Genomic DNA, 144,179 nt, shown 5'->3' with positions numbered 1-144,179 from the left:
AGATAAATCTACACTGATAATTTGATGAAAAAGTAATTATTGTTGTTTAAAATGTTAGCAGGAAGGTAGGTTGGGGAAAGGGAGCAAGGATGAAGGCAGGGGAAAAAATAAAATATATTAGCATTATCAATCTATATGTATACTTTTATCCATATCTATCTATATTTTATCTATATTCCCGTTTACATTTATGTGTGTGTGTGTGTGTATATTGTGTGTGTATATATATATATATATATGTATATATATATATATATATATATTTTTTATCTATATCTATATAGATATAGACATATCTTCATGCATAATCTAGCTGGCTGGCACAAAGAGCTTTATCCACAAGTTGTTGAATTTGTTCACATTCTCACACAATGACACAAATGTAGTTGGATGACCTGGGGCATTATCTCAATTCAGTAATGCTTTCAAGTTTTGTATTGTTGTCCTTGCTAGATTTTTCAACAGCTGGGATAAAAAACAACAACCAAATGACTTGAAAATCAGTCTTGGAAAACAGCTTCGGTCACTCACACTTTCTTACTTGACTGCCAAAGAACTAGAAATGATGGATGATTGTAGCCTCTTAGAGCTCAAGGATTTCAAGATCAATTAAAAAGTCATTGGTTTTCATTTAAAATCTTCTGTTTTACCCAGTAAACGGGTTAGGTGATCCTTAGACACTTTAAATCCAGGTTGAGGGGTTTTTTTTCCTTTCTTAGAAAACTAAGTTCTGAAAGGCATCTTTTTCTAGAATAAGCCTGTTTCATTCACATTTTTAAAAAATTGTTGATCAGTGTATCCACCATAAATTATTTTATTTTCTTCAAAACAGCAGGATTTCTAGCTGTCACATCCTCAACTGCACTAGTTGCCTCTGATAATTTTGACATCATGCAATTGAACTTGATTTTTTAAAGTAGCTGAACCAATCAGAGCGTACAGGGCAAGTTTCTTCACCATCCACTTCATTTTCATTTTCTTTCACTGCATTAAATAAATTTGAAGCTTTTGTCTGAAAGGCTGCAGTTCTAAAAGGAAAGTGTTTTTTTATTGCTATCTTCAATCAATACAAATAAAAGATGCTCCATTTCTAACATTTTAACACCTTCATTCCTTATAACTCCTTTTAACTCCTTCATACTACAAACAGATGATGCAACTTATTTTTTTCTTTCATCTCCCCTCCGTTATAATATTCCATACTGTATTTTCAGGCATTACAACATCTCCTCCTATTTTAGATTTTACTATAACCCTTTAATCACATTACTATTTTCAAGCTCATGAATGACTAGTCAATTACATCAAATTTTTGTTCAAATGTAATGTAACCTCTTCTTTTTTGCACTGGCAACATTTTATCAGGCCTCAGACACTTAGTAGCTGTGTGACCTTGAGCAAGTCACTTAACCCTGCTTGCCTCAATTTCCTTATCTGTAAAATGACCTGGAGAAGGAAATGGCAAATCGCTCCAGTATCTTTGCCAAGAAAACCCTATGTGGGGTCACATAGAGTTGGACATGACTAAACAATTGAACAACAACAATAAATTTATGAAAAGAAACTGGTAAGGTATATGAATTGCTGTAGTTTAGAATGAGCAGAAATAGAACAATTTGCATAATTAATAACATTATAAAGAAAATCAACTTTGAAAGACATTTGGCTTCTGGTCAGTGCAATGATAAACCACGAGTCTAAAAGAATGAATATGAAATATGCCACTCACCTCCTGACAGAGGTGATGCACTTTAAGTGAAGAATGAGATATATATTTTCCCGAGATTTATAAGGAATCAATATAGATATGTAAGAACAAGAACCATTCCTTAGTAAGTGGTCAAAGGATATAAGCAGGAAATTTTCAAAAGAGGAAAAGCATTCTAGATATAAAATAATGCTCCAAATCACTAATAATAAGAAAATGCAAATTAAAATAACTGAGATTTTACTTCATACCCATTAGATTTACAAAGATGAAAAAGCAAACAAACAAACAAAAGTGGTAAGCATAGGCAAGACTGCCAAAAAAGTCAGGCCTGCTGATGTGAAGTTATTTAAGCTGTAAAATGGCTCAACAATTCTGGAAAGAAAAAAATTTTTTTTGACATCCCACTAGAAAAGTGGTTAAACCTGTATACACCCTTTGACACTATAAGCACACAAGTGGAGACGAAGATAGAAAGAAAGATTTTTGCAGAAAATTTATAGAAGCACATTTTATAACATACCAAGAACTAGAAACAAAGTAGATGCCTACTGATTGGGGAATAGCTGGGAAAATTATAGTATCTGGATGTAACAGAACATTATTGTACATTTAGAAACATTAATAGGAAGAATTCAAGGCAACAGGCAAATGTGTATGAAATGATGCAAAAAAGAAAGTAGAAGCAGGAAAACTATGTAAACAATGTAATATAAACTAAGCCAACACTGAAAGACATCAGAACTCTGATCTAATGACTAAATGTGACTTCATTGAATTAGTCTTGAAGAATACCTCTCTCTTCTGGGTAGAGAGTAGACCTGTGAAATAATTTACAAGTTGCCAGATGGGGCAATTTCAGTGATTTCTTTTGCTTAACTGAGATTTGTTAGGAGTGTCTACCACCTCCTGACAGGGGTGAAGCAAATTTATTTTTTGGACCAAAAATTAGTTTTGATCGATTAAATATGTTTGTAATGAAGTTTTTTCTTTCTTTAGTTCACAGGTTGAGGGTTTAGGGTTGAGGTAGAAGTGTGAGAAGACAGATTTTTGCTGATTGAAAAGTATAGATTTAATTTTTTTAAAAGAGAAAGTTTATACTGTGACAGGGAGTCACTGGGAAGTGACAGCTAAGTTTTAAATAAAAGCACCAATAAAATACATGTTTAAAAATCACAAAATAAAATTACTGAAAAAGAGAAGGAAGTAGTTAATAATCTGATTTAGACCCTAGATTTTTAAAAGGGTTCAGAGCATACCCAGGATCCTACAGACTACGGGCTAAATCTGCTCAGGAAGAATCATTCTGATTTCTAATTAGGCAATTAAGCCTAAACATAGGCTGTAAAATAGTAGTATTTTGGAGTTGTAAAAGAAGTTAGAGGGCAGCTAGGTGGTGTAGTGGGTAGAGCACTGTTCCTGGAGTCAGGAGAACCTGAGTTCAAATCTGGCCTCGGACACTTACTAGATGTGCGACCCTGCTTAAGTCACTTAGCCACAATTGCCTGAAGAAGTTCAAGTTGATCTAGATTACCACCACCCACCCTATTCTCACATTCAGAAATGAAGTGATTTCCCCAAGGCTACAAATTCCAAATTGAATGCTTTTTTCATCACACCGCATTTTGGGGACTGTTTCCAGTTCCTGAGAGAATGGTATGCGTTCTTCAATTAATATGTATAAATGATAGTTGGATGAATGAATGAGTTTTTTGGAGGTTGTTTCAAATTCTAAGAATCATGGTACATATGCCTATGTAAACCTCCCTTGAGGGTGTGGGAAACATTCTTGTTAAAATAGATGAAATCCACCCAAATGAATGGAAGTGTGTGTGCATATATTTTTCTACAGTCTTACCAGAGCTATACAGAGAAAAACTTTTCCATATGGATAGAATCTTTCATTACCAGTAACTGATTTTGGTATCATGTTCACTGAGACCTCACCTCTAATTTTTAAAGGTATTTTTGGTGTGACTTATGCAGAAGCAGCGAACAAGTTATTCAGGCCTGGAAGATTGACTTTTAAGGTGGAGCTCTGCTATACGGGCACATGTGATTTAACAAATGGAAAACCAAACAAAATTAAAATAGTATTTGGGGCTTAGGGAATTCACTTCCTTTAAAGGCTTTCAACTACATACGGCCTAGGCTCCCTAAATTTATCATGAACCCTTATAATTTATTTTTTGGCAATATGTTCAAGCATGATGCAATGCTGTGCTGTTTTCCTCTCAGCTCCTAAAAGTCATACATAGTCTTGAAGCTAGCTCTAAAGCTCACAAGAGGTCTCCAAAGGAAAATATTTTGGCTGAAGGTAGTATTGCTGATTCTTACACTGAAAATTATCTTCATTTGAGTTGGTCTGAACCCAATCCTTCAACATCATGCTAAGAATATAGTGCTGCTTTCAGAGCCAACACATAAAGCCTCATTGTAGATTTTATAATTGGGAGGGAAAGGGGGTCTGCTGTGTGTATAGACTCCATCCACTTGCTCAGCCTATATAACCTGTCTATATGAACACCAGGGAGACTGCTTCTGGGAGAAGAAACGAGATGACATGGACTGGAAGTGTCTTGGAGACACTGTGGAATATGTGTAGACAGTCAGTAACAGTAACAGTTTCTGGTTAGGCAGTCATGTGGTAAAGGGAAGGTTTTATGATTGGCTTCAAGGCATTGAAAGTTTACCTTTAAAGTTTTAAATACTTCAGCTACTTCCTCTTTTGTTTTATTCACATCTGAGGGACCCAGTGACTCTTTCATTGATGGTGTCAAGTGAGAGAACCAACAGGGGTCTGAGGTTATATGGTCTCGAGCAACGCATGGTCCTTGGTTCTTTTCATTTGTTCTTTTCTGTTCTGAGTGAACAGAAAATATATATTTGTTGTCTCCAGCTACTGTCAGTTTTGCAAGTCAGGGGAGCAAGCCACAGGAATCTGGGAGTTCGAATCTGGAATGGGCGTTAAAGCCAGCACTGCATCAATGTTCCAAGAAGCAAGGACCTCTATTTTTGGGAACCAAGCCTACTGGAAGATCTCACCTGGCAGTCGTGCCATAACTGAAAATGAACTTGTGGGGCAATGCTATACAGTTCTTTAAAGTTTGCAAAGCACTTTATAAGATCTCATTTTGTCTTCACAACTGCCCTGAGAGGTGTATATTATTATTCCCATTATACAGATGAGGAAAGAGAGGAACGCGGAAGTTGAATGACCCGCACAGGGTTACACAGATAGAAAAGGTCTGAGGCAAGATTTGCCCTCAGGTCTTTCTGATTCCACATCCATCACTCTATCAGCTATGCCATGTCTACCTAAACTAAATACTGGCATATCTTTTTTAAATATCCTTTCTACATTACAGCTAAGTAAACCTCCTTTTGTTAACTGTTGAATGACCTAGGATGTCTCACCTCATTTCAACATCAAACCTGAGATTACAGGGTACCCACATGAATTGGATATTCCCCTAACACGTGGCGACCCAATGAAACCATAAGAAAACAAAATTGTTATTAAATAGCATCAACATAAATATGGCCAGTGACTTTCTCCTCTGATGTATCATCATATTCTGAATACTGCCATAGGTACTTGAAGGCAATGTCCACAAAATCAACCTCTGGCATATTATAGAATCACAGAATCTCAGAGTAGGGGGGAACCACAGAGATCATCTAGCCCAAATTGTACCAGAGCAAGGATCCCTTCTCCTACATTTCTGGCAAGTGGTCATTTAAGGCAGCCCAACCCCCTTTGGGGATTTCTACTTGTTCAGGAGTTTTCCATGACAGCAATTCTAAATAAATCTCTTTGAGACCTCTACCTAATGTTTTTAGTTCCAGCATCTGAATATGGACAGAATTCTAATCTCTCTTCTCCACAACAGTACTTCAAATACTTGAAGACATAGACTTCCTCAGTCCTTTAAACAGCTAATTCCTAAATTCCTTCAACCATCCTGCATGTAGCTCTTTATCATTAAGATTACCTCTGTCTGGGTGATAGCCAACTTATCAATATCTTTCCTACGATTGTACTACTCAGACCTGAACACAATACTCCAGACGTGATTTGTCTAAGGCAGAGTATGGTGAGATGATCACTTTCTAGACCTGTACACTCTTGCTGCTCTTTATTCAGCCTAAAGATTTCATTAGCCTTCCTGACTGCTCCTATTGATTCATATTCACATTGTGGCCTATGAAACCACCCCACGTCTTTTTTCAGATGAGCTGTTATCTAGTCAAGTCACCCCCATCTTCTTTTTAGCTTCCTTCCAAGCTCCATTCAAGAAACATTTCCTATATCAGTCCTTTCCTGTCTTTTCAGCCACTAATCCCTCCTCCCCAAAATAATGATTTTGTATATATGTGTATGTATGCATATATGTATGCATGTATATGTATATGTGTGTGTATATATATGTATATATGTGTGTGTGTGTATATATATATATATATATATATATATATATATAGAGAGAGAGAGAGAGAGAGAGAGAGAGAAGAGAGAGAGAGAGAGAGAGAGAAGTATAGTACAGCCCAAAGGTCATAGTGTAGCTTGAAGCTTTAAAAACTTACTTGGGATATCATGTACTTTTGTTCCCCACAAGCAGAATGTAAGCTCCTTGAGGGCAAGAAATGTTTCATTTTTGGTTTTGTATCCCTGGTATCTAGCAGAGTCTTTGCTCTATACCAGGCACTCTTAATAGTCTTATTGGTTGGGTGGATTGGATTGATAAAGTCAGGCTTTTTTAAAAAAAAAAATCTATAAGATGACTAAATTTCACTTTATTAGATTTGATTCAGGGTTCTAGCCTGTCAAGATCTTTCTGAATCCTGACTTGTCTAGCCAGCATGTAGACACCCCTTCCTTTACATCAGTTGCAAGTTTGATAATTATGCCATCTATGCCTTTATTCAAATCATCAATAAATGTCAAAGCAAAGAATTGGAAACAAAGTAGATGCCCATCACTTGGAGAATGGCTACACAAAGCGTGGTGCATGGATGTAATAGAACATTCCTGTGCTGTAGGAAATGATGCATTTGATGACTACAGAGAAGCATGGAGACATATAAACTGATGCAGAATGAAGTAAGCACAGCCAAGAAACCTAACTCCTCTCTCTCTCTCTCTCTCTCTCTCTCTCTCTCTCTCCACACACACACACACACACACACACACACACACACACACATATATATATATATATATATATATATATATATATATATATGCATATATGTTTCACCACAATTCAAATGGAAGGAACCACCATGAAAAAAATCAGAAGTGATTGTTGCAAAATTGTAAAGAACAAGCATGCCTCAAAGAAGAGAAATAAAAAGATATTTCTCCACCCTGCTCCTTTTAAGAGATGTGGGGGCCATGGGTATAGAATAATACTTATATTTTGAAATTTTATTTTCAATGTATAGATCAATTTTGCTGTTTTTTTCTTCTCTTTTTTTTGTCTTTAAAATTTTTTTTTATATTTGTTATTTGCTATTTATGATGGTTCTTTTGAAGAGGGAGAAATTCAAGTGACATATAAACAAAATATATCAGTTAAATTTTTTAGAGTTATATCATGTTGAACAACTTTGGAAAATGGTTTTATTTGATGACTGGATTTATGTTCTCAGAGGATTGGCCATTTTGAATACTTTGAGCTGTGACAACTTATTAGACTATCAATTAAGACTTAGAGGCCTTTCAATCTGCATCAATTTAGGATGAGACAGATGAAATCATAAATCATTTAAAAATTTCAATATATGTAAATTTCAATATATATGTTTAAGAATTTCAGTATATACAAATTTCATTATGTACATCCATATCCCTCTCCTATAACCACCATGAAATATCATGCCAGTTTCATCAATTCTTTTATTCCCAGACTCTATATGTTTTGCATTTGGGTTCTAATATGAAGCCTTGCCTTTTTCAGGATCATATTTACTTACTCTGATAAGTGAGTATAATGACTTGTGTAGATCTGTGCAATAATACGCACTATAGATATGTCTCCACTGGCAAAGAATAAATTCTATAACAGAGAAAATATCCCTAAGTCATAAAAACACTGGTGGAAAAGACGATGAAGATAAATTCATCCCTACTTACTGAATGGGAAAGAAATGGCAAATAACTCAAATGGCTGTTTTAGAACAACAACAACAAAAACAACCCAAATTTCATTGTTAAAGATGGAGTTGTAAAGGAAAAGTTAAATAAGTTATAGGAAGAAATAATAAAACTATAATATTAGGAACCTCAATTCAGCCCTCTTAGACCCTATAGAAATCAAGCCAAAGACAAAGAAAAATAAGTTAAGGACTTGAATAGAATTTTAGAAAAGTTAAAAATAATAGCTCATTGAGGAATATTGAATGGAAATAGAAAGAAATATACCTTTTTTCTCAGCTATGAATGATATATTTACAAAAATTGACAATCTATTAGGACATAAAAACCTCACAAACATTCAGAAAAGTAGAAATAGTAAGTGCGTATTTTACTAACCATAATTCAATTAAAATTAAATTCAATGAGATGCTTTTAAAAAATATTACAAATTAGTTAGAAACAAAATAATTTAAAGCTAAAGATTGCATGGCTCAAAGAACAATCTACACACACATATATACATACACATAAATACACATTACTACTTAGTCTATACCACAAAGAGATAAAAGACATAAAGGACTTGTATGTATAAAAATATTTGTCGTATATGTATATGTATAAAAATTTTTGTAAAGGTAAAGAACCGGAAACTGAAATGATACTCATCAACTAAGGAATGGATGAACAAATTATGGTAATGAAATACTATTGTGCTCTATGAAACGATGATGGAGGCAGCTAGGTAGTGCAATGGATAGAGCACTGGCCCTGGAGTCAGGAGGACCTGAGTTCAAATCCAGCCCCAGACACTTCTTAGCTATGTGAACCTGGGCAAGTCATTTAACTCCAATTGCCTCCAAACAAACAAAACGAAATGGTAACGGTTTCAGAAAAAACCTAGGAAGACTCGTGTGAACTGATACAAAGTGAAGTGAGTAGAACCAGGAGAAAAATTTGCATAATAACAACAATACTATAAAGAGAGTGGACTTTGAAAGACTTAGTAATACTGATCAACCCAATGACCAACTTAAATTTCAAAGAAATATTTGATTGAACATGCTATTCACTTCTAGATAGAAAAGTAATGGACAGAGGAAAAATTAAAGCATATATTCTTCTATTTCTTTTTTTTTTGAGATGACTAATGCAGGAATTTGTCTTGCATGACCATAGATATATGTAATGGATTTTGTTTTTCTTGTCTTCTCAATAGGTGGGGGAGGGAGATGGAAAAAGAAAATTTGGAACTGAAAATAAAGTTAAATTGAATTAAAAAAAGATTGAGTTGATGAACAAAAATGTCTGGGCTGGAAAAATGTCTGTAGTTATATACAAGGACAAGGATGTCTTAGAAGGAATTTAATCCAGGCACAGATCTACTACACATGTTGCCTGTAGCCACTGCCGGAGATGACATCCCTACATTGTTAGCACACATTGCTAACATTGGTACTTGAAAGTGGAAAATCAGATCTGTGGGCCAAGCCATTGCAGCATTATTCCCTTTTCTTGGGGTTTATATTGAGACATCAACATGTCACCTGAAAATACATGGATCTGACCCATTCTCCATGGTAGCTGAACTGGTGCAAAACTGGTCTTACCTCATTCAGTCAGTTGTGTACTCTCCATTTATGAATGAATTCTTTGAGCTAAGACTCCTAGCTCATGCAAACAAGTTGACAAATTGCTCTATAGTCAGTGTAGTGCCATTTTCAGGATTTACTTTCAATTACAACTTGCCTTTCTCTCCCCCCCTCCCCTTTCTTATGAGGATTGATTACTTACCTACTTTCTTATCTGTGGGCTTAGAGTTGTCCACATCCAGGAAACAGAATAGCAGAAAGTACATAAAAACCCTCTATGGAAGCCTAAACCTCACCTTGATATTACTTAACGGTGATGTTGACTGTTGCTATCTTGACTTACTGAGTCTTTCTGACTATCCTGATTTTATGATTTATTCCCTGTTCTGGTACCTGTAGGTCCATTAATCTTTGCCTTGCCTGCTGTTTGCTTTGGTCTCTAGGGACTTCACTGCCACTAGCTCTCACTCTCCCTGAAGCTTATCTAGCTTTGCTATTGTCTATGGTCCTAGACATAGATTAACAATAAGTCAGAGAATAAGGAGGGGGAGAGGGAGAAGAGGAAAAGGGGAAAGACCAAGGACAGGAGAGAAGAGCAAAAGAGGAGGGGAGAGAGGGAAAAGAAGAGAAAGATGGAGAGGGAGAAGAGAGGAAAAGGAAATAGAGGAAGAGGGGGAAAGAGGAGAAAGAGGGAGGGAGAAGAAGAGAAAGATGCAGGAGAGAGATAGAGAAGACAGAGAAGAGAGAAGGTAGAGGAAAAGAAAGGAGAAGGAGACAGAGACAGAGAAGGAGAAGAAGAGAGAAGAGAAATGTCAAGAGGCAGAGTGAAACAGAGAAAAGAGAGGAGGGAAAGGGGTAGAGAAAGAAGAGGGGGAGGAAGAGACAGAGAAAAGCAGAGAGGAGGAGGGAAACAGACAGATCATACCACAGGGAACCCTATATACAAGCAAAGATTCATTTTCTATTCAGAATTACTGGGATCAGAGAAGTGTTCCGAATAGTGAATTAATGTTTGAGTTTGAAGTTGGCCAGCCTCAGAGTGATACATTTTTCATCCCTAGTGAGTTAAAAAGATTGTCTGCTAAGAGATAGAGGGCTTTTGTTCTCTGTCAGTAGAAGTACCCACACTGATGAAATCACAGATGCTTGAAGTGTTGAAATATTCACAATTTAAAGATGTGACAGACTTCGATGCCAGTCTGTCAGGATTTGGTGACTCCTGACTGCTGTTGTTAGCAGTTTGGCATCGTGTAGCACTAAGAAGGGAAAAGGGGGCAAGGGTAGTCTCTCCAGTGGAATGTTTGACTGACTGGCTGGCTGGCTACCACTAGATCAGCAAGAGCAGCATAGAGATTTCCCTGATCTTAGATGTTTCATCAGAGTAGTTAGAGCCTAGATTAGGACTATAGGCAGTAGCTGCTGCCTTTCTACTCCCGGCTTCCCCAGTTACTGTTGGGTATAGAATTTTCTACCCGTAGATGTGAGGCAAAGTGCTAAACCAATCCCTTGCATTTGTTACTCACTTCATGCTGAAATTACAAATGCTAACCTCTGTTTTTGAAGACTCTTTCCCTAAGTCAAAGAAATATGGTTCACATTATGTTGAGTTCAGAGTTTCCTTTGAGGCATCACCATTTGTAACCTTATGGTTTGTATGCTAAATGTTCAACTTTCCCCCTCATTTCTTTGTAACGTCTACAAGAAGCTGAGTCAGATTTTCTCCTCTACACTAAGATCATATCATTCTTCAAGGTTATTCTTCAGATAATCATTATAACTGAACTGAACAAATTGCCTACCCTGAGATAACAGCTGCATTCCTAGGTTACTGACTATATGTCATCCTTAGGCTAATTACAAAAGCAAAAAAAACAAAAGCCCAGTTACAGGGCTCCTCTGCAGATAACAATAACTTGTTCCTGTGGCCATGAAGGTCTTGAATGTGTGCCAAGGTCAAGGTGCCTGAAAGACCAATCATGATTTCAGAATAGACTAACCCCAAGTTCAGCCAAGTATGCCTTGGCCAATTAATGTTTCCAAAACTTCTAGATCAATCAAAAAGGAGATTTGATTAGTCATTAATACATGACTAATGTATTAATCTAATTAATCTAAATAAGCAAGACCAATTCAGCCTCAAATTGCATTGCTGTCAAACACTCTGCCTTTGACCTCCACATTGATGTTGATACTTGTATTATCATGTTGAAAGTTACAGAGTGTCAGGTCTAGAAGAACATGTTCCTCACCTGGAAGTATCTGAGGAAGCCTGACAATCTGAGGAGGTTTTCCATCAACTCCATCCAGGAGCCTGTGGGCTCTAACAAATCCTTCAATAAGCCCTAATGCAACATAATTCAGTTATATATTTAGTTTTGCTTTCGCCTTGAAGTAGTTTGGCAGTAATATTTACCACATAAACATCTAGTTAGAGAGAACTTGCTGCTACATGTTGGGAAATGGAAGACTGATTATTCTTTCAATTCTTACAACTGGCCTTTTGAACCAACCAAAAGAGTCCTTCCTTCCTGATCTTGTAACACTGTGGCACTAATTGGTAAAGAAACCAATTTAACAAGAATCCTCTTTAATAAAATGTAATATTTAAAGTTAAGATGAGATGAGCAAGAATGAGGACTTGAAACATAGCCAAATATATCACTGGAAATTATGATAAATCATATCTTTAAGAAGGGTAACGATAATGTTATTCACCCTATTGGACCTAGGTAAGTTAATATTTTAAAATGCTGTATGACAACTATATTGTACAGTCTTCTAAAAGTTTTCCATAGAAGATTTCATAAGGGCAAACCCTATATTTTTTCTTACTTTAATACTTAAAGGATTAATGATTTTGTCAGTGTCCTTTGAAACAGATGGCCACCCCTGCACATTGAAGATGGCTATTAACAGTGTGGCCAACTTGCAGGAAATGTGCTACTGCATACTAACCTAGGTTAGCTAATCAATAAATTAGCAAATATTTGTGCTACATCCCTTGACTTGGGTGCAAGAAATAAAAACACAAAAGTAAGACAGTTACAGCCTTCAAAAAGCAGATATTTTATAGGAGCATGCACAGAGATATGCAAAAAGTCAGAGACACTGAGATATAAATGGAATATAACTAAACATTCTGTATTTTAGAAAGGGTCTGGGTTTGAATAGTTCAATCATCTAATAAGATGCACCCCCAAAACAATGAACTTGCTTTCAGGGCATAGACGGTTTTCATATCTCTTTCCCTAGATGATCATTTATGCAAGACTCCAAAAGAAGTCTGGGAAGGATAATTGATTGGACTAAAATTGTTCTCTAAACAAAGGTGGAGTTCTTGTTGAGGAAACTGACTTTGAACCAGGAAGACTTTTCCCACTGGAGATGCTAGATTTCCCTAAATTTCTGCTTGAAAGCAACAGATTTCTAAGTAAGTCAAAGAGAAGAGGTTATAGCTGCTTCTATTCTAAGTATTGTTCTCCTATCAGAAAGAGCATAGTTCTTTCTTTCTTTCTTTCTTTCTTTCTTCCTTTCCTTCCTCCCTCCCTCCTTCCCTCCCTCCCTCCCTTCCTTCCTTCCTTCCTTCCTTCCTTCATTCTGTCCTTCCTTCCTTCTGTCCTTCCTTCCTTCTATTCTCTCTCTGAAGAGAGAGAAGTACCACACAGCCAAGCCAGTGGCTAAAAGTACTAAGAGACTGCAGCCACCCATCACAGAGAGAACTCTGGGAGTCCAGTGAATCCATCTATCAAGCAGAGATGCTGAACCCTGAAAAGAAGGTAGTGCTTGAGAAACTTGCCAGTCCATTGAGAGTTGCCCAGATGCAGGGCAGTGTATCTTTCTAAACCTGGCAGCATTCCAATGGTTCAGACATTTTTCTAGCCAAGCCTAACATCAGATATGTTTATCAGCTCAGTAACCTGCCTGGTTCAGCCCAGTAACAGATGGAGTCATCCAGTAGACACTGTGCCCTTTGAGTAGCTAAGCCCAGCTAAGCAACAGAGTGACTAGTCCATCACCAATACTACACCCTGATGTTTTCTTTGTGAGGACTCTCTGGAGAAAGAAAATTGGCACTGGGTTCCTGCAGTTCTCCAGTTGTGAGTGGCCTTCATGACGTGTGGTCCCTACATGTGCCTCACTACCATTGCATTTAAATTTTGTTGCTATGTCTGATTCCCACAGACTTTCTATGTATTGATGGGAAAATGTACCCCTGATTGGGGGGAAATGTTTTAGAACTAGTTTTCTTGCTATGCCATTTGAGTAAATGTCTTTGCTCAAACTAATTGAGTTTATTGGCTGATTATTAAGGGTGAAATCTTGGATGAGAGGTTTATGAATTAGTATTAAAAGGATACCCACCCAAAGGGTTACCCCTAGAGCCCTGAAAGAAGTAGCATTCGTCATTCTGGGGACTCAATCTACCTCAACTGCCAAGTGGAGTAGGGGGGAGTAAACCCAGAGGAGGTGTTATACTGGATATATTCAATATAAATTCTCAGTGATTAGGGAGTAAGGCATTAACAACTGGGGGGAATTAGGAAAGACTGAGATGCATACAGTCCATCACTGGGCCCATATTCAAATCCTTCCCAATCTTTTAGGGTGTACAAGAACTTGTGTTTTACTAGCCTTAAACAAAAATTCAATTCAGCAAATGTTTATTACCTTCCAATTGGATCACCTCTCTAATTATAAAACATCCAAAGAGGACTCAGCAGAAGAATCCCATTCCTTACCTTTCCTTACCTTTAGGGAATTAGTCTAATCATGCTACAACACCTGCATTTTCTATTATTTTGTACTCAGTAGAGAGTCTTTATGGAGTAATTATTCTCATACTTGGCTGAAAATAGCCATCGTCTGTTCTGTCCAGAACATGAATGGCTAAAAGGATATTTGTGTAGATCATCTTTGCTTTTATTTTTAGACAACTTAAAATGGAAATTATCAATAAATTCCAAAGAACATTCCTCCTCAAGAACAAAGTTATTTTAAATTGCTCAATGCCAATTTCTCAACAAAAGACAAATAATACATGGAAAGGTACAAAATTCATAGAAGAATCCTAGAACCATAGAATCTTAGAAATGGAATATCCTGGCTTACCAGATTGTTTTTACTAATAATTAAGTTCTGCACTAGAAATTTATCAGCAAATGACCCAAACATATTAATCTTCAATGGCACTGAATACACTTTATCCTCTTTTAAAATCAGGCACCACATGTTAAAATGTGCAAAGTCTTCATTTTCATCTGCATGGGAACTCCATTCACCACAGCAGATTGAAGCCCATTTATGTCTTAAATTAGTCCGAAGAGGCTGCTTGAGGCTCAGATGCTAACTGACTTTTCTAGGTTGACTAGGTTAATAAGTGTCAGAAGTGAGATCTGAACTTGATTTGAACTTGAGCTCTTGATTAGTTGAGTCCCCTCATTATTCTAGATTTCTCTGATTAATCTGAACAGGAAAGTGAAATCACATAACTTTTATGAGGTGCATTTTGCATCCTTCAAAGTTCTTTTAGGAATCGTGACTATATGCTGGCTGCTGTCTCTTCCACTTTTACAAGACACAAATAGTAGGAGTGAAGACTAGGATGACATTTTGCAATGAAAGATGAAATATGGGAGATCTAAATAGTCTCAATGTATATAGAAATCAACATATCCTACTTGCTGCTTTTTTAGGTGAACACCAAAATAGATTGTGATTATATAAAATATGATTATATGGAAATGAGACAGAACAGACATTATTTAAGTTTTACGGTTTTTTTTAAAGCGGCTGAAAACCTTACTTATCATTTCAAGAATTCTGAGGCAAAAAATAAAGTTGGACCAGTGACTCCATTATGGTAGGAACCATAATTTATTTCTATGAGGTGGAATAGAAACAAAGGTCGTAGGGGCTGGGGAGATTAAAGAACTGAGAGGCCAAGATGTTTAAAGATGTCAGGGATCTAGGGAGAGAAAACTGGGAGCTAGGTGCTGAACTAATGGGAGAGGAAGAAGAGTGACCTGGAAGTCCATAGATGACAGCGGCAAGGATCCTGACAGAATGGACATCTTTAAACATTCTTATCTCTCTCGTTATGGTACCTATCTGGGGCCACACCTGATTCAGTGGTTCAGGTTCAAAATTGGAATGGTTCAAAATTGTTATAGGTAACATTTAACCAAAGATAATATTCAGTAATAGCAAGGAAAGAATCCTTAGCAAGGGTATAGTATTGGTTCAGTTGGCTATAGCTCTACTCATGCCCTTCCCCACCTCATTCACTATGGAACACACCTTGACTTGTCATCAATGGGGAATCCATTTAGCCCATGTTGACCAGAGTACTCCTTTATGCCTTAAGCAACTGGGAAGTTAAATCAATATTTTAAGCCTTAGCCTCCTAAACCAATCAAGTCTTGAAGATGATTTATTGCCTTTCAAAATCATGGGTGATTAATTTCCAAGTGCACAACAAGGCTGACTAATGAAGTTCCTCATCAGATTAGAGATGTTGCTTCTACCTATAATACCTTAGTGGTCAGTCACCACAGTTCACTGCCTGAGTACTAGAATTCCCTGCACTGAGGTCCTGAACTGTCAAACATTCAAACTCTGCTATGGAAAGTGCACTTCTGATAGGCTGGCTACATAGTCCCAACGTCAATCCCATGCTTACTTAGAAGACTATTTTACTGAGAACTTGCACAAGGCAAGCACCCACATGGAGGTCAGAAGAAGCAGTAAAAAGACATTCTCAAAGACTCTCTGAAGAACTTTAACATTGATTTTGAGACATGGATGACGCTGGCACAGAACTGCCAGCATGACATGCCCACATTAAAGAAGGTGCTATTCTCCATGAGCAAAGCAGAATCATAGTATCACAAAGGAAATGTGAGCTGCACAAATCCAGAGGTATTTCCATCCCAAATGTCTTAACAGACCATTTATGTCCGGCCTATGATAGTCTTCTGAACTCGTATTGGACTGATTAGCCTCAGCTGAAAATACTGTACCCTGACCGCAACCTCATGATACCATTTGTCCTTTTCAAAAATTAAGGGCGGGGGCAGCTAGGTGGCACAATGCATAAAGCAGTAGCCCTGAAGTCAGGAGGGCCTGAGTTCAAATTCAGCCTCAGACCAAACACTTGTCACTAGCTGTATCACCCTGGGCAAGTCACTTAACCTCAATAGCCTGGGAAAAAAAAAAGGATGAGCATCAATAAAATGTCTACTTTCGGCTCACCTAAATTTCTCACTCATGTCAAAGAGGAGATTCTGTTCAGAACTCATTTTTAAAAAATAAGATTTGTTTTTGATGGTAAATTTTTATCATGCCGCTATGCAGAGAAGACATTGAACTAATTGAACCAAGACCTAGAATGCTACAAAGTCTCCTCAATGAAGTCCCCCACCATTGCGAAAGAGATTGATCCTAGCCATCCACATTAAAAAATAAAGTGTGAAATTGTCTACTGGCTGAATGGACAGTCTATCCGTTTAGTTCATCTATGCCTCACTTGAGATTGAGTGCCTTACTGGGCTTTTGCAACACTTAGTAAATGAAGGTATTAATGAATGATTTTTGTAGCCAGTCAGTGGCCACATGAGAGAATGAACTAAAGAATGACCAGTGCAGAAAGTTTATGTGTTTGAAGTCAAATTAATTGGGATGAAATATTTAATTGGCCAATACTTGGTGTGAAAATGATGGGGCACTAATGATAGACCCCTAAAATGCCCTGGACTTTACCATGTGGCCCAGGTCCCCGGCCTTCACTTGGGGCAACCCCCTTCCTACTTAATAATCCTTTCAACTGCCCTTTCATTGTTTGCACCTGTACTCACCCTAAACCACAACTCCTTAATCCTGACTCCTTCTCTGTTACCTCCCAGTCACCCCAGACTACTTGGCCACTCTTAGATCACATCTAGATCTTCCCATAGTCTTTCTGTCTAAAAGGTCCATCTTGCCTCCATTGAATTGCTCAGACTCTTAAAATCTGGCTCATAGTGCAGACTCACTAGGAATCTCACCCACCCTAACTGGGGCTTTAATAAACCTTGTCTCTGACTGAAAGTAGGCTTGAGTCAAATTCTTTTGAGGCAAGACCCATGCTTTTTTGCCCTAGAATTTCAGGGTTTCTGGCACCTTAGACCACAAAAAAATGAGTAAGAATATGGCTCCTAATGGGCCCCAGAGCTTCTCTAGTTTAGAGTACATTCTTCCAGGACTGTGGGATGTTAGTGTTTGGTACTGTTATTGGTTTCCACTGGTATAAATGCTAAAGGCTGATATACAAGGTCCTAGGGTTTACACAGCTCCAGAGTGTGGCTTCTGGCTTTAAAAAGGAGTCCTAAATTCTTACCCAAAATTCTTAGAAGTTTTCTCTCCTTCCTAAGTCTACCTATACTAGATGAAGCTCAGAGGAAGAAGTCAAATTTAAAAAACCTTTAGGCCTAGATCTGTGAATGCATGTTCCTCTCCACCAAGATCCAAGATAAGGGGTGAATATGTGGGGGGGGCTACTTAGGTGCTTAATCAGCAAATGCATAGTTCTTGTCAAACTATAGAGACAGGGAGAAAGCATGAATTTTAGCATAAACAAGGAGCCACCAGGGTATACAAAAAAAAACAGTACAAAGAAAAGCAAAAATAAAGGCATTAAATCTATCTCCTTCATTCTAATATATGTTGCTACTTTTTTCTTGAAAAAAATAAAGCATATATATATGTATATACATACATATATATATATATATGTATATACATACATATATATATATATATATAATTCATTGGTAAAATACTTAGCAGGAAATTTTTTATACCTTTCTTAGCAGCTAGAAAAAAGAAGTCTCTAAATAAGAGGAATGATCACTTTATATTCCTCATTTTTTGGATCTAGACTAGTTCACCAGAAAGCAAAGAAAATCTCATTAATGAAGCAAACCAGAAAGGCACAGAGATTTTTAATTTTTCATTTTCTCTTGCTGGAAGGAAGGAAAGGGAGGTGGGGGGGTGGCTTGCTTTTTACCTTGATTGGGGACAGAAAAGGACTCTTCTTAAGAGTAAAATTGCTTAAACATGCAGAGTACCATTACTGAATTAGAAAAGTTAGGCTAATGCAAGTATATATTTTAACAAATATTTTGGCCACGTACTTCCTTTGGAGAGCAATCTTATCAGCTGTTAGAAATAGGCTTGACACCAAAAATTTAGTATTAAGAAAATTTATTACAGAGAGTCCAGGGGATTTAGACGTTTCTGGCCAGAAACGGGCTCCACCCCTTTTCAGGAGGGGTGGGCCCTGAGTGCAAGGGCAAGTGTGCTTTTAAGCAGTTGAATTCCGCGAGAAACCTCCCAGGTCGGGATTGGTCCATCCCTTCCCAGGTTACACCTTTCCTTACATGTTTCCCCTTGATATGCTCAAGTATGTTCCCCCTCCCTTGGTCATACATCCCATGACTCGTTAATGAGGCTCTAATTTTATGTGGGGTGTGTCAGATAATAGTAATGAAGCTCATTAAGCAGGTGTCCTCAGGTTGACCCTAACTGGTCTGAGCTGGCTGGACCCTTATCTTGATTTTGGGTTCTTTATGGAACCATCAACTTACTTTTTATTGGCTAAGCCCGAGCCCACCTGCAGTGTACTACTTCCTGGAGCTGTTCTTTAAATCTCTGCATTATTCTACCTAACTCTAACAATTCCCTCCTCTTCTTCTCAATAAGAATTATGTTTCCACACTTTTTGTTCCTGTTGTCTTTCCTCAAAGTGTTTTAACATTAGTTCAAATTCTTCACCAGAAGGAGAGGAATGATCATTAACTCTCTCAATCATCATCCTACCTCCACCTGATCCTGTTACCTGAATTCCCACAGCCGGTCCTACTGGGATACTTTTAGTTAGCGCTGTTTCTATGAATTGTTGCAGTAATCCTCTGATACAAGGGATGATGCAGCACCTTACTGCAGTTAAAACTCCAGCAGCTATGATTATGGATGCTGCTGTTCTCTTCCATTTGCCAAACCAGAATTCTAACCATCACTTTCAATGCCTTAGTGATGGTTCTACCTGGGACTGTGCTGCTGGGCACCATTTCATCAAGGGATTTTGGGGACTTAAAACAAAATGAGAGAAGGAAGGGAAGAGTTGACAGATGCATTGACAAATTAAAAAGGGGGCAGTCCCCTTATTAAGTACAGATACAGAGACCCAAAAGTAATGATAAATTGTCCATTTAAAGCTTCAGAAGTCTCTTCTCATACTGCTGTCTGACACTCTGGACATCATCAGGTGAAGTCTTCTTGTCTAAGTGCTGTTCAAACCATGTCCAGCAGACTCTCCTCCTGCAGAGATCCTTCTTGTATCCACTCTCCTACAAGACTGATCTCAACACAATTTTAAATTACCTTGCCACTAACCAGGGCAAATAATGAAAATTAACTCAACCCCTATGTCTTCACCATTACAAGACCAAAATTGGAACTTTGTCCAATTGTCATGTTTCAAAACATTCAAATTAAAAAAAATTAGAACCTAGCCTTACATTCTGCATTACTTCTAGTTTTATACCTTGCATCAGTTCATTATTCATTCCTATTCATATTCCCCACTGGGAGGATGAGATTCCACTAAGGAATTAATAACACACTCCAATATACAGTAGTTAATTTAAAACCAGTACATATCAAATAACACAATAATCCCACTTCTAGTCATGTACAAATAAATAATCCTTAATTAAAGTAGTTGCTTCTTTCAAGGCATTTACAAAATAAGCCATAAGCTATTCCTCTTTTAACATTAATTGTAACAAACTGAGATAACTTTAACATTAACTAAGCATTAACTAAATAACAGAATAATATCCTTGTTCCACAATCTCCCGGCCTAATTATCCCTAATGATGGGGTAAGGGTCCAAGTTGACCCCTGCCTCTTGCCCCAGAAAGAATGTGTCTCTCCTTTGTCTAAGGGCCCCAGCTCCCCATCTTCCTTTGAAAGCCCTGGCCCCACTTCTTGATCTTATTCAGATGCCTTTCAAACCTCCCTCCAGTTCCCTTCATTATCTGTTCCCATTGTCTATTCAAGTCTCTCAGACATCCCATCAGAATTCTCTCCTAGATCCTTTCCCAGCCCTTCCTCTGGTCACTCAAAGTTACTTTAGTGAATGTAAGATCCACCCTGACCCCTATATAAAAGGCAGACTTTCTCATGCCTGCTCTTCCTTATGGGGGTCACCTGGCCCATATGGTTTATCTCCAACAAACTCCCCCCCCCAGCTGAAAGACCTGGGCTGAACTTCTTCGGAAAGGACCCTTGTGCAGTGACCTTGGAGTCCCAGCACCCCCAAACTTCCAGACCTCATCATAACCATTATGAGAAATTAAAGGATCCTGACTTATACAGGAATATACTTAATTCTGAAATTCTAGACCAAATAACTCAATGCAAAAGCATCTTACTATAATAACCTCAGATGTTCCCACATCAATCTATTGTTTAATAGATTTGATATTTATGTTTACAAACTTATGATCATAGGAATTTGCCATGAAAGAACATAACTAAAGTAAGGGAACAATGCTTCCCTAGATTCATGTCAACTCCAGGCAGAAGTTATATAATAACCAACTGCATTGAGCCAGGTTTAAAGTCTGCCAGGTGTCATAGTGGGGAAATTGAGTCAGGAGAATCCTACCTCAGCCATGCAGAAAAGTCATTCTCCCAATCTTCCCATGAGAACACCTTCTTGCAACTCATAGGTGCAGCTCACAAACCTCTTTGTAGGTTGCTGACGTTATGAGTCAATAGCTCAATCAGTTCGTTGTTAACCACACCTGGATTTAGACTCAGAATAATATTTCATTAACAGCTGCCAAGGTCTTAGCACAGGTGTGACTATAGTTTCACATTAATTAGGGGAACATCTCCAAAGTGAGCTCTAAGTAGCTTGCATAACTTCCTACACATGTTATGGTTCCTAATAAAATCCTAAGTAAAATCAAATTTCCATTAAGATAGTAAGTTGCTGCTCTAAATAGATTTACCTTTCTGTTTCTCAAGCATATCTATGCCTCTCTAACAATACTTAATCTGAAAGAATGAGACACTTTCAGGACTCAAATCTTATACATTTAAGTTCAAATAGTAATTTTAGCTCTTTTTAGGCCGTGGAATGAATTCAGATCAAAACAGTAAGATCTTGCCTACTTATAGCTTATTACAGAAATTTAGATGCTTTAGTATTAATCACTAGCCTTAGATCTCTGACACTGCTCCCACTGAGACTGTTTCTCTAAAAGCACCCAGTTAAGTCCAATCCAAGGATACAACAAACCCAGGAATAAAACTCTAAGTTCACAGGGGATTTGAACATAATTTTCATCAACAATAAATTATTACTGCAACAAATTAGCTTGCATATAGGAATTTAATGGGCCCTCTAAAAGAATATCAAAGACTTCATCAAAACATCTTCTTCATAAAAGTATCTCCTTTTCTTAAAAACAGCTTACAATTTCCTAATTACCATTGTCAAGCTGAACATTAGTTAAAGAGATCACAAGCTAGTGACAAGTGACATTCCACCCTGACTCAGGACATCTGGGTTACTCAGTTTCATGGTCTCCAAATGTTTAACCTGAGCATGAGAAAGGAAATTTAAATAAGATAGGCAAATGTCAGATCCAGGACACCTGGGTCTCCTTTACCACCATCAAGGTAGTGTCTGGGTTAAAGGGCCTCAGTGGTCATAAACATAAGAATGCTCTTGATCAGCATTCTTAGCTCACTCAGGAAGAAAAGATCAGTTCAGGTTTTTGGCCCTTATTGGGGCTCAATTGATCTTAAATGATTATCACCATAAAATTCCTAGTTACCTAATTTCTTTAGTCCAGAGGTATCTGCAATGGGCCACTTAATCAGTTAGAATTCCACCTCACAAAACTCCTGAACAGGATTGATAAGAATTATGAGATTTTACAAAATCTTTCTTTGCATAATTACATAATTTCTTTACACACACACACAAAAATACTTCTACCAGTAATTCACTTACACAATAACTCCAAAGAGCTTAGTTAACAATTTTAAACTTCATAAGTGAGAGCCAAATAATCCCAGCTAAAACTTTCCTTTAAACAGAGAAAACTTTTAAGTTCTCATTTCTGAAATTATAGTACTTACAAAGGAAATGTTACAGAACAGGGTCATATAGAATACCCCAACAGCCTTTACCCATTCCTTTTTCTTTTTTCTCTGAAGGCACAATTCTTAATTTAACATTCTAGGTTATAAAATGAATTGCTCTTCCAACAACGTAACTAATACAATTGCTTACCAGATTATATCACATAAGAAAAATTCAGAAATAAGTAAGCAGTATATTAAAAACTTGGAACAGACCCAATTAATTATTATTTTAAAAAAAACAACTCTTTTCTTTCTGAACCCCTTCACCAGGTTCAACAGTCTCCTGGGGCCACTCCCATCCCACTAGACTGGCTTTTCTTTATTATCTATGGGGTCTGATAGCCACGGGCCACATCCAGATTCAACTTCAATGGTCCATCCCCCAACAAACCCAATAAATATCCTAAAGAAGTCCTGGTTTGAAAAACATATATGTACATATATATTTTCTATTTTTCTAATTTCTAACTGAGGCCCTGATATGAGAGAATATCTCATTAATTCCAAGTACATATCAGTAAGCTTTTCCACAATATGTTTGTACCACAGGGCCTACGTTATAAAATGATTTCCACAATTGTAATAAACTTTGAAATGACCCATTACCAATTTAGATGGATGTTCTTCTAAGTCACTTTGTACAGAAAATCATTCACCTCATCATTAATATGTTGAGACTATAACTTTAAACCACCATATATTTTTATAATAGTCAAGATTTTAAAATGAAAATCTACTATCATAGTCTTAAAACCCAATATACCTCACCAGGTATTTAACAGTTTCAAATTATCTCAATTTCATCACTAAAGATAAAGAGACATCTTCACTCTTTATCACCAAAGACCCATTCCAGGCCAAGAGTTACTTTAACACCATTTCTACCTCACAATGTCCCTCAAATTTTACAATCTAAGAGTTTTAGAAATACAATTTTAGAAATACAGCAATAACCTAAACAATAAGCTTCAGATAACATCAATTGAATTTCTAGATTATCACATATAGAAATTATCTCTCTTATTACTTAGTACTTTTAACAATTACATTAAATAAATAGTGCCACTTCCAACACATGCCATTGTATTAAGCACTCTACAATCATCATTCATTTTCTTTTCCATAATAACCATTATGTTTTTCCTTTATAGAACAGTAAACTTAAATCCAATCAGATCCTAATTTATAATTGCTATATATGATAAACATTTAAAAACATTTTTGTTTTAAATCCAATACTCTAGGCCCTTTAAAAGGAAATATTCTCCACAAATTTATGTATTCCCTTAAAAAGACGGGTGTAAATAATTCCTGCTCTAAACAATTATCTCCCTTTTTTCTTTCCTACTTCAATGTTAACTAGGCCTAATCAATTTTCTCCCTTTAGGCAGAAAGCTACTAGAGTTCCAATAAGTAATTGAATAGCCCAGTTTATGTAACAATCTCCAATCACAATGATCTGCAAAATTTTCACTTCAATTCTACTCAAAGCAGAGTCAAACTTCCTCACATTTTAAAAATGCCTTGAACGCAGCCAGAATCAATATCCAAGGGTGGCTTACCTCAAAACAAAACACCCACTCATCGAGGCTGGGACAGCTTTGGACTCAGAAGGGACATAAGAATTGCAAACCCAGAGAAAAGCACTCTCCCAGTCTTTCCCCAAATAGCTTTTATAATGTTAAAAACCCTTATTTTTGTAATGTTGAACACATTGCCCCTATACCAGATACATTGGCGGAAGGGATAAAGACAGCCATTCAAACTCTTAGCCTTGGGATCCCATTAAACCTGAATTCTAATTCTGGGCCCTTTTTCTTCTCCTTTTCCAATCTCAGACCTCAAAAGTTACCCCAAAATTTCTCTGGCAGACACAAAACATCCATAGACAGACAGATAGATAGGGTGCACACAACCCTACTTCTAACCTTGACTGGTCAAAAGAAACTCATTTTGTCCCAGGGTCCCCTTTGAATGGGTTCCGAGGTTTTTCTTTTTTTTCTCCTTTTCTTTTCCTCTTACTTGATTTAAGAATATACCTGTTGCTGTTGGGGGTTATAGCCCCTGGGCCCCGGTAACCAGCATAACTTTTTCTTCTTGAGAGGCCTCTCTCTTATCATTTACATACAAATTTGGCAGCTGACAAATCCAATCCTCATCTGATCAAAATTTAGGCCCAAACACTGATGGTGCCAGGACAGTTTCCTTAGTTCATTCCTGGCAACAATATTTAATCATTTTCTTCCCTCTAGTCCTGGGAGCATCCTCCCAACCTTCTAACATCCTTCCCAGAGGGCTACCAGAAGGAATGTCGTCCCTGGGGATTCCTCCTCCCTTTTCCAGGTACCTTCGAATTTGCCCCTCCTGTCTCCGAATCTGTTCATAGCTCAAGGCTAACCAGTCAGATCCCCGAACCTTGGGAGTTTGAGACCAGCAAAGATTGTTTTTTACCGTTGCCCAATATATTGGCTCTTGCAGTCTGCCGGCGGCTTCCCCAATCCCCTGGACCAATCCACATGTTCCAAGATCAGGAGTTCGGTTTGGAAAGGCTCACTTCACCAAGACTGCTGAAATACAGCGGGAGCGCTCTTCCCAGGATGTCTTACCTTGTCCCCTCCAAAGTCTACATCGAGCCCCACGTTGGGCACCAAGTTGTTAGAAATAGGCTTGACACCAAAAATTTAGTATTAAGAAAATTTGTTACAGAGAAAGTCCAGAGGATTTAGACGTTTCTGGCCAGAAACGGGCTCCACCCCTTTTCAGGAGGGGTGGGCCCTGAGTGCAAGGGCAAGTGTGCTTTTAAGCAGTTGAATTCCGCGAGAAACCTCCCAGGTCGGGATTGGTCCATCCCTTCCCAGGTTACACCTTTCCTTACATGTTTCCCCTTGATATGCTCAAGTATGTTCCCCCCTCCCTTGGTCATACATCCCATGACTCGTTAATGAGGCTCTAATTTTATGCGGGGTGTGTCAGATAATAGCAATGAAGCTCATTAAGCAGGTGCAATGACATTTTTCAGGTGTCCTCAGGTTGACCCTAACTGGTCTGAGCTGGCTCGACCTCTATCTTGATTTGGGGGTCTTCTTGGAACAATCCACTTACTTCCTATTGGTCAAGCCCAGCCCACCTACAGTGTACCACCTCCTGGGAACTTTGTTCTTAAAATCTCTGCGTTATTCTACCTGTGGAAACGTAAGCCCTCCTAACTCTAACATCAGCTTTTGAGTGATTCTCTTGGAAAGGAAGAGAAGTCATTGATGACTATTGCTGAAACTGGCAGCCCATTGTCCTACTGAGCACAAGGGCTATTGTCAAACATTCCTTCAACTTATTCATCTTAAACAATGGAAAATTCAGTCTTAAAAAGGGAAGGTCAGGAATGTGAGTTGAGAGCATTATTTTGAGAAAGGAGGTAATAGCTCTTGAATGCAAACCCTTTCCTCTGTCCATTGTAGAGACTTTGGCAGGAGCCACATGGGCTCCCCATTCCTGGTTTAGAATAAAGGAGAGCAAATTATGAAAAATATATTAATTTAGAACAATGGAGAACAAATTATAAATAACATATGGAGTATCTTTTGTTCATGAGATGGCTCAGCAGACAAGTTCAAGAAAAAAAAAACCCAGGAAATGGGCCAAATCCACACAATATGTGTATCTTGAACAGTTGCTGCCTGGGAAAAAGACTTGGGCCCTTGAAATGAACAGTAGCAAATCAGACTGACTCATGATCACATTTGGGATAGTACATAGCTTTTCAGTGATGCTAAATTTTTCACTACCCCAAAGCCCCCTCTCTTTTAACATTATCCCAATGGTAGAATATCACACTGACTCATAGAACATCCTTCTATTGGAAGGATTAAAATTACAGGTTACCCAAGATGGTGGAGTGATACATAATAAATGTAAGTAGGTTCCAGCATATTAATAATGCTGGTTTTATATTAGAAGTCAAGATGTGTAAGACCTGAAAGAGACGTGAGCCATAACAAAATGACAACATGAGATAACACAAGGTTAGTAAAATTAGTAAAAAACAAATTAGTAAAATATGGTACCCCTGGGATTTTAAAAGAATCAGAGAAATCCCTCCATAGGAGGTTCTTAATAAATGTTGATTCATTGACTGGTTGTGCTGATGAATAATCCACAGAGGATTTATAGGATAAGAATAATATAGGATGACATGCCTTTAAGGGTTGTGGTCTGCACAGTGGGAGAAAATCCTCAGTGACAGAACTGCAAGGCTTGAAAGTGCCAAATATATCAGTCTTTTCCTACTTCATCAACTAATTTTCATTCATCATCATCCTGTTCATGATTAATCAATCAATCAAAAAGCATGTATTTTTTCACTTTCTTTTTTTAAATTTTATTAATTTATTTTGATTTATCAACAATCACTTCCATATGCTTTTGAGTTTAAAATTTTTCTCCCCTTTCCTCCCCACAACCCTCTCCAAGACGGCTATACATTTACATTCCTATTAAACATATTTTCACATTAGTGAAGTTGTAAGTAAAAATTAAAAGTAATAGGAGGAACCATCAGAAAGAGGAAACAAAACTCCACAGAAGAGAAAAAAATGATAGCGATTCAACTTCCATAGTTCTTTCTTTGGATGTGGACAGCATTTTCCATCCGAGGCCTCTGGAGATGTCTTAGATCCTTGTAATGCTGAGAAGGGTTCAGTTTAACAATATTAGTCATTGCACAACGTGGCTGTTATTGTGTACAAAGTCCTCTTGGTTCTGCTCACTTCACTCAGCATCAGACCATACAAGTCTTTCCAGGTTTTTCTGAAGTCAGCCTGTTCATCATTTCTTATAGCACAATAGTATTCCATTACATTCATATACCACAACTTGCTCAGCCATTCCCCAATTGATGGGCATCCTCTCAATTTCCAATTCTTTGCCACCACAAAAAGAGCTGCTATGAATATTTTTGTACATGTGGGTCCTTTTCCCATTTGTTTGATCTCTTTGGGATATAGCCCTAGAAGTGCTATTGCTGGATCAAAGGGTATGCACATTTTTAGCCCTTTGGGCATAGTTCCAAATTGTTCTCCAAAATGGTTGGATCATTTCACAACTCCACCAACAATGTATTAGTGTTCCAATTTTCCCACATCTTCTCCAACATTTATCATTTTCCTGTTTTGTCATGTTGGCCAATCTGATAGGTGTGATGTGGTACCTCAGAGTTGTTTTGATTTGCATTTCTCTAATCAATAATGATTTAGAGCATTGTTTCACATGACTATAGATGGCTTTAATTTCTTCATCTGAGAACTGTCTGTTCATATCCTTTGACCATTTATCAATTGGGGAATGGCTTGTGTTCTTATAAATTTGTCTTAATTCTCTATATATTTTAGAAATGAGGCCTTTATCAGAGAGACTGGTTGTAAAAATTCTTTCCCAATTTTCTACCTTCCTTCTAATCTTAGTTGCATTGGCTTTGTTTGCAAAAACTTTTCAATTTAATGTAATCAAAATTATCCATTTTGCTTTTCATAATGTTCTCTATCTCCTGTTTGGTCATGAATTCTTCTGTTCTCCATAGATCTGATAGGTAAACTATTCCTTGTTCTCCCAGTTTACTTATGTATCAGCCTTTAATCATGAACCCATTTTGACTTTATTTTGGTATATGGTGTGAGATTTGGGTCTATGCCTAGTTTCTGCCATACTCTTTTCCAGTTTTCCCAGCAGTTTTTTTCAAAGAGTGCGTTCTTATCCCAGAAGCTGGGGTCTTTGGGTTTATCAAATAATAGATTACTATAGTCATTGACTACTGTGTCTTGCATATTTAACCTATTCCACTGATCCACCTCCATTTCTTAGCCAGTACCAAGCAGTTTTGATGATTGCTGCTTTATAATACAATTTAAGATCTGGAATTGCTAGGCCACCTTCCCTGCATTTCTTTTCATTAGTTCCTTTGATATTCTGGACCTTTTGTTTTCCAAATGAATCTTGTTATTATTTTTTCTAACTCTATAAAATAATTTTTTGGTAGTTTGATTGGTATGGCACTGAATAAGTAAATTAGCTTAGGTAGGATTGTCATTTTTATTATATTAGCTCGGCCTACCCATGAGCAACTGATGTTTTTCCAATTATTTAAATCTGATTTTATTTGTGTGAAAAGTGTTTTGTAATTGTGTTCATAGAGTTCCTGGGTTTGTTTCGGAGGTAGACTCCTAAATATTTTATAATGTCTACAGTAAGTTTAAATGGATTTCTCTTTCTATCTCTTGCTGTTGGGCTTTGTTGGTAATATATAGAAATGCTGATGATTTATGTGGGTTTATTTTATAGCCTGCAACTTTGCTAAAGTTGTTTATTATTTCAAGTAGTTTTTTACTTGATTCTCTAGGATTCTCTAAGTATATCATCATGTCATCTGCAAAGAGTGATAGCTTTGTTTCTTCTTTGCCTATTCCAATACCTTTAATTTCTTTTTCTTCTCTTACTACTAAAGCTAAGTTTCCAGTACAATATTGAATAACAGTGGTGATAATGGACATCCTTGTTTCACCCCGATCTTATTGGAAATGCTTCTAGCTGTCCCCATTACATATAATGCTTGCTGAAGGTTTTAGATAGATGCTATTTATTATTTTAAGGAAGACTCCATTTATACCTATGCTTTCTAGTGTTTTTAATAGGAATGGGTGTTGTATTTTGTCAAAAGCTTTTTCTGCATCTATTGAGATGATCATGTGGTTTCTGTTGGTTTTGGTGTTGATATGCTCAATTTGCTGATAGTTTTCCTAATATTGAACCAACCCTGCATTCCTGGTATAAATCCTACCTGGTCATAGTGTATTATTCTTGTGATAAGTTGCTGCAATCTATTTGCTAGTATTTTGTTTAAAATTTTTGCATCTATATTCATTAGAGAAATTGGTCTATAATTTTCTTTCTCTATTTTGACTCTTCCTGGTTTAGGTATCAACACCATATTTGTATCATAAAAAGAATTTGGTAAGACTCCTTCTTCACCTATTTTCCCAAATAGTCTATATAGTATTGGAATTAATTGTTCTTTAAATGTTTGATAGAATTCACATGTAAATCCATCTGGCCCTGGAGATTTTTTCCTAGGGAGTTCATCAATGGCTTGTTCAATTTCTTTTTCTGAGATGGGGTTATTTAAGTATTTTACTTCCTCTTCTGTTAATCTGGGCAATTTATATTTTTGTAAATATGTATCCATTTCACTAAGATTGTCAAATTTGTTGGCATATAGTTGGGCAAAATAATTTCCTAATTATTGTTTTAATTTCCTCTTCCTTGGTGGTAGCTTCACCCTTTTCATTCTTGATACTAGTAATTTGGTTTTCTTCTTTCTTTTTTTAATTAAATTAACCAAAGATTTATCTATTTTATTGATTTTTTCATAAAACCAGCTCTTAGTTTTATTTATTAGTTCAATAGTTTTCTTAATTTCAATTTTATTAATTTTCCTTTGGTTTTCAATATTTCTAATTTGATGTTTAACTGAAGATTTTTAATTTGTTCTTTTTCTAGTTTTTTTAGTTGTATGCCCAATTCATTGATCTCCTCTTTTTCTATTTTATTTATGTATGCATTTAGAGATATAAAACTTCCTCTAAGAACTGCTTTCATTGCATCCCATAAGTTTTGGTATGTTGTCTCATTATTGTCATTCTCTTGAATGAAATTATTGATTGTTTCTATGATTTGTTGTTTGACCCAATCATTTTTTAGGATTAGATTATTTAGTTTCCAATTATTTTTTAGTCTATCTTTCCATGGCCTTTTATTACATATGATTTTTATTGCATTTAATATTTCTGCCTTTCTGCATTGGATTGTGAGGTTTTTATGCCCTAGTACATGGTCAATTTTTGTGTATGTGCCATGTACTGCCAGAAAAAAGTATATTCCTTTCTATCCCCATTCAGTTTTCTCCAGAGGTCTATCATACCTAACTTTTCTAATGTTCTATTCACCTCCTTAACTTCTTTCTTGTTTATTTTGTGGTTAGATTTATCTAGTGCAGAGAGGGGGAGGTTCAGGTCCCCCACTAGTATAGTTTTGCTGTCTATTTCTTCCTGTAACTCCCTGAACTTCTCCTCTAAGAATTTGGATGCTATACCATTTGGTGCATATATGTTTAGTAATGATATTACTTCATTGTCTATGGTGCCTTTTAGCAGGATGTAGTTTCCTTCCTTATCTCTTTTGATTAGATCTAGTTTTGCTCTTGCTTTGTCTGAGATCAGGATTGCTACCCCTGCTTTTTTTACTTCAGCTGAAGCATATTATATTCTGCTCCAGCCTTTTATCTCTACCCTGTATGTGTCACTCTTTTTCAAATGTGTTTCCTGTAAACAACATATTGTAGGATTATGGTTTTTAATCCATTCTGCTATTTCTTCCATTTTATGGGAGAGTTCATCCCATTCACATTCACAGTTATGATTACTATCTGTGTCTTTTTCTCCATCCTTTCCCCCCCTGTTTGTGCTTTTCTTTCTCATTTCTCCTTTCCCCCCTCTTGTTTTGCTTTTGACCATGGCCTCCCTCAGTCCCTCCCTCCATTTCCCTTTTCTTCCCCTTTACCCTTACTGCTTCTTTCCCTCCCTTCTTTCCCCCCTCCTTTTCTTTCCCCTCTTTCTTTCCCTTTTCCCTCCTACTGCCTATAGGGCAAGTTAGATTTCTATACCTAACTGATTATGTTATGCCCTTCTTGAGCCAAATCTGATGAGAGTAAGGTTCAAACAATGCTCACCCCCTCTTCTTTCCCTCTGCTGTAATAGGATTTTGTGTCTTTTCCTGTAATATAATTTATCCTTGTCTGCCTCTTCCTTTCTCAGCACATTTTCTAAGACCAGATTAATCCACTTGGATCCATTTAACCCCCTCTATTAGATTTTTTTTTATCATTACATCAAAGTCAACTAATATCCACCCCTTTATGTATACTCCTTTAACATGGTGTAATAACAATACAGTTCTCAAGAGTTGCAAGTGTCATCTTCCCTTGTAGGGATGTAAACAGTCCCCCTTATTAACAACATTGTATCTTTCTGTCCCATTTACCTTTTTATGTCTTCTTGAGTCTTGTACTTGAAGGTCAAATTTTTTGTTGAGCTCTGGTCTTTTTATCAGGAAGGTTTGGAAGTCTCCTATTTCATTGAATATCCATCTCCTCCCTTGAAAAATCATGCTCATTTAGCTGGGGACAGGTACTACCTTTTTACTCTGCTATCTTGGCTCCCAGAATCCAAAAAGCATGTATTAAATACTTACTACATGACAGCTACTGTGCTAAGTGATGGAAGGAAGAAGGAAAAAAACATTTATTAAGTGCCTAATATTACTACTCTCTACTCCTACTCCTACTACTGCTGCTGCTGCTGCTACTACTACTACTACTACTATTACTACTACTACCACTACTACTACTATTTATTATGTGCCTACTATGTGCCAGGCACTGTGCTAAGCACTTTGCAAAAAATATCTCATGTATTCCTTATAACAACCTGGAGAGGTAGATGCTAGTATTATTCCTATTTAACAATTGGGGGAACTCAGATAGAAGTTAAGTGACTTGTTCAAGGTCTCCAGTTGCTAAGTTTCTAAGGCTGAATTTGAACTCAGATCTTCCTGTCTCCAGTCCCAGTACTCTATCCATTGTTCTATGTACGGCAAAAAATCATTTATCTATATATGTAAATACATACATATATGTGTATATAGTTATACACACACAACTTTTTATTGTTGCAATGGTTGGATTAAGGATAACTGAATCCTAGAAGGAATAAGTAGGAAGAATTCTCTTTCTTATTCTTCTGCTTCCAACATTTACTCTAGAGATTTTTTACATTGACTCTTTCCTTTCAATAATTACAACTACCAATAAATAGAATGAAGGGTATTTTTATTTTCCTTCTTGATAGGGGCAAACATTTTCCATTGTAATACATTGTAAGCACATTCTCTATGTTTGCAGTGAGGTTAATGACTGAGATGTCTCAACTTTCCTGGCAAATAAAGATTTTTCACCCCCCCTCTCACTACACACATAATTAACTCTGGGGCTTGGGGATTTGGGTAATTGGAGCCTTGACAGCCTCATGGTGTTAAGGAGAGGTGGTTTCATGCACAAAAAAATCGTTCTGAGGCAGTGTTTTGTCATGAGACTGATGTATTAAGCCCTCAGCATATTCGGATCTCTGGTCTCAAACACTAGCCATTCTTTTGTCTTTTATAGGAAGCACTACACTTTTCACTTTTAAAGGTAGGAAATGTACCTATTATTTTCTGAAATCCTAGTTTCAGTCTTGAAAATCAGATTATGTACATTGAGCTGATTCCTCAAGTATTTCAGCTGTTCATCACTTTGGAGAGCCCCATTTTTGGACCCTGCAGCACTCTTCTCTTTTTCTGGTCTCCCCAAATGCTAAGGCCTCTCCCCATCCTATGATTGCCTTGTATAAAACTCTTTCCAGAAATTGGCAACAGTTAGGAGTTGTAATAAATGAATTGTTTTTAGTCTGATGCTGTTCAGGTTGGCAGGAGTGGGGGTTAGAAATGTGACAGTACCCTCCGAAGAAGATGGGATTGATGGTGAGAGAAGGAAGAGGCCAGAGGCAAGAGACAGAGAAACCATGCAGGGAGGTGAGTGAAAATTATTTTCTTTTCTTGAGTACCTTACACACTTCCAAGTACTCCAAGATCCAGCGATACTGGCCTCCATGTTAATTCTTCACACATGACATTTCATCTCCCAACGCTGACTGTTTTCACTGTCTGACTCCCATGCCTGGACTCTCTCCCTCCTCATCTCTGCTTCCTAGTTTCCTTGGCTTCTTTTAAGTCTCGGCCAAAATCCCATTCTCTTCAAGGAACCTTTCTTGATCCATCTTAATGCTGGTGTCTTCCCTCTGTTGTCCTGTATGTATATTGTACATAGTCGTTTACCTGTTGTCTCCCTCATTAGACCATCAGATTCTCATGAGCAGGGTCTATTTTTTTACCTTTCTATATATGGCACATAGTAGATGCTTAAGAAATGCTAGTTGAATGCCTGATTCCAAAGGAGTTCTGAGGGTAGCTGAGTTAAGAGTAGGAGGGGATGCAGAGACTGCATAAGATGATTGCATGTATGTGTCTCAGTGGTAATGGCTAGGTCCAGCCCATAGCACAGAGCTCCGCCCCCCTCCACCACTGCCACTTCCCCTTCACCCCCATATGCACATACACACACTATTCTGTAGCTCAATAAAGGAAAAGTGTCTTGTTATATCTCTGGGGATGCCTAAGTTGTAGGTCTTTGGAAGTATCTTTTCTCTTCATTCACTTTACTCTCAATGCTATTAAAAACCATGGCTAACTATTAAGATATGTTTCCTAGTGCTTGAGTGTAGCATGGGAGGGGTGATTGAGGGAGGAGTAGAAAGATTTAAAACTGCTATAGCTGCTATTTCTGGCTGCTGTTTGTGGGAAAAGAAGAGAGTTATTGATCTATTTTAACAACTCCCCACAGTAGAGAAAACACACTTGCTGTGATTTCTCTGGGCATCAGTAAATAAATCAGGATGGGAAGTTAAGTGAGTCAGGCATCTGTCATTATTGGGTCAGTGTATGACAAGAGAGATTACCCTTATCTCAAGGGGAGGTGCAGCTCAGTCAAGTCAAGGAGCATTTACTAAGTGCTCATTATGCCCTAGGCACTCCACTATGTACTATGCTAATGGAGGAACCACCATGCAAACAACTATGTGTATGTGTATGTGTGTATTATATACATGTATGAATTATATATTCGATACATACAAATGATTGAGATGTATCATATACCTACACACATATATACACATACATATGTAGGTCTGTATGTATACGTATATACATATGTATGTACATACACACACAAGGTTTTCTGCTTAGTTGTTTTTCAGTCATGTCTGACTCTTTAGGACCCCATTTGGGGTTTCCTTGGCAAAGATACTGGAGTGATTTGCCATTTCCTTCTCCAGGTCATCTCACAGATGAGAAACTGAGGCAAACAGGGTTGTTGCTTAAGTGACTAGTTCCACAGTCCTGAAGTTAGATTTGAACTCAGGTCTTCCTGACTTTAGGCCCTGAACTCTATGCATTTATGGCACTACCTAGCTGTCCCATATACAGGGTGATTGGAAGTAATCTCAGATGGAATGCACTAGCATTGAAGGGTCTTGGGGAAGCTTCATTGAAGAAGGGAAGAATTTAGCTGAGATGTGAAGGAAGCCAGGCAAGCCAGGAGGCAGAGAGTTCCAGGAATGGGGGTCAGCAGTGGAAATGGCCAGTTTGGAGATGGAGCGTTATTTGTGAGGAACAGCAAGGAGGGCCACTATTGTTGGACTACAGAGCATGTGGAGAAGAGCAAAGTAGAAGTGGGGGAAGGCAGGAAGGAGCTGGGTTGTGAAGAGCTTTAGAAACTAAACAGAGAATCTTAGATTTGATCCTGGGAGTGGTAGATAGGGACACACTGGAGTTTCTTGAGTAGGGGAGTGACACGGTCAGACCTAGACTTTAGGAAGACGATTTTGGCAGCTGAGTAGAGGATGGACTTGGAATGGGGAATGACGCCCTCCAGAAGGCTATTAGAAGATAGGCCAGGTGTGAAGTGATGAGTGCCTCACCCGAGTGGTGGCTGTGGGAAAGGAGAGGAGAGAAGGGCCCCTGAGAGAGATGTTTGGAAGGTATCTCTGCTCCCCCAAAAAAGGTGGGGTGGCAGGGAGGAAAAAAATAACTCACAACCTTGCCTGCCTTCTCACCAGCCCAGCAACCAATTATGCTACTCTCTTTTATACATGTTTTTGTGTGTGTGTATATATGCACATTTTCTCTTCCCCATTAGAGTATAAGCTCCTTAGGTGCTGCATGGCCTGTTTTCCTTTTTCATTGGGTCCCAAATAGCTGCTAGTACAGTCCTTGGCAGCAGTAGGTACTTAATAAATGTCTGTTGAATAATTGATTAATAATTGTGTCAGTAGCCTGAAAAAGCCATTGTTGCTCATAAATAAATCATGGCATGAGAGAATCTAACTCATGGTCTTTCTTGATCACAGCTAAAATCACTTTCCATTTCACACTTCTTAATCCTATAAATGCCAGTATCCTGGTGCATTGTGCAAACATATTCATAGAGCTATTGAATGTGAAAGAGATACTTAATAAATGAATAACTGTTGAAAGGTCCACTTTAAGATATTGATTCTATAATCATGAGAAAACTCTTCACTCCAGTGTTTTCTTGGCTCAGATGCTATACTGATGTGAAAGCAAGTCAGAGGTAAAAGGATTTAAAAAGTTCTCTAATAGAGCCTATGGAAATAAAAGGGCACTCTGGGAATTAAAATGAAAGACTCCCTTCAGGCTTCCAAAATTACAAATGAAATTCTGCCAAGATTAACACAAAGTTTCCATGGAAAGAGGCACTCCATCTGAGTTCATGTCTGTTCAGATATATGTGACTATTACTTAGTTACCATCTTCTCTTCTCTCCTTCCCACCTTCCCACCAGACAAGGTTAGGGTCAGACTATTTCTGTAATTGTTAATTGAAGGTGGAGTAACTTACAGGGAATGGTTTTGTTTTCAGTGAACCATTAGGTGACTTTTAATTGAAATTAAAAGATGCAGGCTAGCTACATACAGCTTGGATTCTGTTTGTATAGAGGTGTGATCTTGATCTTTTAAAGTCATATGACTCCATATTTAGCTAGTACTTTAGCCATTTGCAAAATGTTTTCCATAGAGCAGTCCTGTAGGGGAGGTAGCTTAAGCACCTGGCCTGCTAAATCAAATGTGAAATCACTGAGGTATTGGAGCATATTGGAGGGAGGGCTGGCTGTAAAGAACATGAAGTCTCAAGCCCTGCCTATGATAGCTACTAGTTGTACTATCCTGGGAAAATTGCTTCACCTCTCATGGTCCCAAGATAATCTTCTAATAATGTAAGTTGAGGAATAGTTGCTGATCTGCAAATTTGTAGAGGGAGTTTCTTTCCTAGTTGTCCTGGAGACCTGGTGAAATCACTTGTCTGGTAAAATAATGATGATGATGATGATAGCGACACAAAAGAATAAGACTGAACTATCTGCACAGGAAAAACAAAAAAATGGACAAAAGATGCCTATTCATGTCATTATGTGCAGCTGGAAAATCTACGGAGCTCAACCATCAGTCTGGCCAATGTAACTCTCAAACAATCAACAAACACTTACTAAGCACCTACTACGTGCCAGGCACTGTGCTAGGCACTGGGGATACAAAAAAGAAGCAAAACATAATTCTTACCGTGGAGAAACTTCCAATCTAATGGCAAAGACAACATGCAAAGGCATATATACAAAACAAGCTTTATATAGGAAATAGTTAACAGAGGAAAGGCATTAGAATTAAGAGAGGTTGGGACAGGCTTTCTGTAAAAGATGGGATTTTAGTTGGAAATTCTGGGAAACTAGGGAAGTCAGTAAGTGGAGTTGAGGAAGGAGAGCATTCCGGGTGTGGGAGACAGACAGAAAATGACTGGAGTCGAGAGATGGAGGGAGGGTCTTAACAGACATTTAACTGAATTCGAAGAAAAGTGCGGGCTAGATTGCTCTTCTCTTTAAAATTTTGTTTTCTTATTTATTTACTCATTCATTTATCTAGTTATCTATTCATTCATTCATTTGTTCATTTATTTATTCATTTTTAGATTGCCTTCCAGAAATTACATGATCCTTTCAACAACTCCAAGCTTCTCTCTGAAACCAAGGCTTATTATCATTATTAATTTTTTAAAATATCGGTCTTTTTCTGGTGATCTTGGCTGAAAACCAAGAATCTTTGAAAAATAAAACCCTCAGGTTACCCACAAAGCAATGGAGACATAAATGGTGAAGGTAAGCAGTCTGTAATATATTATTATGAAGAATTTCACGTGGGACAGGTGGGAAAAAGAATATCACATGAGATACATGTGACAGGAAAAGAAGGTGGGCCAGTCATTTAGCAAGAATGAAAGGTAGCTGAAGGACACCCATGCATTCAGTTGGTATTTATGCAATGTAAAGATATATAGAAGAAGGCCTGAGAGAGTTATATATGGCCCCTCTTTGAAGGAGTTACTTGAGGACATGGATAAGGTCTAATAAATCCAATAAATATTTATTAAGAGCCTACCATGTGCCAGGCACTGTGCTAAGTGCTGGGGATACAATTAAGTAAAAGAAAGACAGTCCCTTACCCTCAAGGGCTTACAATGTAAAGAGGGAGGAGACAACATATAAAAGAAGACAGGAAAACCTGGAGTGGGGGAGGGGTACAGGACATCAAGGGATATCTTGATCCAGGCAGCAGAGCCACAGAGATGAAAATTTCATAGGATGAAAAAGTATGGATGGATTTTGATCTGTACCACCAGAATGAGAGTCTCCATGGATAAGATCACAGATAATATGAAGTTTTAGAGCATTGAAGTACTTTAATTGCATTTTCAACATATCTAGGAGAGGAAGAAGAAGACTATGGAATGTTGCCTTGTACCCATAACACTGGTTAATACGGTAAGAGAGGATAAAATCCAATGTTCCTGTGAGAACTACTACAAAACCAGTGTGCCAATATGGAGGCAGAGCTAGAACTCCACTCTCCTGGTGGAGTTGTGAATTGGTTCCATCTTTTGGATGTGGAGGAATTATACAAGGACACTGACCGAAATATTTATACTCTTTAATCTTTTGGTCCTGCTACTACTAGTTTTATACTCCAAGGACATTATTGTCAGGAAAATAAAAGACTTATTGTATGAAAATATCCCTAGCACCACTATTTGTAATAGCAAAAGCAAATAAAAGTTAACCTAGAAATAAATTTTATATTTAATAAATATATTTAATTCATATTTAAATAAATTATGGCATGTTAATATAATGGAATATTACGATGTCATGACAATGTCAAAGAAATATGGGAAGACATGTGAAGTTATGCAGAGTGAATAAAGCAGAATGAAAAGCGTAATATAAACAAAAAATATAACTAGATGAATCAAGTCAACAATAAATGGCACCGAAATCCATGTTAAACAGTTTGATTGACTTCCTTTATTCCCTTCTTTGTTAAGGTTAAGAATAAATACAACTTTTGTTTCTTTTAACAACTGGTAAATAACATGGGTACCTATGTGTGTATTTGCATATTCATTTATTTTTGTATAATCACATAGAATAGTTTTATTGTTTTCTTTACTGTTTCATTTTGTATGTTTTCTTTTGTTACTATTCATAGAATCGAATGCTTGTAATGGTTGATGCATATGTGAAAACAGAAAAAGAGAAACAGAAAGGAATGGAGAGAGAGAGACAGAGAGACAGACAGAGACAGAGAGAGAGAAAGAGAGAGACAGAGACAGAGTCAGAGAGACAGGTAGGCAGACAGAGAGGCAGAGACAGACAGAGACAGATAGGGAAATGGAGAGAAAAAGAGAGAGAGAAATAGGGAGAGAGAGGGAGGAAAGGAAGAAGGGAGGAAGAAGAAAAGGGAAAGGGAGAGAGGGAGGAAGAGAGAGAGGGAGAGAAAGAGAGAGAGAGGGAGAGAGAAAGAGAGAGGGAAAGAGAAAGAGAGAGGGAGAGAGGGAGGAAGAGAGAGAGAAAGAAAGAGAGAGAGAGAGAGAGAGAGAGAGAGAGAGAGAGAGAGAGAGAGAGAGAGAGAATTTAGGATCCTTTCTCTTCTTTAAAAAACTCATGTGGATTAGCAACACTCTATTCTTTCAGAACCAGCACTAGCCCTTTCAAGGTGAAAGAAAACTTAACACTTAGAAAACAAGGTCACTTGTAGACCTAAAATCCCTGGGTCTGCCAGAAAGGGATTAAGGGGAGAAATAAACTGTAGCATTGACAGCAACTTTGTTGTGTGGTAGCTGATTGATAACATCTCTGTAATCAATACCCATTCTCATTAGCACAAAGCCTAATCTTGCTTTGTTTAAGATTTTCCATTCAGTGCTTGGTTATTGTCTTTTGGTGAAGAGATCCAGCAAGCGATATCAGGTGGAATGACCTCATTTCTCTGAAGTACAGGCTTGAGCCAGATATTGAGGCCTGCAAAATGGAAATGTCTCGAGGGGAGAAGGAAAGTGCAGAGATTTCTGTAGTCCAGGATGTTATATAGAACAAAGTTAGTCGCCTCGAAATGCACATTGACATGATTTTAAGGGCAATTAACAGGTGGTTTATTTTCCAAATTGGACCAATTAGCTATAATGAGTATTTGTAATGAAGAGAAGGATTTTTGGCAGTTTGAGTTGTTGAACATTATATCAAATGAATTTTTTTTTATTGAAATTTAATGCCTAATTAGGTCCCCATAAAAATGTACACTCTGAAATGACTCAAGGATTACTAAGAGTCAGTTGTGGTAGAGGGTGGTAATCATCAGCTTTGGAGCCAGGAGGCATTGGCCCAGTGGAAAGAACTCTTTCATTGGGAATCAGGAGATCTGGCTTTGTTTTACCTTTACCCATTAGCTACATAACCTTTCCGAGCCTTCCTTTCCTGTCTATTAAATAAAGGTGTTAGAATAAATCAGTGGTTTTCAACCTTTTCAAAATCCTGCAAAGCTTCACTTGCAAGTAGGTGCATTTATGCAGCATGTTTCATTAGACCTAAATAAAGATAACCTTGGCAATACTTAGTGCAAAGATCAGTTTTTGGACCCCTTAAAATACTTCTGGATCCCCTCAGTAGTCCATGGTCTGCTAGATTGGGACCTAGGTAGGTCAAATTACCTCCATGGTCCTTTCTCAGCTCTGACATTCTATAACCAGAATTTGAATCACTGCCCTATGATCTAATAGCTTTGTGATCTTGAGTAAGTTATATAACTTCTCTCTGCCTCAGTTTTCTCATCTGTAAAAATGGGGATAGTTATATGTGTTACCTACTTCAGCCATTTTTTAAATTTTTTAATTTATGGAATAAAACACACATTTCATAACATAGTATAATAAAAAGATGATTGCACATGAAATTGCAATCTTTTATGTACAACTCGCTATTCCTTTTAAATATATAATAGTTACCATGTAAATCTCTTTTTTTTCCCTTCCCTCCATATTGTTGTAGCAATAAAATAGGATAATGTCACTAAAGTACTTGGCACATTACTAAAGTATCACATACATATCAGCTATTATTATTATTATTGAAAAAGCATAGAATCTTCTCTTGTTCCACTCATAGAAGCTTCCCAATAAACCTGATGCACATATGAAAAGGTAAGCCTTTGCCTGGCACTTTTGAAAGCACCCCTCTCCCTCGACTATGTGGGCATGCCATTGGCAATTGTTAAGAGGACCAAAGAACTTTTTTTTTCATTTTAGTGAAGCAATCAGGGTTAAATGACTTACATAGGGTCACTAAGCTAGTGTCAGGTGTCTGAGGCTGGATTTGAGCCCAAGTCCTCTTGACTCCAAGGCCGGAGCTCTATCCGCTGTGCCACCTAGCTGCCCCAAAAGAACTCTCGATTAGGTTGCAGATGCTGAGGTTGCCCTAAGATAAATAGGCCAGTTTGGAGCCACCCCTCACCACCTCCTAATGTGTTAATGACTTTGGGTGGTCCAGGTTGGTTCCTAAATCTCTCTGCATCTCAGTTTCCTCATCTGTAAAACAAATTAGATTGAACTAGATGAACTCTAAAATCTCTTACAGTGCTAACTCTATGATCCTTTCACCTACAGAGGAAGACAAGACATACTCAGAAAGATTGGCTTAAAATTCCCCAATCAACCCTAAAAGAAAGTCAAAGCAGTAGTACTGGTAATAGTAGTAATAATAATTAATAGTGAATAGGTAAAACTTACTTTAAAAAAATCTAAATTTTCCAGGGCTTAAGTTTTACCAAGTTCTTTCTGTACAATAACACAATGAATTAGGTAGGATTTTATTTTTTGGCCAAACTTAAGATTTCAATGACTAGGAAGAGCGAGGAAACTTCCTTAAGCCATGCAGGGTTGGCATTTGCTCAGCAATTTATGTCTTATAGAGACATTTGTGAATGCTTAATGATTGAAAAAATGTATCTATATACATTATGGCCCAAGGTGTGGAGAATATGCTGGCCTGCATCACCAGAATGTATTAGAGGGAGAGCTGGGACCTTGGATGTCCTGAAATACCCAGATCACTCCTCTCTCCATCATACTATGCTCCCTAAGTAATAAAATTAGTATTTTCTGTTTTACAAATTAAAACAAGAACATCAAATCAAAGAGGTAGTGGTTTTGCCCATGTTTATATAATTATTTGTCAGATACAGTGATGAAATTGAATTTCAGAGCTGGAAGGTCGCTCCATAGCCACTGAGTAAAAAAAAAAACTGTGCCTGGCAAACAAGCCCCCCTAAAACACCCCCCTCCCCAACTGACAATCAATTTCTGCTACATAAGCTTCAGAGAGGAGGAAGCTACATCCAGAAGAATAAAAGTTACTTGAGCACAAACACTGTTTAATTTTGGTTTTGCATCCATAGCTACTCTCAGTATTATGTACAAAATGAGTGCTGAAAGACATGTTTTGAGGTCTGAGGGAGAACTGGCCAACTTCCAACATGGTCAAAAGAGGGAAAGGTGGGGAGAGATAGAGACAGATAGTAACAGAGAGACAGAGGGGCAGACTCCTTTTAAGGCTCTTTTTGCCTTAGTCTCCAATCCATCTCTGACAAAGGCCAATCTGTTCTTCCCACTCTATCATGGCATCCAAAGGAGTCCAAGGGCTAGCACATGTGTGTCACTAGAAGTAGCCTGAGCATGGGGTCTACCAGAAGGGAAAACGGTGCAGGCTCAGCTTCATTACTCCTGTCTTTAATCTTCTTGAAATTCCTGTTTTCCTCTTCTAGATTCTGGTTACATTCCAACTTATCTAAAATATACAGCTTTCTAAAATATAGCACATAGAACACACGGTGCTACTGATATAGACTGACCAGGGAAGGGTAGAGTGGGAATCTCACCTCCTCTGCTCTGAATACTGTACCTACTTTAATGTACACTAGGACAGTTTTGAACATTTTGGACTGTCATGTGATATTGACTAAAATTGAGCCTTCATTCATTTTCTAGCCATGCCTCCATAGTAAACTTTTGAATTTTGAAGTTTTATGCTCAAATGTAGAATTCTTTTCTTTTCAAGGCCTTAGCTTTTTACATTAAGTCACTTATTTTTCGCATCCTAATGTACTCGTGTTCTATTGTCTCCCCATCAATTATCTCCACATTCTATCCTAATAAGACTTTATAGACACATAGGAGATTTTAAAATCAACATGGTTTCATCAAGGTATTATCTCTGCATAGTTAAATTTTGACCACAATGGCCAAATTTTTAAGCTCATAGGATATATTAATGTTTAAAAGGTATATGCCAGTTTTATTTATTTCTCTCCCTTTTTTAAAAACACTGGAAGATATTCCACTGTTTTCCAGATAAGTACCATTTCTTAGCAAATTTTCATGACTATTAATACTGACAAAGCTCTATGATGTCAGTAGTGTTAGTACTCTCTCCACAATCACAGATGATAATACTTCTACTCCGTAGATTGCTGTTTGATGGATTGCTATGCCCAAAGACTTTGTCATCTGGTGCCCAGCTTCTTAAGTGTCTTTTGTTTTGTTTTGTTTTACAACTATTCTCATCAAAGATTTCATTTTCATCATTTGTACCATTATTGAAGCTGAGGGGAAGGGCCAATGGGAATGTTCTTTCAGAGTGGGCCAACACATCTAGTCCTTGTTCTATGTTCATCTGACATAAGGTCATAGCATTAGAACTGGAAAGACATTTTGAGATGTATGATCCAACCCCTTTATTTCAAGATGAGAAAGCCAAAGCACAGAGACTTAGAGATTTGGGAGTCAACCCGCTAGCAAACTACTGTTTTGTGCCTTTGTCTTAAGTGGAGGAAGTGGAGGTGGGGGAATCACAGTTTGGCTTGTTCCAAGGTCAAGCCTGTCCTAAATTGCTCAAAACCTACCTCTAGGCATTATATAAAGCTCTGGCATATAAAGGGAAAAAAATGAAACAGTCTTTTCCTTCAAGAGCTGACATTTGATAGCTTGTGAGCTAGCTAGTGCATTTATTAATTCTCACTATATGCTAGGCACTGTGCTATGGAAGGAGACAACAAATATATTAATGTATATATAAGAAAAAGTGATGAAATGCAATACATATAACATATTTAAATATATAAAATATATAGAGATAATATACATAAAATAAAAATAAACGAGAGGTAAAATATAAGGTAATATTTTACAAGGGCATTCCCAATTTGGGGGAGGTGGGGATCAGGAAAAACTTCATGTAGAAAATGGTGTTTGAGTTGTGTTGTAAGATTGTGGAATTCTTTACAATTCTTCCTGAAGGATAACTTCAGTGTTTGATGAATCTGTAGAGATCTGCTCAGACAACCTCTCTAAGAGATGAACAATGAACTTAAAAGCCATAAGAATGAGTAGGTACTGTAAAAAGGTCCCAATGCTTTATTAGTAATCCATCAAAGGATAAATATTGTTTTCTAACCTCTTCACTGAAGGTGATGATTACTATTTATCTCAACCATAAGGTTTACTACATTTGTACATGAATGCATATATACGTAAGGATGGGGTTAGGCCCTGGACCTGTGATTTCATTGGAAAGGGATCTCCTGGATGAAGAAATTCCATCTAACGATGCAGGCCAACATTTATCTGCACCTTATGATTATAATATATGTATATATTTTTTTCAGTTATAATTCATTTTTCCCTGCCCCCTCCCTCCACAAGAGAGGAGAAGAAGAAGAAGAAGAAGAAGAAGAAGAAGAAGAAGAGAAGAAGAAAAGAAGAAGAAGAAGAAGAAGGAGAAGGAGAAGGAGAAGGAGAGGAAGGAGAAGGAGAAGGAGAAAAAGAAGAAGGAGAAGAAGAAGGAGAAGGAGAAGAAGGAGAGGAAGAAGGAAGAGGAGGAGGGGAAGAAGAAGGAGAAGGAGAAGGAGAAGAGAAGAAATAAAGGAAGGAAGGAGGGAAAGAAGGAAGGAAAAAGGATGGGGGAGGAAGGAAGGAAGGAGGGATGGAGAAAGGAAGGACTCCTGTATCACAAAAGCACAGTCAAGCAAAGCATATTACACATTGAACATGTTCCAAAATGCATTTCTTATTGTGCATGTCCATCATCTTTCTATTATGGTGTGGACAGTATTCTTTATCAGTTTTCTGGAATCATGGTAGATCATTTAGGTGATCGGAGTTCTTAAGTATTTCAGTTTTTTTTGTTTTTATGTTGATGTTATAGCATAAATTTTTCTTGTCTCTACTTAATTCACTCTTCATTCACTCATGTAAGGCTTCCCATATTTAAAACCTTTCCGTTCATTTCTTACAGTATAATAGATTTCTTCATCTCATTCATATGGCACAATTTATTCATCCAGTCCTCAATGGATGGGCATTCCCTAAGATTACAGTCTTAGAGAGTTGACTAGCAGTGTTTCTTAAACTGTGGGTCTGGACTCCGTATGAGGTCATGAACAATTTGGCAACGGTAAAAGGTTTCTGAACACACAACGACCAAAAATTAACTAAAAATCAAATAAATAATGAATCCGAGGTGTTTCTGGCAAGGCTTGCTCATGTTGCATTGTGCAACTTCACTGCAGCCTTGGTTCTGAACACGAAGCATGCACACTTTGTACTCTGCATGGCCTCAGGCCACGCAACTGCCAAGGAATGCTGCCTACACACAGAAAGGGGTCACCTGGGGAAAAAGTCTAAGAAGCCCTGGCCTAGAGTACTAAGAGATGCCCAGGGCCACACAGTCAACCTGTGTCAGAAGTAGAACTTAACTCCAGGTCTTCTTGGCTTCAAAGCTGCCTCTCTCTTCACACACACACACACACACACACACACACACACACACACACACACACGCACATGCACATGCACACGCACACATATATATATCCAAAAGTATATATGCAATCTGGGGTTCTTTCCTATTTGCATAAGGTCCTCCTCATTGGTGATAATTATTACTCAATGCTCCATGCCTGCATGAGAGGTGGAATTGGTGTAAGCTTGGGAGAGGAGATGTCCTTGTCCTCTCTTCAAGCTGGAAGCCAGAAGGACTTTTGGGTGTCTTCTTTTGGGAGAGAAAGACCCTGGGAAGAAGCTTACATGTAAGGGATTGACCTGGAGTCACACAGTAATACACACACACACACACACACAAACATATATGCACTTTCGCATAAATACAAGTATATATGCATAACACAATTTCATGGGTTGGTAGCCTATGAGAGATACTTTATCTTCTCTGGCTTTATTACTCCAAGAATCTGTACATTCATCAATGTGAATGCTCTCTCCAATGACCCATAAAACCCCTCTGCACTCCAGTAGGTCTTCATGAATTGATGTGGCCAAACACATTCATCACTTGGTGATGAACCAGTGCTCTGCCAAAGGACCTTTCCAAACTTTTCCAGGTTTATCCACATAGAATAGAGTCAAAATCTGTTGCTAGGACTGAATTGGAAGTCTTTGTAGCTTCTTAGGAGCTATTGTAATTTGCATTTGCCTTCACTATAGCTGCATCATACTTTCAAGAGCCCAGGGTCACCTATACATGATTGCTAGGTGGCACAGTGGATAAAGCCCTTGACTGGAGTCAGAAAGACCAGAGTTTAAATCTCGCCTCTGACACTTACTACCTGCATGACTTTGGGCAGGCCATTTAACCTCTGGGAGTTTCTTCATCTGTAAAATGAGGATAAAAATAAAACCTGCTTTGTAAGGTTGTTGTGAAAATCAAATGAGAGAACATGTATAAAGTGCTTTACAAATCTTAAAGCATTATATAAATCCTAACTATTATTATGCCATCACAATGAGGCATCATAGTAGGATGTTAGTGGAGGCAAAACTCCTTCAAACAGGAAAGCCAATTCTATGGAATATGAGATCTTGAGAGTCTGCATGGGGTAGTTAGAGGAAATTCTAGCCTTGGAGTAAGGAAGACTTGGGTTCGAGTCCTTCCTCAGGCACATATTATCTGTGTGACCTTGGGAAAGTCACCAAACCTCTCACTGCTCCCAGGAAACTCCATAAAATCATAAGCCTTGGATTCAAATGCTGCCTCTGACCCATACAGTTTCTGTGACCCTGGGCAAATCACTTAACCTCTTAGTATTCTAGGCAGTGTTCTAAGGTGGAGGCGCAGAAAAGGTGCTGACCTGAATTGGTAGGGGAATTTTCCTCACCAGAGAATTTCCTTTTTGTTGTTGAATCATTTTTGAGTCACGTCTGACTCTTCGTGACTCCATTTGGGGTTTTCTTGGCAGAGATGCCAGCTTATTTGACAGTTGAGGAACTGAGGTAAACAGGGTTAAGTGACCTGCCTAAGATTACACAGCTACCGAGTGTCTGAGGCCAGATTTGAACCCAGGATGAATCTTCCTGATTTCAAGCCCAGTATTCTATCCACTGTGTCACCGAGCTGCCCCAGGGAATTTCCTATACTAGTGAAATCACAGGTCCTGTCCCTATTCCCTACGCATTGCTGGAGGAAGTTTCTTTACAGGGAGTTCCTTACACAAATGAAATTACCTAAAGAATGAAGACCTACCAACGATTACAAGGTCTTCCTTTCCATCCCGTTCTTCCTCACCCTGGTGGAGGACTAGACTAGATTTAAAGTCAAAGGGACCTGGGTTTGTATCCTAACTATGCTACCCTCTGTATGATGTCATGAGTTACAACCTTTTTAGGTTTTAGTTTTCCCATTTGTAGAAGGAAAGAGAATGAGTCAGATAGTCTCTAAGGTTCCCTTCAGCTCTACCGTTCTATGCTCCTATGATCCATGGCAGAAATCAGGTTGGGTAGCAAATCAAAATGGTGGCCTGGGGGTTGGGAGTTCACTCTCTCTTTCCTTACCCAGCCTTGTGTAGGTACCTCAGCCTGTCTTGCACCAATTTCTGGATTACTAAGAGAGGGTAGTGATATTGTACTGTTGTGAGTCATAACTAATAGCAAGCCTCTGTTGGTACTAAAAATAAAAATAAGAAAAGACTCATTCTCTAAGGCTAAGCTCTTACACTATCTTAATAGTTTATTTAAAAACTTCTTTAGTGCTACTTAGGATTTTTTTTTTCACTACAAGTTGACATTTTCCCTGCTCGGCTTCAGTATAATCCTTTTGCAAGTTGTTATATCTAAAGAACACAGTGATGATATACCTGGGAGAACATATCAGATTGATCTTTTTTTAAAAAAAATGTTTTCTTTAGGTTTATGGAAAGGCTGTGAGCTCATCTAGTCCCAGGAGTCAAAGTAAGTTTTGAAGTGGTTTCTGAAGGAGTCTTCTTTCCTCTGAGGACTTTGGAGAGGCCATATTTGAGAAAAGATCCATGGATGGGGTAATCTTGGGCTGGCTTCCAATTCAAAGACTTAGAACCTAACTGGACTGTGAAAGTTCACTTCATGAACACACATGAATACTGGAAACATCCCCAAGAGGGGAAATAAGAATTATTTTACCTACTAGTGTTCTGTAGGCCTTTTGCTTTTTGTCCTGGGCAATGATTTCTCTTTCATTTGAGTAGCATAAATAACACAGTAGATAGGTGCTCAGCAAGGAATCATAATTTTGCTTTTTTTTTTCAAATTTGATGGCATGTAAGAGAGAGAGAAAGAGAGAGAGAGAGAGAGAGAGAGAGAGAGAGAGAGAGAGAGAGAGACTGAGAGAGAGAGAGAGACCCTCTAAAATTGGGCCTGAAAGGAGCAGCTAGGTGGCATAGTAGATAGAGCTCCAGCCTTGGAGTCAGGAAGACCTGAGTTCAAATCCAGTCTCAGACACTTGACATTTACTAGCTGTGTGACCCTGGCAAGTCACTTAACCCTGATTGCCTTACCAAAATAAATAAATAAATAAATAAATGAATAAAATTAAATTAAATTGGCCCGACCCAGAATTCCAGAATATTATTAGAGACAGCTCACTCCTTTGTTGAATGGTTGTAAATATTAGAAAGTTTTCCTTTTATGTCCAGGCTAAATCTGCCTCTTTGTAGCTTAAGATCAAAGAATTGCATATCTGTACCTGGAAGGGCCCTCAGAAGACATCTAGTCCTCTCCTTCGATTTCCAGATGAACAAATAAAGAAACTGAGGCCCAGGGAGTTATTACTTGTTCAAAGACATGCAGATAGTAAGTGTTAGAGACTGCATTTGAGCCCAGATTCTCTGACCCCAGAGCCAGTGTTCTTCCCATATACCCCTAGCTCTGCCCTCTGAAGCCACATGAAATAAGACTACTCAGTTTTTTCCCATGACAATTTTTCAAATACTTGAAGACTGCTGCTGTCTTTATTTAAGTCTTTTCTTCTCTGGCTTGAACATTCCCAGTTCCTTCTATTGACCCTTGTATATCATGATCTCCAAATCTTTTATATCCTGGTCCTGTACTGGACCAGGCAAGCTTCTAATTATCCATCTCCTGAAAATACGGCACCCACAACTAAGCATGGTATTCCAGGTGCTCTGACCTTATGATCTCTGCCACTGTAAAACAAAACCAAAATCCAGAGAAGTGAGCTTACCTGTCCAAGGTCATGCAGAGAAGCAGAAGATCAAGAACTGATGATAAATAAATGATGATCATAATAAAAGTAGTAGTAATAATAGCCGGTGGTTATTTAGCACTTTGTGATTTGCAAAGCACTTTAAATCTCTTATCTCATAACTATCCTATGAGGTAGGTGCTTTTTATTATTCCCCTTTTTCAGATGATGAAACTAAGTCTGAGAGAGGTTAAATGAGTTCCCCAGGGTCATCTAGTTAGGAAGTGTCTGAAGCAGTATTTGAACTCAGTTTTTCCTGAGTCCAGATGCAATATTCTATCCACTACACCACCTACCTGTCTATCACACGTTGTTGTTGTAATTCTTCATGACCCCATTTTCTTGGGGTTTTCTTGGCAAAGACACTGGAGTGGTTTGCCGTTTCCTTCTCTAGTTGCCTATCACATACTTGACACTTAATAAATGCTTATTAATTGATTGGTTCTGATGTAAAGTCCAGCATTCTTTCTACTACTGTTTCTGGAAACACAATAGCCTATGAAAATTCAGTTTGACTATTCCTGGGAGTGTTTAGGTTTCATTGATCAAGATGAATAATGGACATACCTAATTGTTTATTGCTGTTATTGAAACCTTTGGATTGCTAAATGGATTCTTACCACTTCTTCCATGACTAAACTCTGTTAAATTGTGAGTCTATTTAAAAAAGAAAAAACTACGCACAGTGAATTTCATTCTCTCTAGGTTTCCTTTACACTTTTTAAAAAAATTTCATCAGATACTTCTCTGAATCTTCTTGGTCTTATTAGAATGTGTAGCTGAAACTTTCTATCCATGCTTTATTTACCACGTTTTCAGGCAGTCAACAAGCATTTATTAAGCACCTACTATGTACCAGGCACTGGGATTACAAAGAAATGCCAAAGGGAGCCCCTGCTCTCAAAGAACTCACAATCTATTGGGACGATAACATATAAACATATACAGGATAAATTGATGATAATTAACAAAAGCGAATACTCATTAGTATTAAGGCTTCTTGTAGAAGGTGGTATGTTTTGTAGGTCTTGTAAGAGCCCAGTAACACAGAGAAAGAGATAAAGAGGGAGAAAATTCCAGGCATTGAGTAAAGCCATTGAAAATGTGTTAATTCAGGAGAAATATCTTATGTGAGGATGACCAAGAAGGCCAGTGTTCCTGGATCACATGGTACATGAGAGTGAAGCAAGGCGGAAGAAGACTTGAAAGTATGAGGGGGTCAGGTAATAAAAGACTTTGAACTCCAGAATATTTGATTCTAGAGGTAACAAGTTGCCCCTGAAGTATGTTGAAGAGGAGTCAGGGGTATGTGACATGGTCAGACCTAAGCTTTAGAAAGATGATAGCTGAGCAGAGAATGGACTGGAGTGGAGGAAGACTTGGGCAATTAGACCAACTAGAAACCTATTGTAGTAATCTAGGCATGAGATGATGAGGGCTTAAACCACATTTGTGTCAGAGTTACAGGAAAGAAGGAGTACATACAGGGGTATTACAAGGAAGAAAACTGTGGCAACTTACTGGATATGGGGTGTGAGAGAGAGAGAGAGTGAGGAATTGAGGAATAACATGTAGGTTGTGAGATTGGATGCCTGGGAGTATGGTGATGCACTCAACAGTAATAGGAAAATTAGCAAGAAGGGAGGAGTTTGGGGAAAAGATAATGAGTACTGTTTGACATATTGAGTCAGAGATGTCTATGAGACATTTAGCTTGAAGATGTCTACTAGGTAGTTGGAGATGTGAGACTGGAGGTTGAGAGAGACTGGTATTGGATAAGTAGACCTGGGAAACATCAATGTAAAGATGATAACTGAATCTAGGGGAACTGATGAGATGAAGAAAATAGTTTAGAGGGAAATAAAGAGGGCCCCAGATAGAGCCTCAGTGGACATTCACCGTAAGTGGGCATGACTTGGATGAAGATTCAGCAAAGGAAACTGAGGATCGGTCAGAGTGGTAGGAGGAAAACCGTGAGGGTGTCACAGAAACCTAGAGAGAAGAGAGTGTCAAGGAGAAGAGGTTGATCAATAGTGTCAAAGGCTGCTGATAGGCCAAGAAGGATGAGAATGAAGAAAAGCTTATTCTATTTGAAGATTAAGGTATCATTGGTAAATTTAGAGTCATTTAAGTTAAGCAATGAAGACAAAAGCCACACAGCACAGAGGAAATTGAGAGGAAGAACACATTCTTCTTTTGTAAATAGAGAGCCTCCTTCAAAAATAGAGAGCCCCAAAATGATGAGTTCAAATTATCCCTTGTTGCTTCCAACAAACCTTGATAATTTCCTCTAAACGGGCACAATGTGAGACCCAAAGGCACAGTATTGAAACCCATTCTTCTAATTGAACTATGGGTCTTTAACATTGTTTCTTTTCATTTTTTCAATTTTTTTATGGGTCTATAATATTGAAGAGAAAAACACTCCCACAGACAGCGACTCAGAAAGCTTTCATCTTGCAGACACAATAGTAGAAACATGGAACTCTTTGTCAACTTATTTTACCTTAGAATTTTAAAAAATTGCATTAATGAAAACCTTTACACAACCAGGGAGTTATTACTTTGTTGAGGTTATATGAGAATTTTACAGTATTGTAAATTGTAATTGTCACTAAACAATTACTTTAATTATGATCCACTTCAGAGGACCCAATGTGATTGAAGAATTAAATAATTACCTCATCTAGAACTTAAAAAAAACAAACAAACCAGACAAACAGGATTGTAGTTCGGGAAGATTTTCTGAAGGTTGCCTAAGCTTTCCCTTGACTAGCTGACTTTAAGTGGTATTGTAGAAAGGGGACTGGATTTGGAATCAGGAAACCTGGATGTTGATTCAAGTTATTAACTCATGGGCAAGTATTACCAATTCTCCAAGCCTCATGCTCCTCATTGTAAAATGGAAATAAGACTTGCTTTAACTGATTCACAAGGATTTTGTGAAGAAAGGGAAAGGGAAATGGATTGGACCTATAATTTCATTGATATAGGGAACTCCCAGCTGATAAAAACTCCGCTATCAACATAAGTGTGATCCTTCACTATAACTTACTGGTAGCTAGATGGCCTGGTAGATAGAGCACTGGTTTAGAGTCAAGAAGGTCCAAATTCAAATCTATCTTCACACATTAAATGACTATGGCCTTGTGTAAGTCATTTAATATTGCCTGTTTCAGTTTGCTCATCTGTAAAATAGAAATAACAATAGCATCTCAGGGTTGTTGTGAGGATAAATGAAATGATATTTGTTAAGTCTTATAAATGTTACCTATATGCTTTTAGTCTTAGAGAGCTGCCTAGACCATGGAGAGGTAAATGACTTGCCCAGGTTGCACAGTTTGTATGTGCCAGATGCAGTATTTGAACCTCGGTCTTCCTAGATTTGAGGCTATTTTTTAATGCATTTTATTGCATTTTTTAATTTCAAAAATAACCTGAATGTGGGTTATTTTTATTGATCACAAATGTCTACGTGACTAGCCAAGTCCCATATTCTTTTTCATGGTAATTCGGTCACTCAAGAACAAAGCACACATAAACATTCTAAAAAAAGAATTTCCAAACAGAACATGGTCAAGGAGTATGCTTTCCTCTAACTGCATCCTGACCATAGCTGCTAAACTGGTGTTATTTCTCCATCTGCTATTATGAGGTGTTCTGAAACATTTTGGGATTTTCAGTTCCTTTGATTTCATTTATTTATTCATTCATTCATTCAACATTTTTTGACTTGGTCTATTAAATAAGTATGATAAAAAAAGTAATAAACATAAGTAATCTATTGCATTATTTTTTTAAAAATCCAGGAAGAGGGAATGATGGGGCCATACAATGGTTTTAATTTTTCAGTTTTCAGCAGAGATTCCCAACCACAGCTCAAGAGCATTCGATTCATCACTTAGAGGAGTATAGTCAGCAGTATTGATGAAATATAGCAGGATAGGATTGTTATTGTTTGTCCTTCATTCTAGAAGGGGACTGTGATGTCAGGGAACTGATGCCATGTCATGCAAATGGATGGGATTTAAGTGAGGAAGGAAGAGAAAGACAGTACATAAAGTGAATTCTGTATTCCTTATCTGTATAAAATGGTGGTAAAGGTACAATAGGTAAATTCTACACTTACAGGTTATATTCTCCCTATTAGACTGTAAGCCCTTTGAGGGCAGAGATTGGGCTGAATTTGTTGAAACATCTGTTAAGTTTTTCTTATATGTAAAACAACATATTCAGCCCTGAGGGCGATACAAGGAAAACTTGGTCTTTACCTGGGAAAAGATGGTAATCTAGTAGTGAATACAAGATATATTAAAATAATTGTAGTATAAGACAAAATGTGCTAAGTGCCATAAGCTCTGACCTCTGGTGAACATGGTTAATAGTAGTTGGCTAAGTGGCCCAGGCATAGGTGGGCAGAGAGGAGAATCAGAAGCCTAGAAAATCTACAAAGTAGATGTTCAATCCCAATAGAATCACCTGTTTAAAGTCTTACAGAACAAGACTTAAATAGATTTAGTGTTCTGGGGAAGTAATGGAGATAGCAATATCCATTTGGAAGTCATCTGCATATAATCAATATCACCAAGGGAGAGAAGAAAAGAAGGCATAGATTATAACTTTGGGAATCATCCGTGTTTAAAGGGAGAAGGATAAGGAGGTAGAGGAGTGGTCAGAGAGAAAGGAGAGAGATGAGAGTGTGGTATCATAGGAGCTAAGAGAGGAAGAAAGGGTTTCAAGGAAGAGAGTATGGTCTGGATTATAAAATGACATAGGGAAGTCATGAAGCATGATGATGATGACAGAAAAAATGCCATAGGATTAAGTCATGAATGACTTTGGAGAGATCTATTTCAGTAGAGTGGTGGAGACAGAAGCTACATTGCAAGGGGAAGTGAGACTGAAGAGGTCTAGGGGTTTTGGGGTGCTGGGACCCCAAGATCACTGTACCGGGCCCTGGCTGAAAGAATTCAACTCAAATCTTCTTCAGCTAGAGGAAAAGTTTATTAGTGATAAAACATATAGGCCAGGTGACACCCGTAAGGACAAACGGGCATGAGAGGTTCTCAGCCTTGTGGGCCTGAGATTCTCAGCATCTGAATGAGGGCCAAGGTGGATCTCAAATGCTAAAGTAACTTTGGGTGGCCAGAGAAGGGGGCTGGGTAAAGGGTCTAGGTAACAATTCTAATTGGGGAGGTCTGAGAGATTGAATAGACAATGGGAATAGATAATGAAGGAACAGGAAGGCAGAAGTTTGAAAGGCATCTGCACAAAATCAAGGTGGGGCTAGGACTTTCAAAAGGAGATAAAGGAAGGCCTTTCTGGGGCCTATAGACAAAAGGGTGACAGATTCTTTTAGGGCGCATCTGAATAAGATTAAAAGGTAAAGGCTAAGGCTTTCAAAGGGAGATGAGGGTCTGGGGCCTGTGAGTCAGATTCCCTTTGGGGCAAAGGGCGAAGATCTTGGCTTGGGCCCCGCCCCCATCCAGACCACAAAGAATGTAACATGTGCTTCCTAGGACTTTGGGATGAAGAAGATAGCTTGCCATAAAAGCTGAATCCTAAAAAGTTCTTTTGGGGATGGGGACACTAAAGCCTGTCAACCGAAGGTCTTCAGGAGAGCAAATGAATGAGGAAAAAGATTTATTAAACACTGACTATGTGCCAAGCACTATGCTCACTGTTGGGGATACAAATATAAAATCAAGTCAATACTAATATTCTAATAAATTATATTTTAATGGGGCGGGGAGCATGCCAGGAATTTGTGCTGGACCCTGTGCTGTTTAAAATTACCAATGACACAAAGAAAGGCAGAGATGGCATCCTTATGAAATTTCAATGACAAAACCTAGAAGGCTCTCTAGTAAATACCCTGGGTAACAGAGTTAGTATCCCAGAATAGCTTGAGCGGCTAGAGCAGTGGGCTGAACCTAATAAGATGAAAGGAAGAATGAGGATGTATGAAGGAATAGAAGTCAAGAGATGTGGAGATAGAGAGTTGAGTGAGTCATGTTGTTTGACCTATTTTTTTTTCAGGAAAAAATATGAGATGAAACCATCCACAAAGAGTTAGGGAGTGTGGTGGAGTTAGAGACTTGGGGAGAGAAGGGAAGTTTTAGAACAGATGTTTTGGGGATGCTGTTATGGAGTTAGGAGGATTAATAAAAAGGATGGCTATGCAATATTAGAATCGGATTAGAAAGAGTACATTTGTAGCCGACCCAGGCAGCATAATTTCTTCAGCTAAATTTATTGAAAATGACTTCCCAGCAAAATCAGATGAGTCTTCAGGTCCACAAATAACTTCCCCAGACCACAAAATATGCATTAATTCCAGCCACATTTACTAATGAGACCCCTCCTGCTCTTCTATTCTCCAGGTCCAATCTAAGCCTATCCACACAAACTCAGTTTATCTACAAGCAAAAATTCCATGAAAACCTAACCAAACAGTAGAAGACAGAACATTTCCAATTTGGAGTGGGTTTTCCTTGGCTCTAGACTGATTGCCTTGCCTTGCCTTGCCCTGCCTTCCTTTCTCTTTTCTTCCTTTTCCTTCGAAGTATCAAAAGGATTAGTATAGATGTCCTCAGTATAAGTCCTGATCACATGTACTTCCTGTGTATATATGCCTTTCATATGACCCTTGAACATGTTCCTCCTTCTGGGTGTATTTGAAGAGAGAGAGAATAAACCTCAGGTTTATGATTTCACTAGGCTATGTTAAGTATGCTTTGAACTGTATGTCTTCTGGATGACTAATAAAAACAAATACACTGAGAGTGGGGAGGTAGATAAACTTTGATGAAGTGAAGATTCTGCTCCATAGAAGACCTAGACCCTGGATAGCTTTCTGGGGACACACTTCACAGAATCATAGAGTTTGAAAGTTGGAACGACCCTCAGTGGCCATCCATCTAGGCCCAATCCAATCATCAAAGGAATCTATACTATAACATACCCAATGAATTATTGTCCAGGCTCCAAAAAGGGGTAACCCACCACCAATTGAAATAGCCCATTTCACTTTTGGACAGCTCTAATTGTTAATAATTTTTTCCCTTGACATAAAGTTCTTACTTTTACCCATTGCTTCTGGCCTTCAGGGGCTAAAGGGAACAAATCTAGTCCCTCCCCCACCTGACAGTCCTTCAAATCTCATAATCCCCCAGAGTCTTCTCTTCTCTAGATATCAGATTTCTTAAGAAAAGAGTCTAAGAGGTCATTAATAGAATTACTGTGAATGGGCCTTTGGGCTAGGTCTGGAAAGTACTGAGTAGTATCAGACTTGGTTCTTAACCCCAATGGGGGTTACAATCTATTACATATCAATAGCTATATACTACCAAGTTGGGGTATATTCAATAGGTACTTCAAGAGTTTAAAGGAGGATGTCATCACAAAAGCCTGGAGTTGTATAAAAGGTTGCTAAGGTTTGTTTTGAATTAACAGGTCTTTAGGCAGGACTTTTAAAGGTCAAAGGCAAAGTGATGAGAAAGTGAAGGAGGTGAGGGGTCTAGAAGTACAGATTCTAGAACATTTTGGTTTGTGACCCCAGCTAAACCATTTAGCCTCTCATCCCTGGCAAATCTTTAAGATGATAAGTTATATAGTAGTCGCTGATTTGTGTACTGGATTTGCATTAAGAATGGAGGAAGTTCCCTACTCCAACAGAATCACAAGTGTGGTCCTTCTAAAGTAAAACCCCAAATGACCCACTATATCCATATCTTCTCTTAAAAATTTGCAAGTCAATGTGGTGATAATTCCTCTTGGGATTAGCACAACATTATTTGTGAGACTAAAAACTTTTAGGAATATTTTTATACCCTCTGAGAGGCACCCCATAGTCTTATAGCTACCCCAATCAGGCTTCCACCTAGATCCACCTAGGCTCAGACGGCCTCTGAGCTACCCTCCCACTCTAGATCTGTGATTCTATGATCCTGTATGGTGTTGGATGAATTTTTTTCATAAAACTCTATTCCAAATGGCAGCCAGTAATTTCCTTCCTTTCTTTTATTCCCCTATTACTTAACACACTCATACTTTAAAAAAAAGCCAATAGTTTAAGTAAAGGAAACCAAATTATTTTTCTTGCCATAGAGGTTTACAACTCCCAGACCCCAACCATATCAACCTTATAAGGGAAATTGTCCAGAGAGAGCTTAACACTTAGGAAGTTGTCTGTCAGTTTGAAGAACTTTGTGGAATCTCCATGAAGAAGAGAGATACAGTTCTCCTTCACTCTGTGCATTCCAAGCTACACAGAGTAGAGGACAATGTCCTATCAGAGCCCACAGCTTGGAAATGATATGATACTTAGAACTGTCAGTCTGAAGTCACATATCCAATGCTCGTGATCCCAGAAATGCAATTCCTATTTGCAGAAGTATATATAGGTGTCCTGTTTTCTAACATGCAGAGAGCATTAGCGCTCTCTAGTGGTTAGATATGGAACTAAAAGGCAAGGAATGATGTATTAATAAGGTAAATTGGGGGAACTAAGTGGAACCACTGTGATGAAAAGAATAAGCAAGATATCTTCTTAATCAGTCAACAAGGATTTATCCAAGGATTAATCCTCCCATTGTACGAGGAACTCTTCTAGGATTTGAGAACAAAAGCAATCTCTTTATCTTATCTCAGCTCTAACACATGTAGGATTCCTGACCCAGCCCAGGTTATTTAACCTTTCCATGCCCTAGGCAATTCTCTAAATCTGAAAAGGGAATGCGCTGACCTGCATTAGCAGAAAGAGCTTCCTGACTAGGGAGATGTCTAAACCAACAAATGAAGTAATAATCCAGTCCCTAACCACTATACTATTTTAGGCTGGGGATTGTGATGTATGGAGACGGACAGCCATCCTGTTGTCATCGGGCAGTTATGAGTCAGCCAGAGGAGGTCCTATAGCATCACCATGTCATTGGTAAATTAGATATTCAGGAGAGGTAGGATCATAAATCCAGACCTGAAAGGGCCATCAGAGGCCATCTTGTTCATCTAGAGAAACTCTCTTGCTTCACTTCCCAACCAGCTGCACATAATTTGAGTTCATCATCCTGAAAGATTGGATCAGTCTTGGTGCTCACATTTCATCTGAACCCTCAGGACCTTCTGTCCCTCTGATTAGAGAGCAGAAAGATGAGCCCCCTGGAAACTTTCTTTTAAGTAAGTGGCCCAAGTAATCTCTTCCTTTCCCACCCAGTTCCTTTGTACATTATCATGCCATTGTGCCAGGAATGGACAGTGATGTCAAACTCAAACAGAAAAACAGATTCCTGGGGCCATATGTTGACTAAGGAAGCCACAAATTAACATAATCTATGTTGCACTTTTATTTATTTTTTTAGATAGATCTGTGAGTTTGACATTTATGGATTAGACCATTGTCTACGATGTAATTTTGATGATTTAAATGTTAAATAATATTAACATCTATTAACTTTCTGTATCCATATTTAAGCATGGAAGTTAACACGAATAACCCATATGCAACATATCTGAAGCACTAATGCTTAGAAAAGTACATAGAGTCCAACAGAGGGAATAAACATCTATAAAGCACCTATTAAGTGACAGGCATTGTGCTAATTGCTTTACAGATATTATCTCAGTTAAAGAAATACTAACTAAGGGCAGCTAGGGGTGCAGTGGATAGAGCTCTGGCCTTGGAGTTAGGAGGACCTGAGTCCAAATCTGACCTCAGATACAGTGTGACCCTCGGCAAGTCACTTAACCCCATTGCCTCATCAAAAAAAAAATTAAAGAAATGCTAATTGGTCCAAGAAATAAAGAGATTAAAAGTATTTTATAAGATAGTATTGAAAGTATAGATAACTTTGTATTAACTTAAAGTTAGGAAGAAAAAAATAATATTTTATCAGTTTTCCTTTTAAAATATTTATTTTAACATTATTTTCTTTTAAAAATTTGAGTTCTAGATTCTCTTCCTATTTCTCACCCCTCCACCGTCCACTAAGAAGGCAAATAATATGATGCCAATTAAACATGAAATCATGTAAAATGTTTCCATATTAATCATGTCACAAAAAACAGCAAAAAAAAGCAAGAAAATTATACTTCAATTTTCACTCAGAATGTATCAGTTCTCTCCTGGGAGGTAGGCATCATGAGTTCTTTGCAATTGTCTTGTATCACTGCATTGATTACAGTAGCCAAGTCTTTCACAGTTGATCATCATTACAACATTGCTGTTACTGTGCACTGTGATCTTCTGGTCCTTCTCACTTCACCTTGCATCAGTCCATATAGGTCTTGCTATCTTTCTTCTGAAAGAATGTACCCTCAAATTCTGCTTTGTCATTTCTCATACACAAGAGTATTCCATCAAAATCATATGCCACAACTTGTTCAGCCATTCCTCAATTGATGAGCATCCCCTCAATTTCCTATTCTTTGCCACCACTAAAAGAGCTGCTAGAAATAGTTTTGTACATATACGTCTTTTTCCTTTTTCTTTGATCTCTTTGGGGTTACAGATCTAGTAATGGTATTTCTGGATTAAAGGGTAAGCACAGTTTTATAGCCTTTGGGTATAGTTTCAGATTGCTCTCTAGAATGGTTAGACCAGTTCTCTTTTCCACCAACAGCTCATTAATGTACCTATTTTGCCACATCACCTCCAGCATTTCTCATTTCTGATAGGCGTGAGGTGGTACTTCAGAGTTGTTTTAATTTTTTTTTTGGGAAGGGGGTTAAGCAATGGGGTTAAGTGACTTGCCCAGGATCACACATCTAGTAAGTATCAAGCTGGATTTGAACTCAGGTCCTCCTGACTCCAGGGCTGGTGCTCTATCTACCTAGCTGCCCCAAAATGTTTTAATTTGTCTTTCTGTAATCCAAAGGTGGGGAGCCTGTAGCCTCAAGGCCATGTGGCCCTTTAGGTCCTCAAGTGTGGCCCTTTGATTGAATCCAAACTTCACAAAACAAATCCCCTTAATAAAAGGATTTGTTCTGTAAAATTTGGACTCAGTCAAAAGGCTGCACCCAAGGACCTAGAAAGCCATATGTGGCATCGAGGCTCAGATTCCCCACCCCTGCAGTTTAATCAATAGTAATTTAGAGCATTTTTTCATATGACAATAGAAAACTTTAATTTCTTCTTCTGAAAGCTGCCTGTTCATATTCTTTGTTCATTTATCAGTTGGGGAATAGCTCTTATTTTTATCAGTTCCCTATCTATTTGAGAAATGAGGTCTTGATAAAGGCACATAAAGAAACTTGCTGTGAAACTTTTTTTTTAATAGACTTCATTGTCTATGGTGCCTTTTAGTAAAATGTTGTTCCTCTGATTATCTCTTTCAGTTAGGTCCAATTTTGCTTTTAGTTTGCCTGAGATAATGACCCTGCTCTCTTCACTTCAACTGAAGCATAATAAACTTTGCTCCGGCCCTTCATTTCAACTCTGTGTGTATCTTTCTATCTCAAGTGTATCTCTTGCATAGAACATATTGTTGGATTCTGGTTTCCAAATCATTCTGCTTCTGTCCTATGGGTTAGTTCATCTCATTTATAGTCACAGTTGGGATCATTAACTGTTCCTTTCCATCCAAACCATTTTCTTTTACTTCTTTTTCTCTCTCTCTTTTTTATTTTGTCCCTCCTCAAAAGTCTGTCTTGCTTCCAAGCACTACCTCCCCAATCTGCCCTCCCCCTTATCATACCCACCCCATATCTCTTATCCCCTTTTCCTCTTATCTCTTTATTAGGTAAGATAAATTTCTATATCTGACTGAGTGTGTATTTATGTTCTTCCATCTTTGAACCAGTTCTGATGAGTGAGACCCAAGCATTGCCTGCCACTGCCCATTTCCCCTCCGCTATAAAAGCTCTTCTTTGCTTACCTCCTTTATGTGAGAAAATTTTCCTCATTCTGCCTCTCCCTTCCCCCTTTTCCCAGTGAATTCCTCTTTCTCACCACTACATTTTTTTTTTGGAGATCATTTCAACATAATTGACTAACACCTGTACCCTCTGTCTATGCAGACTCCTTCTACTGTTCTAATAATGATAAAGTTCTTAGGGGTTATGTGTGTTATCTTCCCATATAGGAATGTAAATAGTTCAACTTTGAGTTTTTTATGATTATTCTCTCATGTTCACTTTTTTTGATTCTCTTGACATGTATTTGAATATCAAATTCTCTATTTAGCTCTAGTCTTTTCATTAGGAATGCTTAGAAGTCTTCTATTTCATTAAATATCTATTTCCTCCCTTCCCCCTGAGATTATACTCAGTTTTTCTGGTGGTTATTCTTGGTTGTAATCCTAGCTCCCTTGCCTTCTAGAATGTCATATGCCATGCCCTCCAGTCCTTTAATTGGAAGTTGCTAAATCTCACGTGTTCTTGGCTGTGGCTCCACAATATTTGAATTGCTTCTTTCTGGCTGCTTGCAACATTTTCTCCTTGACCTGTGAATTTGGGAATTTTTCTATAATATGCCTGAGATTTTGGGATCTCTTTCAGGAGGTGATTAGTAGATCCTTTCCATTTCATTTTACCCTCAGGATCTAAGATACCAGGGCAGTTTTCCTTTATAGTTTCTTGAAATATAATGTCAAGGCTCTTTCTTTAATTATGGCTTTCAAGTAGTCCAATAATTTTAAAATTATCTCTCCTCAATCTATTTTCAAGGTCTGTTTTTTCCCCAATGAGATATTTCACATTTTCTTCTATTTTTCATTTTTTGATTTTGTTTTATTAAAAATCTCATGAAGCCATCAGATTCTACTTGTCTAACTCTAATTTTTAAGGAATTATTTTCCTCAGTGAGCTTTTGTACCTCTCTTGTTATTTGGCCAATTCTGCTTTTTAAGGAGTTCTTTTCTTTGGTGAAATTTTGTGCCTCCTTTTGCATTAAAGGAGTTCTTTTCTATAGTGAATTTTAGACTAATTCTGTTTTTTAAGGTCATATTTTCTTCAGGTTTTTTGTGTGTGTCTCTTTTACTGAGCTATTAATTTTCTCATTATAATTTCCTTACATCACTCATCCCTTATTTTTCCTCTATCACTCCTATCTCTTCTTTCAACTCTTCTGGAAATTCTTGCTGGCCTTGGGTCCAATTACCTTTTTCTTTTTCTCCTTCTTTTTTTAAATGAAGCTTTATTTTTAGATGTTTCACATTATTGCCTTCTAAGTTTACATCTTGGTCTTCCCTGCCACTGCAGTAACTTTTTATGGTCAAGTTTCTTTTTAGTTGTTGTTTGTTCATTTTCCCAACTTATTTCTTGACTTTGAGTTTTTAAGTAAAGTTAGATTCTGCTCACCTTGAGGTGAGGAGGCACTATGCCAAGCTTAGGCCTTTCTGTGCTGCTGTCATCAGAGCTAGTTTGGGGGTCTATAAGTTTTTGGTACTTCCAAGGTGGTATTATCCTGGGAGAGGTGTGGTCACTGCTCTCCTGGTCTGTACTCTGATGTCTTTAACCAAGGAGGGCCCCCACTCTCCTGAAAACGCAGGTAATAGTGCTATTTTTGGCTCTGGACCTGTGACCAATTGCCCTGCTCTCCTGCAGGTATAAGTGTTAGTACCCCTCTTGGCCCTGGAACTGTGACCAACCACCAGCATTCCTCTCCACCTTGGAACTGTGACCCAGAACTACTGATGGACAATAGAGTTGCCAATTAGTGCCAGCAAAATTTTAATTTAATTTCTTCCTCTGTATATACATATACATATATATATACACACACATATACATACATACATATACACATATACATACACACATGTATGTATATGTATATGTATATGTATATGTATATGTATATGTATATGTATATGTATATGTATATGTATATGTATATGTATATGTATATGTATATGTATATGTATATGTATATGTATAACTATATCTATAATGTCTGACTTCCTCTCCATCTCTGGGCTGAGAGCTCCCGAAGCTGCTGCTATTGCTTGCTGCTGCCACCACTCAGACCTACTGCTGGTAGTACAGGCCTTTCCTATGGACCTCCTAAGTTGTCTTAGGCTGGAAAAAATGTCCCTTCTGACCTTTTTTTGGCTCTGATACTCTAAAATTTGTTTGAGAAGTTATTTTGAAGTTATTTAGAGGGGAATTTTTGGAGAGTTCAGCTGGGTCCCAGCCTGCACACCACCATCTTGGCTCCCCCCTTATCTGTTTTCTATAAATTACCAGAAGATGTAGAGACCATTTAAAAATTCCAGTAAGGCAAGAGTTTCAGAGAATGTTTGAAGTTTGATCATAAAACCTCTCAGAGTGGAAGACAGCATACTTAATAGAGTTAAAATGATATTGATTAAGGAGAGTGTATATGGAGATGAATGACTGGAATTAATTCGGAATAAAAAGCTATTTGAAACACAAGAATTGGCTTCAAATTTTAATCAGCTTCCCAACACCATAAAGTATAATAGAATGTCACAGTGGAACCATAGCCCTAAGTTATGATATGTTTCAGGGAAAGCCATTGCCATTGGGAGTGGTGATTTGGGGTATTTGAGTTGGAAATGTAACTAAAGCTTTACAATAGTGATAGGTATCCAAAGGGGAGAAAAGAGATAGGTTATCAGAAAATTGTAAAGGTGCAGCATTTGGAATTACGTAGAATATAAAAACTGCAATATCTGAATAGAATCTGTAAGAATAATTGCAGAGACTAGAAAGGCAATTTGGTATTGGTGGGACATCCTGAAAAGCATATACCAATTTTATTCAACTTACCATCCCGTGTAAAGGTAAAAAGCCTTTTGAGTTGGTAAATCAAGAAGACGTCAGCTTTAAAAACTGAAAGCAAGGGACAGCTAGGTGGCATAGTCCATAGAAGCCCTGAAGTTGGGAGGATCTGAGTTCAAATCCAGCCTCAGACCAAACATTTGACACTTATTAGCTGTGTGACCCTGGGCAAGTCACTTAACCCCAATTGCCTAAAAAACAAACAGACAAACAAACAAACTGAAAGCAAGAGGAGGAATGAAACTGGAAGAAGAAACAAATGCCATTAGAGTGAAAAAAGTATCGAGTATGATGTAGCTCCAGGGCTTAAAGGAATATTTAATTGGTATTGGTTCTGAACAAACAATAGCAAATTGGGATGAGTTAGAAATGATGCTGTAATATATTGAAAACTCAATTAATATTCATGCAGACATTTTCCCGGGTTTGAAATACAGAACCTAAGAAAGGTCAGTTCAGACTGAGGACATTTCAGTACCTTGATAGAGGATGGAACTGCAGACAGGCTATTAAAAGTAAAAATAAAAGGGGTGTGTGTGTGTGTGTGTGTGTGTGTGTGTGTGAGAGAGAGAGAGAGAGAGAGAGAGAGAGAGAGAGAGAGAGGGAGAGAGAGATGGAGACAGAGACAGAGACAGAGAGAGAGAAAGAAGGGAACTTCCAAATTGATTTGAGTATGGTTTTATTATTGCTTTTAATAAGAAGTCTTTTTTTGTCTCTCTTGATTACATTTACAAGCACTGCATTTTTAATCTGAAATTGTGAAAGCAACTCATTTATTCTTTTAGATTTAGTTGATGCCAAATAATAAATTTTATTCCAACCCCTCAGAATTATGATGTGGAGGAGAAAACTTAGACCTGGCTCTTTACTGGTACTGTGAGTTATGTGGCTTGTATAGGCCCAAAGAAGTGAGATCAACTCACCCCCTTTTTAGGGGGCCACAGCAGGTGTAGCACTACAAGTCTGAAGGACTATATGTATCCTTGGCAAGATGTCTCCTTTGTGGGATACTCTAAACCTTTGGTCGTTAAGTACTACAAGCCTTGACATCTCTGGGGAAGCTGGGTTCACTAGAGAGAGAAGTATTATCCTGACTATTTATGGTACAAGTCCACAGAAGCCAAAATCTGATGTCCTTAGAGTAAACCCTGCTTAGGGACCCAAGTCCCAAGAAGAAATTTTTGTACCATGTTCATGTAAACTCTGGGCTTCATTTGGAGGTCACAGTCGCATAGAAAATGTGGTAGGTAGAGTACAGTGGGATTATACCCTTCCAGTTCTAATGTCCTATGATGGATTTTGTGTTCTGTGATTTTCTTTTTTACTACCTTATTGACTAACTCATTTTTTTTCTGAAAAGAAATAAATGTGAACAGGAACACTAGTGCTCTCTTGGTGGACATGTGAATTAATCCAACCATTCTGGAAAACAATTTGGAACTATGCCCAGAAAGTTACTGAACTGTGCATATATTTTTGACCTGGTTATACCACTGTTAGGCCTATACCCCCAAAAAGAAATCAAAGAGAGAGAAAAAAGAGGTATATGCAGAAAAACATTTGTAGCATGGGAGCTATGCTCTTTTCATGGTAGCCAAAAAAAAAAGAAAATTAAGCAACTGTCCTCCTGTTGGGGAATGGCTAAACAGATTTCAGTATTCAGATATATCAAATATTTTGGTACCATGAGAAACAATGAAATGGATAAGTTCAGAGGAATATGAGATCTCTATGAATTGATGCGTGGTAAAATTAGCATAAATGGAACAATTTATATAATGATAACATTATAGAGAAGAACAACTTTCAAAGACATTAGCACTCTGATAAACAATGGCAAACCTTAAGTCCAAAAGAATGAAGATGAAACTTACAATTCACCTCCTGACAGAGTGATGAACTTAAAACTCAGGAAAAAATGTAACATTTTTGGATATGACTAATTTTGGAATTTGTTTTTACCAGACTATGTGCTATGTATTGAGGGTTTCATTCATTCATTTAGTTTAGTTATTTTGCTCTGGAAAAGAAGGGTAGTGAGAGGGATAGATTAGTTTTTCAAAATAAGTCTCTTACTCGAAAAAATAAACTCTTTTGAAAAGAAATAAATGTATCTGTATACTTATAAATATGATCATATACATATACATACATATACAAGCATACATATACATACACTCTAGTAGATAGAGGGCCAGTCCTAGAGCTAGGAAGACCTGGGTTCTAGTTCCTAGTCATTGAACTTCTCCATGCTTTAGGAAACATTCTAAGAATCGAAATTCCAGAAAGTAGCTGATCTGCATCAATGGAGGGATTTTCCATGCTGGAAGTTCACCAGACTAATGAGGTCATATATCTGAAGGAGAAGAATCGTGCAAAGGATCTGTTATTTCATCAAGCTAGGGAATTCCTAGTTTCAGAACCCAATCTACAACACAGATTAAGTATTAAAGAGTTACTTGAGGTTTGAGTGCTATTGTTAGGGTCATAACAGTCTGGATTGGAATCCACGTCTTCATGAATTCAAGCCATTTTTCCTCTACATATATACAAATATGCACATAGGAACATGAGCACCCACAAGCATATTAATTTTTGGTACTGATATATAGAAAGTTTCATGTTCAAAATACTTTAAAACAATTACTGATGTTTTCTGTTTTTTGCATGACCACGGTAACTCTTTTATCCCTCTCCCTCCTCCTCCCCCTCCCAAGAGCCATCCCATGTGACAAATAGTATGTTCATATAGAAGAGAAAAAAAACAAGGCATCACAACTGAGTGCAACACAATACAGTGAGAAAACCTGAAAATATGTGCAATGTGTAACACTTATCGACCTCCCACCTCCATGAAGGTGTAGGTTGGGGTATCTTCTCATATCTCTTCATTTGGGTCCCACTTGATCTTTATAATTTAAAATAGTTTTATCAAAATCTATTACTTAGATAAGGCTTTGATTTCGTATATGTATGATTATGTAAGAATATATGTAAACATATACGTACATGTTTGTGTGTGTTCCTGGGTAAGAGTAGTAATCTTAAGTGGGAAACTCCATGACCCAATACCCCCACAAGCCATAACACTGAAGATGCAAGGCAACAGAGAAAGCCATGTTTGGAAGTGCCTGAATGTCTCACTCAGTATATCTCTATTAGGCAGTTGCTCACATTCCTGGAATCCATGCCAGTTCTCTTTCAGATTAAATTCCCGGCAACAGAGAAGGATTAAAAAAAAAATCAAAGTCTTAGAATGCATTTTTTAAAATCCTTCTTTAAAGCTTAAGGGACCCAGGATCCTGAAAAGAGAATTAGAGAAAGTGAATCATTGCCGGAAAAAAGATGAACCAAAAAGCATGTGGGTGTTGGGGCTTGATGAGTGGGTGGGATGTTCTTGGATTGAGTGGTGAGATGTCAGGAGCATTTCAGTTCTTTCGTGAATGTGAGGATAGATCGAGTTTGACTTTGTAGATGCTCTTTGCAGCTCCTGTCCTCTTTTTCTGTCTCTGTATAGTTCCCTTTGCTACTTTCCTTTCCCTTGCTAAGGAATCTAAATCCTTGGATTACCAATAGGAATGATAATTTTTAAGGATGGTCTGTACAGGGGCCACTGAAGGAAGGCAAGGGCTTACAGTGGTAGGTTAGAGTGATGTCAAGGTCATGTAGCATCAAGAATTTACTTCTAGATGATTCATTTCATAGGATTCTAGGATTATGGAGTTAGAGCTGGAAGGAGCCTCAGAAGCCATCTAGTTTAACCCTATATTTTCAGATGGCGAAACTGAGGCCCAGGGAGGATATGTGATTTGCCCCAGGTACATAGGCAGCCCGTGTCAGACAAGATTTAAACCCAAACCCACTGACTCTAGAATCAGGATTTTTTTTTTCTGTGCCATGTTACAATATAAGGCGCTGGTCTAGCATTCACTGAATTCTACTGGCCATGTGTGAACCATTTAACACCCGTGATGTAGAATAGATTGGGTTATAGGATCTGTTTAATTGAGCTAACTTGTTAACTCTCCAGATTTCAGACCCTGGTCAAGGAAGTGAAGACAATGAAGAACAAACAACACTGCTGAAATCCCAGTATGACTGTTTTTCCCCATCCCCTTGCCAATAATTGGATATCTGAAGTCCTACTTTTCCATTGAGAACTCACCTGGCTCCCCCAGGAAGCCATTAAATGAGGTCACTCAACAGCCCTCCTTCTTGGGCCTGAGTGTTCAGTCCAGAGAAGCCAACGGGGTGCTTTGTCAGACTAATGGCTATAAAAATACACAGGCTATTTTTTTCCTCCAGTTCTAATGAAGATACTTTCCACCATTTTCTCTAATTCCACAGACACATTTACAGATGTCTCTTTCACCTACTTCATCATATTGTCCAAAATCTTTTCCTTTATTAATGAAACATTGGGTGAGTTGGACCTTGAATTTTTGGCCAAAAAATTAGAAATGAATGTCTAATATTCTGAGTCTTGAAAGAAAAAAGCCCTGTCAGAGAGTCGAAGACAAGTGAGTCATACAATTCAAATACATTTCATCCTGAAATGAAGACAGCAACATGGTATGGTGTAAAGAACATGAATTTTGGAGTTAAGAGGACCTGGGTTCAAATTCAGCCACTGAAACATGCAATTTGACAGTAAGCAAATCTCATCTCCTCCCTTCTCTTCTCTTCCTCTTTCTTCTTCTTTCTGACTTTCTCTCTATCTCTTTGACTCTCTCTTCTCTTTCCATTCTTTTCCCCCTTCTCTCTCTCTGTCTCTGTCTCTCTCTGTCTCTCTCTCTCTTTCTCTCATGCATATACATGCACACAAATTTAATTGCTCCTTATCTATTAGTTTCTTCCCTGCTATCTGCTACCATGTCTGAGTCTCCATTATTTTTAAAACCTCTTACATTTTCTTCTATCTCCACTTTTTTTCTCAGTTGAACTGGTGGAAAGTTTTTACACTCACCTTGTCTCCATGCCCTCTTCTCTTCTAAACCTCCTGCAGTCTGGCTTCTGCCCTCATTGTTTCCCTGAAACTGCTTTCTCCAAAATTACCAATGATCTCTTAGTTGCCAGATCTGATGGCCTTTTCTCCATCTCTCTGCCACATCTGACACTCCTGACCACTCATTCCTTCTAGGAACTCTTTCTCTGGGATGTTGTGACATTGCTTTCTCTTGATTCCACTCCTAACTATCAATTTTGTTGTTCAGTCATGTCTGACGGTGACCCACTTTGAGGTCTCCTTTGCAAAGACACTGGAGTGGTTTGCCATTTCCTTCTCAAGCTTATTTTACAAATGAGGAAATTGAGGCAAACAGGGTTAAGTAACTTGCCCAGGGTCACATAGCTAGTAAGTGTCTGAGGACAGATTTGAACTCATGAAGATGAGTCATCCTGTTTCCAAGCCCAGTGCTTTATCCACTGCACCACCTAGCTGCCTCACCTATCAAATTACTCCTTGCTCAATCTCCATCCATGCCACAGCTCCTAACAATGGGCTAACCTCTGCCCAGGGTCTGTCCTGGACCCCCTTCTATTTTGTCTGCATTCTCTTACTTGGTCTTTTGCCTCTTTTTGTATGCACAGTGCTCAGTATGCTTCCTGGCACTTAATAAATGTTTATTAACTGACTGACTGATGAGCTGATTAGTTCCCATGTGTTCAATTACTATTTTGATGCCAATGACTCCCAGATCTAGATATGTATCTTTAGTCTCTTCCTGAGCTCCAGTTCATTGCTTTTACCTATCAGACTTTTAAAACTAGATATACTGTAGACATTTCAAACTCAACAAGTCCAAAGCAGAACTCAGCATCTTTCTGCCTAGCCCCTCCCTCCACTTCTGAATTTCCCCATTTCTATTCAGAGCACCACCATTCCTGCGGTCACCCAAGTGTGCAACCTCAATATCGTCTTAACTCTTCACTCTCACTCACCCAACGATCAGTTGCTACATCTGTTGTTCATCCTTTCTTCTTGAAGAGGACTAAGGACATCACCAGGGTGATATCTTCACTTACAAGTGAATTGAGTGTAAGTGAGGCAGAGCTATGCAAAGTCATCAGCCTCACTCCTCCAAAGTCATTGGAATCCAGTGGCAAGGCTACTGGTGATGTCCAGGATGCAACGGGAGACCTTGGCCTTTTTAAAGGTTTTTTCCAGGTCTCAGTTTGTCTAAGGCAATGCCCATTCAATGTTTAAAGCCTAGGTAAGAATTGAGACAAAAACTAAGTGTTTCTGTGGGTACATCATCCTCTCATCCATCTCTTTTTTTTTCCATTCATGTAGTCATTTTGTTGCGAGGGCATTCAGGCCTTGATCTCCCTGCCTCAAGTTTCATGCAGCTCCAATCCATCCTCCACACAGCTGACAAAGTTATCTTCCTAGAGTATAGGTCTGACGTTGTCATCTTCCTACTTATAACTTTTAGGGGCTTCATTTTGCCTCTGGGATCAAATCTAAACTCCCTTGCTTGGCATGTAAAGCTCTGAACAACCTAGCCCCAGCCCATCTTTTCTTCTCCATTTAGTCCCCCAGAGTACTCTTCCGCCATGTCTTCTTTGCCTTACACAATCCATCTACCATCTCTGAGTCATTGCACTGATTATCCTGTATACCCAGGATGTTCCTCCTCCCCTTTGCCTATTGGAATCCCTGTTTTCCTTCCAGAAAACTCATATGTCACTTTCTACAGGAGAATTTTCCTGGTCCTCCCAGCTGGTAGCACCTCCCCCTCCCATGCCTCATATATTTGCTTTGTATTCTTTTTTACATATCTGTACATGTACACACTAGGTCCTCCAGTAGAATTCAAGTTCTTTGAGGGCAGGCTCTATTTCCATTGGTATTTCTATCCCTACTCCCCAGAAGATGAAAGGGGCTTAAGAAATGATTGTTGATTGAGTGTTTCAATCCCATGAGTGGAAAGAACAAGGAGAAGATTCTGGGAAGATGGCGGAGTAGGTCAGAAAATTCCCTCACAAACACGACACAATAGAGCCTCAGGGTGAACATACAGCAGAAAAAATAAACAAGAGTTGGGGCAGAACCAAGGTTTGGTCCCTGTGAAGAGTGAACACCTCCAGGTTAGTTCTGCTCAAATAGCAAGCGGTGAGCCCTGGGCTAGTTGGGTTGGGAGGTAGCCTCACAGCCACAGGAGTTTTTACTTCCCAGTCTGAGTCAGGGAAGATTGAGGGGACCTCTGCTGATAAGGGATGCCAGGCCCAGCTGTGCTGCTAAGGTGTGGCCCTGGGTGAGAAGGAACCACTATACACTGGGTGAGTGCAGAAGCAGTGGGGCTGTGATGCAGCTGGCTAGGGACACATACAGAGGGCGGAGTTCTTGGTTTGGTTCCAGGCCAGAGGGGAGAACTAAAGGAGGATCTGAGGCCAGAGAAACCATCCCCCGTGCCCCAGGACAAGAGGTGATTATAATATAAACTGCTACAAATGAAAAAAAAATGAGCAGGCAAAGGAGAAAGAACCCAACTATAGAAGTTCCTATGGAAATAGAGAAGGCTGGGGTTTGTCTTCAGAGGAGGATACTCAAGCCAAAAAAGCTTCTCTTAGCCCAAAGAGTAATGTCAAATGGTCATCTGCCCCAAAAAAATTCATGGAAGAGCTTAAAAAAGACTTTAAAAATCAAAAGAGGGAGACTGAGGAAAAATTTTTAAAAATAACAATCTAAAAAAAAGGAGATTATGAAAAGAAAGCCAATCAACTAGAAAAGGAGATCCAGAATCTTAAGGAAGAAAACAAGTCCTTGAAAACTAGAATTGGGCAAGGGGAAGCTAGCATAGTTATGAGAGATTAAGAAATAATAAAAACAAAATATAAAGAATGAAAAAAATAGAAGAGAATGTGAAACATCTCATAAGAAAAACAACTGATCTGGAGAACAGATCAAGAAGAAAAAATATAAGAATAATTGGACTACCTGAAAGTTATGATCAAAAAAAGAATCTTGAAACAATAATACAAGAAATAAAGAAAATTGTCTTGAATCATTAGAACAAGAGAGGAAAGTAGAAATAGAAAAAATTCACCAGTCACCACTTGAAAGAGATCCTATGAGGAAAACCTACAGGAATATCATAGTCAAATTCCCAAATTCCTAGATCAAGGAGAAAATATTATGAGCAACAAGAAAAAACCAATTCAAAACAGCAGAGCCACAATGGGAATCACACAAGACCTAGCATCAGCAACACCATAAGACCACAGGTTTTGGAACACTATATTTCAAAGAGCAAAAGAACTGGCGTTGTGGCCAAAAATATCATACCCAGCAAAAGTAAGCATAATACTGAATGAAAAATATGGATATTCAATGAATTGCCAGACTTTTAGGATGTTGTTGTAAAAAAACCTTAACTTAGTAGAAAATTTGACATACAGGATGTAAGAGAAATATAAGGTACACATCAAAGACTAATTACAAGGGACTCAATAAGGACAGACTTTATATTTTATATGAAGAAATGTATAACATATATCTAAGACTGTTATTATTGTATAGTATATAGTATATAGTAATTAGGTAGTTCAAAAGAAAGATTGGTGTAGACCCGAGTATGATGTGACTCTAAAAAGTGAAACCATTTGGGAAAAGGTGAAAAGAGTAATTAGCTTATATAAATGAGGTGTGAGAGGAAGAACTGACAAAGAGGAGTTAGAGAGATGGGGGAGGATGGCTGGTCAGTTCTGGAACCCTACTCATCGGGAATGGGTTCAAGAGGGAACAATACATATACATCTAGAAGAGTATGAGAATGAGAGAGAGAGAGAGAGAGAGAGAGAGAGAGAGAGAGAGAGAGAGAGAGAGATCACAGATGCCAAGAGTTTCAGAGTTGGAAGAGGACCCCAGATGCCATTTAGTCCAAGCAATGCCTGAAAACAGATCTTCTGTACCATAGGTTGCATTTGCTCATGACTGCACATTTGTTTTCTTAGTGGGATGGTTGTGTGAGTGTGCAGTGAGACTACGGTATCCCTCAGGCACTAGAAAAACACAACAGTCTGACAATCGCTGTGATGGCGGAGGGGGGGTCATAACATGAGACCAGAGGGTCACTGAGCAGGGTCACCAAGTAGATTTTCTGGCCAGAATAACTGGAACCATGGGACACTCCTGCCATGGCTGCAGGGGACTGAGGCTGCACACAACAATGAAGTGGGAGTGGAAAAATGTGCAGATCTGTTCCACTTTTCTCTCCTATTGCAAGCACCTGGGAAACCTTTCATTCCCAGTTCTACATTCTAGTTCAACTCTGATTCCATGCAATACAGAGGTTATGGTCAGGAAAGTATTTGTAATGTTTGGGTTTGAAATAACTTTCAGCCAATTCTCAATTTCTTTCCCTTGAGATTTCCCTCTAAGATCTGGCTTAGCATAATAGAGTTATTACAACTGACTTCTCTTATTAAGTGACTTTGCAACTTGCTGAAATGGCAGTGCAGTACTCCAGTACAAGGACAAGATGTTCAAAGATATGATGTGTGTCATGTGAGCCAATGTATGGCAAATGCCTGGAGCTCACTCATGCCCCTCCAGTCCCAAGATCAGAGATATAAAAGGTGTAAGGAGAGATGGGGAAAGGGGAAGTTGGCTATTTGGAAATAACAACAACAAAAACAATAGCTAGCATTTATACATTTCTTTACAATTTATAAAGTGTTTTACAAATATTCTTTCATTTTATTCTCATGAAATCCTGGGATATAGGTGCCATTATTTTTCTCATTTTATAGAGGAAATAAGAGGAGACAGGGATTAAATGACTCACCTAGGGTCACACAGCTAGTAAGTGAGGTGAAATTTGAATTCAGGACCTCCTGATTCGTGTCCATAAATCTATCCACTTTATTCAACTGCTCAGTAAAAATAAAGGAGAGAGATCGAGACAGATTCTCAAAAACATAATTTCCCATAGAATATTTGACTCATTCTTTGTTACACACACACACACACACACACACACACACACACACACACACACACACACTTTTTTAAAAAATGAAAATCTCCTGTTGCTGTTGCTTAGATCGAAATACTTCCAAGACTTTTCTATGGAATTCAAGAGTCAATAAAATCCTTCTTATTTCTCTTTGTAAAGAGTTACATAGGTATACAGCGTTATGACTTCAACGTCACAGATGGGATAAAGTAGTATTTTGGAAAAATGCCACAGAGAATTGGAATATATTTGGATGACCATTTTCCTGGTATCTAATTGCACAATTAGGTACCATGGTAACAGAAGTTGGGTGTGTGTGTGTGTGTGTGTGTGTGTGTGTGTGCATGCGTGTTAGGGGGGCTGATATCTAAACCTGTGATTTTTGTTAGTATGCATACTTCAAATGATGGAGAGTGTCACGTTTGGACAGTTGTCCCTACTGAGGCAGATCTGACTCATGTGATTGAGAATATTTAAAGTTAAGCTACATCCACAGTCACACAACTAGGATTTGAACTCAGTCTTTCTGACTCTAAGACTAGCCCTCTAACCCCCACATTGTACTCTTTCACAGTTCATACATAGACCAAATACAATATATTTTAAAAATCTGTTTAGAAATACTATGAAGCTCTACTTAACTTTTAGATGAAAATTTTCCAGTTCTTAAGTATGCATAATATCTTCAGGTGCTTTGTCATTCTAATTTTCAAAAGCCAATAACTTTTTCTTTTCTAATGGGCTCAAAATCAATTTGGGAAAACTTTGTTCTGGCTATTGAGAATCCACTGGAGATTCTGTCCTTAGAGAAGTATGAATCTCAAATCCATTTGTGTGGTATTTCTGGGAACAGATTGCATGTTCTAATCTAGATTTTTCATTTGGGAATATGACTTCTTTCCTAAACTATTATTTGCTAAATTACCCATCACCCTCCAAGGCATTAAAAGAAATGTATTTTTTCCTGTTTACCTGATAACATCACTGCAGTTTTATTTTTATATGCTTGCTATTGACCTCTTGGGCTTAAATTTCATATGCAAACTGGGGAGAATCTAAGTCTGCCACTTGCAAAAATATCTCAGTCCCTATTCCTAGCTCAGAAGCAGAGCAGATAGATGAGAAAGGCATTTGTAAGCCAAAATTCAGACATAGAGCAGTCACAGCACCTGCTGTTCCATGTGAATATGTGATCTTGTCTACATTAGACATGCATTTAAAAAAAAAGATGATTAATTTTAACGCAGCGGAGAGAGTGCTAGACTTGGAATCAGGAAGATCTGAATTGAAATCCTGCCTCAGCAACATGCTTAGCTGTGTGATCCTGGGCAAATCACTTAACCTCTGTCTGTCTCAGTTTCCTCATCTGTAAAATAGGAACCTGACTTCCAGGTTTATTGTGAAGATAAAATAAGGTGGTATTTGTAAAAATTTGCATATTTTAAAGTGATAAATAAATGTTAGTTATTAATATGAGGCCATACAGGAAGGCAACCTGTAAAAATCATAGGAGACTTGATAAAGGAATTTATATTCAAGTGAGCGCCTACTCTGGTCAAGGCACTGTGCTTAGTGATTGGAAGCTACCAAAGAAACTTTAATTTGGCTAATTTAGAAACTGTGAAGTGTTACAACTTGTGCTTACATAGACACAATTTTCTTTTTTTTTATTAATTTATTTTTAGTTTTCAGCAATCACTTCCATATGCTTTTGAGTTTTAAATTTTTCTCCACCTCCCTCTCCATCTCCCTCCCCATCTCCCTCCCCAAGATGGCGTGCAATCTGATATAGGCTCTACATATACATTTCTATTAAACATATTTTCACATTAGATAGACACAATTTTCAGTCTTGGTTCAGAAGCATTGACTTCAATAAAATCTACATATACTTAAAAAAATTAAATTCATTCATTCATTCCTCAGGTCTCTGCCAGACCATGGCCCCTGCCAGAAGTAATTTAAAATTAACTAATTCATTTATTTATTCATCCATTCCACAAGTATTTGCTGAGTACCAGGCAAGGTGAAGGCAGTAAAAAAATTCAAATGCAGACATTTCCCTCAGGCAGCCTTCAATCCAGTAAGAAGACATAAGGCTGGTATGTAAATCCTGGCTTTGACATTTGTTAGCCGTGTGGTCATGAGCAAGTCTCTCAACATATACTTCACGTATAGAATGGGCATCACAATATTTAATCCACCAAGGATGGTGGATAGGAAAGCATTCGGTGAAACAAAGTGCTGTAAAAATGTGAATTCTTATCATTCCTACTCTCAACTTTGGAAGGAAGCATGAAATATGAAGCTATGTCCCTGCAGGAAGGAATTCAAGGACAGTAGAAGGAATATGTAGGATGTTACTATGCTGTTGCTTTATCCTTTGCACTTTGGCTTCTTGCCTGCTTTCAGGTTCATTACTACAGGTCTTAGAGAGTTCGGTTAATGAATTGGTGTGCCATGTTTCCACCCCTGGTAGTATATATATAAACAATGCTACCCAGTCCAGTCCAATTATATTTTACTGTTCACTCATTTCAGTCACATCCAACTCTCCCCTTTAGGGTTTTCTTGGCAAAGATACTGGAGTGGTTTGCCATTTCCTTCTCCAGTTCATTTGACAGATGAGGAAACTGAGGCAAACAGGGTAAAGTGCCCAGGGTCACACAGCTAGTAAGTAACCGAGGCCAGATTTGAATTCAGGAAGATTGTGTCTTCCTGAACTCCAAGCCCTGTACTCTATCCACAAAGCCACCTACCTATTCCTCTAATTATATAATTTCATGTAAAAATTAATATTAAGCTTTTGTGGTCCAAATTTTATATCTTACTTTTACAAAATTTTACTATGAGAGAAGCTCTGCTTTTCAAAGTTATTTCACCTAAAATCTTTGTGTATGTGTGTGTGTAACCAATTAAAATGTTAGGTAGTATACCTATACTCCATTTAATAAGAAGTAGAATTTTTATAGCACTTTACGTATGTTTTTACATTTGACCTGTTTTACAACAATGGGAGGTAGGTGCTATTATTGTTCCCATTTTATAAGATGGGGAAACTGAGGATCCAAGAGGTAAAGTGACTTGCTAAAAAGTGTCTGAAGTAGAATTTGTTCTGAAGTTTTCCCAACTCCAAGACGAGTGATCTAACCATTACAGCACCTCTGCCTCAGAACGGAAGCAAAGTGAAGTGAGCAGAACCGCTGAACAGTTTATACAATGATACCCACATTGTAAAGAAAAAAAAAGAAACTCTAAAAAGCTTAAGAGCTCCAGTTATTAGAATGCTCATGCACGACCTCAGAGGACTGATAAGGAAGCAGGGCACCTGTCTCCTGACAGAGAGGTGATGGACTAAAGGTGCAAAATGAGACACATTTTTTGGATACAGCAAAGACCCATATTTGTTTTCCTTGATCATGCTTTTTTTTTGCTACACAGATTATGCTTTTGGGGTTTTTTTTTTTGCTCTGTTTTTCTAGGCAATTGGGGTTAAGTGACTTGCCCAGTGTCACACAGCTAGGAAGCGTCAAGTGTTTGGCCTGAGGCCACATTTGAACTCAGGTCCTCCTGACTTCAGGGCTGGTGCTCTATCCACTACACAGATTATGTTTTGCTTTCAGTGGTCAAAACGGAGGAGATGAAGAGGGGAAGAGATCTACCCATCCCCCCCAAAAAAAAGAAAGAAAAGAAGGCCATTAAAGCATTTTTTTAAACACACATAAGTTCAGAAGAAAAGACAGACAAGCAGGGCAGCTTTGAAAACAACATACTGAATTATTTTGTACATTAGTAAGCAGTCATGTAAGAGATTTGCATTTTCACATATAATTCGTTTTCTGTTCGACTTTGTACATGTAAATATTATTTTTTTTCTTTTTGGTGTTTATTAAATATATATTTGTATACATGTATGTATTTTTTTTAAAAGAATGACATTAGAAGTAAAACAAAAAGTTGTATCTGTACTCCACCTGGTGGTTCACCATGAGATGGCATGCTTGAAGTACAGAAGAGAATGTAGGACCTGGAATTCAGAAGACCTCAGGTCTGGATCAACTTTTCTGATTTTCAGTTTCCTGATCTATAAAATGGTGATAACCATACATGTGTGCAATATGTACCTATCAGGGTTGTTGGGAGGATCAAATAAAATAATGCATGACAAAACTCTTATGGAATTTTTATTATGAACCCAAGTTTAAGTAACAGAGACAATATGTGGACCAAATGCTAATGAAACTACTGCAAAGTGAAATAGATAGATATAATGTGAAAGATGGGTGAAAAAAATTTAAGTGGGACAGATGGGTCTCCCTAGATCTCCCTAAAATATTTTCATGCACATTACCTACTCTATTCCTACAGAAGGTAGGCCATCAACCAAGAAGCCACAGTGGCATAATTTGGGGGCAGATGATGCTAAAGTTCTTCCTAAACTTGGGAAATCTGTAGGTTGGTGCTGATGAAAAGAATAATGGAAAATGATGGCAGGAGAGAAGACTAAATATGGAATTAAGAATCCAGTCTGGGCCATATTTAGTTTTGAATGATAGCTGGATATCCATATTTCAAGGAGTTGAAGAGGGTTTTTGAAGAAACCAAATGTTGCCTGATGCCCTGGAATCTTCCCAGGTCCCTAGAGAGATACACAGAATTTTGGCTTCAGGCTAGCACACCTATAGGTACCCATGTGTAATTATAAGGAACTGAAATTTTTAAAATTGAGGTGTGCCTACACATGCCCAGGAGAAGTAAGTCACTCATGCCTCTTGTATCATCTGATAATAAAGAAATCCCACTTATTTAAATATTCACTGCCCCAGTCACAAGACTTTTATCCTATCAATGACTCAACTCTGGCTAACTCAGATACCTACTATGGCAGACATCTAGGCATCAAGCCACACCACATTACAGGGCCTCCTCAATTATAACCAAGCTATGTCCTTGGATTTGGTCTTTAAAAGTGAACTATGCAAAGACGAAGAATAAGTTTTGAAGAAAAAGTTATAAAAGCTAGAAATGTGGTAGTGGCTACTTCTGACCCACAGCAATGATATTCCTGGGTTTTCCTAAACCATAGGTTATGTGTGGTGTTGGTAAAATTAGTAGCTCCCATCTTCATTGCTTCCTTGGGGCTCGGCAACTGAGATTCAGTGGGACTGAAAAAGGAAGCATTTGATTCAAAGTGAGTGGTACCTAATGCTTTGATAATAGAGAAACTACCATTGCTCCACCAATTTATCTTCCCTCCTAGTCCACTTACAAGTGTGTACACACGGAAATAGCTAATAATAGTTTCTAAATACCATTAGAAAATGCATTTGCACATTTGCACAAACACCTGAGTAACTTCTTTTTTCTGTTTTCCTCTCTCTGAAATAATTCAATTTAAAAAAATATTCCACATTTACCTTTTAGAGCCCTCATAGTCACCTATAATTTATGACAAGGTGTCCATCTTGTGGCAGCATTTGGAATATCAACCTAGTAGCCAACTGCCTGAATACAAGAGAGCTCCAACTTGTCTATAGTTTGATTTCCAAATGTTCATTTGTGGGTTACTTAAATGGAGCTCAGAATATACTTTTCCATAGGCAGAAAAAATGAAATAACTGCCATATGAGGTCCTAGGTCAACTTACAAAAGCCTATATTCTAGGTGAAAGATTCTATATTTGCAATGACTGAAAATGGATGGCATTTTAGCTACATTTTATTCCTGAAAAAAAAAATGTGATTTACATGTATATACATGCATTACATATACCTATATACATGTACATATATATACACTGCCATATGATGTATATTTGTGTGTATAATCATATACACATATTTTCTCTCTGTGTCTCTGTCTCTCTACACACACACACACACACACACACACACACACACACACATCAATAGATATGTGCTCTAAACCAGTAGTGTTGAACCCATATAGACATGGATTCCTTTGGGTGGTGAATTTGACACTTCTGGTCTAAACAGTGCCACTATTCCCTCCATTTAACCAACTGTGTGTGGATAACCACACCTCACTATCCTGTGTGATTCTTGTCCATTTTCTTCCTTACCAATGTGCTGAACATCTGTTTCTGGGATCTCACTCACTATATTCCTGATCCTCCTTGTTTTCTGGCCATGCATTTCCTGGGAGATGCCCCTTAGGTGGCTTCTTGCATAAATAGCATTATTGAAAATGGGATGCACATGCAAAATCATCTCCTGACAGAAGGACACTAGCTTCGAGGTGCAAAATAAAACAGACATATTTAGACATGGTAAATGCGTGGATCTGTTTTGTTTGACTATGCTTATTTGTTACAAGGATTAAGCTTCCTTCTTTTTTTCTTTTACTGGGTGAGGTGAGTGGGCAGGATTTGAGAGTGAAAGGAGAGCTAGCAATCAGGTTTACAAATAGAAGAAGAAAATGGGGTCATCAAAGCATTTAAAATGCAGAGAAGAGCACAGAAAGATGATCATTGGGAAATAGACAAGCAGGACAGCTTCGAAAGTAACACATTGAATTTATTATACATTTTAAAAGACTTAATGAATTTAAAAGCACTTATTAAGCATTTACTACATGCAAAGCACTGTACAAAGCATTGAAAATACAAATAGAAAAGCTATATATATATTACATTATAATATACAATATATTATAATATATCATAATATTATCAAGGCAAAATACATGGTTGTGGCTTTGTCCTTTGCTTCCACTGGGTCCAATGACTCCTCTGTTTCTTCTACCTTGTAAATCCTCTGCTACATGCCTTCCTATTTAAAATTTAAAAATTTAAAATTTAGTTTTAATTTTAAATTTTGTCAGGAACTTCTCACAACTTTGCCATTGCCTTAACCTACTGACATCTGCTGAACCTTTGGTTCCCGGGGCACTCTATGAATGTCTTAAGGGAGATCTTGAGAGAGTCTTTGTATTGCTTCTTCTGACCACCATGTGAATGTTTGCCCTGTGTGAGTTCTCCATAAAATAGTCTCTTTGGCAAGCGAACATTTTGCATTCGAACAACATGACCAGCCCATCAGAGTTGTGCCCTCTGAAGCAGAGTTAGAATGCTTGGCAGTTTAGTTTAAGAAAAGACCTCAATGTCTGGTATCTTATCCTGCCAGGTGCTCTTCAGAATCTTCCTAAGACAATTCAAACGGAAGTGATTCAGTTTCTCACATGGCGTTGGTAAACTGTCCAGGTTTCACAGGCATACAATGAGGTCAGAACAATGGCTCTGTAAACCTTCAGTTTGGTTGTCAATCTAATAGCTCTTCTCTCCCAGACTTTCCTTCAGAGCCTCCCAAACACTGAGCTAGCTCTGGCAATGTGTGTGTCACTCTCAAGGTCTCTCTTAACTTTGGAATTGATTGTGTGACATGGAGACACTGCCACAGGACCACTCAGTATGGCATACCCACATCAGAGAAGGTGCTGTCTCTATGAGTAAAGCAGAATTGAACCAGCTCAAAGCAAACAAATGTTCACACAGACTATTTGTGCCCAATCTGTGGTAGAACATTCCTAGCTCGTATTGGTCTGATCAGCCACAGCTGGACACACTGAAACTTGACTCTAGCATAGTGAGGTCATTTTGGTTTACTTCGAGAACGAAGGACAACAACCATTAACCATGAATATACAGGCCACCATATTGTGCATTGATCTCCAAAGTGGGGTTTGTGAACATGGTATGAATCCAATGTGTGCTTGATTAATAAATGGAGACGGGGAGAAGAGATGGGTCACATCCTCCCCTCCCCTCAATAGCCAATAATGGACTTGACTCCAACACATTGTACTATGCCCCTTTTAACCATTACCACTCAAACCTTCTCTGCTTGGCTCCCTCTCATCACTGGACTCTCAGGGGTTGCAAACAACATTCTCTACATACCCAAACCTCCCCAACAGCCCCACACTCAGCTCCTAGTTCACCTGGCAACTCTAGCAGGCATCCCACATAAGCCAGGCTTTGTGAGGGGTTCTATGTGCTTGGACAATGGCTAGTGAGGAAAAGGCCTACAACCCCTCCCTCTTCTTTTGGATGAGAGAGAGTGTTACACAGGGTGAGGTAGTATGGATGGGTTATCAATGGTATGATAGCAAATGTTTAACAACTAGCTCCCTGGAAAAAAGATACACATATGACACACTTTTAAATTTTATCTTCATTATTAACATTGTACCTATCACTTGCTTAAGTCTAGACCGGAGCTACACAACTTGGCAGTAGTTAGGAGCCAAAATTAAAATTGACTAAACTTCTTCAGGCCTCAGATAGTCTAGTCACTAGAGACAGACTGACCATGGTTGGTTGCCATAGGTAACATGACAAATAGGCGAGAGAGTGCAGTGGCTACCCACCTGCCAAATTATGTGGCAGGCACAGTAGTGATTAGTGGTAGGCCAGTTAAGCGGGGCATTGACAAAGCACTCTTTACGTCTTTGCTTTCTTTTAAATCCTCTCCATTTTTCATGGGCTGCCTGGAATACTTTGGCAGGCTGTAGATGGCCCATGGGTCATATATTGTGCAGGTCTGGTCTAGACAATAAGTAAAACAATGAATCCAGCACTGATTTGTAGCATTTGCCAATCTCTGAATAATCACATCGAAAATTTAACAATTGGACTTTCACAAGCCAGTTGGAATTGGCTCCAGCACAGCCTTGGAACTTGTGACAGATCACTGATCTCCTTATATTGTCTTTCCCTTTAACCTACCCCATTTCTAAATTTCTCTGCTACTGTCGAAGGCACCACCATCCTTGCAGTCACCCAGGTTTTCAGTCTCAGTGTCATCCTTGACTCCTTATACCCTACCCCACATATCCAACCACTTATAAAGTCTAATTTTCCGATCTACACAACATTTTTTGCATCTGTCCTCTTCTCTCTATTCACACCTTAGTTCAGGCTATCATCTCTCTGATGAACCTTTTTAATAGTCTCCTAATTGTTCTCTGTTTCAGCTTCCTTCCCTCTCTAATTTACCCTATATAAAGCTGCCAAAGGGATTTTCATAAAGCCCAGGACTGACCATGTTACTCCCCTGGTCAATAGAATTCAGTATCTCCCTACTGACTCTAAGACCAAATATGATTTTATCTTTATCTAAACTCTTTTAAACTTCAATTTTGTGTTTTAGAATGTACAGAACTATTAGTATAATAGTATACATATATAATTTATCAATAAGTAAATGATTAGTGCAAGTAATGAATCCCATGAAATAGTCTCATGTGTTTGAATCTGTGCTGTTTAAAGTGATAATTATATAAAATATGGTCATTGGTTTTAGCCCAAAGGGAACATTTAGTGAGAATTTAAACAATGCAACCACTTCATAGGATTCATTATCTATAATATTAGGACCTAGCTGTATAGGCATGTTGGGAGCATAAGCTCAAAAAACTTACTAATAGGGTTCACAGTCAAAACAGTTTGAAGCCTACTGCTCTAGGAAACTGAGTATAAGCTCTATCTAGTCCCTCCCATCTCTTTTCCTGTTTCCAGTCTCTAAGGCCAAGCTTCAAGGTATTGCATAGGTGTATAAACTAGTAATCACTAGTCATCAGTAATGTATTGTTACAGATAGTACAGGGGGCTTAACAATTTATCAAAGACCTAACCTTGTCAAAGTAATTTCTACCTTACTAGTAAAGGAGACATCATCAAAGACAGAAAAAAGGCCCTATTAATAGGGCAACAAAGACTTGGCCTGGACATACTCACTACATATATGTTAAAATCACATCAGATTCCTTGCTATTAATGCAACTATGGAGAAAACTCTTCTCCTTGACCTTCTGGTTATTTATTATTAGCCAGACATAAAACAGGGAGATGTATGTTCACTGAAGGTATCTGTTCACCACTGTCATGGAGGTGCTATACCAGGTTCAAATGGGAGAGGGATTCTCTCTGGATGGCAAGGTAATCTAGATGAGCAGGTTCATGGATAATGTATTGAATGCATCAAGTTACACCACATTACATCACATCTCCAGTTAAATCCATGATTACTCAAAAGAGATTGGCTTAAATATATGTATAAAAAAGAAAACTTAATGAAAAGTTCCAGACATACTATGCTTAGTTCATGCATCAGTACTAGGACAGAGAGTACAGATGGACTCAGAAATGAAAAGGAAATGAGAGCAGGCCAGATTGCATTCATGAAGTCAATCAGTACTTTTAACAACCCATGATGCTTCAAAACCCCCAAACCCATCTCTTTTACCCCAGTGTTGTCCTGGGAACACTGAATTGGTTCCAAATCTTAGAATACCACTTTCTCTGAAGAATCAAAGTTACAGATGACCCAAAGTCAATGGAAAAGATACATGTTAGGCTTAAGTAGGCTGCAGCCTATTTGCTTTTAAAAATCTTTTTTTTTAAGTTTGTAACTCAATAAATGCCTAAAAAAAATTCCAAATACAAATTAGAATAGAGAAAAAGGATTATATGTAAAATCACAAATCTCTACAGGGTATAGATTGCTTTTTATATGTGTTGTCTCCCTCATTAACTAATGAGCTTTTCTTGAGAGCTTTTCTACTATATATTATGATATATTACACATTATAATATAATGTATTATAGCTTTTCTCTGTGCTTTACATAAAGTTGTGATAAGTTCCTGGGCAAAGTTAGTAGCTGCAGGTATGTAGCATGGATTTGCAGTGTGGGAGGAACAGAGGAGACTCTGGCCCAACAGGGGAGTCCCTGGATCAATAGAGGCAGAGGACAAAGCCATAACCCTGAATTTCCCCTGTCATCACTGCTTGAGTTATATGAACTGCATAGGTCTGGGGAAAATGAGGTTCAGTTCTATCAATCCTGAGTGCCTTTATCTTGTATGAATATGGAATGGGGTGGGAAAAGAGAAGAGGGAGGGATGAGAGAGAGAAAAAATAGATATAGAGGAACAAAGACAGAAGGGAGAGAAAGGGAATGGGAAGGGGGGCAAAATAGAGAGAGAAAGAAAAAGAAAGAAGAAAGAGGCAGAGAAGGGAGAAGACAGAGCAAAAGAAAGAAAAAGGGGAGGAGAGAGGAGAGAAAGACAGGGAGAAAGAGAGAGAGAAGAGAAGGGGATGTAGACAGAGAAAAAAAGAGAAAAGGGAGGAGAAAGAAAAGTAGAGAGAAACAGAGGGGAAAAGACAGAGAAGAAAAAGAGACAAAGAAAGAAGGGAGAAAACAAAGAGGGAGGAGGAGGAGAGACAGACAGACAGAGAGACAAAGAGAGAGACAGAGACAGAAGAGAGACAGAGAGAAAGGAAGAGAGAGAATAGAGACAGAGGGAAGAGAGAAAGAGACGCAAGTCAGTGGGGAGGAAGAGAGAGAATAGAGACAGAGGGAAGAGAGAAAGAGATGCAAGTCAGTGGGGAGGAAGGTAGAGGAAAAGAAGAGAAAGGGGAGGAGAAAGACAGAGAAGTAAAGAAATAGGGAAAAAGGCAGAGACAAAGAGAGAAGGGAGGAAACATAGAAAGAAGGAGGAGGAGGAGGAGGAGGAGAGAGAGAGAAGAGAAGAGAGAGAGAGAGAGAGAGATGGAAGGCAGAGAAAAAGAAACAGAAAAGCGGGGAGAAAAATACACACAAGAGGGAGAGACAGAGAGAGAATGACTTCAGTCCAGTCCCATTATTTTAAGAGTAAACTGAAGTGTGATGGATGGAGGGCAGAAAATCTTAGGTTCAAGTCCTGCCTTTAACACTTTCTAGCTGTGTGACCACGTGCATATCACTCTACCCTTCTGATCCTTAAGCAACTCTCTTAGCCTCATTTACTAAGTTTTGTTGGATCAAAATCTGCTTCAGTATAGATCACTGATGTATCTAAAGTTGGGACAACCCCACTTGCATGACCCACCATGGTGTAGGTGTGAGGATCTCAGTTTGAAAATGCACAATGCTATGCACAAGTTCTGCTGCAGCTCAACACTTCCAGAATGTCCCCAGGAGGACCTAGTCATTGAGTACTCCCAAAAGAAGACAATTGGAACTGGCTTATCCTCTCAGAAGCTGTGCTTGCTCTGAATCATGCCCTTTTCAAAAAAAGATTTGGGCTTTCTCCTTAAAATCTGTGTTTTTCAAATTAAGCTTTGAGATGGCTCTTGGCAGTGTGCTTTAATAACCTGTGAATATATTTGAAATCTCATGTTGTTCAAATGTTTCATCAAGGGGAGTAACAAAGAACAAATAAGAAGGCTTGCTATGACACCATGCTATGATTATCCCAAAGCTTATTATTAAGAAGTTGCTTTTTTTTTTTCAAAATCAGCTCTCTTGTTGCACTGATCAGGGCCTCAGAAACCTAGCTCTTTGAAGACATTATCTCCTATCAATTAAATATATAAATACATGCAACGCTATTGAATTACCTCTTAACAGTTACATGTTATATATGGTTTCAATGATAGATTCTTGAAATGAGAAAGTTTGTGAAATAATTTATAGACTGCCAGTCTTTACCTGTTATTGAGATATTTCTGTCATGTCTGACTATTTGTGACCCCATTGGGGGTTTTCTTGGCAAAGAGACTGGAGTGGTTTGCCATTTCCTTCTCCAGCTCATTTTACAGATGAAGAAACTGAAGCAAACAGGATTAAGTGACTTGCCCAGGGTCACACACCTAATAAGTGTCTTAGGCCAAATTTGAACTCAGATCTCGTGACTCCAGGCCTGGTGCTCTATCCATTGTGCTATCCAGCTGTCCCTTGCTTGGGTTATCTGTCTTTTTTGACTCTTCCACTTCCCCATCAGAAGAAGAGAGGGGAGAAATTATGGTACAGTGGGAAAATGCTAGATATGACATCAGAAGATCTAGGTTTAAATCCCAGCTCTGACATTTGTGACCTTATTAGAAGGACCAAAATTTAAGAATACCTTGAAGGTGGCAACTGAGGAGCATGGTCCTTTCAGTGTTAAATATCTGGGAAATGAGGTTAGATTAGGTGACCTCTAAGGTCCCTTCTAGCTTTAAGCCTATGCTGTGATAAACTCACCGCTCCTGCTTGATATATGGGTTCAAGTAAATAAATTATTTTCAGCATATGCCATGCCTCTAGACAGAACCATGACATGCAAATGGTTCTGGAGTTTCCTTTATTTAGTCACCCTACAAAAACAAAAGCAAAATATACAAACCATTGTAACAAAAAAACAGAATCAAGCTAAATAAATTCACAAATTGGCTATGTTAGAAAATGTATGTCTTATTCTGCATCTTGAATCCATCACTAGGAAGTGAATAGCAAGGAACCATAGACATATACCATTCTCAAAACACCTGTGGTTGAGGAGAGAAAAGCTTCAACATCTAGCTCATTGCCTGGGCACCTAGTGGGAACTTAAATGCTTATTGGATTGATAGATGGATTAGTTTAGTGCTGAGAGGAGTCTTTTAGATTATAAGAGATCAGAGCATTATAAAGTTCACGTGATGATAATGTGCTGAACCTAGGATTGGAAAGGATGTCGGAGGTCAGTTCCCTTGTTTTACACATGCACAAACTGCGGCTTGACAAAGTTAAGTGACTAGAGAAAGGTCACAGTGAAATTTTGCATTCTCTGAATCTTTCATTCAAATGTGTGCTTCTAAAAATGTAGTCTCCTGTGGAGTAACACCCATGAAAGCCTGCTGGTTCTCTCCTAAGCCCTCAACAAAGCTGTTTTCCACGAAGTCCTCCTCAGGCAGACACGGCCACTCTTCCCTCTTCTCCTTTCAGAAAAGTGTCTGTTCAGCAGTGCAGAGTGTGGCAGGCACCTTGTGTGCCTTATTGTGTTGTGGAGGTGACCCTGGATTCTCAAAGCCTATGCAAGTTGATTTACAAACTCTGAAAGGTCTACCATTTTGGAAAAATATCAAATGTTATCTTGGCAACAGACTACATCTACTTTCCAAGATAGTAAATGCAAAAATGGAATTCAAACAAAAGACCTGTAACAATGCTCTAAAAGACTAGCTAGTTCAAACCCTCATGTTTATGGACAAAGAAACCAAGGCCCATAGAGACTTATCCGAAGTGACTTGCCCAAGGTCATATAGCTAGTTGGAGGCAAAGCTGAGATTTGAATACAGTCTGTTTGAATCTAAACATAGTGCTGATCTCACTACCTCACAGTGTCTCTCCTTTGGATCTGGAGTGAGCAATAGACACTGTTCTAACCAGCCTGACCATCCAAGTGTGTCTCTAGAATGCTCTGGGACATATTGAGAGGACCATGTCCACCAGGCTGTAACTGCAGGTGAGAATCACTAGATGGTGATGTGACAGACAGGATAGAGATCACTGTTTGCCTGGATTGTTTCTATGGTTACATTCCAAGGAAAAATACTCTCCAGGTCATCTGCTGCAATTCTATTTAACAAGCCTGCTCTAAGTGCCTGAGATGTTGGCTCAGAAAGATTCTAAACTCAAAGGTGCTGCCTTAGCAGCTGATAAAATTTATTTAAAAAAAATTACTTGATGAATTCTTTTTTGAGTATGTGTCAAATAACATTGACCTCAAAAGAAAACTGAAATACAGAGGATGGTAAATATTCTACCCAAGATCATGCAAAGAGTAGTCATAACAGTTAAAATAACTGACATTTATGTAAGCTAGTTCATAAAACAATTAATATTTTGTAAAGCAAGTGACATTGGTAGGAGGAACTGTTCCCTAATTTGCAGAAGTCTTTTTCTCCATACTCTGGAGAATCAATTGCAGTCTTGGAAGAAAACACTTTTATTAAAATGATGCAAACACACTCCCTGAACCAGTCATGTGCAACTCACCATTTCACTCAGTTCTACGTGAATGTGGCAGGCCTTCTCAAAAATTCAGGGGCAGACACCATAACAGAGGCCCTGTCTATATGTCAGCTGTTAGAGATGGAGATCAAAGCAGACACTGATTTTTCAGATAGTTTAGATGGAAATTTAGGCATACATCCTGACTATATAACATATAAATAATCTCTCTAGAATCCTGGCTGCCTCTGAATAAAGTAAAATCATTAGAAGGCCCAGAGTCTCCCTTTACTTTCTTGACATAAAGGACTAATTTTTAGCATGGCTGAATAGAATCTGTGGGATGGACCTGAAATCAAGAGATCTGAGTTTGAATTCCAGCTTTTGTATTATTAGTTGTGTGATCTTGGGCAAGGCATTTGACTTCTTTGAGATTCAGTTTCCTCCTCTGTAAAACAGAGACAATAATGCCTTCACTACCTACATCACAATGTTTGCAGGAGTAAAAGATCTTTCTAAGAAAAAAAGCTTTTTTAAAATTCTAAAGCACTATAATTATAATTCATATTGATATGTATTTTATTATTTTAAAAACATTTCCTGATAATAAACTTGTTAGACAGGCAGTGCTAAATTAAAGCTCTGAAAAGTCACTTTGGTACCCGTGAATATATAACCCATAAACATCTGTGACTGATATGCCTGTATCTCTCCTATCCTCAAAACTTTCTCCTTTTAATTGTGATAGAATGCTACTGCGCTATAAGAAATGATGAGCTTGATGATCTTAGAAAAACATAGAAAGACTTGCACAAAATAATGAAGAGCAAAATGAGCAGAACCCAGAGAACATTATATATAGTAACAGCAGTACTGTTTTTAAAATAACTTTGAGTGAATAAATCTTTTGATCATTATAAATACCCAAATTAACTATAAAGGACCTATGGAGGAAGCTGCTATCTGTATCTAGAAAAAGTTGTACATAATAGACTTACAGTTTTATGTTCAATCATCTTTATTTTTATTATACTATGTTATGGAAATATTTGCTTTATTCCATAAATTAAAAATAAAATAAATACAATTTTTAAAAATCCTTCTTTTTATCTGTCCATCCCCACTCACTATGATCCTATTCCCTTCCTTTCATGGTTAAACTCCTTGAGAAGGCCATCTACAATTGATACTTCCAGTTCCTGTCACTTTCTTTGTAATCTGACTTCCAACTTCGTCACTCAACAGAAACTACTCTCCAAAGTTACCAATTATCTCTCTAACTCCACATTTAACACTTTTTCTCAGTTTGATCCAAGCACAATGTCTTGTTCCACTACCCTAACTTAGACCCTGAGGCTGATAATATAAGTAAAATAAAGTAAGTAATATAAGTAAGCCAAAGAAAATATTGAATAGTATTGAAAAATCTTCATTGAGAGATCCCAACGAGATAATGCTGGCAAAAAGAGTCACCTTACACGAACTGGTAAGAAGAACTGTACCCTAATTTTCAGAAGTCTTTTTCTCCCTTCTCCAGAGAATTAATTGTAGTCTTGAAAAAATACAATTTTATTAATCTGATGCAAACATACTCCCCCTAGTCATGTGCAACTCATCATTTCATTCAGTTTTACCTGAGCCTGGGAGGTCTTCTCAAAGATTCAGGGATAGAGACCATAACTGAAAAATCTTTGTGGCAAGTTTCACTGATAAAATATATAAAGAACTTTATATAAAGAACTTACTCAAATTTGTAAGAATAAGAGCCATTCCCCAATCGATAATTGGTCAAAGGATATGAAAAGGCAGTTTTCAAAGAAAGAAATTCAAGCTTTCTATAACCATAATAATTACTTAAATTTAAGAGTTTAAATCTGCACTGAGACTCTTGCCTGCATGCTTGCTTCAAGTCAGATTTCAGTGGGCTGTGGTTTGCACACAGTACAGAGGAAGTGAATCTGGGCAGTTAGGTGTGGTGCTGCTTCTTTGCATAATGCCATTTTGACTTTGTGATATATTTGTTTGTATGGATGAGTTTGAGTACAGATCCACAATGCTGATTGGAAAATAGCTTCCCACCCCTAAAAAGAGATGTTGCTTGACCAAATACATCAACTCTGAAGTAGAGATGTTTCTTGACTGAAGTGCAATTTCCCAGGAAATTTTGGAGCTAATTTCTCAGGCTTTTAATTCCATTTCAGGGGTAAGTAATAAAGTGCCTTATTTCAAGCCAACAGTATTTATGATTTATCATGGAGAAGGAAGTGTCTTTTTGTCTAAGTAATTGCTGACTGTGTGGTACTTGTGGTTTATTTCCTTTACAAATAAACTAATTGCTGTGGAATGGAAGTCATGCTTTGCTCTCCGGATACAATCCAAAAATGATGGAATGCCGTGGTGTGAAAACACTGGTGCTGGCTGTCAGAGGTTCTGCTCCTTCCAGTAATTCAAGTGTCCCCTGGAAGCTGTGATCAGTGTTTTAGGGCTAATTGCTAACAGGTGTCTGGTTTCCTGATGGTCTGAAATGAAAACCCATGAGAGAACAGATGGAAAGTGGGAAAGTCTATGGTTTCCTGAATATACCAATGACTCAAGTCATTATGGCAAACTGCTAAAAATTTTGCACATTAGTTTTGTCCCACAAGGAGAATTGATGGGTTCTCTCAAGCTTTTAGTTGTTACATCGGCCTAGACTCTATTATATTCTATATTATATTCTAGACTCATAAGCCTTCTTTTGATATCTATATTCTAAAAGCATCTGATAGGGTGGGGCACAACTAAGATGGCAAAGACACCAGATGAATTCTCCCAACATTCCACTACAAACAACTTTAAAATAAAGCCTCAAATTAAATTTTTGAGAAGCAGAGCCAACAAAAGGTTAAAGGGAACCATATTTCCCAGCCTAAAACATCTATAATAAAATATACTTTAACAAACCAATAATAATTCATCTTTGCTAAATGTGTGTGTGTGTGTGTGTGTGTGTGTGTGTGTGTGTGTGTGTGTGTGTGTGTGTATATATATATGTAGTATGTAGATAGATAGATGGATAGATAGATAGATAGATAGATAGTTTTGTTTTCACATAGTCCCAGCCTATATATAGGTATTGTTGTTTTTTTAGTACTTTTCTTCACATTGTCTTACCATTTAATTCCTTCTGTTTTTCATCGTATCTCTCATATTCATCATTTTCATAGTGTAAGACTTTTCCCATATTGATAATGATAATTTGTTTAGCTATTTCCCAACTGTTGAATATAAAGTTTATTGTGAGGTATTTGTTCTTACAAATTAATGAGGGATGATTATTATTTTATAGATGTCTTATTTTCTTTTAAATTGTATCTCTAGGGCATAAACTCAGTAATGAGATCATTAAATTTATTTAATAAAAATACAAAAAATACAATGTTGTACTCTTTAAAATGATAATATAAATTTACAATTCTATTAGCAGTGTAATATTGTTCTTCCTATCTTGAAGCCCCAACAATAATGAATTATGTTGCATTTAATTAATTTTTCATCTTGACATATGTGAGGTGATGCCTCAATGTCGTTTTAATTTGAATTTATTTCATTTTTAGAAAGGTTAAATAATTTTCAAGTGATTACGTTTCATCTTTTCAAAAACTGCCAACATGGCAACTTAGGAAAGGAAATAAAAAATTATAAATGATTATTTGAAACTTCCTTCTCTGATTAAAATGTGTTTCTAATAACTGTTTTTTTTAATAGCTCAGATTTATATAACACTCTAAGGTTTAAACATCAAACCACTGGCTTTTTTTTTTTTTAGTTTCAGAAAGCTTTTATTTGTGGCTCCCCTAAAGGCAAAATATCAGAAAACAATGCACTGCAGAAACATTTTATAGTAGAGAAATAGTATCTTTATCCCTTCCTTTCCCTCAAGTATACATGCTTTCATCTTATTATGTACATTTAAGTTTTCCATGTCTAGATATATGACTTGTTCAAAAAGTCACCTATAATTATGGCCCTCCACCCTCTGTACATCACTTAGCAGGCATTAGAAATCTCTTTTGCCCAATCTAACATAATATTTTAAGGTTGTATTCTGCTTCCCTGTTACATGCTGGAAAGAGAAGATAATTGTGGTTAGAACACTCAATATTTGAGAAAAAAAATACTTTCAGAAACACCTAAATTATTATAAGTTATTGGTCATAAACTTAGGAAGGTGAAGCTGAACACCAGACTTATTAAATTGTCTCCTCCCTCAAATGGCTAATCAGAAAAAGAGATGACTTCTCTATCAGGTCAGTTAAAGAAGTCCTATTCCAGCAATGCTCCTAAGTAGTCCCTTTCCTAAATGTCAACCATACTAGCTGGCTGATGAGGAAGATTGCAACAGATCTCACAAAGATTTAAGTCTCAAACAGTGCCATCCCAGACATAGCCAGCAGAGCAATAAGGGAGTTCAATGGCCCAAATGAAATGCTGGTAAAGGCACAAGGAGAGGAATCATGGATGACTTTTAGTGCCAGTTTTCGTTTAATTAAGCCATCAGTAGAGCAGCCCCAAAACTCTTGACTTTCATCACCCCAAAATGTTTAAATCAATTACTCTAGGAAGACGTGATTGGCAGGCTGGTATCCCTTCCGGTAGAGATCTTCAAGGGAACCCCAGCCAGACCCCAGCGTGGTCTTACTGGGAGTAACCTGCGGCTGAGAGGTATACCATAGGTATTTCTTGACTGAAGGGAGCTCTTTGGTGAAGACACCTTTAGGAAATAGTTTTTCAGCCTCCTCTTCAGAGATAGTTGGAACAACCATGACGCTATCCTCACATTTCCAGTCAACAGGTGTAGTAACCTTTTTGTATGCAGTCCACTGAAGGGAACCAACCAGGAACCATCAAAGTTCCTGCCACTCCCTTTTTATTTGTTTTTCTTTTGTTTATATGAATCATTTCTTTGAACATTTAAATGCATTGTAACTATTACTGCATATCTATTCATTTTTTCTTTTCTTCTCTATCAAAACCACCTCTAACATTCAGTGTTATGCTACTAATCTTATTCTGCCAAATGGCAGTGGAGGAAATCACTCTCTTGATTGGGTCTACTGCAGATTTATGTTACATAATTTCAACTGGGCTCTCACTGCAGCAAGCTGCTGGGTAGAGGATAGACAGTTTCAACTTCTTCTTGGGGCCAAAAATAAATACCACACAATCTGTCAGAGGCATGCCCTGTCCATCCCATTCATCTGGGTCTAACATGCCCAACTTGATGGCAAGGTCCTGATTGTGATCATCAATGATGAGGAAGGCAGCTTCTCTGTGGGTTTGTCTCCATTGTATGCATTGATATCCTTACTCCAGGCAAGATGGTCTTGGATAAAGTCAATAGAAAGGCAATCTTCTTAACATTCTACTTGGCAAATTCTGGGGCTAGCTTTGCAGCATGGCACAGCTCGGTTGTCCACACTGGAGTAAAATCCTGAGGGTGGGAGAAGAGAGTGCCCTATGAGTCTCTGATGAAGTTGAGGAAACAGATGCAGCCAATAGTGGTGTCCTTGAAGTTGGAGGACTTGTCTCTGAAAAGTAGACCTCCAGGCATGGCAGTGGTGGCGAGGGGCAGGAGGAGAAGGAGGAGGAACCGAAGCCAATATGGGCACTCATTCTTACTGCCTTTTTTATTTTTTAAACATCACCAATCATTTTGACTTTTGTCTTGCCACTGGACTTGGATGACTCTGGAAGAGAGAGCCTGACAGAGTTATGTAACTCTGTCTCACTTAAATTCAAGTGATGTCATTGGTCCTCTGAAAACAAAAGACCAACAAGACCAAACCATGCCTAACTTTTTCTTTCTTTAGGTGAATTTGGTCTATTCACATTCAATGTTTCAATCGTTCAATTTGATTTGTGTTTTTTTCCACCCCCCATATTTGTTAGTAACGTGTTTGGAAGCGAATGTGAATTTTCCTATTTTACTGTAAGCAGTATTTCAATATGCCAATGAACTTTGTTTAATTGTTTTGAATACTCCCTCAAGTGACATAGATGACAACTTGTCTAAGTTTCAGTAGAAGATATTTATCTCCAGGTAGCCAATCTGAACATGAGCCATTTTGGGCTAAGCAAGGCTGATTCCCAGACAATATACCTACAGACTGAATTTATGCTTTATGCCTTTCCTGCTTGCTAGGACCTGCCAAAGTTTATGCCATATTGACAAAGCTTTTGAGAGACCAAGGTCATCTCCATACCACAATGAGACATTATACATATTTCAATAACTAGATCCAATAACAAAATGAAATACAATCCTTACAGTTTTTACTGTTAAATTTCTAAGTTTCCCTAAGACTATATATCATCTTCCTTAAAGAGCAAAGGTTTAGGAGACTAATTCCTTTCCCTTTTTCCACTCCCTTTTTGTTGTGTTTTTTTTCTTTGTTTATATGAATCATTTCTTTGAATATTTAAATGCATTGTAACTATTACTGCATGTCTATTCATCTTTTTTTTTTCCTTCTCTATCAAAACCACCTCTAACATTCAATGTTATGGATGATGTGATGCCGCATGTGATCGGAGGCTTGCATTTCTTGCATACCTATTAAAAGGTTTTAGGCACCTCTGATTTAATTATGAAATATCTCTTCAGCTCCAATCAAAGGCATTTTTTCAGACGTGGAATTATCTTCATGAATTCTTTGCAATTACTTTTGTTTTTAAGTATCCACATTTTAACTTTAAACAATGCTTGGTTTTGCTGTGAAACCTTTTTTGGGATATGAGGCTGTATTTTAAAATTTTATGTATATTTTCAAGTTCTTTGATCTGTTATTTTTCTCATGGAAAAATCTGGTGAAATTCTCATTGGTGCTTTTAGGGATTGCTTTCTTTTTTCTGATGGCCTGGAGAGTTCCTTTTAAAAATAATAATGAAATAATAGCTAATATTTATTATTTATTTGCTTATTTAATAATAATATTTATATACTATGTCCCAGGAGCTGTGCTAAGCACTTTACGATTTTTATCTCACGTGATCTCAAAACAACCCTGGGAGGTAGGTGCTATTATTATCCCCATTTTACAGATAAAGAAACTGAGGCAGAGGTTATGTGACTTGCTCTAGGTCACACAGCTAGTAAGTGTTTAAGGCTGGATTTGAATGTGGATCTTCCTGACTCTAGGCTAGGAGATTTAGGAATTGCAATTGGGCTGTTGTGTAGAGGATCCATTTAGCAATCCATATTTATCACTCAATCAAGATTCTGGTAGCTGTTATCTACCAAACTCCAGAACACTCTCCTTTTCTCAAGTGAGCTCAGTGTCTGGTTCACAGTCATGCCCTATTGTCCAACTTCTGCCCTTAGACAGAGGGATTTCAAAATATAAATTGCTATTTCCTAACTTCCCAATTCCTTAATTCACTCATTTCCTGTGACCTAAACCTCTATATCATTTCATTTTCACAAAGAGATGTCTGTATCTTTGATCTTGCCAACACCCATAAGGTTCTACTTCCATGTTCATGAACTCTGATATTCTTTATCTCATCACCATCTTTTATCATTCTATTTTTCCTCTGAGTCACCATGACCTCTAATTCCTCTCTCAGTTCCTTTCCAGGTCAACACCCTGCCCCTGTCCCATACAGGCTACACTCTATCCTCTTCCCAATCTTGACCTCTTCATCTCCACACAATCCTCTTCTCCCAAGTGCCTTGTTTTCTTATACCTGATCATGCTCGGCTAAGCTCCAACTTTGGATCACTTGCTATCTGCTGCCTTTGCTACTAATCTTATTCTGCCAAATGGCAGTGGAGGAAATCATGGAAGTCTCTTGATTGGGCCTACTACAGATTTGTGTTACATAATTTCAACTAGGCTGTCACTGCAGCAAGGAAATTCTTCTATGCCTTCTCAATGAATTCACTGTTCCAATTACCATCCTGGCTTTCTCAAACCTTTTCATTCCTCTCCAAATTTCCCCATTCTCTCAGCTGAGAACCTTGCCTTATATTTCACTGAGAAAATTCAGGCCATTTACCCACAATTCCTTTATTCTTCTCATCTCACAACATTTATGTGCCTTCCCACACTATATTCTTTGTGTCTCTCTCAAGAGATGTCTCTTCTCTTTGCCAAGGCAAAGTCCTCTATATTCATTTGTGATCCCATTCCATCACATTTTCTCCAACAAATTGCCCCTTCTGTCATCTCCATTCCCTCACTTGTCTTCAATCTCTTGCTGTCTCCTGGCTGCTTCCCTGTTGCCTACAAATGTCTGTGTCTTCCCTGTCCTCAAAAATGTTCACTTGATTTGTCCATCACCACTGACAGCTATTCTATATCTGTCCTCTCCTCCGTGGTTAAACTCTGAGACAGTCATCTACAATTGTTGAATCATCTTGTATTACTTTCACTCTTTTCTTTCTGTAGCCTGGCTTCCAATCTCATCATTCAACTGAAAGCCCTGTCTCCAAAGTTACCATCATCGCTTAATCCCCAAATCTAATGATATTTTCAAAGTCCTCATCCTTCTTGACCTCTCTGAAGGCTTTGACACTGTGAATCACCCTCTTTTCCTTCATACTCTCTTCTCTTTAGGTTTTCACCACTCTACTCTCCTCTAGGTCTCCTCCTAAATATCTTCACTCCTTCTTATTGCTTTTTTCTATCCAGGTCACACCAACCATGAGCCCCCAAGGCTCTGTCCTGGACCTGCTTTTTTCTTTCTTTACTATTTTGCTTGGTGATCCTATCAGCTCTTATTGATTGAATTATCTTCTCCATGCAGATGATTCTCAGGTCTTTGATCTAGCCTTGACCTCTCTCTTGACCTCCATCCAGTCTTGCATTTCTATCTGTTGGACATCTCAAAGTGGATGTCCTGTAGATATCTTAAGGCCCACATGTCCAAACTGAACTTACTATCTTTTCCCCAAACTCCTTCCCTCTTCAAAACTTCTCTATGACTTCCAAGGGCATTATCATTCTCCCAGTATCCAGGCTTACAACCTAGGGGTCATCCTTGACTCTTTCCCTTCTCCCCCCTCCCCAATATACAATTTCTTGCTAAGTCCTATTGATTCCACTTTCCCAAAATCTCTTACATCCTCCTTCTCCCCCCTGACACTGCCATCACCCTAGTACAGGCCCTTATCATCTCATGACTGGACTATTTCAATAGCCTACAGGTTTGGATTCCTTGCCTCAAGTCTCTCCCCCACTCTAGCCCACCCTCCACTCAGCTGCCAATGTGATCATTCTAAAGTTCAGGACTGACTTTGTCCCCTCCCACTCAGTGAATTCTATCAGGCTCATTCATTAGCTCCACAATCAAATATGAAATTTTCTGTTTGTCTTTTAAAGACTTTTGTAGCCTGGACTCTTCCTGCATTTCCACTCTTTTTTCACCTAACTCCCTACATACGCTACAGATCCAAATGACAATTGCCTTCTTGCTGCTCATCATGTCCTCCATCACCTGACTCCATGCCTCTTCAATGGTTTCCCTGGCTTCCTTTGGGTCCTAGATAAAATCCTACCTTCTTAAAGAAGCCTTTCCTGGTCACTCTTAAGCTAACACCTTCCATCTTAGATTATTTACAAGTTACCCTGAATCTATTTCGTATGCACAAAGCTGTTTGCATATTATTTCTCCTCCCTCTTAGAATATAATCCTTGAAGACAGGGACTATTCTTTCCTTTCTCTGTATTCTCAGTGCTTATCTGATTGTCTGGCACGTATGAAATGCTTAATAAATGCTTGTTGACTGAGTAACTGATTGACCAGTAGCTATGAGACAAATTAGGAGGCTACTGTAATAGTCCAGGAAAGAAGGTCCTCAATTTGGGTGGTGGATATGTATGTGAAAAGAAGAAAGATATGAGGTATATTTTGGAGGCAGAATCTACAAAACCTGGTAACTGGTTGTCTATTAGGGGTAAGAAAGAGGATGACAAGAATTGAGTATGACTATTAAACTATGAACCATTGACAATGTCCTATAGTCAGGTACCAATGTAGGATGAGGTATTGGGAATACAAAGAAAAAAAGTGAAATAATCCTTGCCCTCAAGGAGCATACGTTCTATTATGGGAAAGAGTGTATATATAGGAATATATATTAAAAATACCAAATTAAAAGAGATGATTTTAGTAGGGAGGCTTCACTAATTGTAGTGATCTGGAATGCTATGATATAAAAGGTGAGTTGTATCTTAAAAGAAACTAGGGATTCTAAGATGCTATTTAGGAAGGAGTGTATTTTAGGTATTGTTGATGAAGCATTATGTGTGAGCCACAGTAAGACCAATTTAATTTGACTATAAAGTGAGGGAAGGAGAGTAAAATATAATGAATCCAAAAAATGTGGTTGAAAACAGGTTGTGAGTGGAGCCTGTATTTTATTCTAGAGGCATCAGGTATGCATTAGAGTTTGAATAAAGGCATGACATGGTCAGTCTTGTGCTTGATAAAAATCACTTGGCAGATCTGCAGAAGGTAAATAGGAGAAGGGAGAGACTTAAGGCAGGGACTCTAATTAGGAAGCTATAATTCTGGTGAGATAATGAGGGCTGTGTAAGTAGTTAGAAGAGGATGGGTGTGAGAGATGTTATGAAGGTAGAAACAATATTTGACAACTGATTTGTATATATGGAGTAAAAGAGAGGGAGATCCTCAGTTTAATGTTATGGTGGCAAATTTGGGGGATTAGAAGGATGGGAAGGTTCTTTACATGTAAAAACAATTATTAACATTCATTAAATTTTTTTTGAGTTCCAAGTCCTCTCCCTTCCTCCCTTCTCTCCCCTCTTCATTAAGAAGGCAAGCAATTTGGTATAGGTTATACATACGCAATCATGCAAAATGTATTTCCACATTAGTCGTGTTGTGAAAGAAAACACAGACAAAAAAAGTCAAGAAAAATAAATAAAAAGTATGCTTTAATCTGCATTCAGACTTCATCAATTCTTTCTTTGGAGATGAATAGCATTTTTCATCATAAGTCCTTCAGAATTGTCTTGGATCACTGTATTGCTAAGAAGAGTGAAGCCATTCACAGTTGATAGGATGGGAATGTTCTTCACAGAAACAAGAGAGGGGTGAGCTTAGGGAAAAGGTGCACTTTGGACTTACTGAGTCTGGGATGTGTACCGGATACCCAGTTTGAAATATTCAGTAGATAACTATCTGGTATATCCAGTAGTAGATTACTACTGGATAACTATCTGGTGATACCAGACAGGAGCTCTATTTCCAGAACCAGAATAGAGAGGGATAACCTCAAACTTTTTTGTTTTGCTTTTTGGTGAGGAAATTGGGGTTAAGTGACTTGCCCAGGGTCACACAGCTAGTAAGTGTCAAGTGTCTGAGGCCACATTTGAACTCAGGTCCTCCTGACTCCAAGGCCAGAGCTCTAGCTAGCTGCCCCCAGAGTAGAGAGGGATAGAGATAGATGAGATATGCTACGTAGGGTTTTGGTGAGAGTGTTGTCAAGGCATATGGCTGGATGAGATACGAAGTATGATCTGGTCTGAGCCCAGGTAGATTGTAGTAGCCTAGGTGAGTTTTCAATGACTTATCACCAATTAGGATGACTCAGGAATTCCAAAGCTGAATGGATCAATTCCCTCAGGACATGGTCTCTAGAGGTCCAGTAAAGAGAATTGAGTGGTAGCACATGTGGGGAGAAGACAGAGAGGGTGGATGGCTGGATGGGGTATGAAAATAGATAGCATATATCCCTTACCTTTCCCCCCAAACTACATTGAACAAACATTAAATTAAGACTTTGTTCACCTGGAGCAAAATGGTTTGAGGGTGCGGTGTAGTAAGGCAGTGGTGCTGTTAGTGCAAAATGGATAATTTGAGCATATGTGTAATTGCACCAGGAAAGAGAACAGCCCATTGCCTAGTCAAGTTTGGAAAAGAGGGTGTTTCTCAGAAGAGAAGTGACAATGGTATTATTGGGGTTGCAGCGTAGGGTTAAGTGATGGAGTAAGGTCACATTATGTGGTGCAAGATAGTGGAAAATGACAAAGCAGGATGGTGGTGGTGGATTTTGAACTTCTGTGGAGAGGAAAAATGCCTTCCCAGGTGCTGGAGACCTGACCAAGGGCAGGTTGTCCCACCCAGTTAATAAGGCTCTGGTGCTGAAGGATAGTATGAAGGAACAAATGAAAGTACTTTTAAAAAACTTTAAAAATAACATATAAGGTCGTATTGTCCCTAAAAGAAACATAAATATTTCCCTTGGCTGACACAATAATTTTTTATTATATTATATATAATATATATACTATTTCTCCAGAGTTTACTTAGTAAATATATAACCATGTGTGCCACTGTAAAATCCTTTTTATGTTATAAAGCTGAGCTGAACATTTTGGGATTCTTAAAACCTAGACTCGCCGACTCCCCCTCTTTTTCTACCCGTCTACATATGCTCAGTTCATGTTTTTCTGCCCTCCCTTTCTGAGCTGACTGTTGTTCCTATCAGTTATTACTGTCTGCCTCTCTGGATTACCAAAAGGTATTTCATCATGAAAAATTCATATTAAATTAGTTTGTGACTATAGTTCAGTTTTTCTGAGTTGTTTCTTGTTTTATCCAAGAATATGTGCCAAAGAAAGGAAGTGACTTATATCCGTGCACCCAATTCCTAGTCTTAGCCCTGCCCCATCCCAGGGCTGTTCCTCCTCCGAACTTTCGATTACTTAGCAGGATAGGTTCCTCCAAAGTGGGTAGAAAGTGTAAGAAGCCAAAGAGAAGATTGCCATTGCTGAGAGGGTGAGTTACTGGGGGTTTTACTCCTTCTCCCCCACAGATAGATAAATTCAAGTGAAAAATGAAACTTTTTTTTTTTAATTTCTGTAGTTTCACTTTCAGGAGCTGGGCAAACAAGTCATTTGCTTTCTGAGCAAAGTCCTGGACTTCGAGCTAATGCAAGAAAGAAAGGTACTGCAAGATGGGCTGCAAAGGTTTCTTTTTTCTTAATTTTGCAGGAGAGAGGCTAGCTGGGAATAAAAACAGCTTGTACTGGAACGTAATGGTCACTGAATCCTCCTATTTAAAGATGGCTAAAAGGAGAAATTGTTCAATGATGGTTGTTTGCATGTTTACTGAGAAAATGGTGATTACCAAAGTCTGAGGGAAAAAAGTATTGAAGCGAAGCCCAAAGTGCGTTTAACAATATAAACTGGGAGAGTTATTTTCTTTCCTTATAAATCACTTTCACCGAAAAATAAGTTGGAAAGTGAGAGGATTCTGGGAAGATGGCAGAGTAGGTCAGAAAGCTTTTGGCCCTCCAAATTTTCTCCACAAAAAAAAAAAGACAGAACTTCACCTTAGAGCAGCAGAAATAAACACAGGGTAAAGCAGTTGTTCGCCTGAGTCTTAGACAACACGGCAGAGGTCCTGCCTGAGCGAAGTGCAAATACCTCCAGGCCAACTCTGTGGAATCCTGGGGGCAGCTGGGTTGAGGGGCAGCCTCAACCTTAGAAACTCTCATTTCACCAAAAGTGTGCTGTCTGACAGCTGAGTAGGAGCAGATTGAAGGACTTTCACTGTCGAGGGATGCCAAGGACAGCTATGCTGCTCAGATGTGTCCCAGGCTGTGGCTGCAGGCAGAAGGAGCTATCACACACCTGGTGAGTGCAATAGCAGAGGGGCAGGGATCCTGTTGGCTGTGGGCACTTGCAGGAGAGCAGAGCCCCTGGTTTCAGTTCCAGGGTAGAGAGGACAGTTGTAGTTTGCAGCCACTGTGGCTTAGGAGTGGAGTGGAGAACCTAGAGTTGTCTGCCCAGGACAAACCTCAGAAAATAATAGTAAGAAGGAACTGAAACTTGGGGCATTACTCCCCACATCTCAGGTCTAGAACTTGATCACAGTAATAGCTGCTAAATCATAACAATGATACCAAAATTAAATTTAAATGAGCAAGCAAAGGAGAAAAAAACCCAATCACAGATAGTTACTACAGGGATAGAAAAGATCTGGATTCATATTCAGAGGAAGATAATGGATCTAAAAAAAAGCCACTCCTTTTTCAATGAGAAATGTCAAATGGTACCGAGCACAAAAAGATCTCCTGGAAGAACTTAAAAAGGAATCAAATAAGAGAATGAGGAAAAATTAGGGGAAAAAAGAGCAATTCAAGAAAACCAAGAAAATTGTGAAAAGAAAATCAACCAATTTGAATCAGAGAATCAAAAACTCAAGGAAGAAAATAATTCCTTGAAAACTAGAATGAGGGGCGGGGCAGCTAGATGGTGCAGTAGATAGAGCACCGGCCCTGGATTCAGAGGACTTGAGTTCAAATCCAGCCTCAGACGCATAACACTCACTAGCTGTGTGACTCCGGGCAAGTCACTTAACCCCCATTGCCCAACCAAAAAAAAAAGAAAGGAAAAAAAAGAAAACTAGAATTAGGCAAAAGAGATTTAACGATGTTCTAAGACACAACGAAATAATAAACAAAACCAAAAGAATGAAATATTAGAAGGGAATTTGAAATATCTCATTAGAAAGACAGCTGATTTGGAGAACAGAGTAAGGAGAAATAATATAAGAATAGTTGGACTTCCTGAAAATTATGATTAAAAAAAGAATGTTGATACAATAATATAAGAAATTATTAAGGAAAATTGCCATGGTGTTCCAGAACAACAAGGCAAAGCCAAAATAGAAAAAAATCTACCAATCACCACCTGAAAGAGATCCCAGGAGGAGAACATACAGGAATATCATAGCTAAGTTTCAAAGCTCCCAGATTAGGGAGAAAATACTGAAAGCAACAAGAAAAAAACAATTCAAATATCTTGGAGCTACATTAAGGATTATACAAGACCCAGCAGCTACTATGTTGAAGGACCACAGGCCTTGGAATACTATGTTCCATAGAACAAAAGAGCTAGGGTTATGACCAAGGGTAACTTACTCGGCAAAGTTAAATATAATCCTGAATGGGGAAAAAAAAACCTGGACATTTAATGAACTGAAAGACTTTTAGGTATGTATGACAAAAATGGCAGAGCTTAAGGGAAAATTTGACATACAACATTTAGGAGAAATATAAAGTAAACATTAAGGACCAATTTTAAGGGACACAGTAAGGTTCAATTATTTACTTTGTATATATGAAAATAATATAAGTTCTTTTATGACTGTCACTTCTATTTGGGTGGTCTAAAAGGAAGGCTTGGGCTGAGGTGAGTATGATGGGGTGAGTCTAAAAAATAAAATGTTGTAGGAAGAGATAAAAAGGAGTAATTATCTCATATAAAAGGGACAAAAAAGGGAAAAAGATTCAGAAAAAGCTAGTAGGGGGGAGGGCAGGAAGTGCTGGAACCCTACTCTCATCAGGAATGGGTTAAAGACAGAACAACATATATATGCATATACACACACACACACATATGTAGAAGGGTATAAAAGTCAGAAAGAAACAAGAGGGTATAAGGGGATAGGGTGATGGGAGGGATTCTTGGAGGGGTGGGTAGATTAAAGAACAGGAGGGCAAGGTATAGAGTGAAAGTATAGAGTATAGGTATAGAGGGCAAGGTATAGAGTGTGTTCTTTCAGGAAATGCTATAATAACAAGAGATACACACAAACATTTAAAAAAGAAGTCAGGAGTAGAATTTATTACTTTAAAAAAGCAGGAGCAGTAATCATGATTTCAGACAAAGTTAAAGCTAAAGTAGATTTAATCAAAAGAGAAAAATAGGGAAACTACACTGTATGTCAGCTGTACTATTCAATATTGTTTTAGATCATTTCAAATAACTAGACAGTATAAAATACCTGAGAGTATACCTGCCAAAACAAACACAGGAACTATACGAACACAAACTTATACAAATGAAGTAAGATCTAAAAGTATTTACTGTTCATGTGTAGGCAAAGCAATATTAAAAAAATGTCAATTTTACCTAAATATGTAATGCCAATCCAGGTAAATTACTAAAAAATTATGTTACTGAGTTAAAAAAAACAACAAAGTTGATTTGAAAGAACTTCAAACTTCAACTTCTGACTTGGTCAGAAACTTCAAAGAGGCCAGGGGAAGAAAAATGTAAAGGAAATATATTCAGTAGTGTCAGTCCTTAAACCACATTATAAGGTGAGAGCATTGTTGAGACAATCTCTCAGATATAACGTGATTGGGTTGGAATATTGCTGTGGTGCAGGAAATGATGAGCTGGTTGAATTAGAAAAGCATGGGAAGATTTGGACTAATGAAGGAGGATGCTGTCCACCTTCAGAAAAACAGATGACAGGTGGAGATAAGCATGACATAGACTATCGTATAAGTGTAAATATATATATATATATATATATATATGTATGATTATAAATATCTATATATGTGTGTATATATGTATATATGTGTGCATAGGTATATGTGTTGTATATATGTATGTATATATATGTGTGTGTATACATACATACATACGTATATATACACTTAATTGTAGCCTTCTTGGCAGGGGGGAGGGAATAAAGTAAGAAGTGCACAGCAGAGAACAAAAGAAAACCTACAAGGAGCAAAGAAAAGATGGACAGCTTTGAATATAATGAGTAGTATTTACTATAAAGGCTTTCTTGAAGTGGAAATTTATTGTTTTATATTGAATTCTCTCCTATGTTCTGTCATGTACAAGGCAATGCTATTTTTTTCTTTTCTTATTTTGTATGTCAATTTAAAATTAAAGAATAAAAATAACTTCAAAAAATTGGAAAAGTGATGCCGTGGAAATCAATGTATTCCTCCGAGCTCAAAGGAAGAAATTAGTTGGATCCAAGGGATGTGGGGTAGGAAGGAGAAAAAGGAGTAGTGGAAAGGAGGCGAGGGTAGAAGTGGCATCTGTTCCTCCTTTCTGTGCCCTTTTGTGAAGGCCCTAGACAAGGGGGAAGGGCTTAACAAAAAGGGATTTGTGAAAATTCATCTGAGAAATCTGCCCATTCTCCTTGTAGGCTGATGAAAGAGCAAAAACATTATGGAAGCATAGACTTAAAAATAGAAGGAATCTCAGAAGACAAATAGTCTAATCCCTCTCATTTTACAGGTGAGGAAATTAGGCTGAGGGAGGGCATATGACATGCCCAAGGTTATACAAATTGCAGGATTCATAGGCACAGTTTAAACCTGGGTCTTTCAGCACCAGAGATACTGTTCTTTCCACTGTATTAAGAGGTAGAGATGAATGAAGAAATGAGAAAACTGCTGTGGAAAACAATTAGCTCAGGAAAACTTAGCCAGTGAACACAATCAGAGATAGTTGGTAAGGCTATTATCCAGAGCTAGAGTAGCCTCAGAGATAAGAAGATTTGGGTTTAAATCTGCCTGTGACTCATACCAGCAAGTCAACCTCTCTACGCTTCAGGCAACTTTCCAAGATAGTAAATTACAGATAATGGTGTACACTAAAGACTGCAGTGTGAAACTCAAGTGCTGAAGCCCATTTCCTGTGCACTATTTACTTCCAGGTAGATTGTCTTTGAAAAACTTAAGTAGGAAGCAAAATGGACAGCTTGCATAAGGGGTGCTGAATATTCCTCTTGTTCCCCACGAGATACAAAATATCTCACCTGGGAGAGGTAATGCATTTCCTCAGGAATGCCTATTTGCATCCTTAGCAACATAGCTTAGAAATCTAGGACATAGTACAGTTGGTGCTTACTGAATTTACTTAAGTTTTTCAAAGACTCCTTCTTCTCTATATGACTTTATTTTGTAGTATTCCACTTTATACCGTCTCTCCTCCAGCCACACTGGGCTACTCATCATTCTTTATTTTTTTTAAGGCAATTGGGGTTAAGTGACTTGCCCAGGGTCACACAGCTAGTAAGTGTCAAGTGTTTGGTCTGAGGCCAGATTTGAACTCAGGTCATCCTAACTTCAGGGCCAGTGCTCCATCCACTTCACCACCTAGCTGCCCCACCATTCTTTATTTCTACCCTGACCTCTTCCACCTTTGTGCCTTTGTCTAAGTCCTTCCCTCTGCCTTGAATGAATCTCCCCAAACTCTGTTTAGTGACACTCTTCAATGTCTGTCTCAGCTGCCACGTCCTCTAAGGCACTCTTCATCCACTTCACCCTCCTCATCTGGCAGTAGTCCCTCCTTACTTTAAATCCCTCAGTTGTTCTATTTGACTTTGCATTGCATTTCATAGTTTTCTAACTTGTCCTAGAGTCATCTGTATGTGCCCCATCCTCATGGACAGAGATTCTGTCATTTGTCATATCTGTATTTGCAATGACTAGCACTAGACCTTGTATATCCTTACACATTTGGACCAGACTCATAATTCCATTGGTGTAGAAAAGTGCAGCCAAGGAATCTCAATATCACAGTAAAGATACATATGTATATGTGTGTGTGTGTGTGTGTGTGTGTGTGTATATATATACATATATATATATATATATATATATATATACACATATATATACATATACACGTATATATACATATATACATATATATACACATATATATACACATATATACACACATATATACATATATACATATATATACATATATACACATATATACACATATATACATATATACATATATATACATATATACATATATATACATATATATACACATATATACACATATATATATACATATATATATATATATATACATATATATATATATATATGTATATATATATACGTTCTGCAACTTAGACCCTAAGAGCAGCAGGATTTCCAACCGTTCTTTAAGTCCCCATACCTTTGGGCTTTTAGTAAGCCTTCCTGTATCCCCTATTCAATATGAATGGAAATCAATTCTTTTGTTGTTGTTTGTTCGTTTTCAGTCATTGTCTGACTCTTTGTGACCCCATTTGGGGTATTCTTGGCAAAGATATCAGAGTAGTTTGCCATTTCCTTCTCCAGCCCATTGTACAGATGAGGAAACTGAGGCAAACAGGATTAAGTGACTTGCTCAGAGTCATACAGCTGTTAAGTATCTGAAGCTGGATTTGAACTCAGGGAAATGAGTCTTCCTGACCCCAGGCTAGGTATTCTATGCGCTATGCCACCTAGCTGCCCATTGGAAATAAATTCTAGAGTTGAGTCGTGTGTGTGTGTGTGTGTGTGTGTGTGTGTGTGTGTGTGTACATGGTGGGCATGTATGTATATATCACATACATGCACAAAAGAGATAAGATAAAAGTGATTCACTTTTCAGAAAGAAAATCTTATTTAATACATAACATTGTTTATTATCATAAATTTTCAATGTTTATCAGAACATAGTGAAGAAAATGAATCAAACCCTTGATTTGGCTTCTTATCAACCAAGAGTTTTCTTCTTAGTATGATTCTTAAAAATAGATACCAGTTATATAACTGGTATATATCATGTTCAGCCTCCAAATTATTTCTTGCTTTGGATTTGACTGAGAACAGGATTGATTGAGAGTCCTGATTCATAGAGAGAAGTTGTAAGCAGAATTAAGCCTTGTGACCACATCTGGTAAGAAAGAGGCATGCTTCTTCAAGGGTATGCCTGGCATTTTGGAACTTTGTAGATTGGAAATGATTTTGGACTTTGGGGTTATTGTGGACATTGGTTAGTTCCTCTTCCATTCACTGGATCATGGGCACTATTTGTTCTAACTTAAAATGAAACGTACTTCATATTTAAACTTCATTCAGTAGGTTTTGGTCAATGGGAATTATTTCTGTATCACTATCCTTCATGTATTTTTTAGGTACATTATAACATCCTTTCCTTTTCTCACCGTCCCCTGGTTTCTCATTGTTGGCTCTCTAAGCTACACATTTTTTTTTTCTCACTAATACTCCTACTTCTGGAATGTTTCAATAGTATAATAAAGTAATTTGCCAAACATTTTTCTTACCCTCTTGAAAAGTTTCTCATATTGCAGGTAGTACCTATAACTTGGGTTGGGAAGCCCTGTCATAGAAAGTCATTTGGGCATACTGACGGGTTGAATGACTTGTCCAGAATCAGAGCCAGGGTGTATCAGAATCTTTCCAATTCGAAGGCCAAATATAAATCAATTTCACCTTTCAAGCTCTGTTTATGATACATGCTCGATAAATATTTGTTGAATTGAATTTGAACCCTTCAATTAACACAGCATATATGCTTACCATATTATTGATATCTATTTGATGGCGGTAATTGGCACAGTGAGATCAGCAAAGCTTTATAACTCAAGATAATGAGTTTGGAGTTTGATGTTTCTTAATTTTAGTCCTAATAGGATGGCTAGGTATAGAGAGGCCAAGATGGAGAATGCTCCAGGCATATTCAGATTTGGGAGATGAAGAATGAAATTAAAGGAGGAAGGTTGCTGAAGTGGAGGAGGTGGGGCAGAGAACACTGAGGGGAGACAGGGAGTGGTGCAGCTATAAATCTATCATACCATACTGCTTCTCAACCTGGTGATCTTTTGGGAAAAAAAGGGGGCAGGAATTGGAGCTGTGATTTCATTGATATAGGATGAGAAATTTCCTTTACCAATGCAAATTGACATTTGCTGTGTAGTTTCCAGGCTAAATGAGTCATTAGCGAGATTCTGAGATATTAATGGACTTATCTATGATCACATGTCCAATATTTGTCAGAAGTGAGACTTGAACACAGATCCCTCCTGATTCTGAGGAACCCTCTCTATCCATTATGCAACTCTTGTGGCATAATCAAAATAGGCAAGGTTATTTTGGTCATATGCATAGCAAGTAATCTGCGCAAATTGTTTAGGAAATCTTGTGTTATTAATCATGTACGTACTTATTTTGGATTCTTTTGCAGAGCAGAATCATGGCAAGATGTTTGTCCTATTGGAGCTACTTCTTTCTTGGAATATTGCCCCTTCAGATGGTGTGCACAGAATCTGTAAAAGACTGTGTTGTCAGACGAGAAGTGGCTGATTGCAGTCACCTGAAATTGACCCAAATCCCTCCTGATCTCCCAACCAACATCACAACCTTGAACCTTACGCACAATCAACTCAAAAGATTACCAGCTGCCAATCTGACAAGGTACAACCAACTCATCACCTTGGATGGGGGGTTCAACAGCATCTCAAAGCTGGAGCCAGAATTGTGTCAAAGGCTGCCTCTGTTGAAAGTTTTGAACCTTCAGCACAACGAGCTATCCCAGATTACTGACGCCATGTTTGCCCACTGCACAGGCCTTATGGAACTTTATTTAAAGTTCAACTCATTTCAGAAAATCAGTAACAACCCTTTTAAAAATTTAAAGGTAATATAAACATATTCTTTTGCCACAGGTAACATGAATAGCAACAATAATGATAATAATATCTAATGTGCATATAGTGTCTGGGGGGTTGCAGAATGTGTTATATGATGGATTATATCTTTTGATTCTCACAACAACCCTATGAGATAGATGTTATCATTATCACATTTTTATAGTTGAAACAACTGTGGCTGTGTATAAGAGAAATAAAATGACTTGCCCAGAGCTCCACAGTTAGTAAATGTCTCAGGCGGGATTCAAACCCAGGTCTTCCTTTCAAACCCAGATCCAATGAGATAATATACGTGCAACACTTTGTTGAGCAGGTCCTACCTAAATTCTTGTCCAGTTCAGTTGTGTTCAACTCTGTGTGACCCGTTGAACTTTGTTTGTAGGGTTTTCTTGGCAAAGATAGTGGAGTCGTTTCCATTTCCTTCTCCAATGTGTCCCCATTTTACAGAGGAGGAACTGAGGCAAACAGGAGTTAAGTCACTTGCTCAGGGTCACACAGCTAGTGAGTGTCTGAGGCTGGATTTGAACTCAGATTTTCCTGACTCCAGCTCCATTCACTCTTCACCCAGCTGCCCCACAAAAATGCTAGCTATTACTGTTGTACAGATATTATTTTACTTGTCTCCAAGTCCAGCACTCCTAGGCTTCAAGCTCATGCAAAACTCCACAATGTAATTGAGAAATGTTTAAGAAAATACATTAAAATACAATACAACATAGATAATGTTAATTCATGGTTTTCCAAGTCAATAGGCAACCAGTAGAAATCTGTTTCTATGGGAGTTAGACACCACTGGTTAGACCCCTTAGCAGTCTCAAGAAGAAAGTTTGAAGTTCTAAAGTTCTCTTTAGAATGGATTGTCTTCAGACTCCATTTCTTTTATAATGGATAGCCAAATGTGAAAGTTGGGTGAGAGGCTGTGTGGGATAGTGGAAAGAACCCTGGTTTGGAGTCAGAAGACCTGTGTTTTTTCTTGGCTTCTTTACTGAGGCATATGATGACAAGTATTTGGTATCTCTCTGGTCTTGCTTCTGCATCTGAACAAGAATGAGGCAGGACTCAATGAACTCAAGGGTCCAAACCCAAAACAAATAAGCCAGTTTTTATTGCTTTCTATTGTAATGCTTAAGTTAGAGCTGGTGGCAACTGTTCAGGAAAGGTGTCGTAAGACAGGAAGGGAGGACAGATGTTGACCAAATCTCACCTTAAAGGACACTGAAGAGAAACTTTAGGGTTGTTGATTCTCTCTACGAAGTGATGGATGATTAGACTTTTGGAACAACAGTTCCTGACATTTCTTCAAAGAGGGGTAGTGAAAAAAATAACATAGATAAAGCAAAACAGACACCTCAAAATGTCCTTTTTGTGGTTCAAACTTAAAGTAGTGCTTCCATTAGCTCCAATGTTTCCTTCTCAATATGAATCAAAGAGTATTGGAGTGGAATGATGGAATGAATGAATGAGTGAAAAAAGTATTTATTAAGCACCTACTCTATGCTTAGAACTAGTGGATAGAAAGGCCCAGCTAGATGGTGCAATGGATAGAATGCTGGCCCTGGAGTCACCTGAATGATTGAGTTCCCATTCAGTTTTTCATACTTACTAGCTATATGACCCTGGGTAAGTCACTTACCCTTTTTTGCCTGAGTTTCCTCATCTATAAAATGAGCTGGAGAAGGAAATGGCTCCAAATGGGATCACAGAGAGTTGGACACAACTAAAACAACTCAACAACAAACAACAATTTTGAGGGAGCCTAGGTGGTACAGTGGTTAGAGAACTGGGCTTGAAATCAGGAAGACTCATCTTCATGAGTTCAAATCCAGTCTCAGACACTAACTAGATGTGTGACCCTGTGGAAGTCACTTAACTCTGTTTGCCTCAGTTCCTCATCTGTAAAATAAGCTGGAGAAGGAAATGGCAAACCGCTCCAATATCTCTGCCAAGAAAACCTCAAGAGGCTGACATGACTAAAAAATGACTAAATAGCCATGTCATTTCCATCAATAAAGCACATCTTTTTTTTAAAATATAAATTTATTTTTAGTTTTCAATATTCACTTCCACAAGTTTTTGAGTTCCAAATTTCTCACCCCTACCCCCACCCCAAGATGGCATGCATTCTGAATACCCCTTTCCCTAGTCTGCCTTCTCTTCTATCTCTCTCCCCCCTCCCTTCTCTTATCCCCTTGCCCTTCTATTTTCCTGTAGAGCAGGATAGACTTCTGTACCCTTTTTCCTGTATTTCTTATTTCCCAGTTGCATGTGAAAACATTTTTTTAAAAACATGAATAAAGCACATCTTTTTAATCATTTAACTGTGCCCCAAACTTTGACAGTGAGAACTTCATTTTCTGGGTCTGCAGTTCCTAAGGCCCTTGAGAAGGCATTTGCTGGGCAGCCTCTCCATTAGAGTTGCTCCCCTGGAAGCTGGCCTCTGAGGATGGGCTGGAAGCAGGGCTTGGGAGCAGGATCTTTAGCTGTCTCTACAGAATCTGTGGGGAGGTGGTTAGTTGCAGTGGTTTGACCTAACTGGCACACACCACATCCTGATGCCTTATGGGCATCTTGCCGTTTCAGTGAAGCTGGCTTAACTGAAGCCCATCCATGGCAGTTGTTCAGTCATGAACGTTGGCTGTAGTACAGATGGTAGAATTCTTCTCCACAGGATTGCTCCCCTTGGCCAATAGCTGTGGGGGCTGACCTGGAACAAAATCTCAGTTCTTATTGAATCTAACCTCCTGCTCAATATACATAATGTAAGTGTATATTATCAGTGGTTTATGAAGATAATTCTCCAAGATCGCAAGTTGCAGAGTAGGTATTGATCTGCATTGGCAGGGGGAGCTTCATCACCAGAAGTTTCTGACACCAACAAAATCACAAATTTGAAACAAACAAATTCTCCATCACAAATCCAGTAAGAAAAAAAAAGACTACGTGAATGTAACAGGTTTCTGGAAAATACTCAGAACACTTGGGATGGCATCTCCCCATGTGGAAACGCTGAGGAAGCCTAGTTCTAAGAGAGTCATGATTCAATGGAGGCAACTTGGAGAGGCTGTGGAACATGTGTAGACATTCTTTTACTGGTTCTGACTAATCACAAGGTAAAAGGGAGGCTCTTTGATTGGTCTGGAAGCATTCAAAAGACCTTTGCTTCTGCCATCTTACTCTTTAACTGCATTCCAGTGGCATGACTTCTTAGCTCCCAGCTGATGAGAGAAAATGTTGTGAGGTGATAGGCCTTGGGAACTTTTTTCCTCTGAGGTATGTGACCCTAGGAAACATTTATTAAGTTGCTTCTTTAACTCTACTGTGGCTTTTCACACAGATTAGTAGAATATCCCACTAAGGTCCTTCTCAGTTCCTTATTAATAGCTTAATATCAATCATGGCCATGATCATGGCTTCTTGAAGGTTATACTTCTGGAATGCAAACTGCATACACATGGTATGCTTGTCATCCACTGATAGGTTTAGCTAAATATGGAAAAGATTAACACTCAATGGGTGGCAAAATGGTAATGACATTTCTAGTCATACCAACCTTCAGAAAGGCAATGTGGAGTAGTGTGTAGAAAGCTGGAGTTGGAGTCTGGAAGATGTGGGTTCAAATCCCACCTCATATACTTCTTTGCTGTGTGAACCTGGTCCAGTCATTTAATCTTTCTGTGCCTCATTTTTCTCATCTGAAAAATGAAGGGGATAAACTTAGCCTTTAAGGGCTCTTCCAGTTCTAAATCTATGATCCCATGAAGACCACCTAATATGTCACTGCATTGATGGAAGAAGTACTCACACTGATAATGATTATAGAACCATGAAGTATTGAGGTAATAATGATAGGCCATACTTTGACTTCAAGGATAATTAAATCTTTAATTAAAGATTAATTTAATTAAAACTTTAAAGTTTTTTTTATTGGAAGACTAATATACACATTGTCATGCTTTTGTTTTTAATTCTTCCCCTTCAGGATTTATGCATATTAGACGTATCTCACAGTGGTTTATCATCTACAAAATTAGGAACTCAGGTACAACTAGAAAATCTCCAGGAACTTCTGTTAACTAACAACAAAATACACACCTTAAAAAATGAAGACTTCGATTACCTTGGCAATTCTTCTTTGAGGCAACTCGATTTGTCTTCAAACCCACTGAAAGAGGTAAGAACTGGCATCGCTGACTTTAGATTGAGCTCTGTGTAAAGGAGCCAACTGATGAAAATCTAGACACCTAAGAAAGGAGGTCACAGCTTCCAATCTGGCTACTCAAAATGCCTTATTTCCTGTTGTGTTGTGCTCAGGAGAAAGCTTACCATATCTGCATAAACACTACCTGGAAAGAGAGGAAAACAACTTGGGTTCATGTTTTCCCTACTTACTAACTGTGGTCTTGGGCCAGAGATGTTACTCCTCTCGTCCTAAGTTGCCTCATCTTTAAAGGGACAGTGATAACACTTTGGCCTGTTGGAAATCAAGTAGTTAGATCAGCTCCCAAAATGGGCAATACTGTCCCTTGGGAGGCACTGGAATGATCCAGGGGGGCAATGGTATCCTCAGGTGGAATTGGGGGGCATTAAATATATAAAAATAAGGGAGCAGTGGAAGCTTAGGGAAAGAAGAGAAGAAAATTTGGAAAAATTGTTAGTACATGTTTCATCTGTTGTGTAACAGAGTTAAAGTCATAGTGATTACATTATTTTCCAAATAAACACACAAAATGCAAGTTATAATTGATCAGTGGGAAAGTCTACTGACAGGTCTTAACAAGCAAGTGCTGCCAGATGAGCATGCTGTGCATTGTGGGGAAGTCCAGCATGCATATGTGCATGTAATGACTTGTTTATAATAAGATACTATATGGTTACATGATGCAATATTGTATCATCAAATTTCAATGCAGGAAAAAACCCACAAATTTATAATAAATTACTAAATGTAAGATGCATCATTTCGAACAAATTTGTATTTTTTTGAAATGACGCAAATTTTAAAAAATGCTAAAGGGATAAAGAAAGTAGATTTCCTGGGGGGACTGAGTAATTTTTTTTTTTGAAAAGAGGGCAATAGGCCAAATATATTTGGGAACCTCTGGTTTATATGATTCTTTGATCTCTTCCATAATTCAGATCTATAATCCTATTAGAATCCTATTAGCATTATTATCAATACTCTCTTTTGCCTTTTTGCCCCTAAAGTAACTAATTTCTGTTATGTTCCTTGCTCTTCATAAAGGAATATTGTCCCACTGTATTAATTATTTTGCAGATATATTTTAAATTTCCAGCCGAAATAAGATTTGGGGTTAGCAGAGGATCTTAGAAAAAGATCTTGAGACCAAGATTTGTTAATCTTTTTGGTGTGTTATGGACTCCTTTGGAAGTTGGAGGAAGACTAATAAATGCTTATTTTTTAACAAATTGATTGGCTAGGGACTCCTTCTCAGAATAATGTTTTAAATGCCCAAAATAAAATACATAGAATTATAAAGGAACCCAATGGTGTCAAAATACAGATATCAGATTTTTTTCCCCCAATATTTATTTGTTTGTTTATTTATTATTTTATTTTTGGTGAGGCAATTGGGGTTAAGTGACTTGCCCAGCATCACACAGTTAGGAAGTATCAAGTGTCTGAGGCCAGATTTGAACTCAGGTCCTCCTGAATCCAGGGATAGTGCTCTATCCAGTGCAGCACCTAGCTGCCAGCAGATTTTTTTTTTTTAAAAAAAGGAAAAACAAGTTCAGGCACCCCAGGTTAAGAACTCTGCTCTAGAAGTCACTCATTGTGTAAATGAGGAAATAAATGTAGAGAGGTTAAATGATTTACCCAAGTTCAAACTGCCAGACAGGTTCTATCTCTAAATCCATCATTTCCCATGGAACATCCCATTGCCTTTCTAATCTTTTTTGATTAGGAAGGAAATTGGCTCTTGTTCCCGTATATTATACACCAAATTAGCCAGACTCAGTAACTGCAAGGTTTTGGATATGACCACTTCTTTCTGATTTTATCTACTGTATTTATATCATGTTTCTCTCTTTCTTGCTGGCTGCTGAAAAAAGCCAACTGTTAACTGATGCCTGGGTGTGTGAATAGTATTTTCTGTGCTCCCCAGACCACCCACCCTGCTAGGGACTGGCCCCATCTTTTATTTCCACTTCAGCCTGGATTTTTTCCTCTCTGTTTTCTTTATTCCCAGCCTCTGCACTAAGGAAAGCCACAGCTATTTGAAGGTAAGTTAGGGAAGAGAGAAGACAGAGGGAGCTGGTGAAAGAAAGGACAGCCCCAAAGGCAGGGATCTCAAAGTCAGATTGCAGCCTGGGTCAGAGAAGATTGGTGGAGTGTTAGAAAAATGAGAAGTCTAGAATTTAGCAGGATGTAATAGTTCAGGGATCTGGTTGGAGACGGGCTCTAGAGCCAGCACCCTCGAGAAAAGTTTCAAAGTCGTGATGAAATGAGGCACCTACAAGTCACTGAACATTTAACAAGCATTTAACACAACAAGAATGTGTAATGAGGTTACTGTGGAGCTTAGCTTCTCTGGAGGTGGCCCCTCTCATCTCCATTTGGAAGCATGTCTAGTCAGGGTTTGGTGACTTGCCTGGTCTAAAGCACCCACAAAGTCTGAGAGGCTCCAACATCACCCAGCTATGCCCTTGGACCAGAATGCAGCATCAAGGGAGCTGGGACCAATCAGGTTGTGTGGGAGGAGAACTCTGAGGTGGTTGAGAAAGTGAGGGAAGGAACTTGCATCAGGAAAATGCTGGTCCTATCACATAGGCTCTTGATCATTTTCTGTGTCATGGATCCCTCTGGCAGTCTGGTGAAGCCTATGGACTCCTTTTCTGATTAATATTTTTAAAGTCAAAATATAAAATATATAGAATTAAAAAGAAAACCAAAGTTTAACAAAAATAGAGATGTAATTATCTTCCCATCCAAGTTCATGCACTCCCTGAAATCTGGGTTCCCAGATGCCAGGTCAAGAGAGAGAAATTTTACTACAGATTCCTCTGATGTCTTATCCTAGCATAGAGGCAATCCCAGCTTCATGAAGGCTGGATTTCAAGTTCTGAGAGTTTCTAACAAACTAGAAACAACCCTATGTTTTTTGTCTAAGGACTCACCTTGCTAAGGCACTCATCAATAGAATGTTGGCCAAATCCTGATTTTGTTTTTTGAAAAATGGGGGAACTGTAGCAACTCATAGTGCAATGCATAGACCTTTGGACTTAGAGTCAGAAAGAACTGCGTTCAAATTCTGCCTCAGACGCTTAATGGCTATATGACCCTGGTCAAGTCACTTAACCTCTATTGGCTTGTTTCCTCATCTGCAAAATGTGAATAATAATAGCTTGTACCTCTTAGGGTTGCTGTGAGTATCAAATAAGAGAATATTTGGAACGTGCCTTGTAATCTTTAAAGCAATATATAAATGCTAGCTACTACCATTAATAGTAGCATCTACTAGGGAATACAGGGACCATAATCGGCATTAAGCAAGTGAAATCCTTGAAAAGTTAAAGTTAGAGAAAGACAGTCTAGCTCTTTGAAAACAGAGCCAGGGTGTTTTCCATACGACATACTTTGAAATATTCTTATTACACTATTTGCTTTAAAGCAAATTTTGATATGAATTGAGTACATTTTAAACTCCATCTAAGAGGGCTTATTTGTCAAAATACCTGCTAAAAAGGCAAAATTTTTGATAAAGGAAGGAATTGTGGAATGGACCGAATGGGCAGTCTTCTTACAAGCTTCCAATATGATTCCATCTCTTCTTAGTAAAATGTCATATACGCACCATGAATCCTTCAGTACTTGAGTTGAAATAGAACCAGGTACAATGGTGGGACCATTCTTAATGTTCTAGGATATTAATCTTATTCTAATTTCTCTGAGGAAATCAAAACCAACTCCTTCCTTCCCTCAGAGTTTGTTTCCTGTTGACATTATAGAAAACTGAAGTTACATGTACTTTAAAAATCTACATCCCTAAAAAGTCGCATCCCCTTTTAAAAAGGTGTGAGTACAAGAAGTTGAATTTGATGAGCCCTGGAATCTCTGCCAATCCTAAGATTCCATGACTCCTAACATTTACTCTAGTGATCTGTTTAGTTTCCCACATGGAGTTCTCATTTGTTTTTAAAAGACAAATACTGACATTTGCAACATCTACAAAATTAGGGGCAGCTAGACCGTACAGTGAGTAGAATGCTGAGCCTGGAGTCTGGAAGACCTGAGTTCAAATTTGGCCTCTGACATTTACTAGCTGTGTGACCCTGGTCGAGTCACTTAACCTCTGGTTAAGTGCCTCAGTTTACTCATCTGTAAAATGGAGATGGTGATAACAATACCTACCTCACAGAGTTGTCATAAGGATCAAATAAGATAATAATTATAAAAGCACTTAGCACAGTGCCTGGCACACAGTAACAGCTATATAAATGGTATCTATTATTGTTATTTTTTATTATTACTTCTTCTATTACCTCAAATTCTAGCATTTACCAGTTTCCAAGTCCTACTTCTATCTTTCACACACACACACACACATATATATGTATGTATATATATATCTATATATCTATATATCTATATATATATATATATTTCTTCTTTAATCCTACTGCTGCTTCCTCCCTCACTCATACACCATCAAATATAGACTCTCGTTGCTCTGCCAGGGCTGGGGAACCTGTAGTCTCGAGGTTACATGTGGCCCTCTTGGTCTTCAAGTGCAGCCCTTTGACGGAATCCAAACTTCGCAGACCAAATCCCCTTAATAAAAGGATTTGTTCTGTAAAACTTGGACTCAGTCAAAAGACCTCACCCAAGGACCTAGAAGGCCACATGTGGCCTCAAGGTCTCAGGTTCCCCACACCTGCCCTGGACTATCAATCAATCAACGAGTATTTATTAGGAGCCTTCTATGTACCAGGCACAGTGCTAGGCACTGGGGATACAGAAACAAAACAAAAACAAGCCCTGTCCTCAAGAAGCTTTGCAAACTGTCTGGGGAGACAAGGGACATGTTTATGTAAATGAGAACCATAAACAAAATGAATATCAGGTAATTTTGGAAGGAAGGCATTTAACAGCTAGAGGGAGCCAGAAAGGAGGTCTCCGTGTAAAAAATGGCATTTCAGTCTGAGCTTGAAGGAGATTAGGAGACACTAAGAGGCTGAGGTGAGGAGGAAGGGAGTACATTATAGACGCGGGGAACTGCAAAAGCCCATTTGGGGGGAGGGAGGGATGCTGTTAATCCCAGAACTATGATTTGTTCAATGTGGGGAGTTCCCAGGGAGGGAACTCCCTCTTCAGATTCAGATCATCACCCACTTTGCAACCCATAGGATTTTAGAGCTGGGAGAAACTTTAGAGACCCTTAAATCCTACAGACACACCTTTTTTATGGATGAGGAGACTGAGGCCCAGAAAGATTAAGTTGTGACTTGTTCGAAGTCACACCATCTAGTAAGTATCTGAGGAATTGAGAGAGTAAGTGATTTGCCCAAATTCATAAGCCAGTATGTACTGGGGTGGACCTTGAACCATATATTTCCCGTCTCTGAAGCTGATTCTCCACCCACTATACCATGCTGCCTTCTAGTTAAGAAACATAAATGTTTCACATCAATTTTACTTGTTAAGAAAATGATCCACAGACACATTAAGGAATTTGCTCAGAATCACATAGAGCAGTTTGGATCCAAATCTGTCCTAAGTCCACATGTGGCACTCAGTCCATTACTCAGCTTCCTTCTCAGTTTTACACAGGGTAGCCTCTCAGGAATTTAGGCAGATCAGTCTTCCAGAACAGCAAAACTATGCCCTACCTACTGCTAAGTAGCTAGCATTTAGAAAGCATCTACTATGTTCCAGACATAGTGCTAAGCACTTTTTATTTTATTTGATCTTCATAACAACTCTGGGAGGTGGGTGCTATTTTTACTGCCATTTTTACCATTGAGGGAACTGAAGCAGAGATTATGTGATTTACCCCAGGGTCACACAACTAGTAAATGTGTGACAGAGGATTTGAACTCAAATCTTCTTGACTTCAGGCCCAGAAGTCCATTTGTTGCACCACCTAGTTTCCTACATCTCTGAAAGGCTATTTAAATAGGTTGTAATGTAAAATAACCACTAACTTTTTTTTGCTTCTTATTTTTATTTTTCCAGTTTATTCCAGGGTGCTTCCAGTCAATTGGAAGATTGTATGGCCTTTCGCTGAACAATGTTCAGCTTGGCCTCGAACCCACAGAGAAGCTTTGTTTACAGTTATCAGGCACAAGTGTTCTGAGCCTTTCTCTGAGCAACACCCAACTTACCAAAATTTCCAGCATGACTTTCAGAGGCCTGAACCAGACAAATCTCACCACACTTGACCTTTCCCATAATGGTTTATTGGCAATAGCTAATGATTCCTTTGCTTACCTTTCACACGTGGAATGGCTTGGGTTGGAGTATAATAACATAGGCCATCTATATTCTCGCTCCTTTTATGGACTCTCCAAGGTAAAAAACCTGAACTTGAAAAGAACCTTCACTAAACCAAAAAATGCCATGTTTTCCTTTCCTAAGATAGATGATTTTTCTTTCCAGTGGCTAAAATGTTTGGAATATCTCAACATGGAGGATAACAGTCTTTTGGGCATTACCACCAACATGTTCACAGGATTAACAAATCTGAAACATACAACGCTGTCCAATTCCTTTGCAAATTTACAGACTTTAACCAATGTTACCTTCTCATCTCTTGCTCATTCTCCCTTGCTTACTCTTAACTTGACCAGAAACAAAATCTCTCATATAGAGAGTGGAGCATTCTCTTGGTTGGGCCATCTAGAAGTCCTTGACCTGGGCCTGAATGAAATTAACCAAGAACTTACAGGCCAAGAGTGGAAAGGTCTGGAGAACATCGTGGAGATTTACCTTTCCTACAACAAATACCTGACATTGACCAGTGGCTCATTTGCTTCAGTCCCAAGCCTCCGAAGACTGATGCTTCGCAGAGTAGCTTGCAAACACCTAGATATCTCTCCATCCCCTTTTCATCCTCTTCGGAATCTGACCATTCTAGACCTCAGCAATAACAACATTGCAAACATAAATGATGAAATGTTAAAAGGACTCGATCAGTTGGAAATTCTGGATCTACAGCACAATAACTTGGCTCGGCTTTGGAAACATGCTAATCCTGGTGGGCCTGTTCTTTTCCTAAAAGGTCTTTCTCACCTCCACATACTTAATTTAGAGTCTAATGGCTTTGATGAAATTCCAGCAGATGTCTTTAAGGGTTTGTCTCAGCTGCGGGTAATTTATTTAGGATTAAACAATCTGAATTTACTTCCAGACTCTCTGTTTGATGATCAGACAACCCTGAAGTCATTAAGCCTGCAGAAGAATCTTATAACATCTGTTGAGAAGAGTGTTTTTGGACCAGCTTTCCAGAATCTGAATTCCTTAGATATGAGTTTCAATCCATTTGACTGCACCTGTGAAAGTTTGGCTTGGTTTGCTAGCTGGCTTAATGGGACCCACACAAATATTGAGGATTTGCCCAGTCATTACCTCTGCAACACCCCCCCACAATATCATGCTACCCCGGTGATGCTCTTTGATATTTCCCCCTGCAAAGACAGTGCCCCTTTTAAGCTACTCTTTGTGATAAATACCAGTTTCTTATTCACTCTGATCTTTGTTGTCCTGCTTGTCCACTTTCAAGGCTGGAGAATAGCCTTTTACTGGAATGTGACCATACACCGAGTCCTTGGCTTCAAAGAAATTGATCATCAGGCAGAAAAGCACGACTACTCAGCCTATGTGGTCCATGCCCAAGAAGATGCACGATGGATCTGGAAGCATTTCTGTCCTATGGAAGAAAAAGACCATTCCCTCAGATTCTGTCTGGAGGAAAGAGATTTTGAAGCTGGCACACCTGAACTTGAAGCAATTGTCAACAGCATAAAAAGGAGCAGGAAGATTATTTTTGTTATAACACGAAATCTCTTGAAAGACCCCTTGTGTAAAAGGTAGGTTAATATGTATGGGATGTCCATGAATTTTTAGGGATCTGTCTTCAAACCAATGTTGTTTAGTCATTTCAGACTCTTTGTGTGAGACTCCATTTGGAGTTTTCCTGGCAAGATGTGGGAGTGGTTTTCCATTTCCTTCTCTGGCTCATTTTACAAACGAGGAACTGAAACAAAGTTAAGTGACTTACCCAGGGACACATAGTCGGTAAGTGTCTGAGGCTGGATTTGAACTCAGGAAAAAGATTCTTTCCGACTCTTGGCTTTGCACTCTATCCACTGCCCCACAGAGGCAGCTAGGTGGTGCCATTGTGAAAAAAGCACTAGGCCTGTACTCAGGAAGAACTGAGTTCAAAATTGCCTCAAGATACTTACCAGCCTTCTGACCTTGAGCAAGTCTTTTAATCTGTGTCTGCCTCAGTTTCCTCACCTGTAAAGTGGAGATGATAATAGCACCTATTTCCCAGGATTATTGTGAGGATCAAATGATATACTATTTTTAAAGCACAGTGCTGGGCACATAGCAGGTACTTAATAAAAGTTTTTTTCCCCTTTCCCTTCTTCTCTTCCTCCTATATAGATGGATATATAGATATAGATATAGAGGTATACATAATATATTTATTATATGTAATATGTTATACATTTATATAGATCTACACATATATAGCTATAATAATAAATACATACATATATGTACATATGTACAATATATAACAATAATAGTTTACAATCATGTAACATTTACTATGTGCCAGATGTTGGGTCAAGTGCTTTCCAATTATTATCTCATTTGGTCCACATAGTAAATCTGTGAGATAGGTGCTATTATTAGTCCTATTTTACAGATGGGGAAACTGAGGCAGAAAGACTTTAAGTCACTTGCTCAGAGTCACACAGCTAGCAAGTATATGAGGCTGGATTTGAGTTCAGGTCTTTCTGACTCCAGGCCCAGCCCTTTATCCATTGCACCAACTAGCTGCCCACACACATACATACATACATACACACACAACATTTCTTGCAATTCAGATTTTTTTTTTAAAAGAATAAACAGAAGGGAAAATGGTTTGGCATATGTTGAGTCTGAGGTCCCATTGAGACATTCAGACAAAGATGTGCAGAAGGTGGTTGACGTCAGGTCACAGTTCAGGAGATAGATTCGGGCTAGATACATAGGTTTAGAAGTCATTTGTGTGGACGATGATCTTCAAGGCAAGGAAGCGAGCTTTGGGGATTGCCCATTCTAGGGAGGCAGGAGGTAGAAGATGACACAGCAAAGGAGACTGGAGAATGGCAAAATAGGTATGTGGGGAATGAAAGGAGTAAGAGACTGAAGAAGGAAAGAGTATCTGACATTAGAGCATGACAAACAGTGTCAAAATCTGTAAAAATCTCGAGCAGAGTGAGGTCTAGGAGAAAACCATTAGATTTTCCAGACGAAGAGATCATTGGTTTGCTGAGAGAATAGGGAAAGATTGAGAGATCATGTGGATTTAGACCTGGCTTTAAATCCCAATTCTGCCACTTACTACATTGAACCAATGAAACTTTCTGACTCTCAGTTTCCTTAAGTGAAAAATGGAGTCAGATTAACTATCCTCTAAATTCTCTTATATTCTACATCTGAGATCCTATGATAAAACACATTATAACAGCACTGATTTGAGAAAACTAGAGGCATAGTGAATAGAGGGCAGGTTATAAAGTCAAGAAGACCTATATTCTAATCCTGCCTCTGACTCACACTAGTGATATGGCTGAGTAATGTGGGGCAAGTCACTCAATGAATTACAGTTTACTAGGTGGTGCCATAGAGCATAGAGGGCTGGGCCTGGAGTCAGGAAGACTCATCTCCCTGAGTTCAAATCTGGCCTCAGACATTTAGTAGCTGTGTGACCCTGAGCAAGTCACTTAACCCTGTTTGTTTCAGTTCCTCATCTATAAAATGAGCTGGAAAAGGAAATGTCAAACTATTTCAGCATCTTTGCCAAGAGAACTCCAAATGGGCTCAAAAGAGTTGGATACGAATGAAATGACTGAACATCAATAACAAAACCTAGGAAGATGAGATGATACACGTAAAGCACTTTGCAAATGGTGAAGAGCTATATAAATGCTAGTAGTCACAGTAGTAGTAGTAGTAGTAGTGGTAATAGAAGTAGTGGTAGTAGTAGTAGTACTGGTGGTAGTGGTGGTAGTAGTAGTAGTAGTAGTGGTAGTAGTAGTAGTAGTGGTAGTGGTAGTGGTAGTGGTGGTGGTAGTAGTAGTAGTAGTAGTAGTAGTAGTAGTAGTAGTAGAATGATCACTGTGGCTATAATATGTGATCTGTGTTAATAGAGGAAGAATTCACATTAATTAAGCAATGAATCTTCTGAAGCATTGAAGAAAACTCAGGGTTAACTACTCCTTTTTAATTTCAGGTTCAAGGTACACCATGCAGTCCAGCAAGCAATTGAACAAAATCTGGATTCCATCATCCTGATCTTTCTCGAAGACATTCCAGATTATAAACTGAACCATGCACTTTGTTTAAGAAGAGGAATGTTTAGGTCTCACTGCATCTTGTATTGGCCAGCTCAGAAAGAACGTGTCCATGCATTCTATCAGAAATTACAAGTAGCGCTTGGAATGAGAAATAGAGCACAATGAATTTCTTTACTTTCAAGATGATCAACTTAAGTTCAAGTGTTTACTATAATCATATGTTCTAGAATAAATTGGAGTTGTACAGTAAGTCAGAGGGAGCAATCTCTTCCATAATTTGTTTACATTTTTTTCTATTCTTAAATGATACTTGCATTTAAAAAAATAAATGTTTTATTAATGCTTTTTAAACACCATAGTCATTTTCCATTGAACTCCCTTCCCTTGTAACAAAGAAGTATACTTAATCAAAAACAAAGGATATGTTGGTCATGTTCCTACATTATTTAACTTAGGTGGTGAAGTAGCTAGAGCTCTGGGTCAATAATACTCAAGTTCAAATCCAACCTTGGAAACTTACTAGCTGTGTGACCTTCGGTAAGCCATATAACTTCTGCCTATCTCAGTTTCTTCATCTGTAAAATGGAGTTAATAATAGCACCAACTTCCTCAGATTATTTTGAGGATCAAATCAGAGAATTAAAAATGGCTAATAATTAATTAAATGAAATAATAATGATCTGAAAAACACTGTGCAAACCTTAAAGCCCTAAATAATTTCCAGCTATCATCATCCTCATCTTCTTCTTCTTCTTCTTCATTATCATCAGCATCATCATCATCAGCAGCAGCAGCAGCAGCAACAGTAATGTGTGCCTCATTCTGTTGTACCGAGAAATCAGCGAGTGAGACCCAGACGTAATTTAAAATGTGGATTTATTAGCGTGCGGCTGCAAGGGGTATGCACACCCAAATCAAGCAGCCTCTATCAGGGGTCAAGCTAGGGTTTATATGGAAAAGAGCGTGGGAAAGAAACGCCAGGAACACTGATGAGGTAATCCAAAGGTGCAGGTGTCTTTGGGGGCTATGGATGGGAAAGTACAGGGAGTATACTGGACAGGGAGGGGGATGACAGGGGTATGGATCTTTGGAGTCTGGCAGGAGGAGGGCTGGCCAAGGCACCCCTCTCTCTCTGTCTTGATGAGAGAATGCCCTGCAACAAGGGAAAGCTTTCTCACAAGACAGGAACTTACTAAGGCATTGTGAGGCTTCCAGAGATGTGATCTGAGGGCTGGGGCCTGAGCAGCCCAGCTCTGTGTAGCTGTACCAGGGAGAGAGATAAGGGTCATGCTGAGGCCCATGCATGAATAACTGCTAGGCACAGTGTCCTTGGGCTGGGGAGTGATTGTCAGAGAAAGTGTTTCTGAGACTAGGGAGAAATTGGGGCACAAGTACAAGCACAAGCACCCGAGCACCCCATCATTACAGGTCAGAGATCACACAAACCAGACCAGGTGTCCTGGTCTCTGGTATAAACATAATTATCTAAAGCAATTATGTTGCAAGCTTTTTTATCCATTTGTGTTGGAGGTGTGGGCTGTACTGAGCTATGCAAGAGTACATTTCACTATTGTTTGGATTTAGGAGGAGAGAGGTCTGGGGCAAGATTAAGCAGTAATTTCTGCTTTCCATGGCTTAAAGGGCCCTACTACCTAAAATGGTAAAATAATGTTCTGCACTACAATTCCACTTCTTTGTCCACTACCTCTCTCCTCAAAGAAAGGAGATACAAGTCACTGGCAATCCTTTGAAGCCAGACTTAGTCACAGGATTAATCAGAGTTTTGATGTCTTTCAGTGTTGTTTGCCTTTACAATATTGTGGTCATTGTGTGTTACATGTTCATATTTTTATCTTGTACTCTTTGCCCTCCTTGGTTGTGGACCCTGAGTTGCCACCATATAATTTTATCTTGGTTTGTTAGTTTAGGTCAGAATAGGTAAATTAATAGGTAATATCTAGAACATTTTACACTGACTATTTTGGTAACTTGAGGGGCTTTCAAAATGTACTTTACTTAAAGACAGTGACAATTTATATAGGTGCTTATAATATTTACCTTTGTGTGTTAAAACATCATATTCAATGTAGAGGATTGTCATTGCTTCAGTAGATGTAGTCTCATCCCAAATGTTAAAAGATCTGATTTATATTCTTGATTTGCAGATTGCTTGCATCCTTCAGTAGACAAGCACTTTATATTGGATAATGCTTATCATAATGGTGATATTGGTAAATCTTTAATAACTTTTTAATGTAAATGTCTTTTGACCAAAAACCACATAAACATCTGTTATTCACTTTGCCTGTCAGTTGGTGGTAACATAATAAATACTTACATTCTCTTTATATTTGAGTTTTAGCTGTGGAGATTATTAGGAAAGATAATATTTTTATCCTAGGCTCATAGAATTGTACAGGGTGAGCTGAGGGGGGACCTCAGAGGCCATCTGGTTCAGCCCTCTTATTTTAAAATGAGGGATCTGATGCTCAGATATTTAAATGACTCGTCCAAGGTCACACAGATAGAGGCTTTAAAGTTTGATGACAGACTTCACTCTGCTCCAGACTTTCAGAGTGATCCTGGATGAATCTCCTTTGCCACACTGAGGTCCCTTTATTCTTGCCCTTGAAAATAGAGAGAATGATTAATCCTTTTAAAGACCCTGTATAATAAATAATAATGATGGCAGAATAAATAATTGATTTCCTATAAAAACTTGAAACACACAGTTTTGGAGCTGAAAGAGAACTTAGCAGTTATCAAGTCCCTAATATTTTAAAGAAGTGTAAATTAAGACCCAGAGAGAGAAAGTCATTAGCCAAAGGTCACATAGTTAATTTGTGATTAATTAATTAGTGGACCAGAATTAAGATTTCCTGATCCCTACTTTGAATGCTCTTTCAGCATGGTGTTATTTTAGAATTTAATTTTCAAAAGTCTTTTCCTCTCTTGGAAATCAAAACTTATTATGGATTTTAAAATATAGAATAGTGTTTATAAGATTTTCCCCATCCTTTGGCCACAGTTCTGGCTATGAGTAGCTACTTGAAATTATTTGAAACTGAATCAAAATTGCAATATGTATTCTACCAGTAGTTTTGTTTCATGACCATCTATCATCACAAATATATACCTTTTGACTTCTGAATCCTAATAAATACTGATTTGTAATAACAAAACCTAGTTCTCTAGTAAAAAACAATCATCTTTTTGGTAAGAGAGGGATAGGAGAGGAAAAAAGAGACTTCCACTAATGCTACTTTGATCTTTTACTTATATATTTCATTTACATTGGTATTTAATAGCCAGAGACATAAATGGTTATAACTTTGCTTTAGGACATTAAAATTTGGAGGTGTAAGAATTTAACCTATGTAGTCTTTCAGAAGTTTAGAAGCAACTGACCACCTAGTTATTTCTGTCTATGGCTTTAATTATACCTCCCACCAATAGAAAATAGAACTTTAAAACTAATTATTCTGGGTAAGTTGTGCTATCCATTGATGGAAGAAATACCCACAGTAATGAGGTCCCAGGCCCACTGGATAATTGAAGAAGAAGCTTTTTAAATTTAGTGGATACTTTTAAAAAGAAATGCCAAACATTTTGAAGCTTGGGGTTTGATTTTGTTTTTGAATTGTTTTGTTCTTTGTTTTTTCAACGTGAAGGTTTGTGTTACTGATTACTTCTAGTAGTTGTCATTTTTGTGTGTATGGGAGTTCCAGAGGGTAAGACCTTTGCCTAGGGTCACATAGCTAGTGAGGCTGGATATGAGCTCAGTTCTTTCCTGAATACAGGTCCAGTAATCACTGAGTCACCTTGTTTGCTTTTGCTTGACGATACTTCTCTGTAGTTGGCAAGCTGTTCTTTGAAGATTTCCCCAAGAAGTAACAAGTTAAAATAGAATAAATCTTGCACATAGAACGCCATTAGAAAGTTCAGATTGCTCAGAATTATGTCTAACTTATGTAAATACAGCTACTGAAACTACAGTTTGCAATCTACACAGGAAGTAATATCCTAAACATGCAGACATTTTAAAAAACAATAATTGTTCTCTGGAGACAAAGACCCACCCCTCTTGGGGGAAATACAAAGGGAGCATGAAAAAAAGTTTTCCTGAACTCATATTTAATTTCCATAGGTGAATTGACTAGTTTCATTTTCTTCAGTTACCAATTCATTCCTTTGTTTTTCCTTTTTATAATTTAAAAGAAAATCTCCACAACTTAAAAAAAAAGCACAAACATAAAACAAAACGCAATCAAAACCACTGGGTTTAAAACAATTAATGTTTTCAAATTTTACTTCTCAGATGTAGTTCAAGATATATTCGAGGTAGAAGAAATCTGTGTTCATGGGAAGGAAAAGGGAACTCCTTGGCCTTTGTTTCAATCCCGATTGTTATGAGATCTGCCTGAGATTGTTTGAAAAGGGTTTACAGAGGAGAATGCTCAGAATAACATTTACATGAGCTAAACTGACCATATTAAATATTTCATGAGGTCCCTGACCAAACCACAAATAATTACTTGTTATCTTTTCATACCCCCCCACTTTACTTGGACACTATTGGGGTTCGAAAGAAGCATCATAACAATAACTTATGCTGTAACAATATATTTTAAATGACATATAGTAATAATAATAAAATATAGCCAGTCAGTCACAAGTGTTCATTAAATGCTTACTAAGTGGTGCTGAACACTAGATACAAAGAAAGCAAAAACATGATCCCTACCCTCAAAGAGTTACCATTTTAATTAGAGAGATAACATGAAAACAATTACACACATACAAGATACACAGAGCATAAATGGAACGTAATATCAGAGGGAACTAATTGGTGAGGACTACACAAAGGGGATGTGACCTGATTCTTAAAGGAAGTCAGGCAAGTAAGGAGGGAGAGATGAGGAAGGAGAGGCCTTAGGGGTAGCTGGAAAAGGGATAGAGTCAAGAGATAGAGGACTTTGTGTGAGAAATAGCAATTAAGCTAGCCTAGCTGAGTCATAATGTGCTTGAAAGGGAATAGTGTATAAGAAAACAGGAAAGGTAGGAAGGGTTATGGAGGTCTTTAACAGGCAAATGGAGGATATTATATCTGATCCTGGGGGTAATAAGAAGCCCAGGAGCAGGAAGGAAGAAAAGAGTTACATGTTCAGACATGGGAAAATCATTTTAGTATCTGAATGGAGAATGGATCAGACTAAAGAGACACTTGATATAGGAAAACCCACTAGAAGGCTATTGCAATTATCCAAATGGGAGGTGATGATGAGAAAAAGTGAAATGCTGCAAAAATAGAAACAATAAGATTTGACGTCAGATTAGATATGTGGAGTGAATAGAACCAAGGATGACAGCAGAGGAGATTAGAAGCATGTGGGTAGAGGGTGAGGTGCTGTTGATCTGTCTGTTACTGGTACCAAGAATATTTTCAGTGCCCCTACAGCTTGCATCCTAATGCTTTTACTCAATAACAATAATAATGATAATACATTTATATAGTGCTTTAGGGTTTGTGCAGCCCTTTACATATATTATCTCAGTTAATTTTTCTGCCTATGAAATAGACTATAGAACATCTGATATAAATTAGTAATAAAAAGACAGTGATTTGTCCCAAGGCTATTTTGATCTGAATCTCATAGAAAAAGATGAGAATGAGGTAATAATAATTTTGATTGAATAAAATGAGACATATAATAATAGCAATAACAAGAACTGATATTTATATAGTTCTTTTAAGGTTTTGAAGTGTTTCATATACATGGGATGTGATCTTTGGCCACAAAGAACTTGTGATTTTTATTGGGGGAAAAAAGATGAACAAATGAAAATTAGAAAATGTAACAGTAACATAATAAGGGTGATGCAATTTCTGCATGTGTGGAAATAGCAAATCCCAGTTCACCTGTAAATAAAACTCTATTATTCAGTTAGTTCTTCTGTAATCAGTCAAATATACTTCAAACTGCATGCTTTATGAGTAAAACTTACTGGTAAAATGTTTCTATGCTATGCTATGCTATCCCCTTCTGCAGATTAGCTCCACAATCATCTTTCTTACTCTTTAATTTCCAATTTTTTCTTATCCATTTCTTCTTTCACTCCTGCTTATGAACACTCCTAAGTGTTCATCTTTAAAAAATTTCACTTGGGGGCAGCTAGGTGGTGCAGTGGATAGAGCATGGGCCCTGAAGCCAGGAGGACCTGAGTTCAAATTTGACCTCAGACCAAACACTTGACATTTACTAGTTGTGTGACCCTGGGCAAGTCACTTAACCCCAATTGCCTAAAAAAAACAACACTTGATCCAGCAGAGATAAATGAAAAGCCCAAGAGACAGGGTTTCTGGGTAATTAATAATCAATGTATTAATTAGGCTAATGAATAATCAATAAATTGATGGTCAGTGATCTCTCTAGGTAACCAAAGACAGAACCATGGAGATCACCAAATGCTTAAATACTTTTGCGAAAGTGGGTGCCTCTGACAGGCAGAAACCAACCCTGATTGGTAAACAATAAGTGGATGAGGAGGTGGGCTGAAAGCCTTCAGTTTCTCCTCCTGAGAATGTGGTTTGGTCATGAGACTTAGCTGCCTCCAGCTATTTGGAAGAAAGACTCCATCTTCACTCAGGCCTCTCAAGTTGATAATTGAGGGGGGGGGTGGTAGTGGTTTGGGGGCTGGAGTTCATGTAGATTAGATTCTATTTACACTTTAATGAGAAGAAAGCTCTCCTGGTTGGGTGGGGTCCCACCCAACCTAGAAATTTCCAAAGGATTAGGCCAATCTCATTATCAGCCCTGTACTTCAGAGACTGACTGACCTACAAGGACTAGTCCCTGAATGAGGAAATAGAAAGGAAAAAACCTCAATCCTAATTTAATGATTGGTTATTAATAGAAAAATAATAATTTCTTTCACTATCAATTCCTCAAGAATCACTTCTACATTTCTCACTTTATTAGGCAAACTCCTAGAAAAAGCTATCTACACATAATGGGTTCATTTCCTGTACTTCTGTTGCAGTTTGGGGTGCTGGTAACCCCAAAATGCAAGGGTACAGGCAATGTCTGCCTTGAAAGAATTCAACCACTCGAACCTTCTTTCAGTAAGAGTAGAGAGGTTTTATTATAACATCATTAGGCAAGCAAGATTTCTAGTAAATCTGCAAGATATTGTTATTGGGGGTAAGATTGATACTTTTATACAGAAAAAGACTGAGAAGATCTGGATAGGATTAAGGACTGGTAAGTAGCCTGGGGTGGTCCGGAGGTAACAGATGGATGGGATTAAAGAGTGTCAAGTAAGCTAAATAAGTAATCAAGGTGGGCTGGGGTGGGCCAGATGCCTTGGGCAGAGGCTACTGACATGTATGGGAAAATTCGGGGACTGGGTTGCTTTCAAAGACATGATCTTTTCTTTTTAGGGGTCCAGGTCCCATCCCTTATCACTTCTCATTTTTTAGCCTTTTGTACTTTGGCTTCCAACCTCATCATTCAACTGAAACTTTTCCTCTTCAAAGTCACCATTGATTTCTCAGTTGCTAAATCTGATGGTCTTTTCTCAGATCTCTTCCCTCTGGACCTATATACCACTTGACACTGTTGATGACTCTTTCGCCTTGGATACTCTCTTCTTTCTGAGTTTTCAAGACACGGCTGTTTCTTGGTTCTCGACCTATCTATCTGACCATTCCTCAGTCTCCTCTTCTGAATCATCATTCACACATGCACCCTGACTGTAGGTGTTACTTCAGGCTTTGTACTGAGTTCTCTTCTTCCCTTTCTTCATAACTTCTGTCTCTTATGGAACCCACTAGCTCTCAAGGCAGATGACTCTCAGATCTACATACAGATTGTGAGCTCCAAATCTGCATCATCAACTAACTATTGGGCAATTTGAACTGAATGACCCATCAAGATCTCAAACTTAATATATCTAAAACATAACACATTATTTTCTCTTCCAAACTCATCTTTTTCTGTCTGGAGTACCACCATTCTTCCAATCATCCAGGTTTATAATCCTGGAGATATCCTAAATTCCTCACTCTCTAGTTTGCCCAAAGGACTATGGCCTTACCCCAAGTGTTGTGTGATCAACATCTTATCTTCCCTGAAATAGTCTATCTTGAGGCTCATCTCCAACATAACCATACTTGCTCTTCATCCATTATCCTGCAATGATCTTCCACTCAATCCCCTCCAATCCAAGATCCCTACCTCCCTCTTCTAAGTTGATAGTTGGCCCTTCAGGGCAGTAAGACAATTATAACCTCACCATCACCTGCACAGGTACCATTGGAAACATTCCCTCTCCCCTCAGCATGCCTACCCTTGCCTTGCAGATCACCTAGTGGATGTGACAGGCACAATTGGAGAGCAGTACTCTATGGTTCTGGACATTGACCACTGAATAAAAGCATCACCTCTAATTTTATTTGGAGTCAAGCACAGTAAATCCTGCAGGGTAGCAAGGTGGCACAATGGATAGAGCACTGGGCCTGGAATAAGGAAGATTCATCTTCATGATTTCAAATCTGGTCTCAGATACTTACTAGTCACTTAACCTATTTTCCTCAGTTCCTCATTTGTAAAATGAGCTGGAGAAGGAAATGGTAAAACCCTCAGTATCTTTGCCAAGAAAACCCCAAATGGGGTCACAGAGTGTGGGACATGACTGAAACAAGTGAACAACACTGCCAGCCACAAAACAGAACCAGAAAGAGGAATGGATTAAAAAACCTTTTTTTTCTGTTGAATTGAAATCAGAGACAAGAGACAATTGACTTTTGCTTCTTGTTTTTGCCTTGTGTGTAGAGGTACTCTTCCCAAAAAGTTCACTGACTGTTAGTCTGTTATTTGATTATTGATTATGTAGCATTCTATTTTTAAAGTGTCTTTAAAAAATAAAGAAATTCACCTGCATGGATGACTATTGATCTAATCAACTGAACTATTAATTACTAATAAGCAATTATTACTTACAAGTCCTCCTTACCCCCCAGGATATACAAAGGATATTTTTTTTTCTTAAAATAATAGAGCACATTACATTTCTCTGACTAAAAATTTATTTTTAAAATTGTAAGTGTATTTTAGTGAAAGAAAAACAATCTTTCATTTTAAAGATAAAAACTTGAAATGCAGCTAAAATTTTTAACATTTATTTTATGTTTATCTCATCTTTTCTGAATGTATACCTCTGTTTTATTATGTGTGTTAGCCCAACAGTGTAGAAATATAATTTATGAATAAGTAAATATACATAAATTGGGGGTGCATGCAGTTCTTTTTTTTACTGATAGGGTGCAAAATCAAAAAAGTTTGGAGACTATTGTTTTAAATTATTTGGAGAGAGTAAGGGCAGACAATTCAGACAAAGAGAACAATGACAATTTTAAAATAAATTTATTTTATTTTTTCAGTTATCAACATTTATAATTTTCCTCTATCTCCCTTTCCCACCCATTAAAGAGAGAAAGGTAGGAAAGAGAGAAAGAAAGGAAAAAGTAAAAGAAAGAGAAGGAAAAAAAGGAAAGAGTAAAAAGGAGAAAGGGGAGGGAGGATGACAGGAATTCTTATGTATTATATAAGCACAGCCGAACAAAACAAATTACCACATTGTTCACATCCAAAAACTCATTTTTAAAATTTTGCATGTTAATTTATCATTTTTCTGTCATTGAATAGTGTTCTTCGTTATCAGTCCTCTGGAGTCACAGTTGACTACCGAATTGATAAGAGATCTGAAGTCTCTCAAAATTGCTCATTTTTATAATATTGATGTTACAGTATAAATTATTCTTCTGGGTCTGCTCACGTTACTCTGCATCAGTTCATACAAGTTTTCCCATGTCTCTTTGTAATTATCTATCTCCTCACTTCTTATAGCACAAAATCTCACATTGAGTTCATATACCACAATTTTTTTAACCATTCCTCAGATGATGGTGAAAGAAACTGAACAAAATTAAATTTAAATATGTTTGCTTTTTAGGTGGTATGGTAGTTACTTATCTAGGGGAATATTTTACTAGTAAGTTTTACTCATAAAAGCATGCAGTTTGAAGAATATTTGACCGATTACAGAAGAACTAACTGAATAATAGAGTTTCATTTACAGGTGAACTGGGATTTGCTATTTCCACACATGCAGCAATTGCATCACCCTTATTGTGAAGCTTTCATCTCACATTTCTGGTTTTCTTTTCAATTCAAATGACAAACTGTCTCCCACAAGCAATGAAATGTGAAGCTACAGACCTGTAGAGCCATAGTTGTACAAATTGAAAAATTACTCCAGACTGAAAATTGGCCAAGCCACATCACACATAAATAAATTCCCACTTGATGTACAGTGTAACAGGATTTTATTAAAAATTAGTGCTTGCTTCCATTTCCTGTGCTAATCAGGGAGCAGAAATATTGCCATTTAAAAGGTTAGTGAGAAAAGTGAGGCCTTCATTAACCTCTGAGGCAGAGAAAGGAAAATAAACCACACACCTCTCTTGGAGCCCAAAGCAGCCTGATTGCTTAATAGGTATAAGTAAGTAGAACCTACCACCAGCTGTCTATGTTAGCAGACTGCTGATTTGCAATCACACTGCCCAAAAGGGGCCTAACTTGTCAGGCCCCGTGTCTTGGGGTGGGGGTGGTAAATGTCACTGCCACCCTTCAGCCACCACCACACCATACCCAAATCTCTTTTAATCTCTTGCTGTATGTCAGGGGAAGGTCGACTGGTCCAAGCGGTCCAAAAAAAAGTATGAATGCATATGTGTGTAGGTGTATGTATGATTATATATGGAGCATATAAACAGAGTGACAGTATAGATATTATGTGTGTAGATATATATGCACACACATATATGTATATATGTATATGTTTGTATGTATGTATGCGTATGTGTGTGTGTGTGTGTGTGTGTGTGTGTGTGTATATATATATATCGCAGAAGATATAATATATGGGGGCAGCTAGATGGCACAGTAGATAGAGCACTAGCCCTGGAGTCAGGAGGACCTGAGTTCAAATCTGACCTCAGACACATAACACCTAACTAGCTATGTGACTCTGGGTAAGTCACTTAACCCCAATTGCCTCAACAACAACAACAACAAAATACACATACACACACACATACATATATATGTATATATGTATATATATGTGTGTGTGTGTGTATACACACACACACACACACACACACACACACACACACACACACATATATATATATATAGCACTGCTAAAGTCATTTAGACCTACCTGTACCAGATCAGCAGCCAGGTGGGACAGTGGATAGAGCACTGGGCCTACAGTCAGGAAGACCTGAATTCAAATCTGACCCCAGACACTGACTAGATGTGTGACCCTGGGCAAGTCATTTAACTCTGCCTCAGTTTCCTCATTTGTAAAATGAGCTGGAGAGGAAAATGGCAAACCATCCCAATATCTTCAAGAAAACCCCAATTGGGGTCATAAAGAGTTGGATGTGACTGAAACAACTGAACAACTTTGGATACAGCCATATATATGTATATGTATATGTATGTGTATATGTATATGTATATGTGTGTATGTATGTGTGTGTGTATATGTGTGTGTATGTGTGTGTGTGTATGTGTGTGTGTATATATTTGTGGTTCCAAATCCACCTAACCATGCTAATATTTAATTTTCATCTTTCTATCTAATCCACAAGAATAGGATAATAAACTATCAGATGCTTTGCTAAAATCCTGCTGAATTATAGTTACAGAATTCCTCTAATCTAAAAGTCTAGTAACTGTAAAGAAGAAGAAGGAGGAAATGAGGTTAATAGGGCATGAACTGCTCTTAATGTAGTCATACTGATTCTTTGTGATAACCACTTCCATTTTTCTACATGCTCACTAACCATCTATTAACAGTGTTTTCTGGAATTTTCCTAGGACTTAAAGCCTATAGTTTGCAGATGCCATTCTGTCCTTTAAAAATAAATAGGATGTTTGCCCTCCTTCAATGCTACTGTGTGAGGTAGCTGGGATGGGGAGCTATTGATTATAATTCTATGTTGGAAGGGCATTGAGGGAGATGAGGAAGTAGTCAGAGTGATGCTTTTAGTGGAAAAAACATAGAGGATGTCAACCTGGCCATGGAGTCCCATAGAGTCACAGACAGTCAGTCAGTGGTTGTAGTAAACTGTGGATTAGTCATGAGAACAGTGAGAAAGTGAAAGGATGTTGTGCTAGAGGTCTAGCTAAAAACCCTTACCTTGAGCCTCTTCCCCTGGTATGATCATCCATATGTATGTATGACTTTTATGTGTTTTATTTTGTTTGCTAGTACCTTTTACACAATGTGTATATGTAGAGTAGGCAGATTAATATCGGTGAGGGGAGATCTCAGAGCACTGTGGGCAGAGACTTTCGCTAGAAGACAAAATGTATGTGTGAAGGGGTACTAATTGATCCCTGCTAACTTATCTGAATCTTTCCTTATTGGGAAAACAAGGAGAATTCAAATGTGTCTTTGTGTTTATGTCCAAGTACTCTTGCTACAGGCCTAACTACAGGTCTTAACAGTTCCCCAACACCTTGGTAATTTATTCAATATCTTGACCATCCTTTTAGCTAAGTCTGTCTCAGATGTAGAAAGAAACATGGAAACTAGAATTTATTAGACATCTATTATGTGCCAGGCACTGTGCTAAGAGCTTTACAACTATTGTCTTATTTGATCCTCACAATGATCCTGGGAGGTAGATGTTATTAATGTTTCCATTTTACAGTTGAGGAAACCAAGGCAAACAAAGGTTAAGTGACTTGCCCAGGGTCACAGAGCTAGTAAATGTTTGAAGATGGCTGTGAACTCAGGTACTCCAAACTACTGTGCCAGTTTGCTAATGACAGGGTGTTTGTGTGTGTGTGTATGTGTATGTGAAAGGGAGAGAGAGAGAGAAAGAGAGAGAGAGAGAGAGAGAGAGAGAGAGAGAGAGAGAGAGAGAGAGAGAGAGAGAGAAAGAGAGAGAGAGAGAGAGAGAGATAATATGGATGGTAGACAGATAGTTTTAAAACTAAGTGATTTTTTTTTCAGTGTCTGTTCTTCTGATCCTCTACAAATATGCATTGCAAACTTTACACATTCTATGGTTTGCCATGGCTAAAAAAAAAATCCTCAGTGGCTACCTTTCTGATGAAAAGCCTGAGAACTTAGCTAAGCTGCTCCTCAGATGACAACAATAGTCCAAGTCAGCACCAAGGACATGAAATGATATGATATTTCATATCCGTGAAGCCTAAAGTACTGAAATGAATTGGCATTAAGGCAAAATCAAGTACCTCACTGGGAAGTAGCATAGCTGTAGAATGTTGCCATTATGGGCATGTGGAAAAAGAAACTGTTCTGAGGTGGAGAAAGAAGAGAATACAAAAATAAGAACCATTTCACAATATATACAAAGTAATTTGGGACAAGGAGCTAGCAGCTAGGGATCAGGAAAGGTATCATGCGGGAGATAATTGAACTGGGCTTTGAATTGAGCTAGGGATTTTAAAAGTCAGAGTTGAGGAGGGAATACATTTCAGGCATGGGAGACAAAGCTGAACAGCACGGTCAGTTTGGCAAATATAGGGAATGTGAAGGTGGACAATGTGTTATTAGTTTTAGTTTTTAGCCTGGAGTAAGATCATGGAAGGTTTTAAACGCCAAAAAGAAGAGTTTGCATTTTATTCTAGAAGCAATAGAGAGGTGCAGGTTTTTTTGTTTTGTCTTTGTTTTCGTTTTTTTGAAGCAAGAGAGTTACTGAGGTCTGTCCTTTAGGGATATCAACTTTGTAGCTGTCTGGAAGATGGAATGGAGAAGGGGAAGACCTATTGCAGGTCTACTTCAGTAGTCCAGGAGAGAGATACAAGTCTGAAGAAGTGGCGATGTAAGTGGAGAGAAGGGAATGAATATGTGATATGGTGGAGGTAGGGTGCATGAGATGTAGACAGTGATTGGATATAGGGGTGAAAGAGAGTGAAAAGTGAAGAACGACTATAAGGTTTTCAAACCTAGATGACTAGGAGGCTGAAGGTAACTTAACAGAAATAGTGAAGTTAGTAAGCGAAGTGGGTTTGGGGGAGAGGCAATGAATTCTATTTTCAACAGGCTGTGTTCCAGATAACTATTGTCCGGACTGTGTTTAAATAACCGTTTTTTTTTAGTTTTTTTTTTACCTCAAATAACTTGAGGTAAATAACTGTTGGGAGGCATAGGAAAGCATACTGATAACAAGTCTTTCAGTATGGTGGTAGGGGAGGCAGTGGAGCTGAGTCTATTTCTCTCTTTTATAGTTTACAGACTTTTTACAGAAATTCAGCTATGGAAACGTCTGTCTCCTGAAACATCTTGTGGTTGTCCTGAGTCCCCAGTACAATCTTGTTCAGGTTTTTAAAAAGCTATAAACATACATGTATATATACATACATATAAATATACATGCATATATACATACACATTTACACATACATAGTGTCCCAAAAGTCTTATTGCTGTTTTAAGCCTTAATAGCTTAAGTAATAAATAATTATAATTAAGCTTAATAGCTTAACACATGGATTATATGTGTGTGTATGAAACTCTGCCTTAGGAAGTTATTTACTTGATTAAAAAAGAAGCTAGGTAAGCAAACACTTGCAAACTATTGGACTGCTTAAGGTCACAAAACTTCAAGTGCAGCATCACTATAGAAGGCTCAGTTAGAATGTCTAGGATGACGGAGTAGGAGGCAGCAGTCTGGTTCAGCTGTATCCCAATGTGAAACAACCTGGTTACTAAGTAATTCATCTCATAGACAAGTCGTAAGTATGTTCTAGATTCCCTCACCCATGAAAGTGAAAGCCTTCAGACAGCTCTCTGGAGGAAAACAAAAGTGAAAGTGAAAGATTTGCCCTTTTAAAAGCTTCAACTGTGTCAGCAGGAAGAAATCTCCCAAGGGAAGACAGCGAAACTGGGAGATTTTAGAATTAAGGACAAACGAACCAACAGGCAAACAAACAGAACAGTTGTGTTATTTTCTCTACCTACATTCAGCGGAACATGTATAGGAGCAAAGGCAGGGAATCATGCAAGATTAAGGCTTGGCAGGCACAATCGATGAAATAAGGGAGGCAGGGACTCCAGAAAGGAGGGCAGTGTAGGTTTGAACTGGTTCAAAAAGAGAAGAGGATAGAGAAAAGAGGATAGAGTGGCTACTGAAAAGAAGGTGACCTTGGAGAGAGCTTAGGGACTGGCAGACAGAGAAGTAGAGAGCCAACAGATTACGGCTAGGTAAGGGTATTTCGGAATGCGTGGACTTGGAGGTACAGCATTTGTTCATGATGGCAAGATCAAGGATACGACCATCTTTTTGTCTAGTTTAGCTAGGGTGGTTGAGTAGATCATGAGAAGCGAGTAGGTCATGAGAAGCCAGTAGGTTGAGGAGCTAAGTGGTTTGTGTGTTTGAGGGAGAGTCAATAGACATGTTGAAGCAACCTAGTATTAGGGCGGGACTTGGGAAGGGGAGAAAAATTGTGAGCCAGTTACCAAATTCATTGAAGAAGGAAGGGGCACGTAGACAATGGGTACTAGGATTTTGATTTGGTGAGAGATATGAATAGCATGTATATCAAAGGAGGACTAAGATAACTTTGAATGTGAATGAAATGAGCTCACACATAAAACAGAAAGTGAAATCAAATAATATGTTTGCAAGAAACATAAAGACTCACATTTAGTTAAAATAAAGAGTTGGAGCAAAATCTATTATGTCTGATCTCAACATACATAAAAATAGGGGTAGTAATTATGATTTCACACAAGGCAACAGAAAAGCATAAACTTAATTAAAAGAGACAAAGAAGGAGAGTATATTTTGCTGAAGGGTTATATGAACAATGAAATGATTTTGTTACTTAATATATATGTACCCAATAGTTTGAAAATAATTAAAGGAAAAACTAAATAAATAATAAAAAGAAATAGACAATAGCATTATAATAATGGAGTACTTCAATTTGTTCCTATCAGCCCTAGGTAAATCTAATAAAAAATAAACAAAAAAGAATCTAAGGACCTGAATAGAATTTTAGAAAAATTAGACATGATAGACTTTCAGAAATTATTGAATGGAAATAAGGAACATAAATATATGCTAGCTATGCGTGACACCTCTATAAAAATTGATCCTTCCTTAGGACATTAAAAACCTCACAAACAAATTGAGAAAAGGCATTAATATTATACAGATTTTTAAAACTGAAAGCAATGAAATAAAATTATATTAAATTAAGGGTCACTGAAACAGTAGTAAAAACCAATTAGAGTTTAAATAACTTAATTCTTAGGAATGGTTTGGTTAAAAAAATCATAGAAACAATAGATGATTTCATTAAAAATAATGACAACAATGAGATAACAAAACCTGATGGGAAAATTGGATTGCTATGTGGAAGAAGTTGAATTTTAGACCAACATCTCACACCTACCAAGATAAGCTCCAAATGGGCACATAGCCTAGATATAAAAGATCAGATCATAAACTAGTGAGAGAAACTGGGAAAAAAATATCATTAGCTCTATGGGTAGGAGAATATTTCATGACCAGCAAGGAATCAAGAGGATCATAAAAGAATCAATAGATAATTATGATTACATAAAATTAAAAAGGTTTTGTACATATGTATGCAAAAAAGCTAACAGTGAAAGGAACATGATAACTGGAGGGAAAAAGTCTTTGCAGTAAGCTTCTGTGATAAAGTTCTCATTTCCAAGACACATAAAAACGGATTCAATTTTATAAGAAAAAGAACTATTCTCCAATTAATGGCCTAAAGATATTAAGAGGTAGTTCTCAAGGCAAGGAGCCCAGAATATTTATAGACATATGAAAAATATTCCAAATCAATGTCAATTAGAAAAATGTAAATTAACACAATTTTGAGATTTTTATCTCACCTCCATCAGAGTGGGAAAGATGACAAAAAACAAAAATGATAAATATTGGAGGTGCTTGGGAAAACAGGCAACTGATGCCCAGTTAGTGGGCGTTTAAACAAGTACAACCATTCTGGAAAACAATTCAGAATTATATGCAAAATATTAGTAAACAGCACATACCCTGTGACCCAGATATACCACTGCTAGCACAATACCCAAAGGGGATCAAAGAAAGAGAAAAGGTCCCTTATGTATAAAAATGTTTATAGCAACTCTTTTTGTAGTGGAAAAAAAATCCTAGATGTTATAGGGATGCCTATCAATCGAGGAATATAAGTTGTTGTATATGATGTGATGGAATAGAATTGTGTTGTAAGAAATGAAGAAATAGATGATTTCAAAAAGTCATGGAAAGATTTGTATGAACTGATTTGGAGTGAAGAAAGCTTTATTAGAAGAACAATTTATACTGCAACATCAATATTGTAAAGATAAATATTTTTGAGGACTTTTATAAGCTAATGAAAAATGAAATGAACAGAACTTGGAGAATATTTTATACAATAATAACACTACTGTAGAAACAAGAACTATGATCTATACAATGACCCAGGATTTTGGAGGATTGATGATGAAACATTCCCTCCATTACAGAGAGTTGATGGATTTAGGGTGCAGAATGAGACATATATTTTTGTTAACAGATGTTATTGAGTGAATTTGTTTTGCTTGATTATGCATATTTGTTATAAGAATTTTCTTTCTCTCTTTTTTTACTGGTATGGGAATTGGAAGGAAGAGAAAATAGATTTCTGTGTTGTTTTTTTTTAAAAGAGAAATAAGGGGAGTGATACATGTGTAAAATGTTATATGCACTCTCAGATGAAGTCACAATATTATTGGTTTTTACTTATCTGTTGTTTTGTTATAAGAGACTTCTCATGAAGTGGGAATATTCTGTCATTTGTGATGCAAAAACAAAACATATTAATAAAAAATTTTTAAAAGAATTTCCATTGAGCAGTTGGTGATGCAGTAATAAAGCTCAGGAAAGAGGGTGAATATACTGTAATGTCCTCAGTGGAGAGGGGAAAGTCACATACAAATTCCTTTTCTTTATAGTCAATGCTCTTCACACTTGGTTGTGATCAACCTCTCTTTTAATTTTTGTCCATTTAATTCTTTCCATGAGCTCAGTGTGTCAGCCAAGAAACTGCTTTGTCCCTAAAATCCTCCCTTCAATTTTTAGTCTTTGGACCTTTGCTAATGTTGTTCCTTATACCTTGAAAATCCTATTCCATGCTGCCTATCAAATTCCAAATTATTAATCAGTCAAGCATTTTTAAGTGGTTCCTGTGTGCCAAGATTGTTCCTTTCCTTCCCAACTCTCTTGTTTTTTGGATCTGAAATAGCATTTTGCTTCGCGCCTCCTACCTGGAGGTGATGAACCTCAGAGTTAAGGGCCTGAGGGAGTCCAAGAGGAGAGGCTTCGGCCAATATTAGGTTAAGGGTTATTGCCATTGTGGAAAAATTACTGTAGCTTGACAGCTGGAAAGAGTACTGTAATACCCACCTGAGCCACAGGCTGGAGACTGTAGACAACTGGAGTTGAACAAAGAAGAAGAACCTTAGGGAATTCAGTGGGTCAACCCTACCAGCAGAGATGGCACCCTATGAAGACCTCATTGGCAGAACAACTTGTTCAGCCCAGTTTGGCAGCACCATATTGGCTAAGCGATTGCTTAGAATTTGCTTAGCATTAGCTTAGCTTAGATTGCTTAGATTAGAATAGCTCACCAGTACTCATACCCAGCAACCAAGTGACTTGCCCAACCAAGCCAGGTAAGGAACGATCTGCAGCAGATGGACCTGTCCGGAAGGGAGGCTGCATCCTGCAAGAAATAAACCTAGCTTAGCAAGAGAATGATTTTTCTATCACCAACAGTAAACTGTATATAGTCTCTACAGAGAAAGAAAGGGCTTTGAGGTCCCTGTCATTCTAGAGTTGAGTTGCTTAGGCCACATGTGCTCCATACATATTTGCCTCACTATCATTATATTTTTAAATTCGTACCCACTTTTCTCCCTACCCCTCATGGACTGCATGTATCTTTGGAAATATATGTCCCATGTTTTGGGGGAAAAGCTTCATAATTGCTGTTTTTGATGTTTTATTTGAATAAATACATTTTATAAATATAAATAAATATATTTATAAATATAAATAAATAAATTCTAAAAATCAAATTAAATTACCCGGTGATTGTTAAAGAGAGGCATATGGGTGAGGGCTTATAAGCTATCATGTTAGGAGGTTATTCACCCAGAGGGTTACTCTGAGAACCCCAAGTATCAGCCATCTCCAAGGGACCCATTTTTTTGTGTGTATGTTGGACGAGTAATCTAAGATGGGGTACTACACAAATAATTTGGAAAACACTAACAATTGAGTAAATCAGGCAAGATCTCTTTGTAGGAAGTAATATTTGAGCTGAGCCTTGAAGTGAATTGGGGGTTCTAAGAAGTGGATATTGAGATGAAGAGGATACAACTGATTGATGGGGGCAGGGGAACAACTACAGGAATGAATCTGAGAGATAAAATACAATATTATGGGGAGCA

The 144,179-nt window shown here is 38.1% G+C and overlaps 1 protein-coding gene and 1 pseudogene across 8 annotated transcripts; one reads left to right on the top strand and one right to left on the bottom strand.

Moving 5' to 3' along the window:
* The first annotated feature begins 90,782 nt into the window (after positions 1–90,782).
* TLR3 (toll like receptor 3) lies at positions 90,783–124,949 on the top strand. Of its 8 annotated transcripts, none has more exons than XM_021007693.2 (6): positions 101,470–101,576; positions 101,664–101,744; positions 109,598–110,050; positions 114,043–114,234; positions 120,259–122,111; positions 124,535–124,949. In XM_021007693.2, exons 2-6 carry the CDS (start codon positions 101,730–101,732, stop codon positions 124,761–124,763), a joined length of 2,742 nt encoding a protein of 913 aa, XP_020863352.1. In that variant the 5' UTR covers positions 101,470–101,576; positions 101,664–101,729; the 3' UTR covers positions 124,764–124,949. The 8 variants fall into 8 exon arrangements, with proteins under 8 accessions (XP_020863355.1, XP_020863354.1, XP_020863352.1 ...); XM_021007694.2 differs by having other exon boundaries at positions 101,472–101,576; positions 101,676–101,744; XM_021007699.2 differs by lacking the exons at positions 101,470–101,576; positions 101,664–101,744 and adding an exon at positions 101,762–102,436 and having other exon boundaries at positions 120,259–120,594; positions 120,682–122,111.
* LOC110222599 (peroxiredoxin-6 pseudogene) lies at positions 93,380–94,380 on the bottom strand (annotated as a pseudogene).
* Positions 124,950–144,179: the final 19,230 nt, after the last annotated feature.

This window comes from Phascolarctos cinereus, unplaced genomic scaffold (genome assembly GCF_003287225.1).
Source record: "Phascolarctos cinereus isolate Bilbo 61053 unplaced genomic scaffold, phaCin_HiC Scaffold_9;HRSCAF=440, whole genome shotgun sequence".
In the NCBI taxonomy this organism is placed as follows: domain Eukaryota; kingdom Metazoa; phylum Chordata; class Mammalia; order Diprotodontia; family Phascolarctidae; genus Phascolarctos; species Phascolarctos cinereus.
This window is presented reverse-complemented; position numbering and strand designations above follow the sequence as displayed.

Excerpts from the sequence above, each read along its gene's own strand:
- TLR3 (XM_021007691.2), top strand. The coding sequence starts at position 102,389 with ATGTGTCCCAGGCTGTGGCTGCAGGCAGAAGGAGCTATCACACACCTG. Across the intron at positions 102,437-109,597 it reads AAGGAGCTATCACACACCTG|AGCAGAATCATGGCAAGATG; the intron begins GTGAGTGCAATA and ends ATTCTTTTGCAG. Across the intron at positions 114,235-120,258 it reads CTTCAAACCCACTGAAAGAG|TTTATTCCAGGGTGCTTCCA; the intron begins GTAAGAACTGGC and ends TTATTTTTCCAG.